The sequence below is a fragment of the Hibiscus syriacus genome, unplaced genomic scaffold (genome assembly GCF_006381635.1).
Source record: "Hibiscus syriacus cultivar Baekdansim isolate YM2019G1 unplaced genomic scaffold, ASM638163v2 tig00110812_pilon, whole genome shotgun sequence".
NCBI lineage: Eukaryota > Viridiplantae > Streptophyta > Magnoliopsida > Malvales > Malvaceae > Hibiscus > Hibiscus syriacus.
The window spans coordinates 1-144,179 of record NW_024062870.1 but is presented as its reverse complement, the minus strand read 5'-3'; the positions used below and the strand labels follow the sequence as shown (position 1 = coordinate 144,179).

At 35.7% G+C, this 144,179-nt stretch overlaps 6 protein-coding genes, 1 long non-coding RNA gene and 7 pseudogenes across 9 annotated transcripts; 7 read left to right on the top strand and 7 right to left on the bottom strand.

Moving 5' to 3' along the window:
- Positions 1-12,287: 12,287 nt before the first annotated feature.
- LOC120141551 lies at positions 12,288-15,937 on the top strand (annotated as a pseudogene).
- A 13,630-nt stretch (positions 15,938-29,567) lies between these two features.
- LOC120141640 lies at positions 29,568-30,020 on the top strand. Its single transcript, XM_039156450.1, has one exon. It carries the CDS (start codon positions 29,568-29,570, stop codon positions 30,018-30,020), a length of 453 nt encoding a protein of 150 aa, XP_039012381.1.
- A 6,406-nt stretch (positions 30,021-36,426) lies between these two features.
- On the bottom strand, positions 36,427-39,005 carry LOC120141639 (annotated as a pseudogene).
- Positions 39,006-57,786: 18,781 nt separating this feature from the next.
- LOC120141557 lies at positions 57,787-71,571 on the bottom strand. The gene is made up of 2 exons (XR_005517778.1): positions 71,422-71,571; positions 57,787-57,901 (listed from the first exon to the last, which is right to left on the bottom strand). It is a non-coding gene; the product is annotated as an uncharacterized LOC120141557 (long non-coding RNA).
- On the top strand, positions 58,379-60,394 carry LOC120141555 (GDP-L-galactose phosphorylase 2-like). The gene is made up of 7 exons (XM_039156388.1): positions 58,379-58,536; positions 58,627-58,748; positions 58,859-58,918; positions 59,045-59,287; positions 59,365-59,550; positions 59,655-59,903; positions 60,002-60,394. The coding sequence occupies exons 1-7, from the start codon at positions 58,410-58,412 to the stop codon at positions 60,362-60,364; spliced, it is 1,350 nt and encodes a 449-aa protein (XP_039012319.1). The 5' UTR covers positions 58,379-58,409; the 3' UTR covers positions 60,365-60,394.
- Positions 71,572-71,649: 78 nt separating the features above from the next.
- LOC120141637 lies at positions 71,650-74,053 on the top strand (annotated as a pseudogene).
- Positions 74,054-74,921: 868 nt separating this feature from the next.
- Positions 74,922-76,576, bottom strand: LOC120141554 (annotated as a pseudogene).
- A 3,524-nt stretch (positions 76,577-80,100) lies between these two features.
- Positions 80,101-83,725, top strand: LOC120141553 (histidinol-phosphate aminotransferase, chloroplastic-like). Its single transcript, XM_039156387.1, is given in 10 exon segments — positions 80,101-80,439; positions 80,803-80,886; positions 80,990-81,144; positions 81,241-81,256; positions 81,258-81,339; positions 81,545-81,653; positions 82,150-82,307; positions 82,802-82,944; positions 83,117-83,257; positions 83,459-83,725. Coding segments are annotated over 10 exon segments (1,302 nt in total). The 5' UTR covers positions 80,101-80,157; the 3' UTR covers positions 83,591-83,725.
- Positions 83,726-103,309: 19,584 nt separating this feature from the next.
- On the top strand, positions 103,310-107,681 carry LOC120141613 (65-kDa microtubule-associated protein 1-like). 3 transcript variants are annotated; one of them, XM_039156427.1, is made up of 11 exons: positions 103,310-103,415; positions 104,135-104,182; positions 104,293-104,382; positions 104,486-104,689; positions 104,779-105,033; positions 105,112-105,327; positions 105,506-105,661; positions 105,742-106,053; positions 106,550-106,637; positions 106,889-107,037; positions 107,200-107,681. In XM_039156427.1, exons 3-11 carry the CDS (start codon positions 104,311-104,313, stop codon positions 107,491-107,493), a joined length of 1,746 nt encoding a protein of 581 aa, XP_039012358.1. In that variant the 5' UTR covers positions 103,310-103,415; positions 104,135-104,182; positions 104,293-104,310; the 3' UTR covers positions 107,494-107,681. The 3 variants fall into 3 exon arrangements, with proteins under 3 accessions (XP_039012358.1, XP_039012356.1, XP_039012359.1); XM_039156425.1 differs by having other exon boundaries at positions 104,289-104,382; XM_039156428.1 differs by lacking the exon at positions 104,135-104,182 and having other exon boundaries at positions 104,289-104,382.
- Positions 107,682-109,700: 2,019 nt separating this feature from the next.
- Positions 109,701-112,741, bottom strand: LOC120141627 (serine/threonine-protein phosphatase PP-X isozyme 2). Its single transcript, XM_039156444.1, has 8 exons — positions 112,448-112,741; positions 111,523-111,675; positions 111,382-111,444; positions 111,219-111,304; positions 110,887-110,962; positions 110,538-110,806; positions 110,387-110,465; positions 109,701-110,183 (listed from the first exon to the last, which is right to left on the bottom strand). The coding sequence occupies exons 1-8, from the start codon at positions 112,586-112,588 to the stop codon at positions 110,133-110,135; spliced, it is 918 nt and encodes a 305-aa protein (XP_039012375.1). The 5' UTR covers positions 112,589-112,741; the 3' UTR covers positions 109,701-110,132.
- Positions 112,742-115,677: 2,936 nt separating this feature from the next.
- On the top strand, positions 115,678-129,719 carry LOC120141540 (cell division protein FtsZ homolog 1, chloroplastic-like). The gene is made up of 6 exons (XM_039156379.1): positions 115,678-115,920; positions 116,484-116,583; positions 116,701-116,934; positions 128,625-128,788; positions 128,996-129,229; positions 129,366-129,719. Exons 1-6 carry the CDS (start codon positions 115,678-115,680, stop codon positions 129,624-129,626), a joined length of 1,236 nt encoding a protein of 411 aa, XP_039012310.1. The 3' UTR covers positions 129,627-129,719.
- Positions 129,720-129,840: 121 nt separating this feature from the next.
- Positions 129,841-132,235, bottom strand: LOC120141541 (annotated as a pseudogene).
- Positions 132,236-136,872: 4,637 nt separating this feature from the next.
- Positions 136,873-140,561, bottom strand: LOC120141636 (annotated as a pseudogene).
- A 293-nt stretch (positions 140,562-140,854) lies between these two features.
- Positions 140,855-144,095, bottom strand: LOC120141595 (annotated as a pseudogene).
- Positions 144,096-144,179: the final 84 nt, after the last annotated feature.

The window sequence follows — 144,179 nt, the reverse complement described above, 5'->3', positions numbered from 1 at the left end:
AATGTATATCAGTATTGTAACTAATATACTCTAATGGTTCACTCTTTAGACTAAGAGAAAAGTCAATTTCATCTTTTAATGAAGGTATGCATCGATGCACTACTGATGCATCGGTGCATCAAAGGTATTCGATGTAGTATTATTGTTGGGATGCATCGATGCACTCCTTATGCATCGATGCACCGATTGCATTCGATGTTTTACTATTAATGGGATGCATCGATGCACTACTTATGCATCGATGCACGAATTGCATTCGATGTCTTTATTTCAAAAATAGTGCATCGATGCACTACCAATGCATCGATGCACATTCATATAATTTCTGGGTTTTAACCTTGATGCATCGATGCACCATGAATGTGCATCGGTGCACTCTGCCCAGAATCCTCTTTTTAAACCCGAAAGTTCATTCATTTGGATTAAATCCTTCATGTTTAATCCCATTTTTCATTCTTAACTCTAGTACACATCCTTAAACCAATTTATACTCATTTATTTCATCTTAAACCTTCAAATCCTATCATTCATATGTAATTCAAGAATTACATTAATAAATCAACGTGTTTGAATTCCGTTTTTAACACTTCGTATATCTTAACTAGATTGATGACAAGTCAAATATAACTTTCAATTCTAGTTATGAACTCTATTCCAAGATTTCATTTAAGAACTTCAAATCTTAAATATCTCCTAACTCAATCATCCTTTGATGTTAAGATAACTTAAGCTTTCCTTAAGCTTAGTTATCATCTAATAATCAAAACCCAATATTAAATTTAACAAGAAACTCAATAATCAGAAATCTTACCTTTGCTTTGGTTCACGCGTACAAGGAAGAAAGAAGAAGAAGATAAGTCTGGAAGCCTTTGGTTCTCTCCTTTTCAACCCACTTGTATTCATATATATCCTTATCCCTTGTTTAATTAATTGATCCTTGAAATGACTCTTTTGCCTTTCCATTCCTACTTCCTTTCAATTCAATCCTACACAATCATTTACATATATATCTTTATACTATTCATTCATTCTATTTTAATCACCAAAATTTGAAACTTTTCAATTTAGTCACTAACCCGGTATTGAGGATGTTACAATTCTCTCCCCCTTAAGAAAATTCGTCCTCGAATTTTCATTATGTAAAGAGGTAGGGATACTTAATCCTCATGTCCTCTTCACGTTCCCATGTTGCTTCCTCTATTTTGTGATTTCTCCACAAGACTTTAACCAATGGAATAGTCTTGTTCCTTAATTGCTTGACTTTATGAGCTAATATTTGAAAAGGTTCTTCCTCATAAGTTAAATCTGGTCGAATCTCAATTTCTTCAGTAGTCACAACGTGAGATGGATCAGATCTATATTTCCTAAGCATTGAGACATGAAAAACATTGTGTATCTTTTCCATTTCAGGTGGCAAAACTAGCTGATATGCTACTGATCCTACCCTCCTAGTAATCTCATAAAGTCCAATGAACCGAGGACTCAACTTTCCTTTACGTCCAAACCTCAATATTTTCTTCCACGGAGACAATTTCAAGAACACTTTATCTCCGACTTGAAATTCAATTTCTTTCCTTTTTAAATCGGCATACGATTTCTGTCTATCAGCTGCAGCTTTTAGATTATTCTGAATTACTTGAACTTTCTCTTCCGTATTCTGAATCAACTCAGGACCAATAACTTCTCGATCCTTAAGTTCATACCAGTTCAAGGGCGTACGACATTTTCTTCCGTAAAGAGCTTCATAGGGAGCCATTTTGATGCTTGACTGATAACTATTGTTGTATGCAAATTCAGCAAGTGGTAAATATTTTTCCCATGATCCTTTGAATTCAATGACACTCGCTCTAAGCATATCCTCCAGAATTTGGATAGTTCGCTCTGATTGACCATCAGTTTGAGGATGAAACTCTGTACTGAAGTTTAACCGAGTTCCCAATGCTCCATGTAATGACTTCCAAAACCGTGATGTGAATCTAGGATCCCGATCAGAAACTATGGAAATAGGTATACCATGCAAACGTATAATCTCTCTTATATATAATTCAGCATACCTATCCATGGAGAAATCAGTTCGTACTGGAATAAAATGGGATGACTTAGTCAATCTATCCACGATTACCCAGATTGAATCCTTTTTGTTCGGAGTTAAAGGCAAAGCCGTCACAAAATCCATCGTTATGTTTTCCCATTTCCATTGAGGAATTGAAATTGGTTGTAACAATCCTGACGGAACTTGATGCTCAGCTTTGACTTGTTGACAAGTCAAACACTTCGATACAAATTCCGTAATGTCTTTCTTCATTCTCAGCCACCAATATCGACTCTTGAGATCCATATACATTTTGTTCCCTCCTGGATGCATTGTCAATGGGCTACAATGAGCTTCCGTCAACAAATCATTCTTTAATTCATCATCATCTGGAATTACTAATCTTTCTCGATAATACAAGTTCTCGTCAGACTTAATCTCATAATCCGTACCCTCTCCATTCTTTATCTGTTGTATCCTCTTTAAACACTTTTCATCTTTAACTTGCAATTCTTTAATTCGATTTAGCCATACTAGCTTGACAGTCAGTTCTGCACAAATTGCACCATCTCCTCGTAACGATAATCTAGCATCAAGAGCTCGCAAAGCTGCAAACGTCTTTCGACTCAAGGCATCAGCTACCACATTTGCCTTTCCAGGATGGAAATCAATCACCACATCATAATCTTTGAGAAATTTCACCCACCTACTTTGTCTTAGATTCAACTCTTTCTGAGTCATCAAGTACTTTAAACTCTTGTGATCCGTATACAAGTAGCACTTTTCACCATACAAGTAGTGACGCCATATTTTTAGAGCGAACACTACTGCAGCCATCTCCAAATCGTGTGTCGGATAATTCTTCTCATGAGGTTTTAATTGCCTCGAAGCGTAGGCCACCACATTGCCTTCTTGCATTAACACGCATCCCAAGCCATTATGAGACGCATCACTATACACTACAAAATCCTTGCCAGACTCAGGTTGAACTAACACTGGAGCTTCTATAAGAATCTTCTTTAACTTTTCAAAACTCTCTTGACATTCTTGAGTCCAAACAAATTTTATTTCCTTTTTCAACAGTTTAGTCAGGGGTAATGCTATAATCGAAAAGTTTTTAACAAACCTTCGATAATAACCAGCTAACCCCAAAAAACTTCTAACTTCCGATATATTCTTTGGAACTTCCCACTCCAGAATAGCTTTAATCTTTTGGGGATCCACTCGAACTCCTTCTGCCGAAATTACATGTCCAAGGAATGCCACTTCATTCAACCAGAATTCACATTTAGAAAATTTAGCATAAAGCTTTTTATCTCGTAATATTTGTAAGACAATCCTCAAATGCGAACTATGCTCTTCCTTTGACTTTGAATATATTAAAATATCATCAATGAACACCACAGCAAACTGATCCAAATACGGTTGGAAAATTCTGTTCATTAAATCCATAAAAGCAGCTGGTGTATTCGTAACTCCAAACGACATCACGATAAATTCATAGTGACCATATCTTGTTCTAAACGCCGTTTTTGAAATGTCTTTTTCTTGAATCTTTAATTGATGATAACCCGAACGTAAATCAATTTTTCAGAACACTGAAGCCTCCTTTAATTGATCAAATAAATCGTCGATTCGGGGAAGTGGATACTTGTTCTTGATGGTTACTTTATTGAGTTGTCTGTAATCGATACAAAGACGCATGGATCCATCTTTCTTCTTAACAAATAATACTGGAGCTCCCCAAGGTGATACACTTGGTCTAATAAACCCTTTGTCCAATAGCTCCTTTAATTGAATCTTTAATTCTTGCAATTCTTTTGGAGCCATTCTGTATGGTGCCATTGCAATGGACGCTGTTCCCGGTATTATCTCAATCTGAAATTCTACTTCTCGGTCAGGAGGTAAACTTGGCAACTCTGCAGGAAATACATCGAGAAACTCTCTGACTATAGGAATCCCTTCAATCCCTTTCTCCTTGGTTCTAACATCCAATACATTAGCAATAAACCCTTGACATCCCTGTAGCAGTAACTTCTTTGCAGTCATCACTGAAATCACATTTGCTAACGGATTCCATCTTTCACTAAATACAATAATTTCTACTCCTTCGGAACTTCTCAACGTCACTCTTTTCAATCTACAATTGACATCAGCATAATAACGATATAACCAATCCATACCCAATATCACTTCGAATTCATCAAAAGGTAATTCCATCAGATTAGCAGGGAATTCAATTCCCTGAATTCGTATGGGACACCCTCGGCTCACCATATTTACTCGGGCACTGTGCCTTAATGGATTCGTCACTATCACCTCATTGCTAGTAATTTCTAACGGAATGTTCAATTCTTTCACTAACTTACTAGTAATGTATGAATATGTAGACCCGGGATCAATCAATACAATAACACCTTTGTCAAACAATAGAAAGGTACCTGTTATAATATCTGGGTCATCACAATCATCATTGGTCTTGAGGTTGTACACCCGAGCAGTGGAGTGTATCTCTTGTTGAGCAGAGGACTCTGACTGACTTATTCCTCTGCCTCTACCTCTTCCCCTCTGGGTTACAGAAACAGACCTCTCAGGCTGTACAGGTTCACTAGTTGACATTGGACAGTCTCGAACGAAGTGTCCGGCGTCTCCACATCTAAAGCAGACTCCAGAAATCATCCGGCATACCCCTAAATGATTCTTTCCACAATGCGGATATTGTCTGGCTTGACTCTGATTAGTTCTCCCAGCTCCCGATCCCGCTGATTGAGTTTGTTTGCCTCTCATCGGATTTGATCCTCTAGCTGAGGATACCACTGACTCCGATTTAGCTTGAGGTCGAGAACCATCATCTCTACCTCTTTTTGATGGTGCGGAACTCGAAGAAGCACATGTTCTCTTGACTGTTTGAGTCCTTGAATTTTCAAATCTCTCATTCTGAGCTCTTTCCAAAGCTTTGGCACGATTGACTACCTCTTGAAATGAGGATAGATTCAATACAATCAACATCTCCTTCAACCGAGGACGTAATCCCTCTACGAACCACTCACAAGCATCATTCTCAGTAGGAACAAGCTCGGCAGCAAAACGACTCAACTTATTGAATTCACACTCGTACTCATATACAGTGTGATTCCATTGTTTCAGATTCATGAACTCTTGCTTCATTTGACGAACAAATTGATCTCCGATGTACTTATGTTTGAATTCTTCTAAAAATAATGACCAAGTTACTTGGGCGTTAGTCATCCTCAATGTAACATTAGTCCACCAGATCCTTGCTTGTCCTCTCAACAAGGAAATTACTCCATTTAGCTTATCAGCATCAGAACAATGAAGTCCCGTAAGCATGACCTTCACGTCATTAAGCCAAAGGTCCGCAGTAACAGGACCTTCATTAGCTTCCCCTTTAAACTCTGGAGCTCCCAATCCCTTCAACTCTTTCGCAACATTTATTTTTGGAGTTGAAATAACAGGAGGTTGGAAACGCGTCAATACCGCGTCTAACGTTCTAAAGAATATATCTTGATCATTGACAGGCATTCCAGAGGATGTCTGTTCTTCACTCTGCCTGGCCGGGGCAGGTGAATTACTGCTTTCAACGGGTCTATCGTCTCCCGCTTCATTTCTAGATCTACCCTGTCCGGACATCTATAAAAATACAACCATATAGTTCTATTAGCAAAACAGCATACTTACTATTCCATCAGATCAGAAGTTTCCACTATTTGTTGGCATGTATACCTTATAAGACACTCTAGACTTCAGTTTATGCTGAGAATCGACTAAACCGTAGCTCTGATACCATTAAATGTAACACCCTTAACTCATATCCGACCCGAATACAAGTCCGAGGTGTCACATTGACTTTTCAAATCTTTGACTCATACAGAAAATCCCGGGAATTTTTAAAACTTTCATTAAAACGAAATACATTAATTTACATAAGACCATAAAATACAAAATCGATCAGAGTATTCGTAATTAACACTTATTATATACCAACACTCTATACATAATCAAGTACATACTTTGTCAATTTACTTCTGATCCGATCTCTTAGTAGTATTGCTGCCTGTGCTACTTCTATTTCCACTCTTCCTGATTCTTGGTACCTACGTGTAAATCACTTACACGCTAAGTTATAGACTTAGTGAGGCAATAAATGAATATGCAACGATAAACTTATGAATGTTCATACTTACCATTGGATCATGACATTTCAATGTGCATTTATTTATCACATGATAACATATATAATCATATAATGCACATACGAAACTTACCTTCTTGTATCACTTTCACTGTAAATCGGTATTTCAATTGCATTGCCCATGTATATTATTGAGATTAGAGGTATGTGAGTGCATTGAGGTTGTGCACTAATGCTGTCACCACAGCTCGTATCTATTCCCTCATGGGGCACCGAACCTTAGTTCAGTATTCATCCCGTAGGACTCCTACATCCCGAAGGACTACGTCCCGAAGGACTACGTCCCGAAGGACTACGTCCCGAAGGACTACATCCCAAAGGACTACGTTCCGAAGGACTACATCCCAAAGGACTATTATACCTTCGACTCTTGGCATGCCAATTACACTTATAATTCTCATATCGTATACTATGGGCATTATTCTTATATTTCATATGTTCATGTACTCATGTCATTTCTCTTGTGATCATGTAGCTCATGTCATTTCATATCATGTTCTCATATCACAGGTCATATCACATATCATATCACATAGCATATCACATGAACATATATATATCTTATGCATGTATCACAATAATTATCATGTATGCATGTTCACAACTACTGTATTATAAAAATCAACATAGGGATTAGACTTATCACAAGTCTTATTCCATTATAATATACATCTAGTATGCACTCACCTTAGCTTTGCTTTGTTTCGATTCTAATCCTTTGATCGTTCTGGAATAAGCTTACTTTTAGTATCTACATAATCACACATGGATGTATATCAGTATTGTAACTAATATACTCTAATGGTTCACTCTTTAGACTAAGAGAAAAGTCAATTTCATCTTTTAATGAAGGTATGCATCGATGCACTACTGATGCATCGGTGCATCAAAGGTATTCGATGTAGTATTATTGTTGGGATGCATCGATGCACTCCTTATGCATCGATGCACCGATTGCATTCGATGTTTTACTATTAATGGGATGCATCGATGCACTACTTATGCATCGATGCACGAATTGCATTCGATGTCTTTATTTCAAAAATAGTGCATCGATGCACTACCAATGCATCGATGCACATTCATATAATTTCTGGGTTTTAACCTTGATGCATCGATGCACCATGAATGTGCATCGGTGCACTCTGCCCAGAATCCTCTTTTTGAACCCGAAAGTTCATTCATTTGGATTAAATCCTTCATGTTTAATCCCCTTTTTCATTCTTAACTCTAGTACACATCCTTAAACCAATTTATACTCATTTATTTCATCTTAAACCTTCAAATCCTATCATTCATATGTAATTCAAGAATTACATTAATAAATCAACATGTTTGAATTCCGTTTTTAACACTTCGTATATCTTAACTAGATTGATGACAAGTCAAATATAACTTTCAATTCTAGTTATGAACTCTATTCCAAGATTTCATTTAAGAACTTCAAATCTTAAATCTCTCCTAACTCAATCATCCTTTGATGTTAAGATAACTTAAGCTTTCCTTAAGCTTAGTTATCATCTAATAATCAAAACACAATATTAAATTTAACAAGAAACTCAGTAATCAGAAATCTTACCTTTGTTTTGGTTCACGCGTACAAGGAAGAAAGAAGAAGAAGATAAGTCTGGAAGCCTTTGGTTCTCTCCTTTTTAACCCACTTGTATTCATATATATCCTTATCCCTTGTTTAATTAATTGATCCTTACAATGACTCTTTTTCCTTTCCATTCCTATTTCCTTTCAATTCAATCCTACACAATCATTTACATATATATCTTTATACTATTCATTCATTCTATTTTAATCACCAAAATTTGAAACTTTTCAATTTAGTCACTAACCCGGTATTGAGGATGTTACACTGACACCCACGGAAGCTGAGCTTGCCACTGATTGGTGGCAAGCTAGTAAGCATTTTTTTGATGGCACGGATGATGAGCAGCCTCCACTTCGGGAGCCAGCACCTCACCCAGAGCTATCACCTCACCCAGAGCCATCACCTGATCGACCCGACTATATACCTCCACAACGATATCCATCACCTATTCTGTCACATCATCAAGCCTCTTCTCCACCATCACCGCAAGATAGGCGACCGACAAAGATGCCACGATATTTATCTCCCTGTTCTCCACCTCCACGGGATGAGTTAGGGGAGTTACGTGATGAGGCCAATGCCTTGCGTGAGGAGGTCGGTACTTTACGCAAAGACGATGGTGCATGGCGTGTTGAGGTGTCTACTTTACGCGGTGAGGTAGCCGCTCTACGTGAGATGGTAGCATCGTTGCAGAATGAGGTTCATACTCTACGCAACGAGGTAAGTTTAAGATTTTTCATATTTAACTTGATGATAAATTTACTCATAATTTCACTTAGATTAACCATTTCACTTAGATTGCTTAATAAATTCATTCGGTTGCTGCCAATACTGCTAAACTGTTTTTGTTAGTATTTTTTTTGTTTTTGTTTTTGTTTTTGTCTTTTGGTTGAAGTAATGCAATCCATTCAAGTTTCAATTTACAGAAGAAGAATAGTTTACTTTCGCAACACGAAAATGACTATCGCAACGCGGAAATGGCTATCGCAATGCGAAATGAAAATCGCAACGACAAAATCGCAATGCGAAATGAAAATCGCAACGACAAAATCGCAATGCGATTTGTGTTTTGCGTTGCGATTTTGTCGTTGCGATTTCATTTCGCATTGCGATTTTGTCGTTGCGATTTTCATTTCGCATTGCGATTTTGTCGTTGCGATTTTCATTTCGCATTGCGATAGCCATTTCCGCGTTGCGATAGCCATTTCCGCGTTGCGATAGTCATTTTCGCGTTGCGAAAGTAAGTTTCGTGTTGCGAAAGTAAACTATTCTTCTTCTGGAATGTTTATATATGTTGTCCTTTTAAATGTTTATATAAGTGCTTACTTCTAGAATGTTATCTGATGCATTTTGTGAACTATGATAGAATAATGACTTGGGTGAATACAATGCAAGTTTGAAACATATTTGTCTTTGTTTAATATCATGTCTGTTTATTTACTGATTTATGTATTAATTTTTTTTAGCGGCCCGATAAGGTGGATGCTTTACGTCGGGTTTTCCTTGCACGACGGAGTTCACGTATCAGACAGCGTGCACGTCCTATTACGTCTCAGTTCACCCCAATGGTGCGAAGACTCCGCAAGAAGAAGCTCGACTCACCTGTCATCCCTCAAGAGTCCCCTCCAATCGTTCAAGAGGCCCTTATCATCCCTCAAGAGTCCCCCCACCGTTCAAGAGGCCACTGTCATCATTGAAGAGGTCCCTCCCACCATTCCAGAGCCCGATTCACATTGGGTAATATATCGAATTATTGAGAAACCCCCACCGTTACCGGACATGATGGATGAGAGTTGGCTCTCGTATGAGTTACCGGCTAGTACCCTTCCGGTATCTGAAGTGGAGAGGAGACAACTACCGGAAACAATTCTGGATAATACCCTTTGGGCTAAGACCGCAGTTGATTTTTATCTATATGAGCGGAGCCAAGGGTGTTACACTGACATAAGCAAACTCAACGATGAGATGTATTTGTTGCTTAATCGGTCTTGGTGGGGTGTGTTATTAGGGGTTGAAGACAGTGGCTATTTTGATGGGAGGTAAGTCTTATATTTGTCATATATATGATTTTGATTAATTTTTTTAAAAATTAATGTAATTCACTAATATATGTCTTTTTTTGTAAAACAACATATCGATGCGTGGGTGTCACGTCTTCTAATAATAAGGAAGCTTAGGAAAAATAAAAAAAATTCGCGATATACAATAATGCCGGCAGCTTTTCACGCAGTTCACTTGAAGAATCAACGAGATAAATCATTTTCGTTGGGCAATGGACAAGCTAAACTTTATCCTGCATGGTGGGAGGTCGATAAGGTTAGTGTTTATTTTTTAAATTTTTTTAAAGGTGTTCATAAATAAGTGCGCAAATAAATGAATTATTACTTATGATTGCATGTGTTTATCCCTGTTTTGGAACGTCGTCATTGGCTTCTCGTCCAACTTCAGCTCCCATCCCTGAAGATAATAGTATATGACAGCATGATAAATTACATATCACTGTCTGATTTGAGAGATATTATCAAGGGATGGAGCTCTCATTTGGCTAAATTCTTGGATGGGATTAATTATTGGACTGATTCTGGACACAAGAAGCCAAAGAAGTTCAATGTCACAGTTGTCAGAGACGAGACCGCGCCACAACAATCGCCGGGAGCCAGAGGGGATTGTGGTCCTCTCGTATGCATGTGCTTGGCGCGTTTGATGACGGGAAGCACAGAGTTTCTACCTCCCACCGATAGAGATAGAGCTGCAGTAGGCTTGTGGTTTCGGCATTATATGGCTAGAGCGATATATTCGAGACGGTGCCTACCTGCATCCGCGTTATGAAAGTATCAATTGTTAATTGGTAAGTCAAATGCAAGTTTTGTTAACATATATACTCCTTTTGGTTTGAAAATGTTTGGTTAAGTACCTAGAATTCAATAATTTGCTGTTTGTAGGTTTTAGATGTGTAGGAAGTCTTGTTTGAGCAAATGTTTGGTTTCTGCAGGTTAATCCTTAAGTGAGCTGCGTGAAATGGATGTACGGGTGCAAAAGTTGATTCATTGATTCAATAATTGATGAGGAAATAAGAATTATTATTATTTTTTGATTGTTTAATTGATTTGTAAAAAATGATTTGTAAATGTTGATTTGTTTAATTGATGTGTACATAATTCTTATTTGTGCTTGTTTAATTGATTGAAATGTAATAGTTGATTTGTTGATTTTCAATCTGCATTATGTTGAAGGCAAAACATACTATCGCAACACGAAACTGACTATCGCAATGAGAGAATCGCAATGCGAAATGAAAATCGCAATGCGAAATGAAAATCGCAACGAGAAAATCGCAATGCGATTTTCATTTCGCATTGCCATTTTCTCGTTGCGATAGCCATTTTCGCGTTGCGATAGCCATTTTCGCGTTGCGATAGTCATTTTCGCGTTGCGATTTCCCCGTTGCAATAGTCAAATGAATGTCTAATAAGTGATAAAAACTAAACAGATCATAGCAATGTTCAAACTCAAGTTACTAATACATGCCTAACTGAAAATGTTAAAAGTGCACACATAAAATACACATAATAGAACGTTTGCATTTAAAAATCACCTAAGTTAACAGTCCCAAAAGGTGAAGCCGGTTGTGATTAGGATTTTGAAGATGATTGCGATTTTGATTGCCTTTTGCTTGACACCATATGAGCTTTGGATTTTGATGAGGATCCATATTTTGGTAGAGGAAAAGATGATTGTGATGGCATGGTGAACCACAATGTCACTTTCCTTGCACCCTTCGTATAGACGGTATACGATCGTGACTTTTTGGCCGGCCTAGTAGCCTTCTGTCCATGGCTGGTGGCAAAACTGTTTGTAAGTCATCTGGTATGTCCCACTCAGAAGGATATTGCGAAACTAAAACCTGTTGCGAACTTTGAAAATCGTATTGCGATTCTGTATTATCTCGTTACGATAGTCAGAATCGCGTTGCGAAAGTCAGTATCGCTTTGCGATTTTGTATTATCGCGTTGCGATAGTCAGTATCGCATTGCGATTTACTTATTCGCATTGCAAATTGGAAAAATCGCAACGCGAAATTTGAAAATCGTATTGCGATAGTAATAATCGCGTTGCGAATCTGGAAACTGATTTGCGATAATAGAGATCGCGTTGCGAATTAGCGATCGCATTGCGATTTTGTTGGTCATTTTGACAAATCCAAAAAAATTTGATTAAAATCGTATATTATATAAGATTTTTGGTCAATGAGGTTATTTTCTCTATAAGAATTTTTGGTGATTGAAGTTATTTTCTCTATTTTTTTAATCACACGCTTTGGCATACTCTTAGTCCATCTTGTTCATTATTGGCTTTTATTCTTCATCACCGTAAAAAGCAATCGCCTTTTCATTTATTTAGTAATGACCCAACACAATGCTCATAGTCATAGATCAGTTGAAACAACAGCAGCAGCTGTTCATCAGCTTCAACAGAGACACCATGAACCCATTAGGCCAGCACCCCTTCAACCGCAAAAGCCGGGGATTCAAACGCCATGGAAGCCGCCTGCTCCGGCGCCAAGCCCCAAGCCTGCCCCGAGAGCCGACACGATTCTAGCAAACCATATGAAGACATAAGGATGCACTACACGATTGGTAAAGAATTGGGGAAAGGTCAGTTTTGTGTAACTTATCTTTGTACCGAGATTTCAACTGGGAAACAATACGCTTGCAAGACTATATCCAAGAGGAAATTAGTGACCAAAAACGATAAGGAAGACATGAAAAGGGAGATACAGATTATGCAGCATTTGAGTGGACAGCCGATTATTGTGGAGTTCAAAGGTGCTTATGAGGATAAGCTATCTGTTCACCTTGTGATGGAATTGTGTGCAGGTGATGAGTTGTTTGATAGAATTATTGTCAATGGACACTATAGTGAAAGGGCAGCGGTTTCTATTTGTAGGGCAATTGTTAATGTTGTCCATGCTTGTCGTTTTATGGGTGTGATGCATAGGGATCTTAAGCCTGAGAACTTCTTGTTGTCTAGCAAGGCTGAGAATGCTCTTTTGAAGGCCACCGATTTCGGGTTGTCGGTGTTCATTGAAGAGAGTAAATTCTTGTCTATCTTTTTTTTTTGGGTTCTGAATTGCAGGAGATCAATGCATATTCTTCTTGGTTTAGTATGGTCTGCTTGTGGAACTTTTGTCTGTCATAACTTCTGTTTCTTTTTATAGCAATTCTCCAAGGTCAGAGCTGGGCAGAGAACGTATTTTGTCATGTTAGAATTATAGTGTAAACGTATTTTGTCATGTTAGAATTATAGTGTCATATTTGATCTTGTCTTGGTGTTCTGTGTTTTTGCTTAGTTTCGTGCCCTTAAACATTCTAGTAATTGCAATATCTTTTTAGGCTAGCAGTCCATAATCACATGTTTCATGTGAAATATATATAAGATTCTAAGTTTTTCCCTTAACCCCTTAATAGTATTATGACTATTGAAAGAAGAGTAAGTCAATTAAGCTAAAGTTTATTCGAAAATGTTATTGCTAAGATGCCACTTGCTGCTAATTAAGATGGCTGGTGAGGTTCCCCGTACCATCTCTGCTTTAATTAATTGTCATCATGTTTATTCATTAATTATTTTAGTTATATATATGAGATTTCGACTCGAGCATTTTGAAACTCCAACTTCTGCTCCTCGGAGCTTCATTTGTTACTACATAAAAACCGCAAATGGACCCTAACTGAAACTGTGCTTCCTGCACTTTCGTCTTATGTTTATTCCGTGATCTTCATGCCAAAGAATAAGTTCCCTTTACATGGAAGTGGAATTTTTGCACAGCATGCATCTTATATCGAGTATAAACTTGCATGTAAAAACGGAATTACAATAGGGATGTGTGAATTTTACATCCTCGTCCGCAATAACATGTATTATGCTTGGCAGTAATTGGTTTCGAAAGTGAAGAAAAAAACAATGAATTTCAGGTATGTTCATGTGGTAATATAACAGTTATCTTATTTCTTGTTCTTGATGCCTTTGGCGGGAAAGGTTTATCGGGATATAGTCGGGAGCGCTTACTATGTTGCTCCTGAAGTATTAAAGCGTAGATATGGAAAGGAGATAGATATTTGGAGTGCAGGAGTTATATTGTATATCTTACTCAGTGGTGTTCCTCCATTTTGGGCAGGTAAAACAAAGGTTACACTCAGAAAATAATATCGTTAATTTCTGAAAGCTAAGCTGTCATTTTTATAAACTGCCTTCAAAACTTCGAGCTGAGTGCAATTAAAGAATTTTGATGAATGTTTTTCCCTTTTAGAAACGGAGAAGGGAATATTTGATGCTATTTTGGAAGGAGAAATTGACTTTGAAAGTCAACCATGGCCATCTATTTTGGACAGTGCCAAGGACCTAGTCTGCAGGATCCAAAAAAGCGGATTACTTCTACTCAAGTACTAGGTACTTAACCACATAAGTATATTTAGTTAATCTTTGTTGTAACTTGTAACTATGCAAAATTACGCTCTATATATGCATGCCAAACTTATAATTTAGCATAGTTCATGTCAAATGCTGAGCCATGGATTGAATTCTGTGGTTTATGCTGAGCATCTGTGGATAAGAGAAGGTGGAAATGCATTGGACAAGCCACTAGATAATGCGTTTCTTTTGAGAATGAAGCAATTCAGAAGAATGAGCAAACTACAGCAACTTGCCTTAAAGGTAAGTTTATATTGATTCATACAGTATTGTTCTTTGGAAGTAAGAGAGAGGTTGGCATGTGATTTGTTAGACTAGAGCAAATTAGCAAGTCGTTATTGGAATCTCGAGTTATTCGATTGAAAATGAATGACTTGACTCGAACATCTTAATTTAGTTGCCATCTGATAACAAGCCTGCTGGATTATAGGTCATTGAAAATCTCTCCACAGAAGAAATCCAAGGTCTGAAGCAAATGTTTGCAAACATTGACACCAACAACAGTGGCACAATCACGTATGATGAACTGAAGACTGGATTAGCTCGGATTGCATCAAAGCTCACGGAGGCTGAAGTTCGGCAACTGATGGAAGCTGTAAGATACCGTTTAAATCTATAATATTTTATTTCCTTCCATAATATATCGTACTTACTCTATGACACTCATGCTCTAGTATAAGAATCAGTAATCGGATGTTAAATATTTTATAGGTTCTCATATCGAAGCAACATAATACTTAACCTTGGTTTTGTTGCAGGCTGATACGGATGGAAATGGTTCTATAGACTACATCGAATTTATCACTGCCACGATGCACAGACATAGGCTTGAAAGAGATGAACATTCGTATAAAGCTTTTCAACATTTTTTGACAAGGACAACAGTGGGTAAGATATCTGTACTTATATAAAATGCATTGTTCTTTCTATTTTTGTATAGAATTATCCGCGCCTGATGCATATCGAGACATAAGTATGGGGACTTTGAATATTTTGCACATTCCCGTGTTAGACGCATATTTATATCCAACACTCAGATCCGTGTCCTAATAGTAGCATATGATTCAGTTGCTCCGAATTTTTCATATCGGGGCACGTTGCATCGACGACACAGGAGATATGGTAGAAATCAATAACTATTTGAAACGTTTTATAGGTATATCACAAGAGATGAGCTAGAAGCTGCCATGAAAGAATATGGGATGGATGACGATGACACAATCAAAGAAATCATATCTGAAGTTGACACCGGTAATGTAAGTTCCATTTCTACCTTTCTAAGCTCATTTTGTTGCATCATGGTACGTTCGTTCTCACTCGCCCCCTTTACAGGACGGTAAAATCAACTATGACGAGTTTTGTGTCATGATGAGAAGTGGAACTCAACATGGGCAACTCTTTTAGATCTACCGGAGTCGCAACAAAACAGCAACGATCCGGTTTAAGAGATACCTTTGGATGTTTCCATCACATAAAATTGTCTGGTTTCGGCTATTTTCTTCTTGAGTGTAATATATTGCGTATAGATGTTCGTTTACATTTTTCCGGTGAATCTTGTGCTCAATATGTAGATAGATTTTACAACTGATATTGTTTCAGGGTAGATGTTTGCTTATGTTATTTTTCTTGTTACAATTCATAACACATCAACATTGGATTCCGCGAAAATCATGAATCTTTGTTGTTGATGTTATTTATATTCATAAGTTCATTTGCAGAGACAAATCTATGCTGTAAGCGCTTGTCATTCATCCTATCATCATTTCCAATTACAATCATAATGAGATAACTATTCTTCCAATATGATTGTCAATTCCATGTCGATTTCAATCGGTAGTAATGCAGCAAAGATGAGCCAGCAATTTAAGCTTTCATGGCGGCCGTAATCGTCTGTGTTCACGAACAATGAATTTATAATCTTATCCAGGCATATACCGATAAGGTATAGTCATACCCCTAAAATTTTAAAATTCCCTTATATTTTAGATTTTTTCTTTATATATTTTATTAATTATCTAATTTTGTACCTCTTAAATTTTATAACTTTATACTCCTTAAAATTTTTAATATAATTTCTTAGATTCACAATTCCTTCTGTACTAATCTTATAAAAGAAAATTTGGACACGAAGGTGGCGAAATCCGATCAACATTCTCTTTCTTACTGTTGGAGAAAGCAATTCCTCATCGGTTATTTCAGATTTCTTTCGTAAATTCAATTTGTCTTGTTTCATTTGCCCATTGGGATTTGCTTTCAAATGATGCAATCCGACAAAATTTGTGAATTGTCTCTTTTCAAATCATTTCTCAAGTTCTGGAATCATTCTAATTTCTTTTTATATACTAACTTTATAATAATTTATTTCATCAAGAATTTTATTATAAAACAAATATTATTTAGTTTGTATATCTTTGAGTATGTATAATAAAACGGATACGTAAGATATACAAGTATTTTTATATTTGCATACATGAATTTCTTATGGAAGATATATTGATAAGACTAAATAAATAAAATATACAACATTATTGTGTCACCCATCTTTAAATTATGACTCAATTGAAATTAATTTTTATTTTTCTAACATCTGAATTTTATCCTCAAACTGTTAGTATATGCTAATTAAGTTCCTTGTTAATAAAACTATTGAAAATTATTAACTACCATATAAACACTAATGTGCATTATATAATAATATGGTGTGTGATAAATGATAATTAATATTGAGTTTAAATAAACTAATAATTAACTCTAAAACATAAAATAATTTGTTGAGTAATCTCAGTGATAAAATAGAACGAGGGTAGAAAAAATATGGTACAAAACATAAAAGAATTCATTCTCCTTAAAAAACCAGAGTTCTAATGCCTATATCTTTAGATAAAAAAATAGAATGAGGATAGAGAAATATGATGCAAATAACTGAAATATATATGATACACCTAAGAAGAATCTGGTCATGTAAGAGTACAAGGATCCAAGACAGCCAAATGCACCAAAACAAATCTGTTCCTTTTTTTGTTATTTTATTTCCTCAGTCAAAGTTAGTAGTAAGAAGTAATCATAGAGAAGGAAATACATTTGTGACAATCATCATTTTACTGTCAAAAGAAATTCCTTTAATTTCAAAATAAATAAATAAGGAATGAGCGTAGTAAAAATAAGAAAGAGTCGGTCTGCAGGAATTTAGAAATTTCCAACTTAGAATTGAGTCGATTCTAATCCAGATAACTACTGCAATAAAAAGAAGGGATTGGTGAAACAAAGATAAAAATTGACTAAGTAAAAATAAATAAGAACAAGCGTAAAAGAGTTGAAAATAATAATTATGGAAAATATCCTCAAGTTTCGTTTTGCTTCAATTCGTTTCTATCATCGAAATATATTTAACTTCGGGAGTCATGTTGGTTACAACCTATAAGTTCAAACCCTTGTAACTTACTTTTTTCTCTGGTAAACTGATATTCTCAAGACAATCTTTGAAATTCATCCTTGATTGGACTAATTGCCGCTATCGCCGTTAGCACAAAAACATTTTAAAGTTTTTGGAAAAGCTCGACTCGGATTATGTTGTATCGATGAGAATCGAATCCGATCTCAATTTCCCTTAACAGGTCACCACTGAGTGTGTTCTCATGAAGTCGAACTTTCTACCAGTCGATTCTTCCTCCCAACTTTAAATAAGAACAACATCCATACCAACATAGACTTTTTGAAATGAAAGTGTTTTGATTTTTAAAAGTAAGACCGATTGCCAAACTAATTTTGCAGAAAATTGAGAATGTAATCTTAAGATCCTAAACGCTTTTCAATCCTCACAATACGAATTGAGTCTTTGCTAAGCCATTGGTTAAATGAAAAAAACAGCTAAGCATGATAGAAATCATACTTAAAATATTTTCAAAAGAAAGGAAAATAAAGTAAAAAGCTAAAGTAAAAAGAAGAAAAACTTTTATAAAAATAAAAATAAAAAACAAATTGAATTAAGTACATTCAAGCTTTACCCAAAAGATGTATTTATAGCTTTCTAAAACCCTAAAGATAGAACATAATAAATTCAAAATATAATCCAAAAATAAATCCCCAAAGTATTTTAAATCCACACTTAATTTCTAAGATAAATCCATATTCTAGAATGTGCTGACTGAATCTTTTAGAAGATGTTGCTGATTAGATCTTCCAGAAAAATTACAGAATCATCCCTTTTAACGTTGTTTCTGAAAATTAAGCTCCTACACAAAAATGAACGAAATAGAACCAAATCAGTAGTATTAAATTGACAACACAGAAGAATTAATAAGTAAATAACTTCAATTTATAACACTCATCAAATTCCTCCTCACTTATCTTACACTTGTCCTCAAGCATGCTTCGGTCAAACAAGTTAAGAATTCTATTTACATGCTTCGTTCATCTCATAACTTAGAAAATCATGCAAGTCGAACTCACAACAATAATCCAACTCAAGGTACCAATCAGTTGGAAAGTATAATTAGGATCAAGTCAAGCAAAATCATGATATCTATTCATCCATTAATCTCAATGCAACCTAACTCAATTCCTCACCAAGGTTCACTCTTCACTCAAAGTGTTTTGGGTGCAAAAACACTAGTAGGAATCGAAAATGATATTGACATAAGCCTGTAAGTAAATCAAATCTCCACTACTAATTAAAACAAGATGCAATAATCAAAGGGTCTTAAATGAGCTGTAACGGGGTTAGGGTAAAGGTAGGGAGAAAAGGTAAAAACATGGTTAAAGATCAAGACAATAGACTCAAATAATTAGATCAAATTTCACAAAAAAATAAAGAAAATAAAAGGGTTTCAAAAATATGAAATAAACATCAAACAATCGTTTTTTTATTTTTTTTTTGAATTTTTTGCTCTTTTTAATTTTTTCTTTCTTTTTAATTTTTTTCTTTTTTCGATTTTTTGTTGTTGTTTGAATCATTTTTTTCGTGGAACATACATAGGGTAACATGTTCTCTTGTCCTGAAAAGGGTAGAAAAGAAGGATAAATAAAAAGGCTCAAATTAAAATTGTGGTAAAAACAAAGAAGGGGAATAAACTCAAACTTGGTTAACTAATGGGGAAAATTGGTAGGTAATTTTGTGGGTAAAAGTAGGTGAATCCTAAGTGTCCTAATCACTTTAAAGCATCAAGTTCAAATGTAATCTCGACATGCATTTAAGTACTTCTTCTAGAATATCAACGTCTAGTCCGACACACTCAAACAAACAAAAAATAAGAGCAAGAATGTAAAGAATATGCTTGCAAAGGCTCAAATCTTACCGAATTGTGTACATGCATTGAGTTAAGTTGTCACACCCCAATTCTCTGTTATTTTTAATTTAAATTTAATTGTCTTAATTTTGGGGCCTATTTTGTAAGATTTTGAAGAGCTTTTAGCATATTCTAAAATTTCTTTGGAAGTTTAAGGACTTGAGCCTGAATTTATCCTTTCACTAGCAGTAAAAAAAATGAATGAATGAAATATGGTTGTGGTGGATTGAACCCGTGAGCAACATTAACCCAACCTATGCTTTTAATGTTTAGCCTAGGTCCCTTTATAAGAAATAGTAAAAATATCTCGTAAACAGTTCTTATTGGATTTTAAATTTCCAAACTAATTTGTCTCCAATCAGCTCTACGTTTGAAGAAAGGGGGAAGCAAAACTTCCAGATGAATCCATCCACCCGCCTCTGAATGTTGCCTCGCCGTTCACCCGTCTTCGGTCAGCGATAATTTGCATTGCCGTCGCTAGGAGCTCCATCATCGCCTCTAGAGCAAAACCCAAGCATTAACTACCCAATATCGGTCGTCGTTTGTCAATCAAGCTTGTAAACCCAAAAGGCTTAATTTTAATATTTTGATTATTTAAATGAGATTTGGTCAAGGTATTTAAATAGAATACTCGTCACTGAGTAGGATAATTAGGTCGGCCGTGAATCAGTGTTTAAAGCTCCAACAAAAAACCTGTAAGTCACACTTTGTTTTATCGTTTTCGACTGATTTAGGTGTCAATTGATCTCACCACCCCGACCGTTGTGATCCCTGTCATCGTCTGCACAAAACCTAACTGATGGATTGCGTCATTACCGTCGATTCCTCCACCGTCGTTGTTGGGTAAGTTTAAATATATTACCATTTGATTTTTGTTGAATTATAGTTGATTTTCGGCGTTGATCTGGTTTCCTAATGATGTTTGTTTCCCTTCTGAGCGTTCGGTCGCCTTCCTTGCCTTTTTTGTCGGCTGCATACACTGCCACGCGCCTCCGTTACACATGGGGTAGCTCCAACAGTCCAGAACCTTCTTGAAACGGGTTTGGTCAGACCAAACGACCAAATCGATTTGGATTAATTCGAGCTAAATCGGCCCGAGCTAAGTGAGCCGAGCCGTTGACCGAATTGAGCCATGTTGACCAAGTCGTTGATCAATTGACTTTGACTCGTTGACATTTAACTTTGACCAAAAAAATTAACTTTTTCGAAAAAGTTTTATTTTATATTTTTTAATGTCTTGAGTCCGAATTTAAAGTCTGATTCGTCAAATTCAAATTTAGTAAGCTGTTTTTTCAATGTTTTATATTTAGATTCAATATGATTTTTCGATTAAGTTTCATTTCTAATTTAATTTCTTTCGTTATGACTCTATATTTTGGGATGTTGAATTCAAGGTCAAAGGCAATTAAATAGAGATTAAATGATCAATCGGTGTAGTTCAAAAATTGAGGTAATACATTGCTACATATTGTATGCTTTTCGGAACTAATTAATAATTAGTAAATGCATGAATGGAAAAGATTTGTCAATTAGGTGTATTTAATTATTGTTGGATTCGAACTAAATTCGGTACAAAAGTAGAACATTGTATAAGACCCAGATGACTCGTATAAGAAATAAGAAGACCGATCAGAAACCATTTTATGTTCAGTAATTAATTAGTAAATAAATTGACCTCAAGATCCGTAAAATTTTGATTAAATTCTTTAAAGGTTAAATGTATGGAATACTTGGATAAGAAATTACAAAAATAGTCTTATGGAGTAAAATTACAAAAATGCCCTTGTACTGTGAAAATATCAAGATTACCCTTGAAAATAAAAAATAACCCTAAAAGGATATACCTGACCAAATTACTAGAAAAGGTATATGTGTTTGGATTATATAGAATTATCGAAATGTCACCGAGCTACGAAATAACTAAAATAACCTTCAATATGCAAACGACCTAAATACCCCTAAACCTTAAAAGGATCAAAATACATTGAATTCTAAGATAATCGAAGTAACCTTGAGTGTTGAAGTGGCCTAATATCCTAACGACTTAAAATAAGTGGATATATTTAGTATATTTTAGAAACACCGATAAACCTAAGTGTTGTATAGCCATTTAAGGTGAAGCACGACCTAAGTACATCAGTCATTCTGAATATTGTTGTAATACATAAATAAATTAAACACCACCAAAATATTTGTTCGTCTTCTAAAGATTTGTTTGATGTTGTTTATAAAGGAAGTCCTGTTCAACTAGTGCAATCAGTACTAAGGAGTGAATATATATGAAATATCTCGACCCAAATGATTGTAAGTATCGTAGTGTTGGAATCTAACTAGTTCGACTTGACTCAAGTCTGATAATTTGAGATAATCTTAAATACTATAAATCATTGCCTAGCCCTTATTAGGTTCACTTAATAAGATTTCTCTAAGAATCAAAATGTCCAAAATACCCCTGATTGCCTGAATAATTGAATCACTCTGATTTTATCTGAATATTAAATTATTTTGATGTAAGGTTCATGAATATCTTTCTGATTATATTGGGTTTGGGTCCCATGCCTATCCCTAGTTTTCAATGAGTCTTTCAGGATATATATGTAACATCCCAAACTATGGGATAGTGACTAAATTGTAAAAATTCAGAATTTGGTGATTAAAGTAGAAAAGTTGAAGAGTTCAATGATTTATTTGGAAATATTTTCTGAAGGTTTTAGTAATTATTAAAGGAATCAAATGGCAAAATGGTCATTTAACATGAAAGATATTTTTAGTTCCTTTATTAGGAGTGAAACACGTGGGTTTAGGGAGATTTCTGGAAGCCTTCTTCCTCTTGCTTTCTCCTTCCTCTCGTAAGCTCCATGGTAAAGGTAAGTTTATTTTTAGTTGTTTAATTCTTGAATTTTAGAGTTGGGTTTTATTCTTTGGATGTAAAATAAGTTTAAGGAAAACTTATATAAGCTTTAAACATCAAGAAGAAAGATTTAGAAAGGAACTTGAAAAATGAGGGAAGAAATGAATTTTTGATATAAAGAGCTTTTTGAAGTTTTGTTGATGAATTTGACTTGTCATCAACCTAATTAAGAGATATGAAGTGTTAAAATTGTATTTAGAACATATTGAAAATTGGGTATGATTCTTGAATTCTAGGTAGAGAAGTGGATTTTGAAGTTAATGATGTATTGAATGAGTATTAATGAGTTCAAGTATGAGTAAATGAGTTAAGTATATGTAATGGGATGATATAGGAAGTGTTTGAGCATAAATGAGGTGATTTTCGTGCTCAAAATGTAATTTCTGGGTAAAGGGTATCGGTACCCTATGAAGGAGTATCGATACCCCTTTAATGAAAAAAATTACAGAATGTAAGTATGGTATCGATACCCCCTGAAGATGAAAATTTCCAGAGTGTTATCAGGGTATCTATACCATAGACAGGGTATCTATACCTCAGTTAGGGATGTACCGATACGTACTTTATATAAGAAATGAAATTAGTCTTTTCTTTAGTATAATAATTGGAAGATTAGAGTATACAATTGTACTACTGATATGTATAAATGTATAATTATGTAGATATAAATCGTAATTCTATTCTGGAATAATCAAAGGATTGGGATTTAACCAAATCAGGCAAGACTAAGGTGAGTGCAATTTAAATTGTACTTATGTTATCAAATAAACATTGGCTTGCGATGAGTCAGTGATGGAGTTACTATGGTAAGAAATGACTCCTGAAATGTTATTTGAATTGTGATTCTTATGTGTGCATGACTACATGAAAATGGATACATGTGTTATACGTTATTGTATATGTTACATGAATTGTATGAATACATGTTAGTGGAATAAGCTATGTGAACTGGTATAAGTAGTGTATGTGATTACATAAGTTATATGTTATAAACATGTGATATAAGATATAAGTTAAAGAACTATATGATATGAGATAAGATAGACACATGTTATTATAACTGACTATAGGATCACAAACTATGTAAAATAGCAAGGACTTATGTGATAATAAGAGAAAGTGATATAAATTACATGAGTTAGAAATATATAGAAACTGGTATAACCAACTTATGAGATTAGATGAAAAGTGAGATAAGTTAAATAACATTGACCTATAGGACAATATGAGAATAGTATATAAATTAAAAGATGTTGACAGAAGTGATTATATGAACATGTAAGATAAGCTATATGGGGAAAATTTATAGGCTTAAATGAATATATAATATATGAGTCATATGGTAAAAATATATGAAGTTATAGGAAAAATGTTACGGGAGCTATGTGAAATTGAATTAAGTAAATATATGAAACTATAATATAAATAATGTGAGATAAGTGATTATGTAAAATTGTGAGATAAGTTATAGGGCATTGATATTCGAATTATATGAAAGTATGTACATGAATACATGTATAAGTTTATATATTATTCTATGTGTTATATGATGTAGATATGAACATATGTGAACAAGATATGACATGCGTGTTTATATGAATACATGAGAAATAATATAAGTTGTATATGATACGATCTATGTGATTACATGCACATGTGATATATGTTACATGATATGAACCTATGTGATACATGTTATATGATATGAGATATATGTTTACACATATATGTGGTATGTGACAGAAGAGAAAGAACATGTGATTATAAGATCAATGATTACACGTACTTGTGATACGTGATAGAGAAGAAGAGATATATGTTTATAAAAGAAATAATATGAATAAGTGATGTGAATAAGTGAAATGTTATAAATGATAATGCCCATGTTATGTGATATGAGAGCTAGTGGTATAGTTGGCATGCCAAGAGTCGAGGGTTACCTATGTTCTTCGGGATATATGGATAGTTTACCTATGTTCAACGGGACATGTGGAAAATTTACCTAGGTTCTTCGGGGCCTATGGATAGTTGCTGAGGTTCTTTATGACCTTGGATAGGTCCTTCGGGACATTTATACGAGCTGTGGTGACAACATAGTGGTGCACAACCTCAATGTACTCACATACCTTAAGTTCTCACAAGTGTACCATGGGCTAATTAAAGAGAAAACATAAATACAATATATATGATGCATATGCTTTTGGGGATATGAAATGTTTTATAAGAATTATATGATGTTATGTGTGTTTCTTTGTGAAATGATATGTGTTATATGATATACAAGAATGATAGTGATAGAGATCATGATAATGATATTGATGATAATAGTGATAGAGATCATGATAATGATATTAATGCTGATAGAGATATAGATCATGATAATGATATTGATGTGGATAATGATAGAGATTATGATAATATTATTGACGGTGTTAATGATGGTATACGTGTATGTATGCATTCTGATATATGAAATGTACTATGATTTCTATTACATGTTTTATACGCCTCACTAAGTTAACAACTTAGCGTGTGATTGTTTCACACGTAGGTACCAAGAAGAGGAATAATGATAAAAGTTAAGCAAGACATGTGTCAGTTCCTCCTTTCCAAAGATCAGAACAGAAAAGCATTGAGTAATATGTATTTTGTAATACTGATGGTAGTTGGCATGTAAGTAAAGATTTGAATTCGATATGCTCTAATTGGTTTTGTAAAATCATATGATTATAATTTATGTAAATTAGTCAGTTCTATTCAGTAAAAGTTTTAAAATTATTCACTATTTTGTACAAGTAAAGGTTTGAAAAGTCAATGTGACACCTCGGACTTGTATCCGGGTCGAGTACGGGTTGGGGCGTTACAATATAACTGACTGTTGATGAGCTGAATTGTAACTATCGTTTCCTTCAAAGGCTCAATGGTAATCAAATTATAGATGGAGAGAGGCATTATATTGATAGAGGCGCCTAAATCATACATAGCTCGTTTGATTCTAACTTTGTCAATTTTAAAAGAGATTGCAAACATACCTTAGTCCTTTAACTTTGAAGGGAGTTTTTGTTGAAAATGACTGAAACGTGTTTTTCCTAAGTTCACTTTCTTGCTTTTGTAAGTCACCTTTTATTAGTTCAGAGATGTTTAAGGAACCTAGAATATCTCGACACTTTCCGGATCACCTCAAAGAGCAAAATATTTGTTTCCACTTTCCGGAACACATTAAGGATTTCTTTCTCTTTAGCTTATTTATCATGTTTTACCAATATTGAAAGAAAAGGAGGTGAAACTTCATATGAGGATGACGCATGAGTTGTCGTGGAAGGATTTTGAGTGAAAGAATATAATGTTTCATCTTCATTCTTCTACGATTGTGTGGCACAATTCTCTAGATCTCAGGCGTGATAATAGTACCAATCCGGAGGGTGATAACACTAACACTATTTCTCGGGCTTCACTCAGTTTGTGATGGTAACTTCCCTTGTGACTCTAATTGCCCCACGTTTGAGCCAGTTGGCTCATTTGTTTTTCGAGATATTGAAAGCGAGCTTTAGTTATATTTTGGAACTTCTATTGGGATATCACCAACCATTCAACAATTAACTCTAACGATGATTTTGTTGGTTGATACAACTGAAGAGGTGGTGGCCTCGGTTGATAAGCTTGATTTGGTCTAGGATTTGGTTCATAGCTCAAGTTTGGATGATCCCTCTATCTTAGATTGAATTTGTTGGCATGAGGGTTGTAAGGCCTCTGAGGAGGTCTCGAAAAATTTCCTATTGTATTTACTTTAGCTTAATCATATTCTTGTAACATCGGACAATAATCTTCTAGATGATCTGGCATTGTACTTATACCACAAAGTCTAACTGTATCGATTTACCTGAAATAAGAGAATAAACCATATCAGTTAATTTATCGACTTTATTCTCTAAAGAAAATGTACTTATCTCGTGAACCCGTCGAGTAGGTTCATTAGGAGGGTAAAATTGTAGAAATTAAATTTATAGTTGTATTCAGGGTCATATTGACAAGTGCTCCTCCAATAATTGTATCGACCATCTTCATCTCCAAAGGCATCAAGCCTTTATAGAAGTACTGTGAAAGAGTGTGCTCTGAAAGTCCATGTTATGGGAAGCTAGAGCAGAGCTTTTTAAATCTTTCCCAATAGTCGTATAATGACTCTCCATCCTTCTATCAGATTCCCAATATGCTTCTCCTAAATTCACTCACTTTCGTCGCAGGGAAGAACCTACCAAGAAAAGGCGAGTCATGTCATTCTAGGTTGTTATAAAAGTGGGAGGTAAATAAAATAACCATTCCTTAGCCAAATAAACTAATAACCATTCCTTAGCCAAATAAACTAAGGGAAAGGAAAAGATTGAATTTTGATCTACTCTTTGGATACTCCCTGAGGTTTCATGCTGGTACATACTATGTGGAATTCTGTGAGAAGTTTATACAGTTTTCACTTGGTAATTCATGGAAGGTAGAAAAAAGATGAATGGGTCCAGTTTTCAACTGGAATAAAGTTTCTCTATCAGGAAAAGCGATGCACAATGGTTTTTGCACTGGAGGTGCCGCAACCAATTCCAAATAGTTTGATTTGCCATCGGAACGGTCTCTTCTAGCAAAAAAATTGGGTGTCTCGGCGTTAAAGGGTGTGTCTAGATCTGGTTCAGATTGTTGTTGTTTCATCCTTACTCGAAATGTTAATCTACGTATTTTACGGTCTAGTGCTTCGATCTCAGGTTCAAATCTACTAGCTCTATGGGATTTTTTCCTTGTCATAAATCAAAACAAACTAAATCAGTAATTTGCCCAAGTCTCCGACAACAACGTCAATTTCACAAGTGTCGTTTTACTGTCAAATGAAATTCTTTTAATCTCAAAATAAATAAATAAGGAATAGGTGTAGTAAAGAGAAATAAGGTCGATCCACATGAACTTAGAAATTTCTATCTTAGAATTGAGTTAATTCTATCCAGATAACTAATAACTACAATAAAAAGTGCATTTTTTGGTGAAATAAATATACAAATTGACTAAGTAAAAATAATTAAGAACAAGAGTAAAATAGTTGAAAATAATAATTATGGGAAATAGCCTCAAGCTTTGTTTTGCCTCAATTCGTTTCAATCATCGAAATAGATTTAACTTCGGGAGTTATGCCAGTTACAACCTATAAGGCCCAACTCTTGTAATTTGCTTTTCTCTCTGGTAACCAATATTCTCAAGATAATCTTTGAAATTCAGTCCTTGATTGGACTAACTGCAGCTATCGTCGTTAGCACAAAGACAATTTAAAGTGTTTTGATTTTTAAAAGTAAGCCCGATTGCCAAACTATTTTTGTAGAAAATTTAGAATGTAATCCGAAGATCTTAAGCATTTTTCAATTCTCACAATATGAATTGAGTCTTTGCTAAGTCATCGGATAAATGGAAAAATTAGCTAAATATAATATAAATCATACATAACATATTTTTTAAAAGAAAATAAAATAAAGTAAAAGAGCGGAAAAAAAAGAACTTTTATAAAAACAAAAACAAAAAATAAATTGAATTCAAGTACATTCTAGCTTTACACCACAATGGTGTGTTTGGTTCATGGAATGTAAGATTGCCTTTGGAAATAAGATTACCGGAATGTAACATTACTATGTGAATGTTGTATTACCCTGTTTGGTTTACTTGGCAGGAATGTAAGATTATAGTGTTTGGTTGGAGGAATATAAAATTACTTAAATGCATACTTTACCAAATTATCCTTGTGATATATATTTTAACAAGTAAAACTTTAATATTAAATTATAAATATTTGAACGAAAATTTATAAAAATATTTTAATGCTACACTATCTAAGTTTAAAAAAAATACATTTAACATATAATTAATATAATTAGTATATCAAACTTATAATTTTAAATAATTTTCATAAGTATCATATTTATTTATATATAATATAATGTAATCGAGTGGACAAACATATTATTTTTTAATATATAAGATCGATTTTTTAATAACTCAAAAATAAATATTATTTTAAATAATTACATTTTTTATAATAATAATATTTTCACCTCATAAAATTATAAAATAATTAATATACTAAATATTAAAAATATAAAATAAATTTTAACTACTCAAATTTATAAATATTTTTCTAAATTAAACTCTTTGTATATTATTATTATTTTGAGTAAAGCGTCAAGAATAAGAATTGAGAGTGATCCATATGAAAAAAAATTATTATTTCAATGGTATTTGTGTATAAAGTGGTGTGAATTATTAATTACCTAAGAATTTGGAGGTAATGACGTTCCTACTATTTTAACCCAAAAATACTACTATTGATAATAAGTTATTATTTAGTAATGATATTTTCCGTGAATCAAACATGATAATAAAATTCCGGAAAAAATATTTCCTTTGGTAATGATCATTTGCGCGAACCAAACGCTCCCAAAGGATATTTATAACTTTCTAAAACCCTAAAGACGGAACAAAATAAATTCAAAATATAATCTAAAAATAAATCTCCAAAGTATTTTAAATTCAAACTTAATTTCTTAGATTAATACATTTGAAATAACTCTACCCATCCACCTTTTAGAACATGCTGACTGAATCTTCTAGAAGTTCCTGTTGACTAGATATTCTAAAAAAATTATAGAATCATCCATTTTAACGTTATTTTTGAAAATTAAGCTCCAACACAAAAATAAACGAAATATAACCAAATCAGCGGTAATAACATGGCAATACAAAAAAAATTAACAATTATATAACTTCAATTTAATTTAGAACACTCGTCAATTTGTAAAAACCAAAATAAGTATAACTTCTGTCTTTTTCATTATCTCTTTGCCTTTTACTGCCTTTTAGCTTCCCTTTTTAACTTACTTCACTCCCTTTGCAAAAACCTGCCATCTCTCAAGCTCTTTATATTCACTTTCCTATAGGTAAGCTTCTTTATCCATTTGTGCTATATTTATGGAATTTGGGGAAATTTTGGGTGCTTAAGTGAACCATATCTCTCTCTCTTTGGTAGAAATCTGGCAATGGAAGATAGATATAGTTATTCCAAGAAAAGCAGTGGTGCACCATGGATATCCTTGAGAGAGGGGGATTTTGAGGAAGAAGCTCTCAAGGAAAGTAACGATTCAACTTCCAATATTTCTGTTACAAGACATATCCCAAGTGCTGTGAGAATGATCCCAGGATCATTGTCTGCAATCAGCCATGTCGGCAGCTGCTGTTCTACTTCCGCTACTCATGATGATGTTAAGCAGCAGTCGGCCCCTGTAAACATCCCTGACGGTGGTTCATGGCATGATGATGATGATGATGAACATAATACCAAGTTCCCACCGCATGAAATTATTGCAAGGAGGCTTGCAAGGAGTCAGATTCCTTCCTTCTCGGTGTTGGAAGGTGTTGGTCGAAAACTCAGAGGGAGGGATTTGAGGAATATGAGAAATGCTGTCTTAACAAAAACAGGTTTCCTTGAATAATGTTCATCACCGGTAAGTGTAACCATGTGTGTTCGGTAGTTGCATTCGCCGAAGCAGAACCGCCTTGTCGATCGATTCAAACAAGTGTCGTAATGTGTGCAATGTGAAACGAAGCTAGGACATGGCTTTGCTAAGTACCAAAAATTGGGACCATTGGAGCCATTCATGTTGTGCTCTTTTTGTCATTTGTAGGCTTTCCCTGTAAGCAAAACAAAACACTGCAACTCCATTCAATGAATTAAGGTTTCCTTTATTCATTTCTTTAATTTTCGTTCCAAACCTCTAAAACGACTCCATCGATGAACTCGACAGGTATATTCTCAAAGCATGAATCTCATGTTGATTGTATATGGAGTATAATTTATGCTAACCCTGATATTTGAGATTAAAGTCGTCTTCATAGACCGGTCGATTTTTGTTTGAACCAAGATGTCATAGTTGTGGTTGAAGTTGAATGAAAGGTTAGTCTTGTTGAAATCACGTTTTTATGAAGTCTAAACTTAAATGAAAAAGATATCATATAATTTAACTTTCAAATAAATTACCACAATTGAACAATTTTTACATATCATTATCAACAGAAATTATTTCATAATATTTTTTTCATCCATATCACTAATCGACTCATAAATAATTTCAAAGTAACCACTCCCTTCTATATTTATATGAAAAAATTGACATAAAAAATTAAAAGATAAATATTTTTTATTGGTTAGAACATGAATAACCTAATAAAAATTATCTATATAAAATTTTTCATGAAATGAATCTTCAACTACATATGACAATATTGTTTATGATCAAAATAATTTCATATTTTGATTTATTTTTTTATTTAGATTGATTTGGAAATTCGAATCATCACTAGTAATTTTATTGAAGTAAATTAAAAATTTTATTCTTTTCATTTTTTAAAATATAGATTTTGTTTTTTATTTGAATTTTTTAAATATTATATATATATATATAGAAATAATATTATACAATATAAAAAATAAAAAATTCATATAAATATAAAATAAATATTAATTAATTAAAATATCCAAATGAGTATTTAAAGTCATACGTATAAAAAAATTATATATTATGAGCAAATATAAAAATAAAATGTTATCAACACATTATTACATCCGGTGCCTTTGATCATCATTTTTCTCATTCAATTACTACGATTGTGCTTGTATTCAAACAACAAACCCAATAATTGAGATTTATCTCATGATTATAGTAATTAATTTCACCATCTCTATTTTAATCTCAGAGAAATTAACTTTCACCATCGTCCAAACGGATATTGATTCAACTACAATAAGATATAAATTGACATAAATTGATAAATAAGTTTTTTTCCCTTTTTTTATTTGTTTTTTAGACCTACAAAAAACTATCAACAAGCAAAACCCAAGAATATTGAGTCTGTTGGGGAAATCGGGTTATTTCCCACACGAACGTAGTTTCAAAATTGACCTAAAATATCAAGATCAAAACCACCAAAGGTTGCACAGCGGATAAACCTGTCAAACTATTGAATATTGAAATACAACGGAAAAGAACCGAATAAAAACAATAAAGGAGAGAACACACCAAATTTACGAGGTTCGACGAGAATATCGTCTACTCCTAGGGCACCACACCGGATGATAACTTCACTATATCGCCAATATTACAACAAATCGAATTCTTTAGAATTCTCAAAGTGGAGAATGAAGAATACCCAAAGAATTTTCCAATGTGTACAAGTTAACCACCAAATATGAAATTTACATGTTCAAAGTTTGGCCACCAACCAATATGAAATTTCCAACTTGCCAACTTAATTTCTAGACAAATCTAACAAATCTCCACCTTGGCTTGAAATTACCAAGCCTACTCAACTTCTTCAACTCCCCAAATTTGTAGTGCCTCTAATTGCGCTCACAAGCGCCACACACCCGAAGGTGTTCATACTTTCAGGATGTTAATCAAGTTCAAACAATGATTGAACTTGATTACTGTTACCACCTTGGTCATCATATCTGCAGGATTTTCTGATGTCGTAATTTTCTGAAGTAGAATCTTTCCTTCTTCAAAGATCTACCACACAAAGTGATACCTCACGTCGATATGCTTAGTCCTTGAATGGTAGACTTGATTTTTCGCCAAGTGAATAGCGCTCTGACTGTCACAATAGAGACTAATGTGACTTTGAACAACTCCCAAGTCTTCCATCAACCCGTTAAGCCAAATTGCTTCCTTTACAGCCTCTGAAATTGCCATGTATTCTGCCTCTGTAGTAGACAAGGCCACCGTAGATTGCAATGTAGACTTCCAACTTACTGAGGCTTTAGCAAGAGTAAACAAATACCCATTAGTTGATCGACGCTTATCCAAATCACCAGCATAATCAGAATCAGTATATCCAACAACACACTGACCAAGTGCTTCATCATGTTCAAAAACTAAACCAACATCCACGGTTTGTTGGAGATACCGTAGAATCCATTTCACAGCTTGCCAATGTCCTTCTCCAGGATCATGCATGTACCTACTCACAACTCCAACTGCTTGTGAAATGTCAGGAAGCATACACACCATTGCATACATCAAGCTCCCAACTACATTAGCATATGGAACTTTTGACATGTACTCTCATTCTTCGTTAGTTTTAGGAGATAATTGAGAACTAAATTTCAAATGAGAAGCTAGTGAGATACTTACATGTTTGGTATTTTCATTCATGCCAAAACATTGTAATACCTTTCTCAGATACTGCTTCTGTGTTAAACAAAGCTTCTCTCTCTGTCTATCTCTGCTTATCTCTAGACCAAGAATCTTCTTGGCCTCACCTAGATCTTTCATCTCAAACTCTTGATTCAACTAAGCCTTTAATTTGTCTATCTCCTTTTGACTCTTTGAAGCGATCAACATATCATCAACGTACAAGAGAAGATAAATGAAAGATCCATCTTTGAGCTTTTGCAAATACACACAATGATCATATTTTCTTCTAGTGTACTTTTGCCTCCTAATAAAGCTATCAAATCGCTTGTACCACTACCTCGGAGATTGATTCAATCCATATAGCGATTTGTTCAGCTTACAAACCCATTTCTCACAACCACCATCTTTGTATCCTTCTGGCCGAGTCATATAGATCTCATCTTCTAAATCACTGTGCAAGAAAGTCGTCTTTACATCAAGTTGAGCTAGCTCCAAATTCAACTGTGCTACCAAGGCCAACAATATTCTAATGGAGGAATGCTTCAAAACAGGGGAAAATACTTCAGTGTAGTCGATTCCCTCCTTTTGAGCGTAGCCTTTAGCTACCAACCGTGCCTTGTAGCGAACATCTTTCTTTGCAAATACCCACTTGCATCCAATTGCTCTTTTACCTTTCAGTAATTGTGTCAGTTTCCAAGTGTTGTTCTTTTGGAGAGATTGCATTTCTTCATCCATGGCACTTTTCCACTTATCACTTTCCAATCTTTGTATTACTTCTTGGTAAGTTATAGGAATATCATCATCAACAACTGGAAGAGCATAGGCCACCATATCAACAAATCGAGCAGGTCTACGAATTTTTCTCCTTGGCCTTGTAACTGCAAATGGTTCTGGTGTCTCCAATGGTTCTTGGGTTTGAACCTCTTCATCTTCTGATTATTCTATTGGAGTTGAAGAATCAGCTGCATCAACTTCTGGGATCATCTTCTGCTGAAACTCCACCTGTTTTGGAGTATGTTCCACTTGCTGCGGAGTACTACTTTTCTGGATAGCTTCACTTGTTACCTTCTTTACTAGGGCAGATTCATCAAAGGTAACATTTTCTGTTACAAATTATCTTCTTGGTGTCTAAACACCAAAGGCTGAATCCCTTCACTCCATGGGTGATTCCCATAAAGAGAGCCTTCTTTGCTCTCGGATCAAGCTTGGATTCCTTCACATGATAATAAGCAGTGGATCCAAATACATGTAAAGAATCATAATCAGTAGCAGGTTTTCCAGACCATACCTCCAATGGTGTTTTTCCTCCTATCATTGATGACGGCAGACGATTGATGAGATGGCCAGCATATGTCACAGCCTCAGCCCAAAATGTCTTGCCTAACCCAGCATTAGACAACATACATCGAACTTTCTCCAATAGTGTTCGATTCATACGCTCTGCCACCCCATTCTGTTGTGGTGTATGTTTAACAGTGAAGTGTCGAACAATACCATACTCATGGCAAACGTCAAAGAATGGGTCACTTTTATATTCCCCTCCAAAATAATGGTTTCCTCCCAAAGACGATGTCTTTGAAGGACCCCATACATCTGAGTGAATATAATCTACAATACCTTTTGTATTATGTATAGTGGTGCCAAACTTCACTCTCTTCTGCTTTCCCAGAACACAATGCTCGCAAAAGTTCATTTTGCAAGCCTTTGCACCTTTTAACAATCCTTTCTTTGCCAGAATTTGCAAGGATTTCTCTCCAGCATGTCCCAACCGCATATGCCACAACTGGGTTGCGTCTAAATTATCACCTCCGAAGCTGCTGCAACTGCTCCAATAATTGTACTACCTTGGTAGTAATACAAATTATTTTTCCTGATGCCCTTTATCATCACAAGTGCACCATATGTGACTTTTAAAACTCCATCTCTTATAGTGACTACTGAGCCTTTGGATTCCAAGGCTCCCAACGAGATGAGATTTTTCTTCAAACTGGGCACGTATCGGACATCTTTCAGAACTCTGGTTGATCCATCTTGATTCTTCAATCGAATTGAACATATCCCAACAGTTTTACAGGCATTGTCATTGCCCATATAAACAACTCCTGCATTTAGTTCTACTAAATCGGAGAACCACTCCGATTAGGGGACATATGATAGGTGCAACCCGAATCTAATATACATTCATCTGAATGGAATATTGTTGATGAAGCAACCAATGATATGTCAGAGTCATTTGCATCATGCTCTGCAAAACATGCATCTAGAGCAGCTTTTCCTTTCTTCTTCAACTTCAGACAATCTTTCTTCCAATGGCCTTTCTCATGACAAAAGGCACATTCATCTTTTCCCAGACTGGACTTCGACTTTGATCTCCCTCTCCACTTTGGCTTTTGACTTTTCGAGCGACCTCTTGCCACCATGGCCTCTGCTGCTTCGTACTTGCTCTCCTTCTTGGTTTTCTTACTGAGCTCATAACTATACAAAGCAGCAGTTACATCTTTAAGGGTAACATTATCCTTACCATGAAGCAACGTTGTCTCAAGGTGCTCAAATTCATCTGGAAGAGATGACAACAATATCAAGGCCAAATCCTCATCTTTGAAGGTTTCATCCATGCCCAATAAGTCTGCCACTAGCTCATTGAACGCAGTGATATGTTCATTCATACTGGTGCCTAGTTGATAATCAAATCTGAATAATCGTTTCTTCATGTGGAGACGATTCTGAGAGCTTTTCTTTAGGAATTTTTCCTCCAATGCTTTCCACATCTTACTTGCAGAAGTCTCGTTCTTGTAGCCATACTTCTTCTCCCTGGAAAGACAAGATCGAATCGTGCTGCACGCCAAACGATTGATTGTTCCCCATTCTTTCTCCTCCATATATTCGAGCTTTTCTTCCTCAATGGCGATGTCTAAACCTTGTTGGAATAAAATGTCTAACACATCGCCTTGCCACATGCCAAAATGACCGGATCCATCGAACAATTCCACCGAGAAATTTGCATTTGACATCCTCCTCCTCACCGGTTCGGATGAAGAGCTTGATGTCTCAACTGATCCGTATTTTGGCATTTTAATTCCAACGAACAATATTCAATAGCACGAACTGTATCTTTTCAGCAACGGAACCACCAGGATAACCTCAACCAAAGCTCTGATGCCAATTATTGGGGAAATCAGGTTATTTCCCACACGAACGTAGTTTCAAAATTGACCTAAAATGTTAAGATCAAAACCACCAAAGGTTGCACAGCGGATAAACCTATCAAACTATTGAATATTGAAACACAATGAAAAAGAACCGAATAAAAACAATAAAGGAGAGAACACACCAAATTTACGAGGTTCGACGAGAATATCGTCTACTCCTCGGGCACCACACCGGATGATAACTTCACTATATCGCCAATATTACAACAAATGGAATTCTTTAGAATTCCCAAAGTGGGAGAATGAAGAATACAAGAGGAAGTGATAACTTGTTTTGGGATGATTTCTAATGGAAATACTTAGGCTTATTTATAGTTGAGTTTTAAGAACAATATGTTCAAAGTTTGGCCACCTACCAAAGAATTTTCCAATGTGTACAAGTTAACCACCAAATATGAAATTCACATGTTCAAAGTTTGGCCACCAACCAAGATGAAATTTCCAACTTGCCAACTTAATTTCTAGACAAATCTAACAGAGTCCAACATGATAAGTATTTAACAAATCCCAGGAAAGATATGATCCCAAGAATGGGAGCTGGAAGATCGGCCGAGGCCGCCCGGTGCGGTGTTGACGTGCAACAACGGAGCTATCTGGTCGTGCAGTTCGAATTCAAACCCTAGATTTTCATCTGTTACAGCCGATGATTGGCCGTCGATGTTCCATTCGGGGACTGTCATCGCCACCGATGATTGATTTGCGTTCGAGTTGTCTTCATGTTTTGTTGCGTTCATAATCTCTTGTTTTGGTTCTTCTTTTGCATTCAGATCTAAATTGGTGTTTCAAAGAGCAAAAACAAGAGGAATAGTAAGCAAGAAATAAAGTCCATATTTACATTCAAATATTCATCGTATATAGATATCGATAAAAAAAATACTTTTTTTGAAAGGAGAGTTATTGATAATCGAGTTCAACGTTAACCCTAAAAATGAAGTTATGGACCCAAATTTCTAAGTTTCGTGTAAGTTTCAGTGAGCTTAAATGTGATGCATTGAATTGAAGGCTAAACTAATGATGATGATAATACTGTGATGGCAGTAGTAACTAAATGCTTAAGGAAAATGCTCCCACTACCCTATTCGTTTCCATTTCTAGATATGTTTTTGACTTGTGCTAATTGATATCTCTTATTTCTTTTATAGCCAGGTCAAGTACAAGAATGTCATTACCTTCGGATTTCATAATTGGGTAAATTACAAAATTAATACCCAGCTATTACTTTTGGTCACCTAACTATATTTGTTTCAAAATTATATCTAATACAATTTGGTTGTTCACAGATAAAAAAATCAATAAAAATAATGATATGTCACCATATGATAATTTCATGTCATCATTTAAAAAAATTAAAAATATCACGACAGAAATTATGTTACCTTTTTAACGGCGAGTGATTAAAATAAAATCAAAACGTAAGGTTACGTATAACTTTTTAAATAAGAGTTAGACGACCAAAATGGAATAAAAATGATAATTAGGATACTAAACATATAGTTTACCCAAGATTTTATCATATAAAATTCGTATTTAGGTAACCAAATATTGATAGATACGGAAGACGATACTTTAGATGGTATGGCTGACCACCAAAACTGGATACATGCAAAGAGTCTAAGCATTGAGAAAGAAAAGACTGACCTGAGGATAAACAATCGGAGCTGGAACTTGATCCAACTAAGCAACTCTGACCGCCCATAATTTCATGGCTGTCCGTCAACCCCTGAGCCTCATTCAACAAGTCCTCCAACAACCCATTCCCATTGATATTCAAACTCGAGCTATGGTGATCGCTATTGTGATCACTGCTGCCATAATTATTATCCCCCTTAGGATCTAGTGTAACTTCCGAGTTATTACCATCGTGGGCGAAAAATTGGTTTGAAGGGAGCTCGTTTTTGAACGGATAACCGAAATCGGGTGTCGACATGAACTGTGTCGAACCGAGACGGGGTTGAAGGATCCTCGATGATGAAGAAAGATCAAGTATCGTTTGATCCAAAGAAAAAGAATTCGAGTAATTGTTGATGGTTCAATGAATTATGATCGAAAGCATAAGTTTTCATCAATGATGAAAAGGGTAACATAAAGTTTTCATGGCCTCCGTCGTGTTTGAATCGCTTGTAACGAAGGGGATGTTGCAGGGAAGGCGAACTTCTTTGGAAGTAGAAATCGAGAGAGGATGGTGTAGTATTAGTAGTGTCGGATGTGAAAGAAGTTGAAAATGAAGGGGCGTGGGGAGATTGAAGTGGAGAGTTTAGAAGCAAAGGCGGTGGCGTTGAAGGGCTCGGATGAGGCGGCGGTGTCGAGGCTGGACTCGGACTATGGACAGGCGGAGGCGTTGTCGACGATTGTGGATCGTAAATGAGAAATTGCGTTGGGATGAGGCGGTGCTGATGAGATTAGGGAGCGACGCCGATGACGGTAACATCGAGCCTTGGGGAGGCTTCGTCATCGGATTTTGGAACGAGAAATAAGAGGTTGTCGACGTCGTTGAAGATGTTACCACCGGCTGCAACCGCTGTCCAGAAGAAGAATGTAATGCTTGGATTTCAGGCGGGTATAGAGGAAGACCTTGGCGTTGCCTTCTTTTCACTCTCGTGTTCCAGAAGTTCTTGATTTCATTGTCTGTTCTACCTGGAAGCTACATCATCAATGGCGGGAAAAAAATATTAATCAAATTCTAATAAAAAAAAATCAAAACCACAACGTAAAAAGAAAGAATAAAAATTACCCGAGTAGTCATACGAGCCCATTTATTCCCCATCGTGGCATGCAATTCAACGATAATTCTTTCTTCTTCAGGCCAAAAAGCTCCTTTCTTCAAGCTCGGCCTCAAATGGTTAGCCCATCGCAGCCTGCAACTCTTCCCACATCGAGCCAACCCCGTATTCTTTTGCACCGCATTCCAATTCCCTTCTCCATAAGTCCTCATGTATTCCGCCAAAATTGCATCCTCCGCCGCCGTCCACGGCCCCTTTTTCAACGTCACGCCACCATTGTTCGGCCCACCGCAACCGTTGTTTTGTGCACCGACATGATGGTCGTTGTTGTAGCCGTTGGTTCCTCCTAGCATCATCTTCTCCTCCGCTTGGGTCTCTTCTTACTCTTTCAAACCTTATTATGTAATATTCCAAATTATCCTGCACGTAAAAATAACGTTTTGCTTGACGATGTTGTAATTTTAAGCCTTTGATTTTATATATATAAAAAAACAAAATGGTTTTAATATATTTTTTTACCCTTTTACAGGGTTTGCTGGAGGGTTTATCTTTTTCCCCTTTCTTTCCCCTTCCCTTTTCTTCACAAGGAGGAAGAGGAGAAGGGGAAAATAAAGGAGAAAAAAATACTTCAAACCACGGTAACTTTATGAAGGTAAGTTTTTTTGGTTGAGAAATGATTAGAAGGAAAGGTTAAAAAAGAACAAAGAAATCAAGTCTTTGTTTTTAGAAAGGAAATTAAATTTAACTCAATTCATTGGTGCAATTATTTTTCCGTAAATTTAGAATTTGAATCTCAAAAATATTTTTATTTATATAAAAAATCATATAAAACTTATATCTTTTTTTGATTAAATGAAACTTATATCTTAAATAAAAATAACAAGGGGTTTATTTTGTATTTTTTCAGACAAATGTTATTTAGGAAGAATAAGGGAAGCCCTAAGCTCAATAGTCAATATGCCCTTAAAGTATATTAGACCCAGAATAATTCAATGGTAAACCCTAATTGGTGGTTTTCATTTCATTTTCGATTTTATATTTTTCTTGTCTAAAATTTGTTTTCTATATTTGATTGATCTGTTTACAGCTTTATTTTGTTATTAGTATGCTCTTAGGATTTTTTTTTATAATTATAAAGAAGATAGTTTGTCTATTTATTGGGCTGTACATGAAGAAATAGAAAAAAAGAAAAAACTTGCAAGCAATAACCTTCTATGGAATTTTCATTATACGATCTTATATATGGCTAGCACACGTATATGTACTTAAATATAATCCTTCCTTACCTTTCATTAATAAGAAGATAAAAGATCATCTGAGATTAAATCTAAAACCTGATTTAAATTAAATTTAAAATGATGTTTTTTCTAGATTTTTTTATCATTAATATTTGATTTATCGATGATTATTTTAGATTGAATTTTTTTCAAAAGTTAATTAAGAATACGACCCGTCCCAACTCAGTTTCGTTCATAACATTTTTTTATTAATATATTGCAAAGATTTTAGTGACAACTTTATCTTTTATAAAAGTATTATAATAATATAATACATAAATTTTTAAATATATTTAAGTAGCTAATTAAAAAGAATATAAAATTTAAGTTAGAATTAAGGTTTTTTTTCTCTAACATAAGTTTTATCTCAACATTTTTGTACTTCTCCTTTTTTTTAAAAATTTTGTTTAGTCGGTGACGACATCAATCTTAATATTGGTTGTTGATTGTCGATAATTATTGTTATTTTTGTTCCTTTTTATATTATGTCTTTTATTTTTTTTATTTTTTTCTTGAGTTTTTTTTAAAAATTTAAATAAAAATCTCTGTGTTTGTGACATTATTTTCTCTGCTTTTTTCAATTTTATATTATGTCTTTTGGTACGTTTTTCGCATACCTCGGTGGTCATGTTGGTACTCGCACAAAGATCCTTACGACATTTGTTTTCTGATTCATTTGTGGGTGATCACTTATTATCAAATCCATCTTTGGTAAAAATTTATTTGTCAATATAATTAGAATTGTGTAGCGAAGTAGTATGTCAAATTGTTTGGTTCGCTCATCACTCCTTTATCGCTTCTTAAAGCACATATACTAGGATTTTTATGAAGGTTACTGGGTTCTTTTGATGTTGGACGTCATTCTCAGTAGAATGTTTCATTTTTCTTCGTATCTTTAGGTTTAATATTTTTATTTAATGTATGAGGTTTCATGGTGACTATTATCCCCAATTTTCTTTTTGAGTGTATTTTGATTCATTAATTTCATTGTTTTTATTAATGAAATCGGTTACTTAAAAAATTTAAAAAATTATGTTAGAATTTTCACCAACAATACATACCAAATAAAGTTACTACTTGTATAAATAAAAAAACAAAAAGATGTTTTTAGAGTTTTTTCTATATAAAATTGTCCTCTTATCTTATCTTTGACAAATATATTAGACGGTTTAGCATATGCAATATCCTTTTTGTGGGTTCTTTTCCATCTATTAGTTCTCATAAGCAATTGATAGTTTATATTTTTTTAATCGAAAAATCTTGAATTAACCAAACTCTAATAAGATTAATAAATTTTAAAAGAATTTGAATGACTTTTTATTCTTAAACTATTTATAAAAAAATCATTGTAGCCTTTAAATTTTCTTTTTCACTTCTTTTAGTACTTGTATTGCAAGTTTTAAAAATTTAGTTACCAAAATGTAAGCATCCTAAAAGTTTGAGATTGTTTATGAAGATAACCGTAATTATGATATCAATAATAATAATAATAATAATAATAAACTAAGGTGAGCACGGTAAACAAGTGAAGATTTGTAATCGGATATACGATTTAGTCCTTATCTTTACCAATATTTAAAATATAAAAATAAAAGAAAAATGATAATAGAATAAATGCACAAACTAATAAATGAGTTTGTTCGTTGATATAAACGAACCAAACACTGTCATGTACATGTTTATTTATTAAATGAACATAAAAATTATGCTCACACTCTTTTATTAAACTTAATAAACAAACATTACACGACTGGTGTAACCCCCTCAGACCGATGCGGATAACCCGATTCAATCTGGAGTGTCACATTAGGGCCACAGGAGCGACCCATTGTAAAGATAGCAGAAAATTTAAAACTTTTTATCAGAACATGTATACTCATAAAATCAAAATCAGTATACAAAATTAAAACAAATTTTCAGACTTGTATAAAAATAAAATTACATGCCCCCTAATCACATGTACCATACTCTGCAAGCAACGCCGGAAGAACTTCTTTACTGATGTCGATAGATGCACTGGAACAATTCTTTTAACCTGAAAAGGTGAGTAACAGAGTGAGCTTCGGAAAGCTCAGTAATACAGAACTACCAGATGATGCTGAAGAACGTGCAGATACAGATAAACATATATTTCCTTATCGAATCAGACATCTACAAATCTTTATGTTGAGCAAATGTCCTATTGATATTTCAGGTAGTAACAGATAGTGAGCTTTCAGTTCAAATGGAAATATTTCGGATGTCTAGGTTCAAGAGATCAGAATAGGTTATCTAGTGTGTTCCGGTAAAACCAGTGAAAAGAGACTGATCTTTTTAAAATAGTAGTAGTTTAAAACATATTTTTATTCAAAACCCATATTAATCCCTTCAACCAAACACTCTATAATGTGTAGGTTCCCCATAACCATACACTCACCTACACACCAAGTAAGGACTTACCCCGAACACAAAGCAGGGGAGCCTGCAATTACGATAATGGTAACTTCTTCCAACAACACATTCCCATAAAACATTTATCAAAAACCATAGTATTCCCTCCAACCAAACACTCCATAATGTGTAGGTTCCCCAGAACCTTACACCCATCTACACTCCTATTAAATTCCATGATTCCATAAATCAGGAACAATTCATGTTTTCCAGTGAAAACATGAAACCAGATAACACATTTCAGGTAACCATAGTAAATTCCATGATTTCATAAAACATGTACAGTTCATATTTTTCGATGAAAAACTATAATCGGAGATCACATACCATGTTGTCATGGTTCATAAACCAATAAATCAATACTTTCGTTAAAACTCATTTCAAACATATAAACCCGTCATGTAGTACATATGGAACACACTAGAGGATCAAAGTATTTATCAGATATTTTTCAGAGATACTTGATAATCTTATTGGGTAGAGAAGCACGGATTTTCAGTATACCGGTACAATGACAGAATTTAGAATCATTATTGGAAGGTTCATTAACTAACGAAATCATCAGTTATTCAAAATGTGATTTAAACTGATAAGAAATAATGAAGGTTTATGACATTTACAGTCTGTGTCGATCTATCGGATTATCGAAATAACTCAAGCTGAACAATACCCATAACTAATGCATATTGACCGATTTATTCTTTGACCTTTTGCTATTCACTCTTTAATAACAACAATTAATGTACATAAATCATCTTTTGAGTCATCGCTGAATGGGTCTTCCAAGGGTCTTTATTTCATTTCCACGCTTCAACGATATCATGAAATGTTGACGTATTTGATTTTTGATTCATAACCCATAGTAATTGTACACTTTGTAAACTCATTAGAGTTTCCAGACTTATCCAAATCACTTACTTAATCCTCAGTCATTGAGGTTACTTAGTTCATTAAGCAGTCAAGTACATTCCATTTACTTTGGAGTTTTCCATAGTAATTCAGACATTTCTGAATTTCAGATACATATTGTACTTCCGTTTAGTTCAATTTGGTCTTCTTGGTTGATTTGTCTAACGAGTATCTACTTCTTAGTATCGAATGTGATTTAGCGCTGAGTTGAGTACTTCCAAAATTATCCTCGATCCAAAATTGAGGAGACGAACACACTTCAAGTGATATCTATGTCATTCAAGTACTGACATGTCATTAAGGTTGATCAACTCACTTAAGTTGTGTTCTATAACTTTTAAGGGTAGTACCACACCCATATTTACTTGGATTCCTTAATTAATCCAACACCTCTACTTAGTTTAGGTCATAAGGGTATTTTGGTCATTTTGATGCTCAATTTTATTCCATTCATTTCAGAGCTTGAGGATATCCCATCATTCCTGAGCTTGGTGATATTCTTGATCATTTCCATTACAAGGTATTATGGTCATCTTACAGATCCAATGTATTACAATCATTTTCTTCCGTCCGATCTTATTATTGAATTCAAACTTATCATTATTTCAGTCATTTCGAACAATTCTGTCAAAAGAGCATCATCGATAAATTATTCTTCATGTATTTATTCATAACCCGGAGATTTACGGATTATCAGAATTTTTTTGTATAAATGTATAACTTAACGATGAAACTAGTAATTCATCGATTTATGCATGACTTCTTGAGTACTTTTCTATACAGGGTCAATCCGGGTTATTTTTCCCTCTTAAGGGTAATTTCGTAATTTCTTAACCATATAATTTCGATATTAAAACTCCTAACAAAGATGATTATAATTCAGAGATTCTAGGGTTTATCTCTTTTCCGGATAATCTTTAAACTTTAAAATATTCCTTATCAAACTTCTAATATCTTGTACAAGCCATCTTGGGTTTAGAAATAAGTTATCCAAATTTCCTAAGCAAAACTAGTATTTTTCATACACATCAGTAGTTTCATCAGTTAAATATGTCTTTCCAGAGTTATTAACCAACTTCTAGGGCTATTCTTGTCATTTTACAGCATAAGGGTATTTTCGTAATTTTACTCTACCGGAATATTCTAATAAATTTCTCATCGAAGTACCTTTAACATTTAACCTTTGATGACATAAATTATATGTTGCATATCCATACTAATTCCTTTATCACTAATAACAGAACTCATAATGTAATTATAATAATCCATCAGTTCCTTATATTAATCATCCAAGCCGTATACAGTTACCGAATTTCTATCGCATTTATATCGAGTGTATGAATTAATTAAAAATCCAACTGTGACCAAACATGTTCATTCATGCATTTACCAATACCCATATGTTCAATAAAGCATAAAGAGGTAGTAAAGTATTATCTCGATTTCCATGTCATAATGATCGACCATTAAATTCCATTCGAACACCCTCGATCTTGAAATTATCTTCCAACAATTCCTCAGATGCATATCAACAGAAATTACATAAAAAACGGAGCTTAATTCCGAAAACGGATCGAATCGGGTGATAAATCAGTGAAAAACAGTCTACTTGGTTCGAATTTGGCGAAACAGACTTCGGATTCAGATTCAGGACGTCGAAAAACATAAAATATGACTTTTTGAAAATTTTGACTTTTCGATCAAAGTCAACGGGTTTGATTGGAAATTTCGAGGCGTTCGGGTCTGAATTTCGAAAAATGGACTGCAGAATTGAACTCAGGACGTCGAAAAACGTTAGGATAGGTACCCGGAAAAAATTAAAGGTCGTTCAACGCCCGGTCAACGCCGGTCAAAGTTCTGGTCAACAGTGGTCAACGCAAGTCAATGGTCAACAGTCGATCGTTTTACATAAATATCACCCTAACAGAAATTAATTACAAAGTTAGTCACCTTCTACAAATATTTATAAAACTAACACCCGAATTTTACACAAATATCACCCTAACAAAAATTAATTACAAAATTAACACCCCCTACGCACAATGGCGGCGCGTGCGGCGCATGAACAATGATACGGTGTCGGAAAATTCTCGAAAAAATTTCTAAAAATTATTTTAAGGTATTTTGAGACACTTACCAAGCTCAGTTCACAATTTTGAACGGCGGAGAGCTTGATTCCGAAACATCGAAAACTTTGACTTTCTCATCGCTCCACGCGCCGGCGACGACGGAGAAACTGAGGACACCGGCAGACTCGGAACGATGCAAGGAACACGATGTTGCGGGAGGTGTCGAAAACGGATGGTCGGATCATCGTGAATCGACGAAAAACCAACTGAAATCGAGTTAATACCGACGATACTTCCGACTGAAATTAACGACGAAAGACGATGATTCACGACGAAAGGTTTGAGGGGTTTTGTTCATCGGTCGACAACGAACACGATAGTGGTTTCGGTTCGTCAAACGGACGTCGGACGGTGAGTAAATCAGAGTTGAAAGGAGGGTCAACGGGAGAGGGAAAATGAGAAAACATTATGCAGAAACACACGAGAAAGATGTTATAATTCATCCCATAAAAAATGGGTAAACCATGAGTTTAGTCATTGACCTTCCTGAACTTCTTAAAATGGACTACTGACTTTGAAATTGTACAATTTAATACACAATTTCTTTCAAAATACCAATTAAATCCAATAGTTTTTCTAAAATTTAACCCCTAAATTGAGGTCTTACAACTGGTTCACGAATAGTTCATCAAACACTCTACTTATTTACACTCCTACAATTGGTTAACAAATAACTAACGACATTAATTATAATACTATCTGTATTTTTACATGATGTTTATAAAATATTACTATGTGATTTTAAGATAACAATTCCATTTTGAAGTCAATTGGTTGAATATTAACTTTGTAAAGCAAATTGTTAAAGACCATTTCAGTCCTGGAATCAATTTCTTCTGAAATGGGCGTCTCCAATATCACTTTTTCTTCACAAAACCAACTCTTCAAAGTCCTTCAAAATGCATGAAAACTACCAGTCCTATCCAAACCAACGTTCATTTCATACAAAATCTAATATGAAGGCATTTCCTTGACCCTAAAATTCCAATAAACTCAGTGAATTTCTATCTCAACAACTATTTTTTTTAATCTTTTCACAATTCTATGAAATAACACACCAAGAACTGAATTACTATCGCAACCCTAACAATAAGAGCCCATTTATTTTCCTAAATTTATAATTACTAAGAAATGACAAAAATATCGAAATTAGTTCTCTGTTCTGTAAATAAAAGATTAAAAAACATCGAAATTAGTTCTCTGTTCTGAATTACTATTTTTTTTATCCTGCGTGTTCCCCCAAGTTGTTTGCGGAATCTCAAAGTTCTCCATCTTCGTGATCTGACATTCTCATATAATGAATCTGTTACACCCCCAATTTAAGGACAAAAAATTATTAAATCAAAATATCAATTAAAATTTATAATTTGTGGGAAAATTAAGGGATTTCAAGTCTAATTATACCATTTTTTAAATGGGTATAAACTCCCCACTTTTCTGGAACCAACCAAATTTCTTTCCTTCTTTTCTTCTCTCTCTGTAACACCCCTATACCGATGCGGATGGTCCGATTCGAATAATGTTGTCACATTAGGGTCACCGGAGTAACTCACTCTGAAAATTCGGGAAAAATTAAAATTTTTTGTTAAACCATTTAAAACGTAAAACAATTATAATGAAAAATACAAATACAGAAAGTCATTCATATATTAAAAAAACAGAATTAAAAATCATACAATTTCTATAATCAATATAAAAACAAATGCAACCTATATGCCCCTAATTATACTAGTATTATACTCACAAGAATGCCGAAAGAACTCTCATACTGATGTCGATGCTGCACAGGATCAATTCTTTTAACTTGAAATTGTGAGTACAGAGTGAGCTTTGGAAAAGCTCGGTAATACAATACTACCGGATGAATGCTAAAAATCAAGTAGATATATGGCAAAGCATGAAATTTTCTTAGTTATCATAGCATATACTTGTCCTAGTGATAGGTTGAGATTTCACTATTAAATCTTCAAGTAACCGTAAGGAGACTTATAGTTTAGAGAAAACATTCAGAGAGACAGATTCAAGAGATCGAAATAGGGCGTCTAGTGTGTTCTCACAAAAACAAAAATAATGTACATATGGTTTAAAAACAAAAGTAGTTTATTTTAGTAAAATATATTTTTAAAATCAATGTAATAACCTCCAATCGAAAACTCCATATATAGTTCCCCAGAACTGCATCCATAAGGACTTAACCTAAGCCCAATGAGTGTAGGAGCCAACCTAAGAGAACACCTTGGGTCCATAAGGACTTTCAGCCGAAGCGTATGAGCCACCTAAAGGGAGTGCCCGCAGGTCCATAAGAACTTACCCTAAGAACAAAGCAAATGATCCACCCTAAGGGAGTACCTTAGGGTCCGTAAGGTCTTACTTTAAGCCCAATGTACCTAGAAGCCCACCCAAAAGTCGCCTTAGGTCCGTAAGGATTTACTATTCTGATCGAGGCTAAACCTACAAAACTCCATAACATATCCCATATAATTCCTCAATATAAAACATGTTAGCCAGTAAACAGAAATATCAGAATCAGAAGCCAGATGTACCCAGTATCAGAAACCAGAGATAATAAACCATGTTTTTATTTCAAATACAGAGTCATAATTTTTATAAATAGAGAAAATTCCAATGAGTATAGGGAACACACTAGAGGATTCATATATTTTTTGGAGACACTAGGTAATTATCAGGAATAGAAACATGAACTTACGAAAAATTGATTGGATTTCAAGAATGAGGTCGATATTAGAAGAGTTCGATTATTAACGTAGCTAATCAGAATTTTAAAGATTGATGTTTTTGGATCATATAGAATTCAAGCCCATCAGGAAAGTATTCATGAACCTTTACATCAGAATAATTTAAGATTTCAGATATAACCAGAGATATTCCATTATTTAAGCCATCAGGGGTATTTCAGATATTTTGATTTTTAGTGGATTTTTATTAATTTAATCCAATGAGGGTGAAATAATGGTTTATGGCATTCAAGGTTTATGTCGATTTATCAAGATATCAAGTCAACTTGAACTGAATAAATCTTAACACTATGATACCTGTCAATCACTGAGATACATTACAAATGTTTACTTTTAACATTAATTGTTGTAATGGAACTAATCACTTTTGGAGTCATCGTTAAATATATCTTGAAGAACTGAACTAGTATTTCAGTGGTATTTATTATTATTCGGTATTGCAATAATATCCCGAGTGGCTTACGTGTTTGGGGTTATCTCTATAACCTTTAAGGGCCGTTACAATATTTAATCCTCCACTCGTAGCTTCAGAACTTGTCCACAAACAATTCATTAATCCATATCATAAGGGTATTTGGGTCATTTTAATTACTCGATTTCTTTTGGTCATTTTAGAGTTCATGTTATTCCGACCATTTTTGGGTTCAAGGGTAATTTGGTTATTTTAATACTAGAGATTTATTTAGTCATTTCGCAGCTCGGGAACATTTCAGTCATTCAGTACGATCCAAACATATGCATTATTTTTGGTAATTTATTCTTCGGATATGTGTTCAAAAAATCAGTAATTCTAAGTTCTTTACCTTCTTGAATGTTAGAAATCGATTATCAGAACTTTCTAATCAAATCATGAATTTAATCTACAAACCCGTAGTTCTATCAAGACAATAGTAGATTCTTAAGTCATTTCCACTATTAGGGAAGATCCATATCCCATTTTTATCTCAAGGGTATTTCAATCATATAAATCAAATATGTCATTTGCAATATTTTCGAGAAAATAGTCTTAAGATGTTTATTCAAGATCTCTAAGTCTTTTGTCACCTCAGAGGTTAATATCAATTATCCAGATTTTTCTAAACAAAACAAGTACCTAACAGGTTCTTCAGTAGTTTAATTTGGATCAAATATGTCTTTTTAGGGTTATTTTTGCTTTTCAGGGACAAACCTGGTCTTTTTATAGTAGAAGAGTATTTTTATAATTGTACCTCCTAGGGATATTTTTCGTAAAAAACCTCAGATTACGCCAGGAATACTTGGATAATAAATTATGAAAAATACCCTATGAGGTGGCAACTGAACCGGTTGTGGTGGCGTTTGAAACGGTGTTGTCTCCATGTGAATTGGAGGGCTATAGATGTAAACCATCATCACTGGTTGCTAGTATGATGGTTCCGGTGGCATAGCTGAGGATGATGTGGAAGACTTGCTCTTCGGCCAGCAGTGGGGAGACAATGATGTTGTGACGTCGGACGTTTTTGTCGGCAACGATTAATTGCCCCCGTCATGCTTCCATCAAACCAGTTTATGTTATATAATGTCGATGGGGCAAGTGTTGATGTCGATTCTCTCACATCGCCAACTAGTCTCTATGCTTCACCAACCAATTTACCTCTTTCTTGCAACATCTATCGATGTTATACATATTGTTGAGGTTCCTTGGTGTTTCTAGAATAAATTGTGTAAACCCAAACTAACGAAGCACACGATCAATCATATGCCACTCAACAATAGCATAACAAATAAAGGGCACAACCGCCACCCATACATTCAATATTCCACTAAGGTTAGATGGGATGCAAACCCTAAATTCATCGTTCAAATATGACAACCATTTGAACTAAAATAAAAATATAGATTTCTTATCAAAATTAAAACGAGATTTAAATTATACAAATAAAATTAAAAAAAAATTAAAATTAAAAAATGTACCTCTACACCATCTTTCTGGTCAATGAGTAATTATATATCTTGTAATTCTTTTGGGATATCACGATGATTTTCCTATTACTTGACCTCCTATTTAATATAAAAATATATTTATGTCATTCTATAATAATCAAAAACATTATTTAAAAATAAATTTACTATTGATACCTTAAAGTAATAGAAAGACATATGACTCATTTACGATCGGGCACAAAAAATGTATGCGGTACCATGCCCACGATTGGAGAAGCATGAAACAACAGCCAATAGAAGTCTTCTTATAATTCGTAGACCGACACATTTATCTAAACAAAAATGCCAACACTGTAAACCCCCAACTCAATATATCAGCTTCTTCAAAATCGATCAAGTGCCTCAACCACATACAATGAACCTGGTTCCGAGATTTGTCGGGCATCAATATACCTCTAATGAGTTGTAGTATATATCCTCGGGAAAATTCTTTTGCCTCGTCCTCCGAACAATTTTCACACAACTCTTTAAATTTACTTTTCAGCCACCTTAATGTTATTCGACCATCGTTGAAACTAAGCAGACAACTTCCAAGATACTCCATGCATAAACCCCCTAATTATCATTTGTCACACCACAAATGGCAGTTCCATCGACCTAAAGCCCTAGTTGTATTGCAACATCCTATAACGTAATGGTACACTCCACACATGGTAGATGGAACGTGTGTCTCTGGCCTCCATATCTCAATTAGTACATAAATCAGGGCGGGTTCAAGTTTACAACCTCCTTCAATTTTTACTAAGTAACTGAATCTAGTTATAGACAAATATGACCAGATACGCCTCGGTGTTTTCATATTCTTGTTGCGATTAAAAACTTCTAATATACGATCATTTTTCTAACAAATAAATTCTAACCATTAAATTTTGAACTATTATTTCAAAATTATTTAAAAAATTATAATAAAAAAACTCTAATAATTTAAATAATATATAATTGATTTCATAATATTCATAATTTTTTTTAAAAAAAATTTAGTTTTGTATTCTTACCATATCGACAAAATGACTCGAAATATGATCAACATCCAATCTCTAAAACGCGGCTTCCATTTTTTAACTGAAATTAAAAAATATTAATTAAATAATTTTACAATTAAATAATAAAATAAAAATTTAATAAAATAAAATAATAATAAAATAATTAATTACTTAAATAATAAAAAAATTAATGAATAAAATACTAAATTATAAAAACAATTATACCTTACTAGATTGAAAATATATAGGAATGAGAGACATTTAGGTGTGATTTATGTGAGTTGGGGAAGGGGATTTATATAGGTAGCCTGCTGGGGAAATAGACGAGATAATTTGGAGGGAAATCAGGGCGGGAGGGCGAAGGAGCGCCCCATGGGATGTGCCTTCCAGGGTTGTCAGAAAACCCCGGTAAGGCGTGCCCCTGGGGATGCGCCTTCTAGGGATATCAGTGGTTTTATCGGGTGTCAGCTATTTTCGGCTAAGGTGCTTCCTAGCAACCGCGTCTTACTCCTAAAGCGTGTTTCACCGAACACATCTCCTTTTCTCAGGTGTTAGATCGAACAATATTTATGAAACGATGACTAACATATAATATTTTATTTATACGGTGATTTTTTTGGTCAAATTGCCCTAATTCAACGTGTTGTTTTCTATAAAGGATTGATGTACATTTATGTTATGTAGTCCGAGACGAAATTTCCTATTTTGTAGGCATGATGTGCGTGAGACATTTGATCCTATCAAGGGGTTACATGGATAATACAAAATGCTTGGAATGAATGATGGGTTTCTTTTATTATTCTATTTATTATCCTATCGAACATATGATATAATTTTTATAAAAATTAACAAATTATAAACTTTTAATTGTAGAATTAAAATTTTATGTTTCCCGTGTTCTGTATGTTTTGTCTTATATTAATTATACTTGTTGTTTTGAGAGACATATTTTATTAACAAAACCAATAAAATTATCTATAAAAGATTATTGATAAATTTGATTGATTTATTTTGATAAGTATAAAAGAATGAGATATATAAAAATATGACATTTTAAAAATAGAAAAAAATACATTTATATTAATAAGGATTGTTTGTTGTAAGGATGTCATTTTTTTTGGAAAGCTAATGGATGATGATGTATTTAAATTAATAATTTAAAAATAAGAAGATTATATAGATGACCATGTATTTTAAATAAATATTTAACATCTAACTTGATAGTTGAAGTAATAGAATTTTTTTATCGTAATGATATTGATAGTTAAACTATTCGATAACAATAGTTAAAATTTGGGACTAATTTAGAATTGAAGCATAGTTTGGAGTCGGTTTTTGGAGTTAAAAGAAAATGATTCCCTACTCTCTAGTTTGTTGCCACCATACATAAATTGGAGTTGGAGGAGTTTACGAGATCAGTGTTGGAAATAAAACACTAACACAAACAACTTTTATTGAAAGTCAAACAAATATTACAAGAGCACTCTCACTCAAAACCAAGAACTACAACTCACTCTTATAAGACTTTGCTTCTTCACTCACTTAGAAGCTCTTAATTTTTCTTAATGCTTAAAACTAAAATGGGGAGGGGTATTTATACTACTCAAGAACAATCCTACACCACACAATTAAACTAATTTAAACCATTACAAATTCAACAAATACCTAACTCTCACCTAACTAGATTGATGTAAGCAATGACATCATTACTTAAATGATGTAAGCAATGACATCAGTTTAGTTTGGGTTTGAGTTTAGGCTCCCATAATGGATCAAGTTTATGATCCAACACCCCCCCTTAAACTTGATCTTGTGACCTCTAGTAAGTTCCTTAATCTTATGAAGTCTTCACTTTTCAGTGACTTGGTAAAAATATCGGCAACTTGATCTTGTGACTTCACGTATTCAACTTCCACATCGTTTCTTTGAACACACTCCCTTCTATAGTGGTAGCGAATGTCGATGTGCTTGCTTCGATCATGGAATACTGGATTCTTTGATAAGGCAATGGCTGATTTGTTGTCGATACAAACCTTGGTAGGCTCTTCTTGTATCAAACCTATCTTCTTCAATAGATTTCTAAGCCAAATTGCATGACAAACACATGAGGTAGCAACAACATATTCCGCTTCACAAGTGGACAATGTGACAATCGGTTGTTTCTTTGACATTCATGTGAACGCAATATCTCCCATGAAAAAAACGAATCCAGTAGTGCTCCTTCGATTATCTATGTCTCCACCCCAATCACTGTTGTTATATCCAACAAGCTTGTAATCATTAGAAACTGAATAGAACAAGCCAAATTCAATTGTACCTTTCAGACAACAAAGAATTCTCTTTGCGGCTTTAAAATGGGTTGTTGTTGGAGATTCCATGTAGCGACTAACCAATCCAACTTCGTGAAGAATATCGGGTCTCGTGCAAGTTAGGTAGCGTAGACTTCTTATCAAACTTTTGAAGAATGTTGGATCAACACTTTCGCCTTCTTCATGTTTGGTCATCTTGATCCCGAATTCTTCCGGTGTGCTTATTGGCTTATAGTTCTCCATCTTGAACTTCTTCAGTATCTCCTTTGCATAGCTTTCCTGTGAAATGAAAATTCCATCCTTTTGTTGCTTAACTTCAATGCCCATGTAGCACACCATGAGCCCCATGTCTGTCATCTCGAATTCTTTCATCATCATATCCTTGAATTCATTAAACATGCTTGGGTTGCTTCCGGTGAAGATCAAATCGTCCACATAGAGGCACACGATCAAAATATATTCATCTTTGATCTTGATATATAGAGCATGCTCGTAGGGACATTTGTTGAAGCCATTCTCTTGGAAGTACTTGTCGATTCGGCTATTCCATGCCCTTGGTGCTTGTTTTAGCCCGTAAAGAGCCTTCTTCAACTTCAACACCTTGTCTTCGTGCCCTTTGACTTCATAGCCTGATGGTTACTCAATGTAAACTTCCTCTTCAAGAAATCCATTTAGGAAGGTATACTTAACATCCATCTGTTGTATCTTCCACTTGTTTTGAGCTGCCAAAGAAATGATTAGTCTGATAGTCTCCAATCGAGCAACAGGAGCAAATACCTCATCATAGTCAATTCCAGCCTTTTGACTATAGCCTTTAGCAACTAGCCTCGCTTTGTGCCTTTCAATCTCTCATTTGGCGTTTTGCTTTGTTTTGTACACCCATTTGACACATATCGCCTTATGTCCCTTGGAAGTGAGGTAAGTTCCCATGTGTTATTCTTCTCGATGGCCTTGATTTCTTCATCCATCGCATCTCTCCATTTCTTTTCTTGTACCGCTTCTTGAAAGCTCACTGGTTCACAATCGGCAAACAAAAAAAATAATGTAAGATTATCTTATCGTTCAGTTACCTCATAGAGATCTCTAAGGCTTCTTGTACGTTGCACAACTCTTTCACTTTGACTCCTACTTGACGATGACGAAGGTGATGAGTCTCCTTGAGTAGCTGATATTGGTGAAGTGGGTGGAGTTTCAAGCTCTTGTTGAGGTTTACCCAGTTGTTCCCTCATTGTCTGCTCATCTTCTTCAAATTGAGGAAAGAAATTAAAGTCATCTACATGAGAGTTAAAATCCCATTCTCCTTCTTCGTTGAAGACCACATCTCGACTAATCATAATCTTCTTATTGTCTGGATTGTATAGCTTGTAGCCCTTCGAATTAGCATCATAGCCGATGAAGATAAAACTCTCACTTTTATCATTAAACTTTGTTCTTCTCTCATCTGGTACGTGAACATGGGCTATACTTCCAAAGGTTCTCAAGTGAGAAATGCCAGGTTTTCTTCCACTCCATGCCTCTTGCGGTGTCTTTCCCCATACACTTCTTGTTGGAGATCGGTTTGACAAGTAGACTGCACACGATACTGATTCCGCCCAAAATTCCTTGGGTAGTTTCTTACTTTTGAGCATGCTTCGTGCCATGTCGAGGATTATTCTGTTCTTTCTTTCTACCACACCATTTTGTTGGGGGTATCTAAGAACTGTTATTGGTTGACGAATTCCATTTGCTTCACAAAACTCTTGAAACTCTCTGGAAGTAAATTCTCCACCTCGATCGGATCTCATGGCTTTGATCTTTCTACCGCTTTCTCTCTCCACTGCTGCTTTGAACTTCTTGAAGACTTCAAAAACTTATGACTTCTGTTTCAAGAAATATACCCAGGTTTTTCTTGAAAAATCATCGATGAAGAGAAGAAAATAGTTATTGTTACCGAGAGAGCTTGGCTTGATCGGTCCACACACATCGGTATGGATGAGCTCAAGTGGCTTCTTGGCTCTTGGCTCTGACTCCTTTGGAAAGCTTTTCCTAAATTTTTTCCCGACTAGACACCCTTCACAAAGCTGGTCAGGATGGTTGATGCGAGATAATCCCTTCATCATCTCCTTCTTAGATAAAAGCTCTAGACCTCCAAAATTGAGATGCCCAAATCGAATATGCCAAAGTCATGATGCATCTTTGTAGCAAGCTTTCAGGCACTTTGCAACATCACTTTGTATGTTGATCAAGAACATTTTATTCTTTGACATCGGCACTTTAGCAATGAAGTTATTCTTATCATCTTTTATAGAAAGATTATAATTATTCATATGAATATCATAATCTTTCTCTACCAGTTTCCCTAAACTTAAGATGTTACTTTTCATATTGGGCACATAGTAGACATTTGAAATAAATTGATGTCTCCCATCTTTCAAACGGATAAGAATGTTACATCTCCCTTTCACTGTTATTGTGGAATCATCTCCAAATGAAACATTTCCGCTTACTGACTCGTCTAGCTCCACGAACATGTCTTTTCTTCCACACATGTGATTGTTTGCACCACTATCAAGATACCAGGAATTTGCTTGGCCACCATTAGTTTCCTTTCGTGCTAGAAGAAGAGTTTCTTTGCCATCTGTCTTTTCCTCCACGTAATTGGCATTCTCCTCAATTTTTTTATTGAGAGCTCTACATTCTGAAGCATAATGCCCAAACTTCTGACAATTATAACATCGTACTTGAGATTTGTCATGCCTTGAGTTCGGATTGATTCTTCCACGGCCTCGTGTTGAGCTTTCTCCTTTCTCATAGTTGTTATTGGAATTGTTTTTGTTGTAATTCCAGTCTCGTCCACGACCTCGACTTCCACCTCGTCCATGACCTTTACCTCTGCCTTGGCCACGTTGGTTTCTATCATTGCGTTGGCTCTCATGCATATCCTTGAGTTGTAGCTTGAGGAGTTGCTCAGTAAACTCATGCTTCTTCTTATGCTTCTCTTCGTATGCTTGTAATGATCATTGGAGTTGCTAGATCGTCATTTCTTTCAAGTCTTTAGTTTCTTCAATCGTCACGATGATGTGCTCAAATTTGGGATCCAACGAACAGAGTATCTTCTCTATTATCCTCACATCTTCTAACTTTTCACCATTTCTTTTTAATTGATTAGAAACAACTACTACTCTTGAGAAATAATATGAAATAGACTCAGATGCTTTCATGTGTAAGGATTCGAATTCACCTCTTAATGTTTGGAGACGAACCTTATTCACTTGCTCGGATCCTTTGTGAGAGGTTTGCAGCTTCTCCCATGCTTCCTTGCTAGAGCTTGCACTTGAAATCTTTTCAAAACCATCATCATCTAATGCCTAATAGATGAGGTAGAAAACATTCTTGTCTCTCTTTCTTGAATCCTTCAAAGTTATCTTTTGATCTGGTGTAAGAGTAGCAAAATCATCATCATCCGCAGGCTCGTTATAGTCTTTCTCTATGATATCCCACACATCTTGTGATTCAAGAAATACCTTTATTTTGATATTTCAATTGTCGTAATTGTTGTTGTTGAGTGTCGAAACTTGGAATGGTGTCATACCATTTGTCATATCTCTCAATATAATGAGAATTTGCAAAATCCGATTGCACGGATGAATACGAAATGCCAAAAAAAACTTTGGGAGGGACTTGGACAACTCGATCAATGGGCTCCAACTCTGTGAGTCAAACTCGATTTTTGGCAGCAGTTTTCCAGCAGTGCGTGGCGGTGCGTCAGAACTCAGATTGATAAAATTCTGGCAGCGTCGTATTCCTCTCGTTGAGACCTTCGATCTTTCTAACTCGCTCTGATACCACTTTGTTGGAAATAAAACACTCACACAAACAACTTTTATTGAAACTCAAACAAATATTACAAGAGCACTCTCACTCAAAACCAAGAACTACAACTCACTCTTATAAGACTTTACTTCTTCACTCACTTAGAAGCTCTTAATTTTTCTTAATGCTTAAAACTAAAATGGGGAGGGATATTTATATTACTCAAGATCAATCTTACACCACACAATTAAATTAATTTAAACCATTACAAATTCAACAAATACCTAACTCTCACCTAATTAAATTAATGTAAACAATATCATTATTACTTAAATGATGTAAACAATGACATCAATTTAATTTAAATTTGAATTTAAACTCCTATAATTGATAAGTTTATAATCCAACAATCAGACCTATACGAAGCGCGCTCAACCATACGGCCTGACGGGGTTCCCAAACGCACGGTCACCGTCACCGGCCTTGGCCCTTTCGAGGCTCGTATGGTCGAAGAACAAAAAAGCCCAATTGAACTCTGGGAAATACCCTCTCTATTTCTTTCGTTTTCATATCTCTTTCGATTTATTTGTCCTTAACCTTCTCAGAAATTAACTCCGAAGAAACCAGCAGGTCCACTAGCTTCGTTCAGTACCCATTTCTCCAAACTACAGCCACAATACCTTGAGAAAACAGTCACCACACTATCTGCCTTCTCCTTCATACCTCCCTTATCTATTTAGTGTATATATATACCTTCCATATCGTTGCACTAGCATTTCAGCAGAAAGTAGAAACCGGAGAGAAGTTTCGATCTTTGTGTGAGCCCCAGGTGTTCGATTATAAGTTTAATAGAAGTTTGAATTTTGGGGTAATACCCAAGGTTAGACATTGTAGACATCACGGCTATACGCGAAGTTATTCGGCCTAGCTTTCATGTCCGAGCTGTACGCCGTAAGGGTTGTGTGATCGAGAGAAACCCTTCGCCGCACGGTGGACGTGGAGCTTTGCCTTCTGAAGGCGGTAGTCCTTCCGATCTTCTCTTCCTTGCTGGTGGTGGTATTGTCTGTTAGACTTCAGTGCCTTATTTAACTAGGTTATAAGCCTGTAAAATAATAATATCCAAGAAGCTTGTTTTTCGTTTTGTCGTTGTATTTGGGTGTTCTTTGTTTGATTTTTTATTGGATAAAAAAGAAGAAGTGAAGTATTAGCAAAGATGATGCAGCTCAGTATCAAGAGGGTTCCCACTGTTGTTTCGAATTACCAAAAGGATGAGGCCGAAGAAACTGATCGCCGGAGCGGTGGATGTGGAAAGAATTGCCTTAGAAGCTGTTGCATTCCAGGTATTTGTTAGATTTACTTTGTAAACATTCCTCGGATGGATAACTTTTTATAGAAATGATTTGTAATTGGAAGCGGGTTTTGGTTTATAGGAGCAAAACTTCCTTTATATGCTTTCAAGAAGGTGGGCAATATTGAGAATGAAAAAGATGTGCCTGAAATTGAAAACAAAGAGCCTCCAATTGCTTTTCTTGATTCTCTCGTTCTTGGGGAGGTAAAATCTGCTATTAGTTTGGCGAATAAACTTTAAGTTCTTCGTTATGTTTAATGGTGGTTGTGTTAACAAATGTCAAGGTTGAAAAATGTTTTATGGTTTTATGGTAGTGGGAGGATCGCATGCAAAGAGGGCTCTTTCGATATGATGTCACTTCCTGTGAAACGAAGGTGTTATCTGCCGCTGCTTTTCTATTCCATTGATTCACTTGCTTATCTGAGATTGTGAAAACTGTAAACTTAATAGTTAATTGAGTTGTTGTACCATCTAAAATGTTTGTGGATATCATTCTTTAGGTGATCTCTGGTGAATATGGCTTTATTGCCCAGCTGAACGAGGGTCGGCACCTTAAGAAGAGGCCAACTGAGTTCCGTGTTGATAAGGTTCTACAGCCCTTTGATGGGAACAAGTTCAACTTCACCAAAGTTGGACAAGAAGAGGTGCTTTTCCAGTTTGAATCAAGTGAAGATGATGAAGTTCAGTTCTTCCCGAAAGCTCCCATTGATGTTGAGAATTCTCCAAGTGTTGTTGCCATAAATGTATCTTAGTCTACTTATTCAAACTATGGTATTGCTAGGCTCATACTATTAAACATTGTTTGTATACAATTTGACAGGTTAGTCCTATTGAATACGGGCATGTGCTTTTGATCCCTCGAATTTTCGAATGCTTCCCCCAGAGGATTGACCACAAGAGCTTCTTGCTCGCACTCTATATGGCAACTGAATCTGGGAATCCGTTCTTCAGATTGGGTTACAACAGCTTGGGTGCATTTGCTACAATCAATCACCTACACTTCCAGGTATCTAACCTCCCAATGGTACTCTTCATGTAATTTAACTTTCAGATGTAGTTTGTGTACAAATCAGAAAGGAGATAGTGGTTTATCTATTGCAATCACTGCAGGCCTACTACTTGGCAGTTCCATTTCCCATCGAGAAAGCTCCTACTAAGAAAATAACCACTTTGAAGGATGGTGTGATTATCTCGGAACTTTTAAAGTATCCAGTCAAAGGTCTTGTCTTTGAGCGTGGTGACACTCTCCGAGACTTGTCTGACACTGTGTCTGATGCTTGCATTTGCCTTCAAGATAACAACATACCATACAATGTCCTCATCTCTGATTGTGGAAAGCGGATCTTTCTCCTTCCTCAGGTAACTAACTAGAAGTATGGTTGATACCTTTTTGTTCATCTCCATGATTACCTATAGTTTCTTGCAATTGAATTGCAATATGTAAATTGAACCAACAGTGTTATGCTGAGAAACAAGCACTTGGGGAGGTGAGTTCAGAGCTCTTGGACACCCAGGTGAACCCCGCGGTGTGGGAAATTAGTGGTCATATGGTGTTGAAAAGGAGGAAGGACTATGATGAGGCATCTGAGGAAAACGCTTGGAGGCTCCTTGCAGAGGTTTCCCTCTCTGATGAGAGGTTCCAAGAAGTGAATGCACTTATCTTCGAAGCCATTGCTGGTGGCGAAGATGGCATTGAAAATGTTGCAGTGATTGAGGAGCGTGATACCGAAGCTCAATCTCTTGAAAAAGAGAATGTAATCGCCGAAAGCTCCCACCATGCTATGGTTGCTGGGACACAAGAATGCCTTGTCCTGCAGTAAGGATCAGCATTCAGTCAACAGAACCCTGTTTAGAAATTCTATGAATTATGGCACTTGTAGCCTAAATAAGCAAAAACTAAGTCTGCATTGTTGTTATCGTCTTTGTTTAAACTGCTATATGCATATTAGCTTCATGGACTTTATTGAATTATGTAAAAATACAATGTACTGCTAGCTGTTATAAGATAATAAATGCACATTACTGTGTCCTAGCTTTTAATTCATTTTCTTCTAAATTAATATAAATATAAAATTGATAGAATTTTTAAATGTTAAAGATTTATTGAATTATTTTGTACTAGGATCAATTCTATAGAATGTACAAGGGATTAAAATTAGAGAAAATAACTTCAGTGACCAAAAATCTCATATAAATATACGATTTTAACCAATTTTTTCCGGATTTGTCAAAATGACCAACAAAATCACAATGCGATCGCTAATTCGCAACGCGATCTTCATTATCGCAAATTCGCGTTGCATTTTCGCAATGCGATAGTTGAAAATCGCGTTGCGATGGTCTACAGTGTCGTTGCGATTTTCCCAAATCGCAATGCGAATAAGTAAATCGCAACGCGAATTGGGAAAATCGCAACGCGATACTGACTATCGCAATGCGATAATACAAAATCGCAACGAGATACTTACTTTCGCAACGCAATACTGACTTTCGCAACACGATTCTGACTTTCGTAACGCGATAATACATAATCGCAATGCGATTTTCAAAGCGCCATTAGTATCCTGGCCAAGTATTTTATTTTTAAATTCCAAACACGAAATTAATATTGGAACACTGAACCGTCCACAGTATCCCGTAATCGCAACTCATAACCTAAAACCTAAAATCACAACTCAGTCCCATCTCCATCTCTCACTCTCTCACCCATCTCCGACGAAATTCGTCCCCATCTCCGGCGAAATCCGTCTATCTCCATCTCTCAGAGCCACCCTCACAATCAGAAATGGAAAATCAACCAAATCAACCAACGAGGGTTAGTTTTTTTAATTATTTTCTTTTTGAAATTTTTGCATTATTATTAGGTTTTTCATATTGAAATTGATGATAAGTTTACTGGTAATTTCAATAATAGATTAACCATTTCACTTAGATTGCTTATTAATCAACCGAGAATCGCAACGCGAAATGCAAATCGCAACGCGATTTTAGTTTCGCGTTGCGATTCTCTCGTTGCGATAGTCAAATTCGCGTTGCGATAGTCATTTTCGTGTTGCGATTTTCATTTCGGAAACTATTCTTCTTCTTGCAAATTGAAACTTGAATGAATTGCATTACTTCAACCAAAAAACAAAGACAAATACGAATCACAGTGTTGCAAATTTAGTTTGAAGAATAAACTACTACTCTTTATGTTATTATTGTTTTTGGTATATCTTCACAGTGTAGCTTTTGGTATATCTAATTAGTATGTTTATTGTTTTTGTAGAACTTTTATTCGGCTCAATTGACTTGAGAAATAAAGTCAGCCTGGCCAAAACAATTGCGTCGAAGCTTTCACCTGCACAAAGAAAAAATGTTTGAGGATACATGCTTCGGGCCATGGCTGAAAGTACAACATCCCGGTGGAGATGCGATGTTGACACACCTGTTTCTTCAAACCATGACTAGCGATCTACCAGAGACTATACAACGTCGTGATGAAGAGATATGGTTTGATTTTCCACCGGCGTATACGTGTTTTGGGGCGGGAGGAGTTTTTCTTAATCACGGTCTACGCTTCGGACACGATGATGTAGGTTGGTACACTAGACACATTACCCGTCCATCATGGCTATCCCGGGTTTTTCCTAAGCTGGAGAGGCCGAGTCTACACGTAGAAGACCTGACAAGATTGTTGAATAATAAAGACGGTTTTACTCGGATGGATGACGTCGACGTTGTCCGAGTATGCCTTCTAATTCTTTTGCATGCCGGTTTTTTAGGCAGAGAGGCCAGACAACCTATTCCAAATGATCTAATCAAATTGGTAGAAGACCTAAATGCGTGGAACCTGTTTCCGTGGGGCTCGTATTTATGGAAAGCTACATGGAATAAGTTATCGTCTGCCTTGGATGATCGAAAAAGTTTGCATGGCGATGGTTCCAAATACACTTTGACAGGCTTTATTTGGGCCTTTAAGGTAAGAATTTTTATATGATGTTTCCAAAATTATAAGTAATTATTAACAATTACTAATGTTTGTTATTATATTGTTTGTAGATTTGGATATTTGAGGCCTTTCCCGCCATGAAGACATATGCAATAAAAACTTCAAATGATATTCTCAGGGCTATTTCCTGGAAGAGGAAACGGACCTTGCAATGGGAAGATTTACTACGGTATACGACAATAAATAATGTAAGTTAACATAAATACTACCATATGTTTATAAACAAGTTATTACTAGTACACGTTTAACTTTGTTTGAGCTTTTATATTGTTAGGAGGCCAACACTCCTCTATAGAGGCTGACACCCACGGAAGCTGAGCTTGCCACTGATTTGTGGCAAGCTAGTAAGCGTTTTTTTGATGGAACGGTTGATGAGCAGCCTCCACTTCAGGAGCCATCACCTCGCCCAGAGCTATCACCTCGCCCAGAGCTATCACCTCACCCAGAGCCATCATCTGATCGACCCGACTATACACCTTCACAACGACAGCCATCACCTATTCTGTCACATCATCGAGCCTCTTCTCCACCATCACCGCAAGATAGGCGACCGACAAAGATGCCACGATGTTTATCTCCCTGTTCTCCACCTCCACCTCAACGGGATGAGTTAGGAGAGTTATGTGATGAGGTCAATACCTTGCGTGAGGAGGTCGGTACTTTACGCAAAGACGATGGTGCATGGCGTGTTGAGGTGTCTACATTACGCGGTGAGGTAGCCGCTCTACGTGAGATGGTAGCATCGTTGCAGAATGAGGTTCATACTCTACGCAACGAGGTAAGTTTAAGATTTTTCATACTCGTAATTCATTCGGTTGCTACCAATACTGCAAAACTATTTTTGTTAGTATTTGTTTTTGGTTTTGTTTTTGTCTTTTGGTTGAAGTAATGCAATCCATTCAAGTTTCAATTTGCAGAAGAAGAATAGTTTACTTTCGCGTTGCGATTTTGTCGTTGCGCTTTTCATTTCGCATTGCGATAGCCATTTCCGCGTTGCGATTTTAAGTTTTGTGTTGCGAAAGTAAATTATTCTTCTTCTGGAATGTTTATATATGTTGTCCTTTTAAATGTTTATATAAGTGCTTACTTCTGGAATGTTATCTGAGCATTTTGTGAACTATGATAGAATAATGACTTGGGTGAATACAATGCTAGTTTGAAACATATTTGTCTTTGTTTATTATCATGTATGTTTATTTACTGATTTATGTATTAATTTTTTTAGCGGCCCGATAAGGTGGATGCTTTACGTCGGGTTTTCCTTGCACGATGGAGTTCACGCATCAGACGGCGTGGATGTGCTATTACGTCTCCGTTTACCCCAATGGTGCGAAGACTCCGCAAGAAGAAGCCCGACTCACCGGTCATCCCTCAAGAGTCCCCTCCAATCGTTCAAGAGGCCCCTATTCTCCCTCAAGATTCCCCCCCACCGTTCAAGAGGCCACTGTCATCGTTGAAGAGGTCCCTCCCACCATTCCAGAGCCCGATTCACATGGGTAATATATCGAAGTATTGAGAAACCCCCACCGGTTCCGGACATGATGGATGAGAGTTGGCTCTCGTATGAGTTACCGGCTAGTACCCTTCCGGTATCTGAAGTGGAGAGGAGACAACTACCGGAAACAATTGTGGATAATACCCTTTGGGCTAAGACCACAGTTGATTTTTATCTACATGAGAGGAGCCAAGGGTGTTACACTGACATCAGCAAACTCAACGATGAAATGTTTTTGTTGCTTGATCGGTCTTGGTGGGGTGTGCTATTAGGGGTTGAAGACAGTGGCTATTTGGATGGGGAGGTAAGTCTTATATTTGTCTTATATATGATTTTGATTAATTTGTTTAAAAATTAATGTAATTCACTAATATATGTATTTTTTTTGTAAAACAGCATATCGATGCGTGGGTGTCACGTCTACTAATAATAAGGAAGCTTAGGAAAAATAAAAAAAATTCGCTATATACAATAATGCCGACGGCTTTTCACGCAGTTCACTTGAAGAATCAACGAGATGAATCATTTTTGTTGGGCAATGGACAAGCTAAACTTTATCCTGCATGGTGGGATGTCGATAAGGTTAGTGCTTATTTTTTAAATTTTTTAAAGGTGTTCATAAATAAGTGCGCAAATAAATGAATTATTACTTATGATCGCAGGTGTTTATCCCTGTTTTGGAACGTCGTCACTGGCTTCTCGTCCAACTTCAGCTCCAATCCCTGAAGATAATAGTGTATGACAGCATGATCAATTACATATCACTGTCTGATTTGAGAGATATTTTCAAGGGATGGAGCTCTCATTTGGCTAAATTCTATGATGGGATTAAGTATTGGAGTCATTCTGGACACAAGAAGCCAAAGAAGTTCAATGTCACAGTTGTCAGAGACGAGACCGCGCCACAGCAATCGCCAGGAGCCAGAGGGGATTGTGGTCCTCTCGTATGCCTTTGCTTGGCGCGTTTGACGACGGGAAGCACAGAGTTTTTACCTCCCACCGATAGAGATAGAGCTGCAGTAGGCTTGTGGTTTCGGTATTATATGGCTAGAGCAATATATTCGAGACGCTGCCTATCTGCATCCGCGTTATAAAAGTGTCCATTGTTAATTGGTAAGTCAAATGCAAGTTTTGTTAACATATATACTCCTTTTGGTTTGAAAATGTTTGGTTAAGTACCTAGAATTCAATAATTTGCTGTTTGTAGGTTTTAGATGTGTAGGAAGTCTTGTTTGAGCAATGTTGGTTTCTGCAGGTTAATCCTTAAGTGAGCTGCGTGAAATGGATGTACGGGGTCACAAAGTTGTTGATTCATTGATTCAATAATTGATGAAGAAATAAGAATTATTATTATTTTTTGATTGTTTAATTGATTTGTAAAAGATGATTTGTAAATGTTGATTTGTTTAATTGATGTGTACATAATTTGTGTTGAAATGTAATAGTTGATTTGTTGATTTAAATCTGCTTTATGTTGAAGGCAAAACAGACTATCGCAATGCGAAATGGCTATCGCAACGAGAAAATCGCAATGCGAAATGAAAATCGCAACGAGAAAATCGCAATGCGATTTTCATTTCGCATTGCGATTTTCTCGTTGCGATAGCCATTTTCGCGTTGCGATAGCCATTTTCGCGTTGCGATAGCCATTTTCGCGCTGCGATAGTCAAATGAATGTCTAATAAGTGATAACAACTGAACAGAACATAGCAATGTTCAAACTCAAGTACTAATACATGCCTAACTGAAAATGTTAAAAGTGCACACATAAATACACATAATGCAAGTTTTGTTAACATATATACTCCTTTTGGTTGAAAATGTTTGGTTAAGTACCTAGAATTCAATAATTGTTAAAAGTTTATGCATGTTAATCCTCGTTGCCTTTTTCATTTCGCATTGCGATTCTATCGTTGCGATTTGCATTTCGCATTGCGATGGTCAAATGATTGCCTTTCGCAACGCGATTCTGACTTTCGCAACGAGATAATACAGAACACAATGCGAGTTTCAAAGTTCGCAACAGGTTTTAGTTCGCAAGCCAAATTTGTGTATATATATACGCAGCAGCAACAATCATAACCTAAATCCCTAAATCGCAACTCATTCCATCTCCATCTATCACTCTCTCCGACATCCGTTCCTATATCCAACGACATCCTTCCCCATCCGGCAACAGGTCTTAGTTCGCATCTCGTTTGTTTAGTTACAACCATGAATCATCTAATGTTGATCATGTTTGGATAGATTGTGTTTTGGAGGGTCATGGGAGAATGTTCATGGTGTTTTACAATATGCCTTTACCCATGAATCTTCAACTAAAAAGCCCCTAAGTGGATTTAGGCTATCTTATCAGAGAAATGGTAAAGTTTATTTGTTAACCGACAATGAAGATGTTGAACGATTCATTGCTTACATTAATGTTTCAAGTGATGATGTTACATTGTATGTTGTTGAACCTAGAAGTAGTATTGTTGGGTCAGTACGGGTAGTAATAAACTAAGTGGGTCTCAAAACCCACAACCTTTCTCTAATCCAATCCAAATCAACTTTCAGCACCAAATTCCGGTTTTCGTATTGACCAATTAGACGATGATGAGCCAAGAGAAAAAATTGTGAGTACTAGTCAGTATTCGAAATTTGATCTTGGTCAATACCCGGACTTTGATATTGGTCAATACACGGATTTTGATGATGTTTCAGAAGAGAAACAGACCCTGCGTGTAATGATTTTGATATTGGTCAATACCCGAATTTTGATGAAGAAACACCCGTTGCCGAGGAAGATGTTGTTGATGATAATAAGGAGGAAGTTACGACTGTGAATGAACATGTTGAACATCCATTCTGTAATTCATATAATCCTGAAGAAGAAAAAGAAGAAGAAAAAGTCCCCGAAGAAAGAAAATGCCACGGGAGTATAACTGGAATATGCCAGAATTACTTCAGCTACCGGAAGAAGAGTTGGCAAAGAAAGCTGTTGATTTACACAAAGTTATTCGTCAAGAAAGATGATTATTTGATACAAAGGAAGACTTGAAGATAGCTTTGTATACGAAATGTGTGGAAGATGGCTATCAACTAAAAGTTAACAAATCAAGCAAAGATCGTTTCGAAACAAGGTGTACGATTGACAAAAACTGTACGTGGCGTATGATTGCAAAGAGGAAAAGATTGCGCAATGTTTCAAGTTAGGACTTTTTTGATAAACATACATGTTCAAGAACCCAAGTTTTTCCTCACCATAGACAGGCAAACAAAAAGGTGTTGGTGGTTTTCTGGCTGAGTTAATGTTTTTGAATGGCAGGGTATATCGGGGACATGAAATTATGACTGACATGAATGCTCGGTTCAAGATTAGTATCATATTCTCAAGCTTGGGAGCCAAATGTTATGCCTTGGAATTGTTGAGGGGGTCGCCAGAAGCATCGTTTGCCCAACTGCCGGCTATTGTCACAATTTAAAGCTGAAAAATCCTGGGTCGGTAACTCATATCAAAACAGATAGAGATGGACGCTTTGAGTTGCTGTTTATCGCCATTGGTGCTGCGGTTAGTAAATCAATATAATTCTGTTGACTCATTCTGTTAGTTACATGCATTTCACATTTAAATGATTATATTTCTTGTGTATATTATTGTAGATTCGTTCGTTATTACTTGCATGCGCCCAGTATTATAGTTGACGGAGCACATTTGAAAGGTTGATACCTTGGAGTAAACTTATTAGCAGTAGCCATGGATGCTAACAATGGGATATTGCCAATAGCTTACGGGTTGGCAAATCTGAAACCTCTGATTCATGGACATGGTTTATGGGGCATCTTAGGGATTCCATAGGTCCTATTAGCAATCTGACAATCATATCCGATAGGGCAAACTCAATTGACAACGCTGTTAGAAGGTGTTTCCCAGATGCTTTCATGGACTTTGTGGGTGTTCATTTGTATAGAAATCTAAAATCAAGGTCTGCTGGTATAAAAAAGCACAAATGGACATACTGGAAGGCTGAAAGGCTTATCGGGAAGTGGATTTCAATAAGCATATAAACTGTTTAAGACGTGTTTTGCCTCAGTGTGCTCAAACACTAGAAGATGTCGGGTTTGAAAGATGGTCAAGAGTACATCAACTTGGAGCAAGATATGGTTTCATGACGTCTAATAGTGCAGAATCAATTAACGCTCTAAGTCGTCATTCCCGGAAATTACCCATTACTATGTTAATGGAGTTTTTTCGAGCCTTATTCAACAGTGGTACTACAAGAAAAGAAACCATGCAGGTATTATTTCTTGAATTCGTAACTTATCATATATTTTACTAAGTATATTTATTTAAATTTACAGGAACATTGGAACATCGTGTTACACCATGGACTGAAAAAAAGATAACGAAACGTGTTGTGAAGTCAACGTCATGGAGAGTTGAACCATGTTCAAAACTTTGTTTGAAGTACTGGATAATAACTTAAATGGGCTTGTCGATCTAAATGCAAGGACGTGTAGTTGTATGAAATGGCAAACATCTGGTTATCCGTGTGGCCATGTTATAAAAGTTGCTCTTTATCTAAACCAAGATGATTCAAGCACATACGCTATGGATTGCTACACTACAGAAGTATATCGACAGACTTATGCCGAGATTGTCTACCCTATTTCACATCCTTCTGAGTGGGACATACCAGATGACTTACAAACAGTTTTGCCACCAGCCATGGAAGAAGGCTACCTGGCCGACCAAAAAGTCACGATCGTATACCGTCTAAGGGTGAAGAGAAGAAGAGATCGACATGTAGTCGGTGCAAGGAAAGTGGTCATACAAGGTTGACATGTGGATCACCAGTGCCATCACAATCATCTTTTCCTCTACCAAAATATGGATCATCATCAAAATCCAAAGCTCATATGGTGTCAAGAAAAAGGCAATCAAAATCGCAATCATCTTTAAAATCCCAATCACAACTGGCTTCACCTTTTGGGACTGTTAACTTAGGTGATTTTTAAATGCAAACGTTGTATTATGTAGATTTTATGTGTGAACTTTTAACATTTTCAGTTAGACATGTATTAGTAACTTGAGTTTGAAAATTGCTATGATTTGTTCAGTTGTTATCATTTAATAGGCAATCATCTTAATGTCTATCGCAACGCAGAAGAAATTACTATCGCAATGCGAAATGAAAATCGCAACGAGAATCGCAATGCGAATGAAAATCGCAACGCTAATTTCGCAATACGAAATGAAAATCGCAACGAGGGAATCGCAATGCGAAATGAAAATCGCAACGCGAATTTAATTTCGCGTTGCGTTTCTCTCGTTGCGATTTTCATTTCGCGTTGCGATTTTCATTTCGCATTGCGATATATTTTGCCTTCAACATAATGCAGATTTAAATCAACAAAATCAACCATTACATTTCAATCAATTAAAACAAGCACAAATAAGAATTATGTTAACATCAATTAAACAAATCAACTTTTACAAATCACCTTTTACAAATCAATTAAACAATCAAAAATAAGCAATAATTATTAGAGAAAATAACACTTCTACTATTGAATCAACTTTTGCAGCCATACATCATTTTCACGCAGCTCACTTCTGAGATTAACCTGCATAAACCAAACATTTGCTCAAACAACTTTATACATCTAAAACCTACAAACAGCAATTATTGAATTCTAGGTACTTACCAAACATTTTCAAACCACAAGCCTATAAACATACCAATTGTTTATGGACATTTTATAACGATGCAGGTAGGCAGCGTCTCGTATATCGATCTAGCCATATAATGTTGAAACCAACGCCTACTGCAGCTCTATCTATATCGGTGGGAGGTAGATACTTATACTTCCTGTGATCAAACGGTCCAACGCCAAGCATACGAGAGGACCACAATCCCCTCTGGGTCCTTTCGTTTGTTGTGGTGCGGTCGTCTCTGCTAACTGTAATATGAGCTTCTTTGGCTTCTTGTTTCCAGAACGAGTCCATACTTTATCGCATCCAAGAATTTAGCCAAATAAGAGCTCCATCCCTTAATAATATCTCTTAAATCAGCCAATGATATGTAATTTATCATGCTGTCATATACTATTGCCTTAAGGGATGGGATCTGAAGCTCGACGAGAAGCCAATGGTTACGTTCCAAAACAGGGATAACACCTGCAATCATAAGTAATAATTCATTCATTTGGGCACTTATTTATGAATACCTTTAAACTCAATCTAAAATAAAACACTAACCTTATCGACCTCCCACCATGCAGGATAAAGTTTAGCTTGTCCATTGCCCAACGCAAATGATTCATCTCGTTGATTCTTCAAGTGAACGGCGTTAAAAGACGTCAGCATAATTGTATATCGTGTATTTCTTTATTTTCCTTAAGTTTCCTAATTATTAGAAGACGTGACCACCCACGCATCGATATGCTGTTTTACAAAAAAGACATATATTAGTAACTTACATAAATTTACAAAAAAAATAATCAAATAAAATATAAGAAAAATATAAGACTTACCCCTCCATCGAAATAGCCATTGTCTTCGACCCCTAATAATACGCCCCACCAAGACCGATCAAGCAAACAAATAGATATCATCATTGAGCTTGCATATGTCAGTGAAACACCCCTGGCTTCGCTCATGTAGATAAAATCAACTGCGGTCTTAGCCCAAAGGGTGTTATCCAGAATTGTGTCCGGTAGTTATTTCCTCTCCTCTTCAGATACCGGTATGGTACTGGCCGGTAACTCATACGAGAGCCAACTTGAATCCATCATGTCCGGCACGTCAGAGGGTTTCAGAATCCTACATATGACGCCATGTGAATCGGGCTCTTGAATGGTGGGAGGGACCTCTTCAACGATGACAGTGGCCTCTTGAACGGTGGGAGGGGACTCTCGAGGAATGATAGGGGCCTCTTCAACGATAGGAGTGGCTCTTGAGGGATGACAGGCGAGTCGGGCTTCTTCTTGCGGTGTCTTCGCACTATTGGGGTATACAGAGACTTAATAGCACGTGCACGCGGGTTCCCAAACGCACGGTCACCGTCACCGGCCTTGGCCCTTTCGAGGCTCGTATGGTCGAAGAACAAAAAAGCCCAATTGAACTCTGGGAAATACCCTCTCTATTTCTTTCGTTTTCATATCTCTTTCGATTTTTGTCCTTAACCTTCTCAGAACCTTTCGAGGCTCGTATGGTCGAAGAACAAAAAAGCCCAATTGACTCTGGGAAATACCCTCTCTATTTCTTTCGTTTTCATATCTCTTTCGATTTATTTCCTTAAACCTTCTCAGAAATTAACTCCGAAGAAACCAGCAGGTCCCACAGCTTCGTTCAGTACCCATTTCTCCAAACTACAGCCACAATACCTTGAGAAAAACAGTCACCACACTATCTGCCTTCTCCTTCATACCTCCCTTATCTTTTAGTGTAATATATACCTTCCATATCGTTGCACTAGCATTTCAGCAGAAAGTAGAAACCGGAGAGAAGTTTCGATCTTTGTGTGAGCCCCAGGTGTTCGATTATAAGTTTAATAGAACTTTGAATTTTGGGGTAATACCCAAGGTAGACATTGTAGACATCACGGCTATACGCGAAGTTATTCGGCCTAGCTTTCATGTCCGAGCTGTACGCCGTAAGGGTTGTGTGATCGAGAGAAACCCTTCGCCGCACGGTGGACGTGGAGCTTTGCCTTCTGAAGGCGGTATCCTTCCGACTCTCTTCCTTGCTGGTGGTGGTATTGTCTGTTAGACTTCAGTGCCTTATTTAACTAGGTTATAAGCCTGTAAAATAATAATATCCAAAGAAGCTTGTTTTTCGTTTTGGTCGTTGTATTTGGGTGTTCTTTGTTTGATTTTTATTGGATAAAAAAAGTGAAGTATTAGCAAAGATGATGCGCTCAGTACAGAGAGGGTTCCACTGTTGTTTCGAATTACCAAAAGGATGAGGCCGAAGAAACTGATCGCCGGAGCGGTGATGTGAAAGAATTGCTTAGAAGCTGTTGCATTCCAGGTATTTGTTAGATTTACTTTGTAAACATTCCTCGGATGGATAACTTTTTTATAGAAATGATTTGTAATTGGAAGCGGGTTTTGGTTTATAGGAGCAAAACTTCCTTTATATGCTTTCAAGAAGGTGGGCAATATTGAGAATGAAAAAGATGTGCCTGAAATTGAAAACAAAGAGCCTCCAATTGCTTTTCTTGATTCTCTCGTTCTTGGGGAGGTAAAATCTGCTATTAGTTTGGCGAATAAACTTTAAGTTCTTCGTTATGTTTAATGGTGGTTGTGTTAACAAATGTCAAGGTTGAAAAATGTTTTATGGTTTTATGGTAGTGGGAGGATCGCATGCAAAGAGGGCTCTTTCGATATGATGTCACTTCCTGTGAAACGAGGTGTTATCTGCCGCTGCTTTTCTATTCCATTGATTCACTTGCTTATCTGAGATTGTGAAACTGTAAACTTAATAGTTAATTGAGTTGTTGTACCATCTAAATGTTTGTGGATATCATTCTTTAGGTGATCTCTGGTGAATATGGCTTTATTGCCCAGCTGAACGAGGTCGGCACCTTAAGAGAGGCCAACTGAGTTCCGTGTTGATAAGGTTCTACAGCCCTTTGATGGGACAAGTTCAACTTCACCAAAGTTGGACAAGAAGAGTGCTTTTCCAGTTTGAATCAAGTGAAGATGATGAAGTTCAGTTCTTCCCAAAGCTCCCATTGATGTTGAGAATTCTCCAAGTTGTTTGCCATAAATGTATCTTAGTCTACTTATTCAAACTATGGTATTGCTAGGCTCATACTATTAAACATTGTTTGTATACAATTTGACAGGTTAGTCCTATTGAATACGGGCATGTGCTTTTGATCCCTCGAATTTTCGAATGCTTCCCCCAGAGGATTGACCACAAGAGCTTCTTGCTCGCACTCTATATGGCAACTGAATCTGGGAATCCGTTCTTCAGATTGGGTTACAACAGCTTGGTGCATTTGCTACAATCAATCACCTACACTTCCAGGTATCTAACCTCCCAATGGTACTCTTCATGTAATTTAACTTCAGATGTAGTTTGTGTACAAATCAGAAAGGAGATAGGTTTATCTATTGCAATCACTGCAGGCCTACTACTTGGCAGTTCCATTTCCCATCGAGAAAGCTCCTACTAAGAAATAACCACTTTGAAGGATGGTGTGATTATCTCGGAACTTTTAAAGTATCCAGTCAAAGGTCTTGTCTTTGAGCGTGGTGACACTCTCCGAGACTTGTCTGACACTGTGTCTGAGCTTGCATTTGCCTTCAAGATAACAACATACCATACAATGTCCTCATCTCTGATTGTGGGAAAGCGGATCTTTCTCCTTCCTCAGGTAACTAACTAGAAGTATGGTTGATACCTTTTTGTTCATCTCCATGATTACCTATAGTTTCTTGCAATTGAATTGCAATATGTAAATTGAACCAACAGTGTTATGCTGAGAAACAAGCACTTGGGGAGGTGAGTTCAGAGCTCTTGGACACCCAGGTGAACCCCGCGGTGTGGGAAATTAGTGGTCATATGGTGTTGAAAAGGAGGAAGGACTATGATGAGGCATCTGAGGAAAACGCTTGGAGGCTCCTTGCAGAGGTTTCCCTCTCTGATGAGAGGTTCCAAGAAGTGAATGCACTTATCTTCGAAGCCATTGCTGGTGGCGAAGATGGCATTGAAAATGTTGCAGTGATTGAGGAGCGTGATACCGAAGCTCAATCTCTTGAAAAAGAGAATGTAATCGCCGAAAGCTCCCACCATGCTATGGTTGCTGGGACACAAGAATGCCTTGTCCTGCAGTAAGGATCAGCATTCAGTCAACAGAACCCTGTTTAGAAATTCTATGAATTATGGCACTTGTAGCCTAAATAAGCAAAAACTAAGTCTGCATTGTTGTTATCGTCTTTGTTTAAACTGCTATATGCATATTAGCTTCATGGACTTTATTGAATTATGTAAAAATACAATGTACTGCTAGCTGTTATAAGATAATAAATGCACATTACTGTGTCCTAGCTTTTAATTCATTTTCTTCTAAATTAATATAAATATAAAATTGATAGAATTTTTAAATGTTAAAGATTTATTGAATTATTTTGTATTAGGATCAATTCGATAGAATGTACAAGGGATTAAAATTATTATTATACTATGATCATTATTTATGTTAAGTTAATAATCATATCTGACAGTGAGTATTAAAACAGAAATAAAATATAATATGAAGTACATTTTAATAAAAATACGTCCATGAAGACAACGATCTCTTATCTCTGCAAGTCTGCAATACGTCCCAGGAAATGTTAATCGTGTCTTCGATGGTTCATTTTATAATAAGAAAGTTTAATTCCATAAGAGGGATGTCGTGGGCAGTGCTCTTGTTGCCTCCACTTCATCTAGAGGTTCTTTAATAATTTTGTTTGATATTAAGGCTTTCTTATGTATGTTTAATTATTTATTGCGGCTGGCAAATTTGGACCGAGTTCCTAAAGTTTGTGGTTTTTTATTCATACTGTTGATTTTGTAAGTGCTAGTCTTCATGCTCTAGTATATATACAGATTTACCTGAAGATCTCTCAGCTCGTCACTTTTTCTTGATTAGGATTCAAGCAACAAGAATCTTGTCAATTGTGATGGAAAACTGAGTATTTTATTGGGCAAGTCTCGAGTTGAGCTGGTTGAGCTACCTGCATTTTCCGTAAGTGCCAAAATAAGTCAAATGATCAAGTATGCTGGGAATCTCTTGGAAAACATTCCTTAATCAAGCTGTTTTCTCTTCTTACAGCAGTACCATATATTAGATGTTGAAACATTGAATGATGCTTTCATGCAAATAGTCTTTCTTGATTTGAAGTTTAAACGTGTTCTTATGTTTCTTCATGTAACATGCATTTTTCCAGTTGGCACGTTGTCTGCTATATTTTCCCACATGGAATAAGGAACGATAAGTTAAAATCCATTGAAATAATACCATTCCTAGTTAATACTCCTCCTGCAACAATGAAGTAGTGCTTCTTTCGTTTTGTTTTAGTAATTATCGGAACTCGGCTAGGGTAGTCTTGACCATACAATCTGCTAAAATGGCGTGTCTTCTCTGTTGGGTGAAAGGCATCCCAGAATACATACTTGTTGGCATCTGAACATGTGAATGGGTTCATATGACCACACAGGTAACTTATCTCGAAGAATCCAGTCCCGCAGCATGCTGCTTCTGCTTCTTCGAATCCTGTGTTTGTTATCAGATTGTTAATTTACAGTAACAGTAGTTAACTATGTAAATTATCGCTAACATCTTACCAAAATGACTTGGATTATGAATCATCTCCATGAGTTTATCATAGGGGTTTGACATGACCAGATGGATCCCGTGAAGCTCCTGTTTCAGCTCTGTGACTGCACCCTCCAACTTCTTGTTGAAATCTTTAGCCACGTTGTTGTACTCATCGATGCACTCTCTTCCGGATAACATATTCCTCGTTCTTTCCAACGGTAAACATCCCATTGGAGGAAGGCCGCCGATGGATACCTTCCGAGCTCCGAGCCTCTAAAGCTCTCTGATGAAATCACTGGCAATTCCTATCAGAAAGGTCTGGTACTTGTCAACTGAATACTCAAAAATCTGATCGGAGAAATGTAATAGTTGTCTAGAAAGTCATTGGTTCCTATGCTTATCAGGTGCAATGATTCAGCCAAACGATGACGAGCTTCGTCTTTGCCTAGATATCCTCTTAGCTTGTCCTGATATTCTTTGTAGTGCTCCAGTTCCATCCAAAATGGTAAGACGAACTGCAAATTCGAGAAAAGTCGAAAAACTAGGTAAGTAGTAGTGACTTATTGTTGAAATTTTGTTTCACATAACACCCTCGACTTACCATCACATCAGAAGTAACATTGTCGTAACCTCTCCCGGCTGAAGCAAAGGAAACTCCGGTAGTGAAATCTTTTATGCCGAATTTCGGTTCCCGATATGCACGTATGGCTGGCTTTATCCCGAAGGCTTCGGAAATGAAGTTTGTTGCAATCCTTCCATTAGAAAAGCACCCCGTCGGCTGACCACCATGGTAGTCCCTGCCGTATGGCTCGAAATTGCTCTTTAGAACTGTAGTTTCCTCCTCGTTGTTCCCTGGATCCACCGTAGAATCACCGAAAACTATAATTACCGGAACCGTAGCCCTTGTTTCCAATACTTGCAGTAGGAGATTAGCATAGAAAAACAGTACAACGACCTTAGATGCCATATTTAACTTACATTCCAACATTGTGTTCTGTAAAGCTGGTGTGAATGATTCTTGAGAGAGTCCATAATAGCAGGAACTTAATAGACACGGAGACCGAACTAGAGGCTTAACTCGATCCAGTTCAGTCACTTTTAAACTGTGGTACTCGATAGATCGATATCTTTCGCTTTTTAAGCCGAGACCAATAAACTTACACTTTCATAACTCAAAGTGAGTTGTATTGTGGAGGCATAGTTTTCATTTGTAGTAGGTAAATTGATAACTAGTGAAAGTCCATGTCCCCTAACTATAGGTATAACTCAGTTAAACTTAGTGGTAGGATATCTGAATTCGGATCAATTGATAATACGAATTGATTTGAGCTTGCAAATAATTGATTTTGTGAATACATATATCACTTTATTTCGTTTATTTTTTACGTTTCATAATTATTTGAGTGTTCAACTTTAAAATAAAGATAATGATAAATCATATAAAATGATCAAATTATGTAAATCATTGCAAAACAATGTAATAATCTTTACATAATCCGTCCTTTTAAGTAGAACTAGCCGGACTTTTAATGGGCAAGCAAAAATATGTTGTTAAGAGACGCAGTTTATTTTTTAATAATATAAAAGTACAAAAGTTAATGCAATTAAACTATTGGTTTCACGAATCAAGCGACATTGTGATAAAGAAATTGTTGTTATTTTTTAAAGTTTAAGATTTGAGCACTATAAATGTTGAAGGTGTAATGTTAAATAGTTAAATTATTAATAAACATATATTATTTTATACTTAACTCAGATCGATAAAAAAAAATCACATATTCTCGATCAAATCTTTGATTCTTTTTACTGCCTCTTTATAAAAAAAAATATTTTTTACATGGAAAATTAATTTAAATTAAACCAATTATTATTAAATTAATAATATTATTTTAATTTGTAAAGATTAAAAATGGTAAATTGAGCTAACAATTAAGATTAAGCTTGTAGTGTAAAATAAAATAACTCTCGATGATCATTGTTGTCTTCTCTGGATCTTCCTCCTCGTTAGAAATGGACCCGAACTTGAATGACGATCGAGTCCCATAAATTTTTTTATTTTTTATATATTTTATATTTTTATTGATAATTTATTTTTATAAATTTACCCTATCTTAAATTATATAAATTTATTCTTCTAATATAAAATTTTATATTCGTCTCTAATTCTTAATACATGAATGTTATTGTGGCCTTTCAAACAAAAACCCAAGTCCAAATTATTCATACTTGACTCTGCAAAACGAGAAGATCTCTGCTTTAGCTCAGTCTTAACAGGGATTCAAATGTTTCATATCTAAGTTGAGGAATACTTTTATTTAAACTTTTAATTTTTTTTTAAAAATTATGCCTAACGTTTATTTTTTATTTTATTTTAGTACTCTGTCGTTAAAAATTTAATGCGTTTAACACTTAAATTATCAGTTTTGGTCCGTTTTAATTCTTAACATTTTAATTTGTTAAAAACTTAACCTTGAATTTTGAACAGTATACTAAAATAAAACAAAATATAAATTAAGTTATAGTTTTAAAAAAATCAAAAGTTTATATGTTAAAACAGATCAAAACTAACAGTTAGATATTAAATGAGTAATTACTCTAATTCTATTTATATAAAAAAACAATGAAGAGATTAACCAAATAGATGTCAAATTCCCCGATCCTCGTACTCTTAATACATTGGTGGGACACAATACCGGAATAGGCTCGGATTAATGGCGCTTAAAGTATGTGAGTCAACTCAAATACAACCTCATACACAAACACAAGTAAACCACAATCCAATAACCAACACAACCTTCAACCATACCACCAACAGCTTGAGATGGAAGGACCAAATTGGTGACAAGGGTCATTATTTGATTAGAGATTAAATTAATTTAAAATTGGATTAAATTGATAAAATATGTAAATAATAAAGACTAAATATATAATTATACTAATTTTTTACTATCACCTCAACCAATAAATGTTAATGACATGTAACTTGATCGTACCATGATTGAATGTTTAAATAGTTAAATAATCTAATTGATAACATTAAAAGAATAATGGTGAAAATAAAAATGATCAATAATTAAATGATTAGAGATATAATTTACCCACATATTAATACAATATCTAGGATTACATAATAGTTTTTGGGTAAAGTACACATGTCTCCCAACTATTTGGTGATGTTTTGTTGTGTATCCAACTATTAAAAGTTATAAAACGGTACATCGACTATAGATCATTGTTTTATTAAGTCATCAACTATTCAAAGTAACAAATAGTCACACAACTATTCATATGTTACAGACTTATCGTTTTTCGTTAAAAATTGACGACATTGTAACACCCCAAAAACTGATCTAGTAATTTTTTGATTTTGATGATCGAGAAATCTTTATTATTTTTTATTTGAATCAAGTTTTAGAAGAAATAAGTTTAATTTTGGAATGTGAGTAAAGTTTGGAAGCTCTTTCTTTTGCATGTTAAAGTTCATAGACTAAGGTATTAATTGTCCCAAAGGTTTTTTTTTATATATATAACTCATCAAATAAGTGTCTAAATTATGGAATTTTTGTATTTCTTTTAATTAAGAAAATACTTACTAAATTGTACCAATTTTTATGGCTTTCACATGAAAACCATCTAGAAGGGAGAAAATATTTCTCTCTTAACCTTAATGTTTTCCTCTTTTCTCCTTTAAAGATCATTCTTCAAGCATTTTTATGTTTTAAAAATCAAATTCCTTTAAATCAGCGTGACAACATGCATCAAACATCGATCATACAACGTATCAATCACAAACGGAGATCAAGCAATTCACACCTAATAATTTGCATGTGATATTGGTGAGTTAGGAGTGTGTTACCTTAGTGTTGGTTGATGGAAACGTCCACAAAGGTCACCTAAGCACCAACTTCTTATTGTTCTTGCCTTTGAAACTTTCTCCAACTTCTCTCACTAACCAAAAAACAATAAAGATAAAGTTTTTAAATGAGTAGAAGTATGATTCTAAATGGGACGGATTTGGAGCCTCATAGAGTTTTAAAACTCAAAACCTCTCTAAAATCCCCATTTTGGCCACCAAGACCAAACTTTGAGATGTTGGGATAGAATTGAAGCTCTAGGGAGGATATTATCATTCTTATCTTTGCAATATCGAACTAGGAATGTGTGGTAATAAAGCTATCACCTTTGAAAACAATAAAGAAAAGTTTTTAAATGAGTAGAAGTATGATTCTAAATGGGACGGATTTGGAGCTCATAGAGTTTAAAACTCAAAACCTCTCTCCCCATTTTGGCCACCAAGACCAAACTTTGAGATGTTGGGATAGAATTGAAGCTCTAGGGAGGATATTATCATTCTTATCTTTGCAATATCGAACTAGGAATGTGTGGTAATAAAGCTATCACCTTTGATAGTCTATAGACAAAGAAGATAATAGAAATATAAAAAGGAAGAAGACAAGGGAAAATGCTTATCTTCCCGACGTGTGACCTCACCAACTGAATGAGAATTCAGTCTTTGTTAAAAAAAGAGTAAATTTAAGTAACTGTTCTGATTAGATTTTGTCATATTTCAATTAACATGTTAATGTTCAACTCAAACGACTATAATTTTTAATAAAATTATAAATTTAAAATATATAAATAATTAAGTGATATTTTATATTTTTAATACTCAAATTAATTAATAAAACATCAACTTATAATTGAGATACTACTTTGTATACTGTACCCTAGGATTTTATAAAATTTGCTGGCTTCGCTGTAGGAGTTTGGTGTTTTAAGGGTTTTATATTCTCATCAAAGAAAGTATTTGGCAGATATCAGGGAGACAACATGTTGAACTCTGGTTCACTTTGTTTGGTCAAATCCAACTTTCATCAAGCTGTGAATCCTCAAAAACCCATTTATTCTTTTGAAAGAAATCACAAGGGGTTCATCATGGCTAATATCCCTTCATCGCCTTCCAATATCAGTAAGGGGTTCATCGCGGCTAGTATCTCTTCATCCCCTTCTACGGTTCCAGCTGAGCCCGTCAATCAGAAGTTGAGTGGCGACTCTTTCATTCGACCCCATTTGAGAAAGTTGTCTCCTTATCAACCCATTTTACCTTTTGAGGTAATTGGAATGGAACCCATTTCAGTATTCTTCTTATCTTGTTGGTTCCTTGATGATTGGAATAGAAAACCATGAAACCCCCTTTTCCACATTTTGGAATTTTTTAGTTGCTTCTAGTATAACGAAATTTTCGTAATGCCAAAGTTGTTTAACGGTGTCACGTTGATTCCAAACAGATTAACAGTTTCTTTGCAGCGTAAGATTATTGAAGTGATTTTGACCTTGACGTGTTTAATACATTATGGTTATTTATTGCCGATTCATGTGATTTGGCAACTTGCTCCAAGTTTACCAGACCCTCTCTATCATTAGCTACCATTTGATGGGTTTTTTTCTTAATGAGGTTGCGTCTTTGTTTTCTAGGTTTTGTCAGCGAAATTGGGGAGAAAGCCCGAAGACATCATCAAATTAGATGCAAATGAAAATCCTTATGGTCCACCACCGGAGGTCATTTAACTAACTGTTCCTTCTTTTTGTACCAGTTGCAGGCATCGATCTTGTAATCGAGTTATCTATTGTGACCTGATTACAAATTTCGGACTGTTTGTAGGTTCTTGAAGCTTTGGGGTCGCTTAAATTCCCGTATATCTATCCTGACCCTGAATCACGTCAATTGCGTGCTGCTCTTGCTGAAGATTCTAGGATTGAATCTGATTATATTCTTGTTGGTTGTGGCTGTGATGAACTTATTGATCTGATTATGCGGTTAGTACTAGGAAATTTAATTGGCCTAGCTAGCCCGTAGTTTCTACTCTCTATGTGGCTTCAAGTTTTGCATTTTCGATTTATATTTTGTTGCAGATGTGTGCTTGACCCTGGGGGACAAGATCTTGGATTGCCCTCCAACTTTCACAATGTATGAATTTGATGCTGGTGTGAACGCAGCACAAGTTATCAAAGGTAGAAACTATACTTTCTACTAGTTTCACTTTCATATGCATATTCACTTTGTAATTATCTTTGTTTGCTTCTTTGACGTGGATTGTTCTCTTGGTAATCCCTAGTTAATCCACGAGTATTTAACATATATGCATGCACTAATGTTATCAGCTGGTTTTATTTTTAATCTGTCGTAATATCTGTAAACATAATAATACATGTGCAGTTCCTAGGAAGCCGGACTTTGGCTTGAATGTAGAAGCCATTGCTGAGGCTGTTGAGCGGGAAAAACCAAAATGCATATTTTTAACTTCTCCAAATAATCCAGATGGAAGGTAAATGTTTCCAATGGCTTTCCTTTTTTAGATCCGAGGGACTTGACCTTAGTGTTATGTTGTATAAGAATGCTGTCTGATTAGCATTTTTTTCTAGATGAAATATGTTCCTTTTTTTTTGTGAAAGATGAAATATATTCCAATAGGCACAAAGGGGATATCAATCCAAAACCCCAATTTTTTCTTATCAAGTGTGACGGAAAATTGTTTGATGGAACATGCTTTCTCATTCCTTTGGATTTGTTAGACATGACTGCCATTTCTTTTCCTGGTGTCTTGCTGCTATAATTTAGTCGCTTCTTTCTGAATCTGCTTCTTTCTGAATCTCCTTTAGGTGGTGCTTCCGATCATTATCGCCTATGGGGATTTAATGAGCTTTGTGGACTATATTTTGAATGTGAAATGTTGAAACTGTAACTATATGTTGCTCTGATCAGTTCTTTTATTGTCATATTGTTTTGATACCTCCATTTCTTTGTTAATTGGAATTTGGCAGTATAATTAGTGATGAAGTTCTCTTGAAGATCCTTGACATGCCAATATTGGTGGTGTTGGATGAAGCTTACATTGAGTTTTCAGGAATCGAATCTAGAATGCAATGGGTGAAAATCCATGATAACTTAATTGTTCTTCGAACATTTAGCAAAAGAGCTGGTATGCTTCTGGATCTTTTTTCCAATTCAAGAAGTCAAATTTGCATGAACTTAGATGTTCTCCTTCAATTCGTTTTGGTGGTGTTTCAATTCTTGGAAGCTGAGGGCTTCAATTCCTGCCTACTCCTTTTGTTGTTACTGTCAATCCTTACCTTTTCCCTTGCAGGTGCTATGCTACCTTGTAATTAGAACTTCCAACATCGTATGCTCTGTTGCATTGATCAGAGAATTAGTATTATGTTTTGAGCTCAAATATAGGGAAAAAATTAGAAACAAATCATCTGTTAGTTTTCTGGAAGTCACGGTTTGATTGGATCATTTCCCAGTTTATCAGGGAATATTTTGGCAATTACATATTTGTTAACGGATCATTCTCTCCACAAATTAGTTTTAATCATTCCTTTTATGATTTACTTATCGCCCTGTGTGTCAATGTGTGCAACCCACCCATCCAAAAAATGAAAACTCAATACTGAAAATGAATAATTATTGCAGGTTTAGCTGGGATACGTGTCGGATATGGGTCATTCCCTTTGAGCATAATTGAGTATTTATGGAGAGCAAAGCAACCATACAATGTTTCTGTCGCAGCTGAAGTTGCTGCTTGTGCTGCATTGCAGAACCCAAAGTATCTAGAGGTTCCTACCGTTTCTTTTTCCCTTTTTAATTCTTATATGACTTGGTATTTATTTTAGGATTCTTTAGAAATTATTCCATAGACATCTGAAAATGGGATTATTTTGGCATCTCGAATGGATATCCTTTTGCTTGAAAAGCATTCCTAATACCGCTCTCCGAATCTTTTACAAGATGGTGAAAGAAGCTTTGGTACAAGAACGAGATCGGCTTTTCAAACTCCTTCAAGAAGTACCGTTCCTGAATCCGTATCCTAGCTATTCTAATTTCATTCTATGTGAGGTGACATCCGGAATGGATGCTAAGAAATTGAAGGTACAAAGCTCCGTTGCTTCACTCTCTTGAGTTATTTTGTTCCTTGCGCGGTGTGTGTGCATGAGTTCATCTTCTTTTATCCAATAGTTTCCAAAATTGGTCTCAACTTCATAATTCATAATAGCTGGGAATAAGTTTCTTTTGTTCCACAATTTTATGAATGATCCATGAAAATGCATCTTGTTATCCTAATCTCTACAGGATGACCTGTCGAAAATGGGTGTGATGGTCCGTCACTACAACAACAAAGAGTTGAAGGGCTACATCCGGGTCACTGCTGGGAAGCCTGAGCAAACAAATGCTTTAATGGAGTGTTTGAGGCGTCTATCTTGATTTAATTCCCTTGTAAAATGTTGAAAGTGACACCACGAGATTCTTCGTCACAGTTCATATATTTGAAACAACTCTTTATTCAATAAAATTATAGACATGAACACCAAAACAAAATGCAGGTGAATTTTCTACTGATGAAAGTTAAAAAAATCAACTAATTTATTTTTAAAAAGACGTATACATGGGATGGAAATGTGTATAAAATCAGTGCTGCAAAGTGTTCCTGATGATCCAAATGAGTTCAGATTCGAATCTCATTATGTGAGTTTTGTTCAAGTTTATTTTAGTATAGTTCGGATTTATTCAACTCGTATAGCAGTCTAGGTTATAGTGGTATGAATTCTGCAAATTTTGAATGAATTATTATGTAGAGGACAAGAGTCATCATGCGATGGTTTTGGCCGGCTCAATGCATCCAAAAATTAATGATTCATATATAATATAAAGTCCCGGTCATGGACTACATAGGGTAAGGCCTACTGGCTGTCATTATCATTTATTCATAACTTAGATTTTGGGACAAGTTATTGATTCAAACCCATTCCAGTCCCCACATGCATCCGGCCATCATTTGGTCAAATTCCCATGTTTGTAGTCAAACTTCAATTTATTTATGGGTCTTTTCATATCCGACTGATTAATGCAGTATTTAAAGTCATTACTTTGAGAAAAAAGACTTTAATATTTTTATTGACGTTTTTAAACATATTAATTTATTTTTTAAAATATCGTTATACTTTTCGCTTGTGTTTTCTTTGGAAGGGTAAATATATTTCCAGAATAGAAGTTTCATTCAGGATAGATATGGATGATTTAAAATAGATATTATCCAGAAGGATAATATTAAATCTACTTTACAAGTCCCACTTCTCCATCTTGTGTAATATTTTTCATTTGGATTAGACAGATAATGATATAATTATCCTACCTAAAACATCTACAGTGAAACAATTATGCTACCTAAAATGGTTGTGATGGTATTTTATTTGTAAAATGTAGGCATTGAAAAATAATCGATGATTAAGCTGGGTTAAAAATGTTAAAATAACAACATCAATATTCTACACCTTGCCTGACAAAACTGCTAAGACCCAAGTGAAGTTGAAAATATAGTCTCGTGATTATTATAGCCTTATTTTAAGCCGAAAAAGATAGCATTATTATCTAATTAAGTAGTAGATTAAATAAGGGCTGAAGATACTAATTTTTTACCCACATTACTATTATTATTATTATTATTATTATTATTATTATTATTATTATTATTATTATTATTAATTATATATTAAATAAATCTATATAAATAAATAATTACAGACCAATTACAACTGGACCGGCCCAGTTACAAATAAACCAGAACCGGTCCAGATCAAACCAGAAATCCTAAACATTTGGGATTCCAGTTAGGGTTTCCTAACCCTAATCTAGTCGGCCGCCTCATCACAGCCGTTGGATCTGAGAGATCCAACGGTCCAGATTGCCCCAGATGGAAACCCTAGGGTCTGATACCCTAGGGACACGCGGCCGCCGCTGCTATCTCGCCGCCTCCGCCGCTGCCACGTCCCAACCGAAGGCTCCAGAAGTTCCAACGCCAGCCGTCCACGCCATGGCTACGGGGTGAGTCACCACTGGTAGTCCGGTGACTCACCGAGACCCCATCTTCGGACCGGTCCGATGGCCACACCGGTGGTGGCTATAAAAGCCACCACCCCAACCTGAAAAAAGAGGACGAAAACAGAGACAGAAAAAAAAACGGAGAGACAGAGAACACAGAGAGACGGAGAAAAAAAAAACAGAGAAAAAAAAAAAGATATACTAAAAATATACCAACGATCTCAGTCAACATCAACGCAGCAAGAAAAAAAAAAGAAGAGAAGAGAGGAAAGAAGCTTACTCTGTCATCGGAGAACCCCAACCCTCACCGGATACAACGAAAACCGAAGGTATTTTTGTAGATCTGCTCCGATTGAGAGCTTTTTAAGGAAAAAGAACACCGGAAACGGTTTTAGACCGTCCCGATCTATATTTTGGTGGATTTTTGTAATTTCCGGCCACCATTAACGGTGGCTGGCAGCGGTGGTCGGAGCCCGGTAGCGGTGGCTGACCGGGACGGCTTCTCTCAGTTTAGAGAGAAGCCAGAGAACTCTTCTCTCTCTGTTTGAGAGAGAAAGAAAAAAAAAGAAATGAGATAGCTGGCCCGAAGGGCCAGCCGGTTTGGGCATTAAATAGCCCTTCCCAAACGACGCCGTTTTGGGGAGGGCTATTTGTGTAATTTTATAAATGTTAAACCCTTTCCGTAATCCCTATGTTTTATATGTTTTACATTTTAGTCATTAAATTGAATTTATAATATTTTTAATTCAGTCTTCGAATTTTAATTTCTTTTATTTTAGTCCTTTATATTAAAATAATATATTTAGGATAAATAACAGATTTAATCCCTTAATTTTAATAGATAATATTTTAATCCCTAGTTTATATTTTTAATTTATTTTAATCTTATATTCGAATTTTAAATAAGTTTATTTTAATCACTAAATTATTAAATAAGAAAATAGCATGTTTAATCCTCATAATTCTGATTAATTATGAATTGGTTTTTTTATTTTTAATTTTACTATAATTTAGTCCTTTAAATTAAGTATTGTTTATTGCTTTTAAATATATGGCTATAATTGTATTTTTTATTTTACTTGTTTATATATATTTAAATATTTTTATTATAGTCATAAATATATATATATAATAAATATTTATTTTAAATAAATTATTTTAATATTTATTTTTCAATATCGAAGAAAAGACAGTCTTAATACAACTGGATGTCCTATTCTGTTATTTTAAAATCAAAAAATATATATATATAAAATATTATCAATATCAAAGAAAAGAGCTGTCTTAAGGCACCTAGAAGTTCTTTTCTGATATTTTAATTTTGAAATAATAAAATTATAAATTAAATATATTTTGAATTTTTAAATTTTAATAATAGAGACAATTTATAATTAAAAAGTACCAATTTTGGGCGTTGTAGGGGTGCTAATCCTTCCCTAAACGTAACCGACCACGAATCCCTTTTTATTATTAAAAAGAATGAATTTTTGGTTATAAACGCAGATCAGTTCATTTTTTTTATTAGTGTTTTCTTTAAAACTCTTTTAAAAAAAATAATTTTTAGGTATTCGACCTACCTGACCCAAAAGGCCGATGGCGACTCTCAAATTATTTTCAAAAACATTTATTCACATCAATTTCCCCGTCAATTATAATATTTCGTGCCCGGACGAAAACCGGTTACGACAGCTTGGCGACTCTGCTGGGGACTGGTCAAACTTTTAAAAATCAATTATAAATTGTCTCTATTAATTAAAAATTAAAAATTCATATATTTAATTTTTAATTCTTTCTTTTCGAATTTTTATTTATTTATTATTTTTATAAAATTTATATGTTTTATTTTATTTGCAAGTATTTTATTTCATTATTTATTTTTCTGTCAAAGGTTTGAACATTTCTCCTCACACACAACACTTGCATTGCATAACATAAAGCTCTATAATTGAGTTGTCCCTTTTAAGTGGGAGTGAAAGCGACGTCTTCGTGAGAATTTATTCTCCGTGTCAGACCTAGCAAGTAACTTTCAGGGTTCATATGTTTTATGTCTTCGTGAGAATTTATTCTCCGTGTCAGGCATAGAGAAATGTATCCCCTCGAATTGAACTCGATCCACTTTAGTCTGTAATGGACTAGGGTTGAGGGTTAGCAACCCAAGGGGGCACTAACAAGGACAATTCGGGTACCTTTATTCTTAGATCTGAAACCCTGCATATAAAAAACCCTAGAAACTCTTCCGATCTGAAGTCATGCCGAAATTTTGTCCAAAATAGGTGTACACACAGGAGAAATGAATTCTGACTTTCTTGTTAATTTATTAATTAAATTACATGTTTATTTAAATTTTTTTAAAAAGCATGTTTAAATAAAGAATATTTATGTAAATGTTATTATTAAATTTCTTTATTATGTAAACTAATTTATTTTCTTTTTGTGTGTTCTTTATTTTTTTGTTTGCATAGCATCATACAGGATAAAAGAAATTGATCCTTGTGTTAATTGTCTCATTGGAAAGCCTTCATCTATGGATGAAAAGTGCTCAAATCAAGTAATTCTAAACTCAGAAGTAAGACAGTGGGCTGAGGACTTACAAAGACAAGAAGGAGACAGTCTACAGGATGATTATGTATCTGACTTGGCCAGTTATGCTCCAGTTTCACTAAAAAGAAATGATATGCAAGATTTGCGAAGCATTTGGGAAAGTTGGGATTCAAACAAAAAATTACAGTTTTATCAGACTTACGGAGACATCCCATATTTGCTCTATGTAGAAGTTGATGATGAATTACTCCAAGCCCTAATTCAATTCTGGAATCCAGGGTACAATTGCTTCACTCTCAATAAAGAAGACTTGGTCCCTACTATTGAAGAATACACAACTTTGCTACATATAGATGGGGCTTTAGAGAATCGAATCTATTCAAAGTCAATTAAAACTCAACCCTTTCGAGTTAAATTAGCAAAGATTGCCGGGGTACGAGAAGAATGGGTGGCATCCCGTACAAAACAAAAAGGCGAAAGCGAAGGCATTGCTTGGACCAACATTAAAGAACTTATTCAGAGTCATCCAGATATTAAAGTACGGTTCGATTTATTTGCTCTGGGTATGTATGGTATGGTCATCTTCCCAAAAGTATTGGGATATGTTGAAGCTGCAGTGGTAGATTTGTTTGAACAGCTACCGAAAAAGATTAATCCTGCTTCTGCAATCCTAGCAGAGACCTTCAGATCGTTAAATGCTTGTAGAAAGTTAGGAGGTGGACGATTCTCAGGGTGTACCCAGTTGTTATATGTTTGGATCCGTAGTCATTTCTGGAAGACAGAAAAGGTTTCATACCGACGCTTTAATACGGATTACTCACCATTAAAAGAATTTCTAGAGCAGGAATGGCCGAAAGAAATTAAGAAAGATATGTGGATTAATGCCTTTCGAAATCAGCAAAGCAATGACGTTGTTTGGCGAGCCCCGTGGCAAATACAAAGGGAATTCATTTACAAATGTGGAAATTACAACTGGATAATGTTGCTCGGATTATGGGGAGGAATTGGATATGCACCACTTATGGTCATAAGACAGTATGAAGGTCGTCAATTTGTACCTGTCACTGCTGGATTACAGTCATCTGAATTCACATTCCACAGCAAAAATTATAAAAGAAGTATTATGGAAGCCGTTACAGCTTGGAAAATAACTTTTTGTATCCGAGCTAAAGCAGCAAAAGAAATGCTAACTCCTGATTATGAAGAATGGAGATCTGTCAGGAAAAACGAAAATATTCCTTTACCAGATCAAAATGAGGATATCTCTATAGAAGATCGCATTAAGGTGGTTCCGTCAGAGATTGAAATCTTGAGAGCTGAGTTTGAAGCAGAAAGAGAAAGCTGGTCGAAAGAATTAGAGCAAATGAGACAAGATAAAGCTATGTTGGGGGTTGACATTGAATTTCATTCATCACAATGTGCAATGTTGAGAAAAGATAAAGAAAAAGGTGAGGATGAGTACAGAGCCTTACAGAAAAATTACCAGGAGTTATATAAATCCCGGAAACCATCAGGATCAAGCCAAGCAACAATACAGATGAATAAAGAGTTGAACATCGAGAAAAGACGAGTTGAAGATCTGAAAGGAAAGAATAGCCGTCTACTCAAAAGCCTTGAGAAAGGAAAACAAAAAATGGAAGATTTTGAGGTCGACAGAAGAGAGCGAATTATAAAACACAAGGCTGAGCATCGCGAGATCATGAATGAAATGCAAAGAGAAAGAGATCGAGTCAAAGATGTAGAAGAAATGAAGAATGACATCTTTAATAAATTTGAAGGTGAGAAAAATATCATGTTCAAGGGATTTGAATCTGAAATGAACCAGTTGATTGCTGAACTTGAAGTCAGAGGCCAAAAGATGGAAGAATCCAATGTTGAAAAAGAAAAATGGGAGCTGGAAAGAAAAAATTTCAACACCAGATTTGAGGTAGAACAGGAAGTGGCTAGAAATTGGATGCGAAGATGCAGAAACAAAGATGTGCAGATCCAGAAGCTTAATCAAAGAACACAAGAAGCACGAACAAAACTTGAAGAAGATCTGGATCAGTCTAGAAATAAAAACTCAGAGTTTAATGCTTACATTTTGCAACTTGAGGAATCGTTGTTTCAAGAAAAGGTTCGTCTAGGGCCTAATGACCTCAAAGAAAGTAATGAGGAAAATGCTTCACTGCGAAGACGCATTAGAGATCTTGAAAAAATTCTGCACAATTGTCAAGTCAGAATCACTGAGTTAGAGCAAACTCTTGGAGAAATGAATGAACAGTGGCAAAAGTCAACTGAGTTCTATGTGGAAAGAAGTGAAGAAAGAAGCAATATGGTGTTCGAGGCCATGGTTCAAATGAGTGAAGTTGCTAGATATGTTGGGGAACTAGCTGTTGAAGCCAAAATAATTGAGCATCACGTTGATCCAGTTTCTAAGTGCGGAAAGAAGGTGTCATGGTTAATGAAAGAAATTATAGAGCTTAATAGGAAAGCTACGCCTTATCTGTAGTTCTGAACTATTATAAAGAAACTTTTGTATGCCGATGAAAGTTGTTCTATGACAGTTAACTTTTTGGGATCAATACCTTTTTGCATACATACATTTTGCATACATTCATCATTCATTTCATAATTTTCTTTATGAATAATTTTATTATTTTATTAAGATAAAATTCATTAATTAAAATTTGGAAAAAATAATATTAAAAGATTTTTCAATCGCAGTTATTCTGGCCAAAAGAGAAATACAACATCACTACGGTACTAGACAAGCTACTAAGAGAATTATGGAGGATAAAATACAGCGTATTGAGGAACAACATCATAAAGAACAAGAAGAAATGAGAATGAAGCTGGAAAAAATTGAAGCCAGTATTGCAAATTCACAAGACAGTATGATGAAGAAAATAGAGGACTTATTTAAAAGGCAGGCTATCAGTGGAAAAATGCATGAAAATCCTGTATCTTTCGATCAAGAACCTATGTATCCTCTAGGTGTTCCACCAGAACCAATTTATCATTCTGGTAATACACCTATACAAATCAATGCTCGTACATCTGCATTTCAAGAAGCTAAACCACATGAAAACCAACAAGTGGATCCTGCATCTTCAAGCAAAAATCCGCTTATATCCGATGTGAAAATAGGGGATATTAATACTGAGCATTTGATCCCAGATTTGAATGAGCTGAATGAGAAACAAAAAGTAAATGAAGAACTGACCAGACATATCAAGAGCTTAGAAGAACGAATGAAATCCGTGGAAATAACTGAATCATTCTATGGGTTTGATGCTAGTGAGTTGAGTTTGGTTCCAGACCTAATCCTCTCCATCAAGTTCAAAGCTCTCGAATTTGATAAATATGACGGTACTACATGCCCTTCATCCCACATTACTATGTTTTGTCGAAGAATGGCAGGATATGTGAAGGATGAGAAATTGTTAATTCACTGCTTCCAGGATAGTTTGACAGGACCGCTTTAAAATGGTATACTCAATTGACCAAAGCCAACATTAGATCCTGGAAAGATTTGGCTAAAGCATTTTTAGAGCAGTATCGCCATGTAACAGACATGGTCCCTGATAGATGGACTCTCCAAAATTTGGAGAAAAAGAACAACGAAACATTCAGACAGTATGCCCAGAGATGGCGTGACACTGCGGCCCAAGTTCAACCACCTTTGTCAGAAAAAGAGGCCACAGTAATATTTGTTCATACCTTGAAGGCTCCTTATTTAAATCATCTAATGGGGAATGCAACCAGAAATTTTGCAGATTTGGTCATTTCTGGAGAACTCATTGAAAATGTCTTGAAAAGTGGCAAGATTGAATCAAATGATGGGTCTAGTTCCAAAAGACCTACATACCGGAAAAAAGAGAATGAAGTCAACAATGCAAATTCTTACAGCAAAGATTCTCGAAAAGTGTTACAATAACCCAGCCAAGGGTTAAGAAAGAAGAAACAAACACTAATCGAGCAGATTCCAGAGGATCTCGAAAAGAAAATGAAAGGTTGTCTTTTACACCTTTACCAGTACCATATGCTGAAATCTATGATTCACTGTTAAAAGAAGATGTCATACGGCCCTATCCTTTGGTTCCCATGCAACCACCATTCCCTCCTTGGTATGATACAAAGGCACATTGTGTTTACCATGAAGGAATCACGGGTCATTCTATTGAAAACTGTTTGGCATTCAAAAGGGTGGTTCAAAATTTGATCAACACTGGGAAGTTGGAATTCAATACACCATCTGCATCAAATCATCCATTGCCAATTCATGGAGATAAAAATGTGAATGCAATTCAGGAAGAGAACAGAAAGAAAGCAAAAACTGACATTTCTGAAATTAAATCTCCGCTTGTTTGGGTATTCCAACAACTCTCTTTAGCCGGTATAATTCCACAACAATTCAGGCCAAGGCAGAATGAAGGCAAGAATTATTGTGAATATCATCAGGAGAAAGGGCATAAAATCCAACTATGTCCTGAATTTAGGATTTGGTGCAAAAATTGATGAACAACCGAGAAATAGAATTCTTTGAAGAAGAACCAGAGAAAAAAAAAGATGATGTTTGCTCATCAGAGGATTCTAAACCTAATCAAAGAATAAATGATCCTGTGATCATTAATGTGAAATCATTTACGGCGATTCCTGCACCAATAAAGCCAAAAATAGTTATCACCACTCCTCTACCATTTCCATACAAAGATACCCGCAGGGTACCTTGGAATTATACTACCAATGTTTCAATGGTAGGAGGATCTGTTTCTCTAAAAAAACAGAAGAGAAAATACAAAGTCTGAGTACCACATCGACGTCTGAAGCAGTGAGCGAGGTCGGTTTCTTTACAAGAAGTGGGAGATGTTACTCTCCCGAAACATCCAATGCTTCAGAACAAGTGAAAGCCAAAGGAAAAACCATGGCAATACCTCAGAAAGTATTTGAGGATGAATCCCTTCCAGCATTTAATGAGCCTGTGACAGAAAAACAAGCCCAAGAATTTTTGAAATTCTTGAAACATAGTGAGTATAGTGTGGTTGAACAACTACACAAACAACAAGCGAGAATTTCTATTCTTGATCTCTTGATGAATTCAGAAGCACATAGAAATGCTTTGATGAAAATTCTCAATCAAACATTCATCCCTGAAGATATATCCCTCAATAAACTTGATAGAATTGTGGGACATATAGCCGCCGACAATTACATAACGTTCACAGATGATGAAATACCGGAAGGCGGAATGGGGTCAGTAAAAGCTTTGAACATCACGACACATTGTCATGGTCATGTGTTGCCGGGAGTATTGATTGACAATGGATCTGCTCTCAACTTGATGCCTCTAGTCACACTTCAAAGAATGCCTCTAGATCAATCACACATGAAGAGTTATCAGAATGTAGTACGAGCATTTGATGGTACTCAAAAAGAAGTGCTTGGGAAAATGGAAATACCGTTGTTAATTGGACCAGTCGTGTACATATTGACTTTGTAGTGATGGACATCCACCCTACATATAATTGTCTATTAGGGAGGCCATGGATTCATTTAGCAGGAGCCGTTCCTTCTTCATTACATCAGAAATTGAAATTTGTTGTTGATGGACAACTAATATGCGTAGGAGCTGAAGAAGAAATCATTGCGTCGGTAACAAGTGATGTTCCATATATCGACACCAATGATGATGCTCTTGAATGCTCTTTCCGAGCTCTTGAATTTGTAAATGCAACCTTTATTGCAGAAGGAAGCAAAATTCCATATCCCAGATTGTCTGATTGCACCAAGATGACAGTACGACAAACTTAGGCATCGGAGCTAAAGCTGGGAAAGGTCTAGGAAAGAATCTTCAAGGGATTTCGGTTCCTATCAGTATAAAGATGAAAAAAGACCGTTTTGGGCTGGGGTTTAAGCCCAATCTTCAGCAAAAGAACAAAGAGATGAAAAGAAGATGTGAAGACAGAAAGGCAAAATTGAAAGGAGGAGAAATCCTTTGGAAACACATGTCATTCCCACAGTTGAAGACCATATTCAGATCAGGGGGGAACAATTAATGTAGAACAGTAGCTTGTTGAAGCCTTTAAAGAAGAAAAGTTGACGAAAGATCAAGACATAGTTGAAAAATCTATGAATGGATTATTTATCAACATGATCATGAATGACAACAAGACTGGCAAATACTTGGATAGGATTCGCCCATGTTTTCCTGGAGAAACACTCAACAACTGGACCACTGAAGATCTTCCTATAGTTTTTAATATTAACGCAGAGTAATATTCAGAACTAATCTTTATGTTTAGCTCAAAAATATGAAAACTTTTTGTTATCTTGTAAAAGAAATTATGTTAAATATAAGGAATTTTCTTTAAAATTTTCATATGGCAATCATTCTTTACATTTTCTTACATTTTTACATTTATTTCATAAATTTACTATATTCTTTCGGAAATATGTCCGACTTAAATTTGCAGGTGTCACCATGTTAATAGCATGTTTATTCCTAAATTTAATCCAGTGATAAATTTAGAGCAGCCCATATGTCTGGAAGAAATCAATGGGTGTGAGGATGAACTGGAATGTGATGTTCCTACTGAACTATTAAGATTGGTAGAAAAAGAAGACAAACAAATTCTACCCCACAAAGAAAAGGTTGAGACTGTGAATTTGGGAACAGATGAAGAAATAAAAGAGGTGAAAATTGGTACTACTCTGACCATCCAGATAAAGCAAGAATTGATAAATCTCCTTCAAGAGTTCAAAGATATCTTTGCCTGATCTTATCAAGATATGCCTGGTTTAAGCACAGATATAGTGATACACAAGCTTCCAATCAATCCAAAATATAAACTGGTCCAACAAAAGCTCAGACGAATGAGGCCAGAAATGTTGTTGCAAATCAAAGAAGAAGTGATGAAACAAATCAATGCAGGTTTCCTACAGGCATCTAAATATCCAGAATGGGTAGCCAACATTGTTCCCGTACCAAAGAAAAATGGAAAAGTTCGAATGTGTGTGGATTACAGAGATCTCAACAAAGCTAGTCCAAAAGATAGCTTTCCATTACCCCACATAGACACATTGGTGGACAATACTGCAGGACATGCATGGTTTTCATTTATGGATGGATTTTCAGGATATAATCAGATAAAAATGAATCCTGAAGACATGGAAAAAACAACATTTATAACCATGTGGGGCACATTCTGTTATAAAGTGATGCCATTTGGATTGAAAAATGCAGGGGCAACATATCAAAGAGCCATGGTAACTTTGTTTCATGACATGATGCACAAAGAGATTGAAGTATATGTAGATGACATGATTGCCAAATCCCGAACTGAAGAAGAACATATTCAAAATCTGAGAAAGCTTTTCCAGAGATTGAGGAAGTATCAATTAAAGCTCAACCCCGCTAAATGTACTTTTGGGGTAACTTCCGGGAAACTTTTGGGATTTGTGGTCAGCAAAAAAGGAATCGAGATTGATCCAGATAAAGTAAAAGAAATTCAAGATCTTCCACCACCCAATACAAAAAAAGAAGTTCGAGGCTTTTTGGGAAGATTAAATTATATATCGGTTCATTTCTCAATTAACTAACAAATGTGATCCAGTGTTCAAATTACTTCGAAAGAACAATCCTGAAGTCTGGAATGAAGAATGTCAAGAAACTTTGGATATTATTAAGAAATATTTATCCAATGCCCCAATTTTAGTATCACCAATGCCTGATAGATCATTAATTCTCTACTTGACGGTCTTCGAAAATTCAATGGGATGTGTACTAGGACAGCATGATGAATCTGGAAGAAAAGAAAAAGCTATTTATTATCTGAGCAAGAAATTTACTGATTGTGAAATTCGATATCCACCAATACAAAAATTATGTTGTGCTTTGGTATGGACTACTCGAAGACTCAGACAATATATGTTATACCATACTACTTGGTTGATATCAAAACTTGATCCTTTGAAATTCTTAATGGAATCACCAGCTTTGACAGGCAGAATGGCTAGATGGCAGATGTTATTATCTGAGTTTGATATTGTATATGTCAACCAAAAAGCGATAAAAGGAAGTGTAATAGCTGATTTTCTGGCCAGTCGTGTATCAAATGATTATCAGCCTTTGAACTTCAATTTTCCCGATGAAGATTTGTTATGCATATCCATGAATGAAGAAGTCAGAACAAATGATGAATTTGCAACCTGGAAGCTTTATTTTGACGGAGCATCTAATGCTTTGGGACGAGGAATCGGGGCAGTGTTAATTTCTCCAGAAAATATTTATTATCCCTTTACGAGTAGACTGGAGTTCTTTTGCACCAATAACATGGCAGAATATGAAGCTTGTGTCATGGGATTGAAAGCAGCTATAGAAAGAAAAATCAAATTTCTCAAGATATATGGAGATTCATTGTTAGTGGTGTATCAATTGCGAGGAGAATGGGAAACAAAAGACCCCAAATTGTTGGAATACCGAAATTTTACACTCGAATTAGTAAAAGAATTTGAGAGAATTACCTTCAATTATCTCCCTCGAGAAGAAAATCAAATGGCAGATGCTTTGGCTACATTAGCGGCTATGTTTCAAGCAACTAAGAAAGTTGATATGATGCCAATCAAAATGCAAGTTTATGAAATTCCTGCACATTGTTATAGTGTGGAAGAAGAGGTAGATGGTAAACCATGGTATCATGATATCCTGCAATATATCAAAAATCAAAGTTATCCACCAAATGCATCGGAAATTGATAAAAGAACGTTAAGAAGAATGGCTGCTGGATATTTTCTTGATGGAGAGATTATGTATAGAAGAAGCAATGATCAAATGCTATTGAGATGTTTAAATACCAGCGAAGCTCGAAATGTCATTGAAGAAGTACACAGTGGAATATGTGGAACACATGCAAATGGTCTTTCCATGGCCAGAAAGATAATGAGATATGGATACTATTGGGCTACTATGTACACAGATTGCACTGATTATGCAAGGAAATGTCATAAATGCCAGATATATGCAGACAAGATTCATGTACCCCCATCTCCTTTACATGTAATGACAGCACCCTGGCCATTTTCTATGTGGGGAATAGATGTCATTGGAGCAATTACACCAAAAGCATCGAATGGACATTGTTTCATCCTTGTGGCAATTGATTATTTTACCAAATGGGTTGAAGCTGCTTCATATACCAATATTAAGAGGTCCACAGTCTGCAAATTCATAAAGAAAGAGATAGTTTGTCGGTATGGCCTACCAGAAAGGATCATTACAGATAATGCTCTGAACCTGAACAACAAAATGATGACCGAACTTTGTGCACAATTTAAGATCAAACATGCAAATTCAGTGGCATATCGTCCAAAGATGAATGGGGCAGTTGAAGCAGCAAATAAGAACATCAAGAAAATCATTACAAAGACTACTGAAACTTACAAAGATTGGCACGAGAAGTTACCTTTTGCTCTATATGCATACCGAACTACTGTTCGAACATCTACTGGGGCAACGCCTTTTTCTTTAGTCTATGGGATGGAAGCAGTCTTACCAATTGAAGTTGAGATTCCATCGCTTCGAATATTGAGAGAAATAAAATTGGATGAATCTGAATGGATCCAAGCTAGAGTTGATCAATTGAACCTTATTGAGGAGAAAAGATTGAAAGCTATTTGCCATGGACAGATGTATCAGAAACGGACGATGAAGTCTCATGACAAAAAAGTACATCCAAGAGAATTCCAAGAGGGTGATCTAGTACTAAAAAAGATCTTACCTATACATAAAGATTTCCGTGGGAAATGGATGCCTAATTGGGAAGGGCCATACGTTGTAAAAAAGGCCTTTTCCGGAGGAGCATTGATCTTAGCAGAAATGGATGGAAAAATTCTGAGAAATCCAATAAACTCGGATTCTGTCAAGAAATATTATGCTTGAAGAAAAAAAAAATAAAGAAAAAAAAATAAAGAAAAAAAAAGAGAAAAAAGAGGGGTCAAGGTGAAAACTCGCAAAGAGCATCTTGTAACCAAAAGAAGGATTTGAGTTGAAAACCTGAAAAGGCGGCTCAAATGCAGGTTGATATTAGGCATCTGGCAATTGAACTCTCTTAAGATTTTGATAGTTTGGAAGAAACTTCACATCTACAAGCATTTCAACAACGTTTGAGATCTTCCAGACAAAAGCTTACATCATCTCTAAATTGTGTCAACTTGATTAATTTAGAAATACTTATGCTTATAATTTGTTGAGACATTTGAATTTTTATCATTCTTATGTTTGCCATAACTTTGAATACAATTCTATTTATTTCAAGTTCAATTTATTTGAGATTCAATTTATTTTTGGAAATTCAATTTATTCTTCTATGATTTAACATAATTTTGAAATAAATTAAAGATTTCTGAATATCACTTTATGTTAATACTTTTAAATACGTGGAATACAAAGTAAGCAAATCATCACCATCTTGAATAAGGTCGAATTTGACAATTCTACTCATCAATTGCTCCAATCGATCACCATTTAGGTCTTGCACATCTGTTTTCAAAAATATACTAAGACAGTAGAAGGCAACCTTTGTAGCTTTGATTCCAGTAAAAAGAAACAAGACATTGATATCACTGGGAAACATATCTCTATACAGATTCTTGTGTATGGTTTTTAAGGAAACCTAGAAGTATTTCCACCTCATCAGGTTCAAGTGGAGCAACTTTATTCCTTCCAACCCATACTAGATTCCATTTTCAGCACTCATTAAGAACATACTTATGGACACTTGAAGGTAGCTCATTGTCATAAGCTTCAAGAACCTTATAGATCCTTTCTGTCAATTTGGCACTTCATGTACATGTTTATAAACAGTTCAACTTTGTTCTTGGATCACATGAAAGCCATCATTTCTTTGTCAATGGAAAAGCATCAGCACATGGAGGAAGCAAAATAAGAGAAAATCTGTTCTTAATTGGCAGAATTATGAATATAGCCCTTTTCAGTGTAGTAGCATGGAAATACTTCGAATCTACAAATTCTGGCTCTACATCAAATAAGTATTGTGATATCCTAGTCCAAACATTAACTGAAAGATGAATTTGCCAATAGCATCTTCTGGAAGTGTTCTTTGAGTGATCTGATCTGGTTGGACAGAACAATCATTGAATTTAGAAGATGAATTTGCTCATAGCATCTTCTGGAAGTGTTCTTTGAGTTATCTGATCTGGTTTAGCAGAACCAATCATTGAATTTAGAAGATGAATTTGTTAATAGCATCTTCTGGAAGTGTTCTTTGAGTTATCTGATCTGGTTTAGCAGAACCAATCATTGAATTGGGAAGATGAATATGCTCATAGCATCTTCTGGAAGTGTTCTTTGAGTTATCTGATCTGGTTTGGCAGAACCAATCATTGAATTTGGAAGATGAATGTGCTCATAGCATCTTCTGGAAGTGTTCTTTGAGTTATCTGATCTGGTTTGGTAAGAACTACAGAACCAATCATTAGAATTAAAAGATGAACTGCATGATCGTCTTCATTAAGAAGTTTCTTTTCAAGCTTCTTTTGCTTATTCCTTTCCCAAAAATCATAGCACAAGTTTCGCCTTTGCTTGTAACTGGGATCATCACATAATGGCTTCCCATCTTTTACCGGAAGAAAGCTATTTGAAGTTTCAGCCTCTGAGAATCACATTTTTGTCAAGTATAACAGTTTATTCTCTTCATCAGAATCAGAAGTCAAGATTTCTCGGTATTAGAAGAACTATCGATATCTGTGAAATCATCTTGAAAGGTCACTTCATAATCAGATGAATTGTTATCAGAATCAACATGTTGCCTGAATACAAGCTTTTCAAGAGCCTATACTATTGAGTTTTATTCTCAAGAGGTTTTGTGACATTATATCTACATTTATATTTGTCAAAGATGATAGATTCTTTGTTTTGAAGAAGAAAGATCTATTGGGTTTTTACAATTGAAGAAATACTCAATTCACCAATCTGAAATCAAACAACTTAACATTCATGCATCATATTTAGGCATTTGCAAAATAGATGCATTTTCATTCATTTTTATTCTTGTTGAATTTTTAACAGGAATTTCAAAGATTTTAGCAAAGATTCAAATCTATCATTTGATGGATTGACATTTCAAGAGAAGGTTCATAATGAGAAGAACTCATCTGAAGAAGGAAGAAGAAATTCATAATGAGAAGAATTTGTTCAACCTTCTGCCTAATTCTATCACTTGATGGATCAGCTTTTCCAGAGAAGGTTCATAATGAGAAAAACTCATCTGAAGAAGGAAGAAGAAGTTCATAATGAGAAGAATTTGTTCAACCTTTTTCCTGAATTCATCAAATTGATGGATTATCTTTTCCAGAGAAGGTTCATAATGAGAAGAACTCATCTGAAGAAGGAAGAAGAAGTTCATAATGAGAAGAATTTGTTCAACCTTTTTTCTGAATTCATCAAATTGATGGATTATCTTTTCCAGAGAAGGTTCATAATGAGAAGAACTCATCTGAAGAAGGAAGAAGAAGTTCATAATGAGAAGAACTTGTTCAATCTTTTGCTTGAATTCATCATTTAATGGATCAACATTGCCAGGTAGAGTTCATAATGAGAAGAACTCGTCATCTGAAGAAGGAAGAAGAAGTTCATAATGAGAAGAACTTGTTCAATCTTTTGCTTGAATTCATCATTTGATGGATCAACATTGCCAGGTAGAGTTCATAATGAGAAGAACTCGTCATCTGAAGAAGGAAGAAGAAGTTCATAATGAGAAGAACTTGTTCAATCTTTTGCTTGAATTCATCATTTGATGGATCATCATCCCCAGCAGAAAGTTCATAATGAGAAGAACTCATTTGAAGAAAGAGAAGAATTTATTCAATATCTCCATTATAATCAAGTGAAGCCAAATGGATAAAAAATTTTATTATCTTTTCATCTTTGCCCTATTCTTGTTAACACAAGAATGAGCAAAGAGGGGCAGCTGAAGATACTAATTTTTTACCCACATTATTATTATTATTATTATTATTATTATTATCATTATTATTATTATTATTAAATATATATTAAATAAATCTATATAAATAAATAATTACAGACCAATTACAACTGGACCGGCCCAGTTACAAACAAACCAGAACCGGTCCAGATCAAACCAGAAACCCTAAACATTTGGGGTTCCAGTTAGGGTTTCCTAACCCTAATCTAGTCGGCCGCCTCATCACAGCCGTTGGATCTGAGAGATCCAACGGTCCAGATTGCCCCAGATGGAAACCCTAGGGTCTGATACCCTAGGGACACGCGGCCGCCGCTGCTATCTCGCCGCCTCCGCCGCTGCCACGTCCCAACCGAAGGCTCCAGAAGTTCCAACGCCAGCCGTCCACGCCATGGCTACGGGGTGAGTCACCACTGGTAGTCCGGTGACTCACCGAGACCCCATCTTCGGACCGGTCCGATGGCCACACCGGTGGTGGCTATAAAAGCCACCACCCCAACCTGAAAAAAGAGGACGAAAACAGAGACAGAAAAAAAAACGGAGAGACAGAGAACACAGAGAGACGGAGAAAAAAAACAGAGAAAAAAAAAGATATACTAAAAATATACCAACGATCTCAGTCAACATCAACGCAGCAAGAAAAAAAAAAGAAGAGAAGAGAGGAAAGAAGCTTACTCTGTCATCGGAGAACCCCAACCCTCGCCGGATACAACGAAAACCGAAGGTATTTTTGTAGATCTGCTCCGATTGGGAGCTTTTTAAGGAAAAAGAACACCGGAAACGGTTTTAGACCGTCCCGATCTATATTTTGGTGGATTTTTGTAATTTCCGGCCACATTAACGGTGGCCGCAGCGGTGGTCGGAGCCCGGTAGCGGTGGCTGACCGGGACGGCTTCTCTCAGTTTAGAGAGAAGCCAGAGAACTCTTCTCTCTCTGTTTGAGAGAGAAAGAAAAAAAAAGAAATGAGATAGCTGGCCCGAAGGGCCAGCCGGTTTGGGCATTAAATAGCCCTTCCCAAACGACGCCGTTTTGGGGAGGGCTATTTGTGTAATTTTATAAATGTTAAACCCTTTCCGTAATCCTATGTTTATATGTTTTACATTTTAGTCATTAAATTGAATTTATAATATTTTTAATTCAGTCTTCGAATTTTAATTTCTTTTATTTTAGTCCTTTATATTAAAATAATATATTTAGGATAAATAACAGATTTAATCCCTTAATTTTAATAGATAATATTTTAATCCCTAGTTTATATTTTTAATTTATTTTAATCTTATATTCGAATTTTAAATAAGTTTATTTTAATCACTAAATTATTAAATAAGAAAATAGCATGTTTAATCCTCATAATTCTGATTAATTATGAATTGGTTTTTTTATTTTTAATTTTACTATAATTTAGTCCTTTATTTTAAGTATTGTTTATTGCTTTTAAATATATGGCTATAATTGTATTTTTTATTTTACTTGTTTATATATATTTAAATATTTTTATTATAGTCATAAATATATATATATAATAAATAAATATTTATTTTAAATAAATTATTTTAATATTTATTTTTCAATATCGAAGAAAATGACAGTCTTAATACAACTGGATGTCCTATTCTGTTATTTTAAAATCAAAAAATATATATATATATAAAATATTATCAATATTAAAGAAAAGAGCTGTCTTAAGGCACCTAGAAGTTCTTTTCTGATATTTTAATTTTGAAATAATAAAATTATAAATTAAATATATTTTGAATTTTTAAATTTTAATAATAGAGATAATTTATAATTAAAAAGTACCAATTTTGGGCGTTGTAGGGGTGCTAATCCTTCCGTAAATGTAACCGACCACGAATCCCTTTTTATTATTAAAAAGAATGAATTTTTGGTTATAAACGCAGATCAGTTCATTTTTTTATTAGTGTTTTCTTTAAAACTCTTTTAAAAAAAATAATTTTTAGGTATTCGACCTACCTGACCCAAAAGGCCGATGGCGACTCTCAAATTATTTTCAAAAACATTTATTCACATCAATTTCCCCGTCAATTATAATATTTCGTGCCCGGACGAAAACCGGTTACGACAAGGGCCATGAGAGGATTAACCATGACAGCAAGTATTAGAAAACAGCAACGCCTTTTTGCATGCCAATGATGCTTCGTGTAAAGATTGAGGCATGTTTGATTCTTGATCCCCATCGACACTCACTCACCCTTTGCCTTTGGTTGCGCCCATTGCTTTATTGTTTTGTTTTCTTATTTCTTCAACTTAACTACCAAATATGCCCATTTCTTGTTTTTCATTTATTTTGTTTCTTTAATGAAATTGTTTCGGGGGAGACCACATTCCTACGTCTGTTTAATTCAAACCGAAAAGATTTATTTTCATTACAAAGATTAATACATTTTAAATCGAATCGTTAAACAACTTTTATGAGCAAATAATAAAGGATTAGAAACCGACACACTGACAGTGTTATCTTCGTAAATAACGCAAAAAGGAGGGGTACTTAACGATCTGAAATGAACTTATCAAGAATAGTAGATACGTTAATAAAACGTACAACAGTCCGCATTTATCGTTTCTGTTCCCTGTACCAAAGCTTCTCTCACTCCCTGCAAACATCAAAGCTATAGCTCTGAAAGTAAAATAAAATCCCGGAAACCTTTGCTTTAAATAGGATCTGGGTATGCTTCATTAACTCTTCTCCTCCCTTTCTTTATAGTTCTCACTGCATTTTCAGCTTCTTTTTTACTCTTGTTTTTATTTTAATGTGAACCAAGGATGTTTCCTTCCTTCTTTTTTTTTAGTTGGGTTTTAAGAAAGATATGATGTTATTCTTGACTTTTTGTAGTTGATTTCTTGAAACGTTGTGGTTTTTAGTGTGAGATTGAACGTTTACTGAATTTTGAGAAAGAAATGAAATTGTGAAGTTGGGTTGTTGTTGTTGTTCAACGCCGAATGTTTAGTGCAAGATTCGTGCTCTTTTTTTCCTTGTAAATTTCCATCAGATTCATTTTTATTGGTCTTGAAGTGAAATATTCAAGAACTTTTTGTTGTTTCTTGCAAGAATTGTTCAAGATTAATCACTTCTTGTCAATTTCAGTGTTAGAGCAACCCTTTTTTTGTTGTTGCAAGTTTATTTGCTTTGTTTAATTGCACTTTTTACTTCTTTTCTACTATGATCTGAACTCAACAATACTCCCTGCTTGCCTTCTTATTGCATTTTCCGAAAACAAAAAATTCTTCAGATTATATCACTTAAATATTCCAACCCCTCGGCGATTGATAGCTTTTTACGTTATAAAGTTTTCTTTTCTTTTTCCTTGGTATTCTTTGGCTACTATAATTCATGAAACTTCTCCTAACTTGATGATTTGAAATTGTTTTTGACTTATGCTGTTAGGTGTATGTCATCTAGTCTGGTAAGCTGCTGTTCTAGCTGGTCATTAAGGTATATATATGCGTAGTTCTCTAGTTCTGGTTTGTTCTTTTCTTGTGTATCGCTAGGTTTGAAAGAAAATTGCCTTGATGTCTTTTAAACGCTTCCCTTGGTACAGCTAGGTTGGAGTGGTAGAGTAAATGACAGTAATGGATGCACAGAACCCTCTTCTAGGAGAAACCACCCGTGGCACATTACTGCAGAAACTGCAAGTAATGTGGCTTCTAACCTTGTTCTCTCCCGTAAAATCTTTGTTTCTCGTACATATCTGTATGCAGAAATATAGGAGGTTAAATGTCCTGCAATTGATTGAAGGAAATATGGAATGAAGTTGGCGAATGTGATGAAGAGAGAGAGAAGATGCTTCTGCAGATAGAACAAGAGTGCTTGGATGTGTACAAGCGGAAGGTTGAGCAGGCTGCAAAATCCAGAGCAGAACTTCTTTTGACCTTGTCGGATGCTAAACTTGAACTTTCCACACTTGTAGCAGCACTTGGAGACAAAAGTTTTCTTGGCGTTGTGAGTAATCAATTAATTTCATGCTATAATCGTATAGGAAGGTAATACTCTTGGTATGAAAATTAATGTTGTTTATACGTTTACTGTAGGACACTGTTAAGGCATCAGGGACAATCAAGGAGCAACTTGCTGCTATAGCACCTGCGCTTGAACAGCTGTGGAAACAGAAAGAGGAGAGAGTTAAGGAGTTCTCCGATGTACAATCACAGATTCAGAAAATATGTGGGGAAATTGCAGGGAGCACCAGTGAGCAGACCGGTGCTCCCGCTGTTGATGAGTCTGACTTGTCTCTGAAGAAGTTGAATGAATATCAAGCAAAGCTCCGAGAACTTCAAAAAGAGAAGGTAAATTCATTGTCTTATATATTCTGTCATTAAGTCTTTTTGTGCATCAATACCCCCTAACTTCTCATTACATTGCAGAGTGACCGGCTACATAAAGTCCTTGATTTTGTTAGCACTGTGCATGATCTCTGTGCTGTCCTTGGAGTGAACTTCTTTAGTACTATAACTGAAGTTCATCCAAGCTTAGATGAAGCCACATATGTGCAGTCAAAAAACATCAGCAATGAAACACTATTAAGGTTGGCGAAGACAGTCTCAGATTTAAATGAAGATAAGAAGCAGAGGCTTCATAAGGTATTTCTGTTGAATATAGTTCTTTTCTAGTGATACTGTCAGTGTTAGGCATATAGTTATATGACCTAATGGATTTTTCTTTATTACCGACATAAATATGAGCTTTATACTACATTCAACTTTATACCTCTATTCCAAGGAGTTAATATATTATATCAACATGTTCCTCTTTTTACAGCTTCAGGAGTTGGCAACTAAGCTAATTGATCTTTGGAATTTGATGGACGCTCCTGAAGATGAAAGGAGATTATTCGACCATGTTACCTGCAACATCTCTGCTTCAGTTGATGAAGTGACTGTTCCTGGTGCTCTTGCTCTGGATCTGATTGAACAAGTAATCAAGTTTCTATGTTGGTTTTTTAAGTTTGAGTTAGAACAGTTGCTTACTTGTGTTCGTTTTCTTTTCTCTTGAAGGTAGAGGTACAAGTTGAAAGGCTTGATCAGCTAAAGTCAAGCAGAATGAAGGAACTTGCTTTCAAAAGGCAAGTGGAGCTTGAGGAGATATTTGCCCATGCTCATATAGAGATAGATCCAGAGGCTGCTAGGGAGAAAATTATGGCTCTGATTGATTCTGGGAATGTTGAGCCTACTGAGTTACTAGCTGATATGGATAATCAGATCACAAAAGCAAAAGAAGAAGCCCTTAGTAGAAAAGAAATATTGGATAGGGTTGAAAAATGGATGTCAGCTTGTGAAGAAGAAAGTTGGCTTGATGACTACAATCGGGTACTCACATCTTCCTCAGCCTTGCTTTCTCTGCGGCTTTTTGCTCCCACCTCTCTCCCTTTATCGGTGGGACCGATGAGTGCATTGATTTGCACTTTTGCAGTTGAAGATACCAGCAATTATTCTGATAATGTGGCCACAATATATGTGCAACTTTTTCATCCTAACATGATGTAATTGAGAATTTGGCCTGAAGTGGTGTGGTTTGATAAGTCCCTTTGATGCTGATCCTTGAATCTGAAACTTATTTATTTCGATCATCCCTGATAAATGTTTTGGATTTAGAATTTATGAATGCTTTTTTTTTCTTTTTGATGGAATGAATGACTACTAGCTGATCAGCTTTTGAAAATGTATACCCTTTATCTTTATATGGGGACAATTACGAAAATAATACTAAAAATGCAAATTTGATGGTGATCTTCCATGCTAATGCGCTTAGCTTATTATCATTTCCCGATTGTGTCATTCCACTGATATTTTCCTGCTGGAACAGGACGATAACAGGTATAATGCAAGCAGGGGTGCACACTTAAATCTCAAGCGTGCCGAGAAAGCTCGTATTCTGGTCAACAAAATTCCAGGTAATGTGTGCATATACCTTAAGGTGGTCACCATATGGGACATGAATAAAGCACCCATTTTAAGAGATAAACTGAAATAACCCCCTGAAAGCAACTATTCCTAGTTTCTACTCATTGACGGCATTTTTCTTTTGACATTTACATTGTAGAGGAGAATTTCTATAATGCTACTACTTTAGATCTGCTTAGCAGTTAGCATGCATGTATAGCTAGACTTTTTCTGTATTATCTGGTTTTATTGGCCTATTTAGGTATGGTCGACACTTTGGTTGCCAAAACACGAGCTTGGGAGGAAAATCGTGGCATAGCATTTAAATACGATGGTGTGCCTCTCCTTGCCATGCTAGATGAATATGCCATCCTCAGGCAAGAAAGGGAAGAAGAGAAAAGGAGGCTTCGGGTAAATTTTTGATTAATTTGTTAGTTCTACCTATGAAATAACTGTGCATGGACCTAGATAGGAAGGTGAACTAAAAAGTCTTCAGCTAACATGGTCTTTCAATCTGTATAAGGTATACTAAAATGCGTTTTCTATCAAATGTGGTAACTTATAAACCTACAGGATCAGAAGAAGTTTGGCGAGCAGCAAATCACAGAACAACAAGAAGCCAGCTTCAGTTCAAGGTCAACCCCTACTCGATCAGCTGGTACAAAGAAGGTGGCGGGGTCTCGAGCAAATGGAGCCCCTAGCAGACGGTTGTCTCTAAGTGCCAGTCAGAATGGAAGTAGATCTACCAGTAAAGATGGGAAGAGAGACAGTATGAGGCTGCCGGCCCCTGCCAACTTTGTTGCCATATCAAAGGAGGATGCAGCGTCCCATGTTTCTGGAACCGATCCTGTTCCGGCATCACCCTAATAATAAATTTAGATGTTTTACACCGTCTTCTTAACTAGTGTTATTACCCGATATTGTTTAGTATATCGGTCCAAAGTTGAAGAGCTTTTGTAGTAATATAGTGAGTGACTATAGAGTATACCGTTATTAGTTGTGTAGTATTGTGATGCTTGACATTTTCAAGCTGGTTTCCTATAAATGTTGTCTCATTAGCTGTGTGGTATTGTGATGTTTGGCCAAACTGGTTTTCGGTTACTGAATTTTGACTTAAAAGTGGACCGGTTCGGTTCATTTAAACCATCTTAAACTGAAGTACACTGATGCGGCAGACTCAAATACGCTTTATTGTAAAGAGATTTCAACCATCTTCGCTAAACCATTACAGGAAAGGAAGTTCTGTGATCTTTTACGGCAATAGTTTGAAACTGAAATTTCATCTGCATATTACAAGCAAGTTATCAAATAGAGTAGTGACTATGTTACTCGGACTTCGGTGTGAGGGTCCTTGGAGAGTAAATCCTAATACCCATGTTCGAAAATATGTCAGACACGAATACTTTATAAAAATAAAGAATAGAAACAACATAGATTGCAAATAGGCAATGATAGCAAACCCTTGATAAAGCCGAGAAGCTCCTCCATCAACATTTATGGAGATATATTTCCCATGACATCAATGGTCCAATAATAATAGCTTGGGAGTTCCTTCTTCGTTTATGATTGCAGATCATTAAGCCCCACCACCATGCCTAGAACCTATGAACCAGCAAGAATAAGTTTACAGAGCATCTTAACAATCAAAATCATAAATGGACATTAATTTGTTACTGGTTCTTTTAGCATATGTTACATAGCTATGACAAGGTAAAGATTAGGATAATGGATACGCATAGGGGTAGGGTGTAACTGAGCCAAGCCGATTCAAGCTTAAATCGTTGAAGATGGAGTTTGACTCATAAATTGAGGTTTCCAACTCGACTCAATTAGAGATAAACTGTTTTGAACTAGCTCGGTTAAGCTCAATTAAACTCGTTTACCTTGTAAAAAATGAACTCAATTGTCATGCTCGACTTCAACTTGATTATTTACGCGTAAACTTGAGTTGGAGTTTGAATTGAGATTTTTCAATACAAATTTAGAAATTGAAAAGCTCATTGGACTTGTGAGTTATTCAAGTCGAGCAATATAACAAAGATACAACTAGATCAACCCTACAAATTTTCTTGATCTTTCAAAGTATCACAAAAGTTGAAAGCCAAGGTGGAAAAGCAGTTGCAGTTCCATGATCAGAAATAGTGTATACCCAAATTTTGTATGAATACTTCCACTTCATTCTCAAATTAGCAGTAGTACCAGAAACAATCACAACTACACCAGTCTTCAGTTTCAACCGATGGAGGAGACAACTTAAAACTGTAAATCACGATATCAGAAAGAGTCAGATGAACTTTACCAATCAGTTGGATTTTTACAGACCTTTAAATATCAGACAGGTGAAGTGGAACCTTGAAAAGAGTTTTCACAATCAGCAAACCTTTAGCAAAATCAAGACCTTGTTGGGATATAACACCAGATATGGTTTGACGTTTGAGGGAATATAGCTCTAAGCATGAAAACTCGAAGCTTGGTAAACGTTGGATTGTTCATATTGAGTTTTTCTTAGAACCGTGGAGGGTTACTTCCAAAAGATTGAAACTTTGAAAGCAACAGGTCGAATTATAAGCATTGAAGTAAATGACGTACGTAGATTAATTGGCTTAAAGGCTTTCTGAAAATTTGTTCATTATTTTTTGATCGATAATTTAAGACACTTGTAAGAAGATTTCACCACATCAAAGATCACGTGTACTCAATTTAACAGTTTATATCATGCTAGGATGCCATAAGAATTAAAGCAAAAGATTCGCACATATTAGAGACAGAAGTATACATATTTTCACATTTAAGAACCCAGCTACCAAAAAAATTCATTTAAGAAAGAAGGGACGGGTCTTTGTTCTTATGTTGAGGAAAGGGAAGGGAGAACCATTAACCAACTGAAGATGATGACAGAATGGCAGATATTGGAAATAAAGAAAGAAAGGTTCAATCGGCTAAGCCGGTTGAGCAGCATACATACGAATCGCCCGATCATTGGCAGACTGCGAAGAAAAAAACTAGCGAGAAAATAGATGCATATTCATCCGGGGTCATGTACACACGAAACAAAGAAAACATGGTATTGGAAGGGCATATAAATGAACTTTTATGGTCAAAGATGAGGATAAACAAAACCAATTTGAGAAATTCTCATATAAGAATCATAGTTGCAACAACTCGCTCTCCCACTGTTCCTATTCAAAATTCTCGTTAAGAATCATCGTCCCCACTCTTCCTCTTTCCCTCTTTTTCTTCAGGAGATAAAATCACAGGGCAATACATGGATTTGGTAGCACGTAACAGCTACTTAACACGCACACATACAATTACAACAAGCACACATTGATCAAAGGCAAGCTGAACAATCACAAACTGAAAGTGCATCTCTCGCTAATCATCGAGCGGCCTATCAATTGAATACTGTTCTGCTTTTAGGCGAACATATGCGTCAAGTGACTGAAATTCTCTCATCGACAAATTTAAGTGTAATTAAGTAGGAAAGGTAAAGCTTCACATCCATTTCATAGAAAGTAATCTGGTGCAGGCTTTTTGGCAGGAGTGCCTCTTGATTCCTGAATTGATAATGAATTTCAGTAAGCCATACTATGTAATCAACCTAGCACGCGTAATGAGAAGAAAAACTTTGAATAGACCGCACTTGATAAGGTGGTAATATGGTATGGAGTATTTGTAAATATTTCCATGAAAAAAAATGAATTACAAATAGTTTTCAGGCATTTTCTGTATTTGGAACCAATTGCAAATTAGTACAAACCTGAGGTGCCGCGTCAAACACACGAAATTGCTTGTTAAGATTTTCATCAAGCTCAAGAATTGCAGCAACATTACCACATCTGTGCAATATGCAAGAACAAACCTTTAAGCTACAGCACAATGGAATTGGAAATCTCAAGTTGATAATTTACCTATAACAATAATTGGGAGCTGACCAGACAGTAACTATCTGGTTATTAAACATCCATTTGTAACCTTCCATAACTAACTGATGTGCACGGCATATATAGTCGATGTTGTTTGTGTGGTTGAATGAAGTAACAACACTGCCACCAAACAGGAAACCAGCACCACGGGGACTCAAACCCCAACCATCAACAATATCCTCAGGGTCAGACCACAACAAGTCACACATGGCACCATCATGTGGTACTTCTTGCTTCCGATCAATCGTTCGAATCTGGAAGAGATTATGTCAGTACCGCAAACACAAAGCTACAGGGGGAAAATTGTCAAATAATCTAATATAGCTTCTTTGACCTGATCCAGAGTTGATATTGCAGGAGATAGACCACCATGGACACTAAAAATCTTGTTCTCAATAAGTGCTGAAAGACTAGCATACAATAATTGACAAAATATAAGTTGTCCAGAAAGTAACTTAAAAGGACCCGAAAGAAAGTACATTTGAGGGAGCAAGAACTGTCAGTGGAGCATCAACGGGACTTAATCCAGACAGCAAATGTGGAAAGCAGCATTTTTCAAATTTGGTTTAATTGTGAATATTTATAAGCAACTAAATAGCTCCCTTCACAATTCTTCAGCGGCAAACCATTATAATTTATATTTTCTAATAATAGAAACTGGCAAACCTTAAGTAATCAAAGATTTCAGTGCAATATCTCCAAACATTAACAGAGCCATATTTACGCAGGCATTCGTCATAGAATCCGTATACCTGTTAAGAAATGGCAGAAATTGAATACTCCGAAAACAAAAGAATATAATACAGCAGCCAAAACAAAACTGTTTGACCTGTGTGATCTGACGACTTTCATGGTTTCCTCTAATGAGCGTTATGCGATCCGGATATCTCACCTGATGAAGCTCAATATATCAGAGAAGAAGAACATTTCAACAAACCTTTCCAAAAGAAAATGATAATCTATAGTTTACCTTCAAGGCCAATAGAAGGAGAAAGGTTTCCACGGAGTAAAACCCTCTGTCAACAAAATCTCCAAGAAACAAATAATTTGTCTTAGGGCAATCACCTCCTACTTTAAAAAGCTCTTTCATGTCATAAAACTGCCCATGAATATCACCACATATCTATGCAAAGAAATCAAAAGAACTATGAGTATTCCAAATTGCATAAGGCTAGTATCCAAATTAAAAACAGCAACATAATTTCTATAAACAATTTCCGGTTAACTTTATTTTCAGCCCAAGCTTTCCAGGAAGTAACAGTAACCTAATCCTCCACCGTATATACGTACAAAAATCGTGTACCTTAGACTTACATCAATCCAGCAAAACACCCTGTAAACCCTAAGTTCATGAAAAAGGAAAGGATGGTATTAAGTTTAAGAGAGCTATAGGTTTCGGAACCAGAAAAGCAACCTAAATGCTGTCAAAAGTACTGTTCCATTGACAAAAATCTAGTCATTAATTTGGCCAAACTTCAAAGGCCCTAGATCTTAATTCCATCATTTGACTTCCACCCGTGTTCAATGCTCCAATACATAAACTTTTTATTTTAACCAAATCCAACCATTAAAGCAAAATCCCAGCTTCTAATCCTAGTCAATTCCGTTTCTTTAATCAACTCTCCTCCAAAACCCTAGTCAATCCCATTTTCCCCCCAAATACACATTAGACATAATAATTCATATCCCTAAACACCGAGCTTTAAAATGTCAATAAAAACCAAAGAGCCAAAAACCCATTAAACAAAACAACCGAGAAAGCATCTATTACCAACCAACACAAAGCTAAAACTTTTTACTTTCACCAAACGAAAACCCAAACGAAAAACAACCCAACAGAACTAAAATTAACCACACAAAAAAAAACCCATCTTTAAGAAGACGTGAACACTTACAGTTACAGGAGCATCAACCCTTTGAACATTACTTTCTTCGACAAGGATTTCCATGGCTTTGAGACAAAGAGCTTTCACTTCGGATTCTTTCAAGGGCTCACACTTCTTCAGCTGCTCTATTTGCCTGTCTAGGTCTGACATGTTTTTGTTCAACGAAGACCGAGAAAACAAAAAGAGAAGAGAGACTAGATTCAAGGGCTGATAAAAGCCTCCTAATCTATGAATCTCGGGGAGCCTCTCGTTGAGCCAAGGAGTAGGTGGAAATTATTTTTAGAAGGGCGGTTCGATTCTTTTTTGGACTCTCTCTTTGTTTGCTTGATGTTTTGCTACTGTGACACTCTTGTTTTGTTATTTTGCTAGTTTAGTACTTGTATTTTAGGTGATTTCCGAATTTTGCCCAAATTTGTTTCTTTTTCATTCATAGGCTATCTTAAAAATGGAAGTACGATTTATAATTTATTTATGTTTAAACATGCCACTTGATGAAAATATGGGAGATAAATGGTCCAGATTGTCGGAATAATTTATTTGTGGACCAATAAATCGGTTTGAATATATTTTAATTTCTTTATATTGTTTTAAAATTTAAATTAAATATTATGATAATATAATTTATGTATTGTTTTTCATTTAAAAACTTTAATTTTATTTAATCTGACTACCAACAATAAAAAATAATCCTTTTTATTTTTTTACATTTATTTTTTTAATAAATTTTTAACCATACAAATTAGTGGATATACAGAATTTAATCAGTAAAAGTCGAATACATTTTAGTTTTATTCAGTAACTTATATATGAACTCCGAAATAAATGAAACAAAGTAAATACTACAAATAAAATACCACAAATGTAATCTCTAAAAAAAGATAAAATTTTCATATTAAATTGTAGATTAAATTATTTTATTACTCATTAAATTATTATTATTATTTTTTTATTATTTTATTTTATTTTAGTTCTTATTTTTTTAATAAAATTATCATTAATAGTGTATTGTTGTTTTAAATATTTATTGTTAAAATTAACAATTACATTGATATAATGTTTTTATTTGTCTACGTTATTTTTACACTTAATTAGGGGTGTTCAATCGGTTAATTCAGTTACCGACTGAATTGAACTATTCAAAATCTATTAATTAATTTTTTTTCTCTTTAACGGTTAATCGAATTGAATTTCTTTTGAAAATTTTCAATCAAATCAGATTAAGTTCGGTTAATTGGTCAATTAACCGAGTTAACCAAGTTAACTAAATTTTATAAATAATATATATTAGATATTAAAATTTATTCGATTAATTAGGTTAAAATCAAAATTTAAAAAAACCAATTAGCTAAATAATTTATAAAGAATATATTAAATAATTAATAAATTCATTAATTCGATGAACTCAAAATTAACCGATCGATTAATCAAAAAGATTTCCATTCAATCGGTTAATTCGATTTTAACCGAATTGTGAAACCCCTACTTTTGGTCTAGCATTTCAATTAGATTTTTTAGCAATGAATTCATTGAATAATATACATTTTAAAGGCTGAGCACTTTATGTACCATGCTTTGTTATTTTTTGCTATGCTACCGATGCATGAGACTTTGACGGTTGCTATGTTTGTGGAATAAGGTAGGTTAAGGGCTTCCATTGTAGATGATAAAGCTCTGAATTTTATTATTTAAAAGAACAGTGAATATGTTTACTCTTCTTTCTTCAGCACTCTTGAATGCTTGTGTACTATTCATACAAATGATGGATTCGTATATTCAGCTCGTAAATATGCATCCTTTCATAGATTAATCAAACCTCCAAGAGACAAAATCTACATGCATGCATTTCTTTCCTCACCTCCCTAATCACTAATACGCAGTTCTGTCTATGGGGGGCATAATTCCTTAGAATTAAGTTGGTCTAGTCTCTGGTTCACCTCCCAAAAGTGCTTTTTCTTTTGGCGGAAGGATTTGAGTGAGGAACTTGACTTGGAGACGGGATTTCGGCTGGACTGTATTGCGCCAGCACTTTCAAGGGCTCAGGTTGTACGTTGTTTACCTTAGTTACTGGTGTTCATGGGGAAGACCTATGTAGGAGTACCTTTGGGGTGTGGGATGCTCGTTCATCAAGTGATTCTAGCTAAATTGCTACTTTTATCATATGCAGCACTTATTAGTAAGTAAACATGGTCTTATTAGATTGTCTTTCTAGTTTTTAATGCTCTTTTTTTTTTCTTTGATAGGTGGGCAATTGCATATCTTGCTCAAATGAAACCACTCATTGTCCCCATTTTATGTGAAGCGGAGTGAAGTTCTTTAAAGTACATCCTCCAGAAGATTATCGGTAAGCTGACAGCCAGACCGCGAATCGACATCTGAATATAGTTATCAAGAATTATTTGTGTCTTTTGATGTTGGTTCTGTGTCTAGGCCGAATTCGAGCTTGAGCTTGACACTATCAGTTTCTCATTTGTTACACTTATTATCTATTATTCAATTTTCATAAAACATTAGAGTTGTTCTATCAGAGATTATGGAATTTATCGATGAAATAAAAGATTATAGTTCAATTTTCCTGTCTGATCTCATGTTGCAACTTAGAAGCAACTTTAACAACATCCAGAAATATATTAAGAACTCATAAAATTTCTGTTTAAATAATTCATGGTTATAAGTTGGCAAGGAGTTTAATAAATTCAATTAACTTATGTAAATATTTAATAAGTTGGGGATTCACATCTTAACATACATAATTATTTCTGAAATTCATTCATTCATCCATCCATCATCACTAATTACATTAGAATTATGCTTTAGTTATTATGATAAAAAAATTTAAACAAATTCTAATTTAAAATGTATTTTTGGATAAATATATTGAATTTAACTTTTTGTTTAGACTTTACCTTATTTTCAAATTTTGCTTAAGCTAATCTTAAAATCGTATTTTGCCTCATCAGTTTGATTCGTTTTGAAGAAAACAAAAAGGAAAATCGATGGGGGTACACGAGACAAAAAGTATGAAGGAAGAAGAGCAAAGGACACCGTTTGCAATGTTCTGTTGCTAAAAACCATTGGGACCTGATCTGTTCAAGTGAGTGATCTCCCAAGAGCATTTCCCCTTCCCTCTCATAAAATTATGAAAATTTACTGAAAATCTCACTAAAACCCTCTCTCTTTCCCTCCCCATTCATTTAAAAGAAACCCCCTTTATTCAACCCTTTTCATTTTTTCCCCAAAAAATGGCGACACTTCGAGTAATAAACCCAAAGGAATTAATATCAATAAAATTTTCTTCTTCTTCCTCTTCGAGACTACGTTTTTCGTCAAAAAATCCATTGAAGAAAAGTCCTTTGAGGAAGCGTCACCGTTTTGGAGGGATAAGCTGTTCCTTTGCTCCAATGGAAACTGCTAAGATAAAGGTGGTTGGTGTTGGCGGAGGTGGTAACAATGCTGTTAACCGAATGATCGGTAGCGGCCTACAGGTTAGTTTTCAGCTGTTATCCTATTGGGTTTTGCTTAAGGCTCGCAAATTATGTGAAATTTCACGGGTTTTTTTACTCTCAAATCCATAGAATGTTGTTTCTTGAAGTGATTTTAGCTTAAAGTTTGGAAAATGGAGAATTTTGTGGGCGGTTTCCCATCTTTTTGGACTCTGGAACTTTAAAGTGTTATTTTTAAGAGGTTTCCTTGGTGGGTTTTAGCCGACATTGTGGTTTGATGGGTCCTGGTTGTCGGTTTGAGAATTTGGGAAATTAAGTTGTAAGCTAATTTCAAATTTTCCTCTGTATAAACTCGGTGCCATTTTGAAATTAATGTTTGATGATTTGTCAATGGTTTTTATGTGAATTTGCCTTATGAGCTGAAAACTTAGCTCTCTTTGTTTGTTTTTGCGGAAATTTCGTTAGGTTGAATTTAAACTGCGTATATGAAGGTAATGGAGATGATAATTGAAGACACTTTGGTCTTGAATGCATTAATATAGTCACGATGTTTAACTTCCATGGAGGAAATTACTGATGCCATTGCTGCTTTGTTTTGGAATTAGGGTATTGATTTCTATGCGATAAACACGGATTCCCAAGCCCTACTACAGTCTGCTGCTGAGAACCCACTTCAAATTGGGGAGCTTTTGACTCGGGGACTAGGTCAAGAACTCTTGTTTGATCAATACGAATACCGTTTCGTCTCTTGTGATTTGTATTAGGGCTATTTACTTGCTTTATATTTGATTTAATGATGTGAATCAACTGACTGAAATGTAGGCACCGGTGGAAATCCACTTTTGGGTGAACAAGCTGCAGAGGAATCTAGAGATGCCATTGCAAATGCTCTCAAGGGCTCGGATCTTGTCTTTATAACTGCAGGCATTGGCGGAGGCACTGGATCCGGTGCTGTTCCAGTTGTTGCCCAGATAGCCAAAGAGGCTGGTTATTTAACTGTTGGTGTGGTAACCTATCCCTTCAGCTTTGAGGGACGTAAACGAACAGTGCAGGCATGTTTATTTGACTCCCCCCATTCGATGCTCGAGAGTGAAAGATATATAACCTTAAATCCTAGTCCAGTAGAGAACCAATTGGGTTATTATTATTAGAGAAAATCGTCTCAGTGACCAAAAATGCCTTATAATATACGATTTTAACCAACTTTTTTTGGATTTGCCAAAATGACCAACAAAATCGCAACGCGAAATAAAAATCGCAACGCGATCCCCAGAATCGCAAATCAGTTTCCAAAATCGCAACGCGATTGAAAATCGCAGTTTCGCAAAATCGCAACGCGAATATGAAAATCGCAACGCGAACACATAAATCGCAACGCGTATCCGTAAACCGCAACATGTATCCGTAAATAGCAACGCGTATCCGTAAATCGCAATGCGTATCCGTATATCGCAACGCGTATCCGTAAATCGCAACGAGAATCCGTAAATCGCAACGAGAATCTGTAAATCGCAACGATAATCCGTAAATCGCAACGAGAATCTGTAAATCACAACACTGAAATTTTGGGTATATAACTACGCAACAGCAGCAAATCATAAACTAAATCCCTAAATCGCAACTCATTCCATCTCCATCTATCACTCTCTCCGGCGACATCCGTTCCTATATCCAACGACATCCTTCCCAATCCGGCAACAGGTTTTAGTTTCGCAGCTCGTCTGTTTAGTAAATTAATTTACAACCATGAAATCATCTAATGTTGATCATGTTTGGATAGATTTGTGTTTTGGAGGGTCATGGGATAATGTTCATGGTGTTTTACAATATATGCCTTTACCCATGAATCTTCAACTAAAATTGTTTTTACAAAAGTTAACTTATGAAACTCTAATGCTACGTGTTTCAAATAAATTGAATTTAGAGCCCCTAAGTGATTTAGGCTATCTTATCAGAGAAATGGTAAAGTTTATTTGTTAACCGACAATGAAGATGTTGAACGATTCATTGCTTACATTAGTGTTTCACAAGATGATGTTACATTGTATGTTGTTGAACCTAGAAGTAGTATTGTTGGGTCAGTAGCGGGTAGTAATCAACTAAGTTTTTCTCAAAACCCACAACCTTTCTCTAATCCAAATCCCAATCAACTTTCAGCACCAAATTCCGGTTTTCGTATTGACCAGTTAGACGATGATGAGCCAACAGAAAAAATTGTGAGTACTAGTCAGTATTCGAAATTTGGTCTTGGTCAATATCCGGACTTTGATATTGGTCAATACACGGATTTTGATGATGTTTCAGAAGAAGAAACAAACCATGCGTGTAATGATTTTGATATTGGTCAATACCCGAATTTTGATGATGAAACAGCCGTTGTCGAAGAATGTATTGTTGATGATAATGAGGAGGAAGTTACGACTGTGAATGAACATGTTGAACATCCATTCTGTAATTCATATAATCCTGAAGAAGAAAAAGAAGAAGAAAAAGTCACCGAAGAAAAGAAAATGCCACGGGCGTATAACTGGAATATGCCAGAATTACTTCAGATACCGGAAGAAGAGTTGGTAAAAAAAGCAGTTGATTGTTACACAAAAGTTATTCGTATCAAGAAAGATGATTGTTTTGATACAAAGGAAGACTTGAAGATAGCTTTGTATACAAAATGTGTGGAAGATGGCTATCAACTAAAAGTTAACAAATCAAGCAAAGATCGTTTCGAAACAATGTGTATGATTGACAAAAACTGTACGTGGCGTATGATTGCAAAGAGAATAAAAGATTGCGAAATGTTTCAAGTTAGGACTTTTATTGATAAACATACATGTTCAAGAACCCAAGTTTTTCCTCACCATAGACAGGCAAACAAAAAGGTGTTGGGTGGTTTTCTGGCTGAGTTAATGTTTTTGAATGGCAGGGTATATCGGGGACATGAAATTATGACTGACATGAATGCTCGGTTCAATATTAGTATATCATATTCTCAAGCTTGGAGAGCCAAATGTTATGCCTTGGAATTGTTGAGGGGGTCGCCAGAAGCATCGTTTGCCCAACTGCCGCTTATTGTCACAATTTAAAGCTGAAAAATCCTGGGTCGGTAACTCATATCAAAACAGATAGAGATGGACACTTTGAGTTGCTGTTTATCGCCATTGGTGTTACGGTTAGTAAATCAATATAATTTTGTTGACTCATTTTTGTTAGTTACATGCATTTCACATTTAAATGATTATATTTCTTGTGTATATTATTTTGTAAATTCGTTCGTTTATTACTTGCATGCGCCCAGTTATTATAGTTGACGGAGCACATTTGAAAGGTCGATACCTTGGAGTAAACTTATTAGCAGTAGCCATGGATGCTAACAATGGGATATTGCCAATAGCTTACGGGGTTGGCAAATCTGAAACCTCTGATTCATGGACATGGTTTATGGGGCATCTTAGGGATTGCATAGGTCCTATTAGCAATCTGACAATCATATCCGATAGGGCAAACTCAATTGACAACGCTGTTAGAAGGTGTTTCCCAGATGCTTTTCATGGACTTTGTGGTGTTCATTTGTATAGAAATCTAAAATCAAGGTCTGCTGGTATAAAAAGCACAAATGGACATATTGGAAGGCTGTAAAAGCTTATCGGGAAGTGGATTTCAATAAGCATATAAATTGTTTAAGACGTGTTTTGCCTCAGTGTGCTCAAACACTAGAAGATGTCGGGTTTGAAAGATGGTCAAGAGTACATCAACTTGGAGCAAGATATGGTTTCATGACGTCTAATAGTGCAGAATCAATCAACGCTCTAAGTCGTCATTCCCGGAAATTACCCATTACTATGTTAATGGAGTTTTTTCGAGCCTCTATTCAACAGTGGTACTACAAGAAAAGAAACCATGCAGGTATTATTTCTTTGAATTCGTAACTTATCATATTTATATATTTTACTAAGTATTGTTTATTTAAATTTACAGGAACATTGGAACATCGTGTTACACCATGGACTGAAAAAAAGATAACGAAACGTGTTGTGAAGTCAACGTCATGGAGAGTTGAACCATGTTCAAACACTTTGTTTCAAGTACTGGATAATAACTTAAATGGGCTAGTCGATCTAAATGCAAAGACATGTAGTTGTATGAAATGACAAACATCTGGTTATCCGTGTGGCCATGTTATAAAAGTTGCTCTTCATTTAAACAAGAATGATTCAAGCGCATACGCTATGGATTGCTACACTACAGAAGTTTATCGACAGACTTATGCCGAGATTGTCTACCCTATTCCACATCATTCTGAGTGGGACATACCAGATGACTTACAAACAGTTTTGCCACCAGCCATGGACAGAAGGCTACCTGGCCGACCAAAAAGTCACGATCGTATACCGTCTAAGGGTGAAGAGAAGAAGAGATCGACATGTAGTCGTGCAAGGAAAGTGGTCATACAAGGTTGACATGTGGATCACCAGTGCCATCAAAATCATCTTTTCCTCTACCAAAATATGGATCCTCATCAAAATCCAAAGCTCATATGGTGTCAAGCAAAAGGCAATCATCTTTAAAATCCCAATCACAATTGGCTTCACCTTTTGGGACTGTTAACTTAGGTGATTTTTAAATGCAAACGTTGTATTATGTGGATTTTATGTGTGAACTTTTAACATTTTCAGTTGAATTAATGACTCAGGCCAACCATTTTGACTTAACCAACTCTTGTTATTCAGTTGTTATCACTTATTAGGCATGCATTTGACTATCGCAACACGGAAATTACAATCGCAACGAGAGAATTGCAATGCGAAATGAAAATCCCAACAAGAAAATCGCAATGCGGAAATGAAAATCGCAATGCGAAATGAAAATCGCAACGAGAAATGAAAATCGCAACGAGAGAATCGCAATGCGGAAATGAAAATCGCAATGCGAAATGAAAATCGCAACGAGAGAATCGCAATGCGAAATGAAAATCGCAATGCGAAATGAAAATCGCAACAGAGAATCGCAATGCGGAAATGAAAATCGCAATGCGAAATGAAAATCGCATTGCGATTCTCTCGTTGCGATTTTCATTTCCGCATTGCTATTTTCATTTCGCATTGCGATTCTCTCGTTGCGATTTTCATTTCGCATTGCGATTTTCATTTCAATATAATGCAGATTGAAATCAACAAAATCAACCATTACATTTCAATCAATTAAACAAGCACAAATAAGAATTATGTTCGCATCAATTACACAAATCAACTTTTACAAATCATCTTTTACAAATCAATTAAACAATCAAAAAATAAGCAATAATTCTTATTTCCAATCATCTACTATTGAATCAACTTTTACAAATCAATTAAACAATCAAAAAACATTCAATTAAACTATTGAATCAACTTTTGCAGCCATACATCATTTTCACGCAGTTCACTTCTGAGATTAACCTGCAGAAACCAAACATTTGCTCAAACAACACTTTCTACACATCTAAAACCTACAAACAGCAAATTATTCTATTCTAGGTACTTAACCAAACATTTTCAAACCAAAAGTCTATAAACTTACCAATTGTTTATGGACATTTTTATAACGCGGATGCAGGTAGGCAGCGTCTCGTATATATCGATTTAGCCATATAATGCCGAAACCACAAGCCTACTGCAGCTCTATCTCTATCGGTGGGAGGTAGATACTTGGTGCTTCCCGTCGTCAAACGCTCCAACGCCAAGCATACGAGAGGACCACAATCTCCTCTGGCTCCTCCCGTTTGTTGTGGCGCGGTCTCGTCTAATAACTGTAATATTGAGCTTCTTTGGCTTCTTGTTTCCAGAACGAGTCCAATAATTGATCGCATCCAAGAATTTAGCCAAATGAGAGCTCCATCCCTTAATAATATCTCTTAAATCAGCCAATGATATGTAATTTATCATGCTGTCATACACTATTGTCTTAAGGGATGGGAGCTGAAGCTCGACGAGAATCCAATGTTTACGTTCCAAAACAGGGATAAACACCTGCAATCATAAGTAATAATTCATTCATTTGCGCACTTATTTCATAAAACCTTTAAACTCAATCTAAAATAAATACTAACCTTATCGACCTCCCACCATGCAGGATAAAGTTTAGCTTGTCCATTGCCCAAATCAAATGATTCATCTCGTGCATTCTTCAAGTGAACGGCGTTAAAAGACGTCGGCATAATTGTATATCGTATATTTTTATTTTTCTTAAGTTTTCTTATTATTAGAAGACGTGTCACCCACGCATCGATATGCTGTTTTACAAAAAAGACATATATTAGTGACTTACATAAATTTTAAAAAAAAAATTAATCAAATTGAAATATAAGAAAAATATAAGACTTACCCCCCCATCGAAATAGCCATTGTCTTCGACCCCTAATAATACGCCCCACCAAGACCGATCAAGCAACAAATAGATATCATCGGTGAGCTTGCATATGTCAGTGAAACACCCCTGGCTCCGCTCATGTAGATAAAAATCAACTGCGGTCTTAGCCCAAAGGGTGTTATCCAGAATTGTGTCCGGTAGTTGTTTCCTCTCCTCTTCAGATACCGGTATGGTACTGGCCGGTAACTCATACGAGAGCCAACTTGAATCCATCATGTCCGCACGTCAGAGGGTTTCTCAAGAAGCCTACATATGACGCCATGTGAATCGGGCTCTTGAATGGTGGGAGGGACCTCTTCAATGATGACAGTGGCCTCTTGAACGGTGGGAGGGGACTCTCGAGGAATGATAGGGGGGCCTCTTCAACGATAGGAGTGGACTCTTGAGGGATGACAGGCGAGTCGGGCTTCTTCTTGCGGTGTCTTCGTACTATTGGGGTGTACGGAGACTTAATAGCACGTGCACGCTGTCTGATGCGTGAACTCCGTCGTGCAAGCATAACCCGACGTAAAGCATCCACTCTATCGGGCCGCTAAATAATTAAATACAAAAATCAGTAAATAAACAGACATGATATTTAAATAGTGAAAACAAAGACAAATATGTTTCAAACTTGCATTGTATTCACCCAAGTCATTATTCTATCATAGTTCACAAAATGCATCAGATAACAAAGAAAAATATGTTTCAAACTAATACCCTGAAGTTAGTATTTGTCTTTGTTTTGTCTATTGGTTGAAGTAATGCAATCCATTCAAGTTTCAATTTGCAGAAGAAGAAATAGTTTACTTTTGCAACACGAAACTTAAAATCGCAACGTGAAATGAGAATCGCAACGAGAAACCAAAATCGCAATGTGAAACCAAAATCGCAACGTGAAATGAAAATCGCAACGACAGAATCGCAATGCGAAATGAAAATCGCAACGAGAGAATCGCAACGCGAAATGAAAATCACAATGCGATTTTGGTTTCGCGTTGCGCGTTGCGATTTTGGTTTCGCGTTGCGATTCTGTCGTTGCGATTTTCATTTGCGTTGCGCGTTGCGATTTTAAGTTTCGTGTTGCGAAAGTAAACTATTTCTTCTTCTGCAAATTGAAACTTGAATGGATTGCATTACTTCAACCAATAGACAAAACAAAGACAAATACTGACTTCAGGGTATTAGTTTAGCAGAATTGGCAGCAACCGAACAAATTTACTTTCAACCAAAAGACAAAACAAAGACAAATACTATTTCACAGTGTTAAAGAATACACAGTTTAGCAGAATTGGCAGCAACCGAACAAATTTACTTTCAACCAAAAGACAAAACAAAGACAAATACTATTTCACAGTGTTAAAGAATACACAGTTTAGCAGAATTGGCAGCAACCGAACAAATTTACTTTCAACCAAAAGACAAAACAAAGACAAATACTATTTCACAGTGTTAAAGAATACACAGTTTAGCAGAATTGGCAGCAACCGAATAAATTTACTAAGCAATCTAAGTGAAATGGCTAATCTAAGTGAAATTACGAGTAAATTTATCATTAAGTTAAATATGGAAAATCTTAAACTTACCTCGTTGCGTAGAGTATGAACCTCATTCTGCAACGATACTATCATCTCACGTAGAGCGGCAACCTCACCACTTAAAGTTGACACCTCCACACGCCATGCACCATCGTTATCGCGTAGAGTACCGATCTCCTCACGCAAGGCATTGACCTCATCACGTAACTCATCCCGTGGAGGTGGAGAACAAGGAGATAAATGTCGTGGTCTCTTTACCGGTCGCCTATCATGAGGTGATGGTGGAGAAGAGGCTCGATGATGTGACGGGATAGGTGATGGCTCTCGTTCTAGAGGTGTATAGTCGGGTCGATCGGGTGATGGCTCTGGGTGAGGTGATGGCTCTCGAATTGGAGGAAGTGGATGCTGCTCATCATCCGTGCCATCAAAAAAACTCTGACTAGCTTGCCACCAATCAGTGGCAAGCTCTTCCTCCGTGGGTGTCAGTCTTTGTAATGGAATGTTGGCCTCCTAACAATATAAAAACTCAAACAAAGTTAAACGTCTACTATTAATAACTTGTTATATATTATATGAAAGTATTTGTGTTAACTTACATTATTTATTGTCGCATATGGTATTAAGTCTTCCCAATCCAACAGATTTTTCCTCTTCCAGGAAATAGCCCTTGGAATATCATTTGACGTTTTTATTGCATATGTACGCATGCTGGGGAAAGCCTCGAATATCCAAATCTACAAACAATATAATAACAAAATTAGTAATTGTTAAATAATTAATTATAATTTTAGAAACATTATATAGAAATTCTTACCTTAAAGGCCCAAACAAAGCCTGACAAAGTGTATTTCGACCCATCGCCACGCAAACTTTTGCGGTCATCAAAGGCAGTAGACAACTTAGTCCGGTAGCTTTCCATATATACGAACCCCACGGAAACAGATTCCATGCATTCAGGTCCTCTACCAATATTATTAGCTCCCAGGAATAGGTTGTCTGGCCTCTCTGCCTAAAAAGCCGGCATACACAAGTAGTAGAAGGCATACTCGGACAACAACGACGTCATCCATCCGAGTGAAACCAGCTTTCTTATTAAACAATTTCTTCAGGTCGTCGATGTGTAGGTTCGGCTTCTCCATTGACTCATCCGAAAAACCCGGGATAACCATGATGGGCGGGCGATATGACGAGTGTACCGGCCTACATCATCGTGTCCGAATCGTAGACCAGTGATTAAGCAGAACTCCTTCCGCCCAAAACAAGTATACACTGGTGGAAAATGAAACCATATCTCTTCCTCACCACGTTGTATACTGTCGGGTAGATTTGATGTCATGGTCTGAAGCCACAAATGGGTCAAATTAGCATCTCCACCCGGATGCTGTACTCTCAGCCATGGCCCGAAGCAGGTTTCCTCAAACAATTGTCTTTGTGCAGGTGAAAGCTTCGAAGCAATTGTAGTGGCTAGCTAATTTATTCCTTAATGTCAATGAAGCCGAAAAAAATTTCTACAAAAACAATAAACATACCAAGTTAGATATACCAAAAACTACACTGTGAAGATATACCAAAAACAATAAACATAAAAAGTAGTAGTTTATTCTTGAAACTAAAATTTGCAACACTGTTTTGTCTTTTGGTTGAAATGAAAATCGCAACGAGAGAATGACTGTCGCAACTAGAGAAATGAAAATCGCAACGAGAGAATCGCAACGCGAAATGAAAATCGCAACGAGAGAATCGCAACGCGAAATGAAAATCGCAATGCGATTTTGGTTTCGCGTTGCGATTCTCTCGTTGCAATTCTCTCGTTGCGATTTTCATTTTTCTCGTTGCAGATAGTCATTTTCACGTTGCGATTTTCATTTATCTCGTTGCGACTCTTCTGCAAATTGAAACTTGAATGGATTGCATTACTTCAACCAAAAGACAGAACAAAGACAAAGACAAATACTAACTTGAAAATCGCAACGAGAGAATAGCAACGCGAAATGAAAATCGCAACGAGAGAATCGTAACGCGAAATGAAATCTAAGTGAAATGGTTAATCTATTATTGAAATGACCAGTAAACTTATCATCAGTTTCAATATGAAAAACCTACAATAATGCAAAAATTTCAAAATAAAAATAATTAAAAAAACTAACCCTCGGAGGTTGATTTTCCATTTCTGAATATTGTGAGGGATTTCTGACCGTGAATGGTTGTGAGGTATTTCGCCGGAGATGGGGACGGAAATCTTCGGAGATGGGGACGGATTTCGCCGTAGAGAGTGAGAGATGGAGATGGGACTGAGTTGTGATTTTAGGTTTTAGGTTATGAGTTGCGATTACGGGATTTTGTCTTAATATTCGTTTTTGTAATTTGAAAATAAAATACGCGTAGCGATTATAATGGCGCTTTAAAAATCGCGTTGCGATTTACGGATACGCGTTGCGATTTTACGTATTGTCGTTGCGATTTACGGATACGCGTTGCGATATACGGATACGCATTGCGATTTACGGATACGCGTTGCGATTTACGGATACACGTTGCGATTTACGGATACGCGTTGCGATTTATGTGTTCGCGTTGCGATTTTCATATTCGCGTTGCGATTCTGGAAAATCGCAATGCGAATTTGTACTATCGCATTGCGATTGTCAAGAATCGCGTTGCGATTTTGGAAACTGATTTGCGATTCTGGGGATCGCGTTGCGATTTTTATTTCGCGTTGCGATTTTGTTGGTCATTTTGGCAAATCCAAAAAAAGTTGGTTAAAATCGTATATTATAAGGCATTTTTGGTCACTGAGGCGATTTTCTCTTATTATTATTATAAGAAATTATTATTATTATTATTATTATTATATATATTTATTATTACAAATAATACAACATGAATGCTCATTTTACAAAATCAACCCGATTCAGGCCCAGACCCGGTTCAAGCCCAAGAAGCCCAAAACCCGATTAGGGTTTTCACATCTTATATTAGCCTCCAGATCCAACGGTCTAGATCCAATCTAGCAAGAATCTTAGGATTCACCAACCCTAGGGACTATTCCGGCGCTGCCTCCAGGTTCCCCAATCGGTGACTGCCACAACGCCGCCGCCTCCAACAGAAGATCTAGAAGAAGCAATGAGAACCGCACACCTCACCCTATGGTGAGTCATCATCGTAGATCCGGTGACTCACCAAAATGAACGGTGTCCAAGATCTTTCGAGGGCTATAAAAAGCCTTGATTTCCCTACAAAAAAAGGAGAACACAACAACGACAAGAACGGGAAGAAAGCAAACAACACCAACGAGCAACAAACAAACCAAAAGGAGAAGAAAAGAAATGAGATTTTACCTTCGTCGAAGCCTAAACGTCGTTGGAATAGTTGTTTTACCGAAGGTAAAATCTTAGATCAAGGCCGTTTTGAAATTTTATAGGAAAAAATAAGGGTGGTTTCAGGTTTAGGGTAAGTTGATCTACGATTTGAGCTATTTCAATTTTTTTCGACCGTGAATAGTGATTGGAATAGTGACCGGCGGTAACCGAATAATGATCGGTCGGTGAACGGCTGGTGGTCGGAGTTCCCTCTGATGAGGGAATTTAGAGAGAAGGGAGAGCTTATCTCTCTAAGGAGAGAAAACCAAAATGAACAAATGAGAAGAATTAAAGATTTTAGGCCTATATTGGCCTATTTATACCCAAATCGAAACTACGTCTTTTTAGGGAATGAGTGTTTGTGTAATCTCCCACTTGGGAATATGATGTTCGCAGTTCCTCTAAATTTGTAATAGTTTCAATTGGGTCACTAAAATCATGTTTTTGTGTTAGTCTCTGCTAGTATTTATATATATTTAGGATAAATATTAGATTTAATCCCTTAAATTTTAATAATTTATAATTTAATTCAAATATTATTTAGGGATAAATCGCACTGTTAATACCTATATTTTATTATATTTCGAATTAGAGCTATTAATTTATATATTTTTGTAAATTAATCTTATATTTTTAATTTCTTTAATTTTGGTTATTGTTTAATTATAATTTTATTTTAATTTTTATTATTGTCCTTTATTTTTTAATATTGTTATTTTAGTACTTTAACTATTATTTTTTTTTATCTTTATTTTATTTCAGTCATATTAATATATATATATATATATATATATATATGAAAGATTTGTAAATATTATTTGATTAATTTCACAAATTAATAAAATAAAAATATTTATTTATTTATAAATATTAAAAAAAGGTTGTCTTAAAGTAACTAGATGTACTTTTATGATATTTTAAACAAATAAATACCCTATTTATAAAACACTATATATATAGTTACTTTAATTTTATAAAAAATATTTTAATATAATTTTTCTTAGAATTATTCAATTGAATCTGAAATAACAAGGTCGTAAATTAAATTCATATTCGAATTCTTAAACTTCACTACTAGAGACAATTTATAATTGAAAGGTATCAATTTTGGGCGTTATGGGGGTGCTAATATTTTCCCAAACATAACCGACCACGAATCCCTTTTTATTACTAAAAAGAATGAATTTTTTGTTATACGCATACTGATTTATCTTTTAAATAATATTTTATTCAAAACTCTTTTAAAAGATGATTTTTAGGTATTCGACTTACCTAACCCAAAAGGTCGATGACGACTCTAAAATATTTTCTTAAAAAACCATTTATTTCATTCATTATACTTTTCTGCCAAATAAATTCGTGTCCAGACGAAAATCGGTTACGACAATGTCAATAAGTGTATATTCCATCGAGTTTTCGATCATTTAATGTCAAAATAGTTGTCTTATATCTCTATATTTGCAGGCAGTAGAGGCTATCGAAAAGTTGCAAAAGACTGTTGATACTCTCATAGTGATTCCCAATGACCGTCTGCTTGATATTGCTGATGAGCAGACACCTCTGCAAGATGCTTTTCTTCTCGCTGATGATGTTCTGCGCCAAGGGGTTCAAGGAATTTCAGATATAATAACGGTCTCTGATTCTTTCACATGCCACACTACAGTTTCAGACATTATGACCTTTGGCATGAAAAACTATTGAAAATACACAGTGATGCATGAATCGTTGTCATCTAGGTCATAAATTATTAAATGCTCAAACCATTTGAACTTGGTTTTATAATTGTTTTTCCTGTTTTTAGCGTATCACTTAATGGAATTTGTTCCTTTCTTTTTGTAGATACCTGGATTGGTGAATGTGGATTTTGCAGATGTTAAGGCCGTCATGAAAGATTCTGGGACTGCAATGCTTGGGGTAGGAGTTTCCTCCAGCAAAAACCGCGCAGAAGAAGAGGCAGAGCAAGCAACTTTGGCTCCGTTAATTGGATCATCAATTCAATCAGCTACTGCTGCGGTATATAATATTACCGGAGGAAAAGATATAACCTTGCAGGAAGTAAATAGAGTATCACAGGTACATACGGTGCTCGAAGCCATTGATTTCTTCTTTGTGATTCAATCGTACCATCTTTATGGAAAATGAAATTCATTTTAGTTGCATGCTTCAGACATTCTCTTTGTAATATGTTTTACTTTTTGTTGGTTTTCAGGTTGTGACAAGTTTGGCTGATCCTTCGGCTATCATATTTGGTGCTGTTGTCGATGACCGTTATAATGGGGAGATCCATGTGACTATTATTGCTACAGGCTTCTCACAATCGTTTCAGAAGACATTATTAACCGACCCCAAGGCTTCAAAACAGCCTGAAAAGCTTGGAGGGCAAAAAAGAAAGGGGATATCGTTACCCAACAAACCATCGTCACCTTCAACTGTTCCATCTCAAACAACTCCACGAAGGCTATTCTTCTAATTTCTTTGATCTCTTCTCTCTTTTACCTTCTTTTTGCCGTTAGTTGTGTAAAGATCTTGAAGCTTATGAGTATTATTAGATGCCATTTGTTTTATATGATTGTGTAGTCCACAATAGATGTGTTCATGCTTAAATCTCAATCTAGTACGAGGACATGCACTGATGCGCCTGAAATGCTTCTAGGTTTGATGCTGGTTACAATGCTTTAGATTCAACATCGAAAGATATAATATATCATAAATAGTTGAAATGTCTACAAGACTTAAATTACTTGAAATTTACATAGTTCGAGCAGGCTCAGCATCTTCACACAAAGCACAAAAAGATAAAAGGAAAAGTGGGGGCACAATGCCAAATAATAAGTTTCCAAAAGGGAGGTAATAACTGAAAACTGATTCCATTCACGATACCCACATAAACATAAATTAATGGCAAGCTTGTTGCGTTTGCAATGGTTGGTAATTACAAATACTTGATCAAAAGGTATATGACGACAACCAGAATCACAATTCCTATAACAGCTAATAGCATGCACATACAGGAGCATCCACCTTTGGTTCGTTTGTTCAAAATAGCTACGTTTTTCTGCACTCTCTGTTAGCAAAGAAAACACAATTCTCAGAATCCACCATTACTGTATAGTTTCAATAACTAAAAGCCATCTAATTCTTAGTTTACTTGAGATCTTTGTCAATTCTAAACACAAATCGAATGACCATGAATTCTATCCTTCCTCCGTGGCAAGATTCATCACCAAAGATTTCCCACCACATGATGTATCATTTATGGGAATGCATATTGCTAGAAGAGGATCATGATAAATAAAGTAAACAGAAGTCATTGGTTTTCGTTCAATTCAAAAAATGAAAGGAAGATATTGTGCTATGCATTTAAAATGTTGATAAATTGCAAAATGTTTTACCCGTAGGCGAGAATCAGTAACATCCACATGTTGGTCCAGGTCATCCTGCTTTGAGGGAACACGACAAAGTTTACCGATGATGAATCAATCCTCACCAAGCATTTATTTAAAAAATATTATAAGCAAAAGATTATAAAGAAAACAAAGAGAAACATACAATAAGTCTGGTATGCAGATCAAGTTCTTCATTGACCGCCAAAGCAATATGCTTCGTACTTAAATACGGTCTCCTCCAACTTCTCAAGACCCTCATCTTGCTCTGCTCAAAAAAGAAACCTTCGTTAGTTGGGGGCACTAAAGCCATTTTACAATCAACCAGGGATAACAATTTGATACTAAAATAACTTGCCTTTCATAATTTGTCTTTGAAGACCAACAAGGCCAGAGTTATCCAAACCAACTGTTATACTCATGGCATCAGTCTTTGTTTCTGGCCCCAACAAGCTATCTCGGTTCGCAAAATTCGACATATTGAAGGCAGAAGCCATCTGACTCGCTTTTGATCTCAAATTTGCAACCATATCCTTTCGACGGTTCATCTCCTTCTCTGTTCTGTGACCAAAATATGAAGCAATGGACAAAAGGACAGATTATTCTACATATTCTAACATATTCCAATTTGCAAAAGAACAACAGAGTGCCATATGTTATGAAAACCCCAGAAGATATACGATCAAAATTACTAAACACAACATCGATTCATTCCTATTTGCACCTCAATTAAGATAACTTACAAGGGCTTCCCAGTATGTCTTGACATAAGGGACTGCAATCCATCAAGTCTAGTCCCTAAAATTGTAATCTTCCTTCTTGTAGCCGATGCATGACGCTGAGTTTCTGGTCCGGATGCCGGTAAGGAAATCCTCTCAGATATCATTCCATTGATATCATCTGCAATTTTTACCGCTTCATTGTATTCTTTTATCCATGGGTCTGATGAAGCTGCCATTGACCTTGAATGGTAATCAAGTTAAAAGGTTATTTGAAGGACCGAAAAAACATAAGATACACACGAAGCCAGAATAAAAGAAGAACAAATAGGAGCAAATGGAAGCTAAATTGAGCTTTCAAAATTAACCCAGAATGGTTCTAAGAAAACTCTTTCCTTTTTAATTTTCTCCCTTCGATGGCTTCTGTTGAAGAATCGGAGAATTACACACAAGAAAAAAGAATATTTTCTTTTAAAACTGGATGAGGAATTTCAATTCAAAGCAGGATACATATCGAGAAAATCCAAAAAAGAATCAAGCAATCAACTTATACTCAATCGTCCGCCTTGTAAAATTAACTTTATTTAGGGCAATAAACCCCCCCCCTTTCCCTTTGTATGATGCTAATTTACGCTGAATTCAAAGAAAACCCTATATTTAATGGGTTCTTATAGAGGGGGGAAAACCTTTTGAACAGGATTTGATCTCAATTATTGGAAATTGGATGAGTATTTACAAAGAAGAGATAATTTGGACAATCAAATTAACCTTAATATAATAAATAAAGACAAAGAAGGAAATTTGATTCAAACGCAACAACAAATTCCCAAATTCTAGATAAAGTCAGCGAATACCCAAGTCAATTAATAAAAAATAAACGAAATTCATAAACAACTTACAAAGAGGAAAACTGAAATCGAATGAGCAGTTAGTCAGACCCCAATGGAAAATGGGGTGAAGAGAGAGATCGGATTGAATAAAAAGTATGAAAACAAGAATTGCCGATTCAAACGACGGCGTAGCGCCCAAGCAACGTTTCCGTCGTTCAGCACATTATTAGGGGCAATTTGTATTTGTGAAATAAAAAAATTCAAAATAAAAAAGGAGGAACTATTAATTGAATTGATAAAAAAATAATAATATTTTAATCACAAAAAAATAATTAAATTATTAATTTAATCTTAATTCGATTTCCAGTCAAATAATTTAAAGATCCCTCAAGTGAATATAAGTATAATTATAATAATAATTTACCCATCCTAAAATTACAAATATAAACACAATCTGAATTAACATTAGTTGGATAAAAACTGAACTTATACGTAATAAAAAACAATTACTATATCCCAATTGAATTGAAAATCAAATCCTATCTGAATTAAAATAAGTAGGATTCGTGCATGAAAATGCATACCAAACAGGATTCAATCTTTAAACATTTTTACCGAAAAAGATCTGTATATGTAAATACAACTAAAAAAGGTTTAATTTTAACAATCCACGTAAATCAAAGGACGGAATTGATATAATCAAATGAATTCAAAGATAAAATTAATAAAATTAAAAATAAAATACAACAACAACAACAAAACCCAATTCCATATGCAATGGGGTAAGGGGGAGGTAAGGTAGTAGGTTGAGAGTAGCTTCCGTGGAAGACCTCCGGCAGTCAGAAAATTAAAAATATAGATAAAATGCAATGCATGTATAAATAAATATAAAAATACATAGTTGAACAGTATTCATATGCAGTTATTAATATCATTAGTATCATATGCGTATGTAATGGGCAGTAATCCCTGCAAAAAAAATCCCTGCGAAAAAATCTCTGTATATAGACAGAAACGTAAGACCCGACTAAAATTAAAAGTGGAGAGAATGATACACAGAAGTCAAACGATAGCAAGCCCAGTTCTAAGCCTTCATAAATACCAATAACAAAAACGAATAAAAAGTAGAAGTCATGGAAATTACTACAAAGGCATTAAAAGAAGACAGAGATGATACAGCCTAGAGATATGACCCACACTACTCGACTATCCTAGTCTTAAGTCTCCATACTTTCCTATCAGAGGTCATGTCCTCGGTAAGGGCTAAATCCATCAAATCAGATCTCAAGCAGTCTTCCACTTCCGCCTTGGTCGTCCTCTCCTTCTGGCACCGTCGACTGTAATCGACTCTACCCTCATGACCGCATCTGACGGTAGTCGCCTAAGGACATGCCCAAACCACCGTAGTCTTCCTTCCCTCAATTTTTCGGAAACAGGCACCACCCCCAAGGACATCCTAATAGCAGAGTTTGTTGTCATATCCCACAGAGTCCTACCGCATGTCCATCGAAGCATTCTCATTTCTGCGGCCTCTATCCTCCTAACATGATCCTTCTTGGTTGCCCAACATTCTGATCCATACAACAGCGCTGGTCTTATTGCCATTCTATAAAATTTTCCCTTAAGTTTTAGAGGCACCTTCTTGTCACACAAAACTCCAGTAGCGGCCCTCCACTTTAGCCATCCCGCCTTTATACGGTGTGTAACGTCATCATCTACACCCCCATCTTTATGTATCATAGACCCTAGGTACTTGAAACAATTCTTTGAGGGAGAACGTGTCCTTCTATACATACTTCTACATCTTCTTCGTTTTGGTCCCTATGAAGTTTGAACATAAATACTCTGTCTTATCAATATTGATCCTTAAACCTTTTTTTTCCAAAGCAGTCTTCCAAGTAGCCAGTCTACTATTCAACTCAGATTTTGTTTCAGCAACTAGGACAATGTCGTCAGCGAAAAGCATATACCATGGTACACCGTCTGGTGTCGCACAATAGATGTCGTCCATAATCAAGGCGAAGATGTAAGGGCTAAGAGCCGACCCCTGGTGGAGTCCGATTTCCACCGGGAATGCCTCGGTGTCGCCAACTGTAGTCCTGACGTATGTAGTAGATCTACAATACATATCACGAATCGCCCGGATATAAATAGTTGGGATCCGTCTCGTTTCCAAAGTCTTCCAGATCGTCGCGGGGAACGCTATCATAAGCCTTCTCAAGTCAATGAACGCCATGTGAAGATCTCTAGACTTTTCCCTATATTTTCCATAAGTCGTCGAAGTAGATGAATCGCCTCCGTGGTAGACCTGCCTGGCATAAAGCCAAATTGGTTTTCTGAAACCCTAGTAACTTGTCTCAACCTAGCCTCTATCACCCTTTCCCATAGCTTCATGGTATGGCTGAGTAGTTTAATACCTCTGTAGTTACCATAACGTTGGGGATCTCCTTTATTCTTATAGATTGGTATCACCGTGGACTCTCTCCACTCCTCTGGCATATTGGCAGTCTCTTAAATAATATTAAAGATATTGGTCAACCACTTAACTCCCTCTTCTCCTAGGGCCACCCACACAGTGATAGGAATTTGATCAGGACCGGCAGCTTTGTCCCTTCCCATCTTTCTAAGAGCTATTTTGACTTCCTCAAACCCAATCCTACTTGTAGGGCAGTCATTGGCCGAATTATGATGGTCGGATGACCCATCAACGGTACTATCTCTACAAGGAGAGACACTGTCATTAAATAAGCCAAAGAAGTAACTACCACAAACCCTCTTAATATCATGATCTTTCGCTATAAGAACACCATTGTTGTCCTTAATAAATAATTCTACCTAGATCCTTTTCCTATTCTCCCTAGATTTTGCAAGCCTAAAGATGTCGTTTTGTCCTTCCTTGGTGTCTAATCTCTTGTACATTTCCTCGTATGCCTTCTCCTTTGCTTTAACCACCATTTTCTTGGCTTCCCGCTTTGCCTCATTGTATCTTTGTTTAGCTCTCGACCTTTCTTCGTCGTCATTGCATTGTAAAACTCCTTGAAGCAAGTTTGCTTTGTCTTCACCTTAGTTTGGACTTCGTCGTTCCACCACCACGATTCTTTATGTTCTTGGCCTTCCCTGTCGACAACCCCAGGGTGTTTTTGCCCACCTCTCTGATGGAATTTGTCATATTTTTCCATAACAAATCTGCATTATTTGAGTTTGTAGTTCCAAAACTTGTATTAGACAAAACCTTACTCCTAAAGTCATCAGCTGTCGCTCCATGTAACTTCTTCCAAAGGATCCTAGGTTTACCTAGTTTAGCCCTCCTATGAGTGTTTCGCCCGTACGGTACGCGGAACACCAAAACCAACAATTGTGTTGCGATGCACATGCCTCTTCAGGGGACACCTTACAGTCAATGCAAGCCCATCGATCCCGATTTTGAACCAAGATGTAGTCGATTTGGGTACAATGTCCCCAGCTATGAAACGTAATCAAGTTCGCATCTCTCTTATTAAATAAGGAGTTAGTGACCACCAAATCGTGAGCAGTAGCAAATTCAAGCAACGTACGCCCCTCATCGTTCCTACTACCATAACCGAAACCCCCATGAACACCGTCATACCCGTCGGTTGTACTACCTATATGGCCATTGAAGTCTCCCCCTATGAAAACTCTTTGGTCCTTCGGAATGCTCTTAAGTACATCATCTAACTGATCCCAGAAGCAACGTTTCTCCCCCTCCCCTAGGCCAACATGTAGGGCATACACTGAAAGGACATTCACCACTTCCTCTTCTATAATAACCTTAAGCATCATGATCCTATCCCGATATCTACAAACTTCAACTACAGTTTCCTTGAGCCTAGAGGATACCAAGATACCCACCCCATTTCTAGTATTATCTACGCCTGAATACCACAACTTGTACCCATTACACTCTCTGGCGCGAGCCCCTTTCCACCTAGTCTCCTGAATACATGCAAAATCTATTTTCCTATTATTAAGTGCGTCGGTCAGCTCCAGCAGCCTAGCATTTAATGTGCCTACATTCAACGAGCAAACTCTAAGTCTAGTCTCCTTGTCACCACTCTGTCGAGCCCTCCCCCTATACGCCCCATGGGCTCTAAAAGAAGGACATGACCTCAAGAAATCATCTATAGTCGAAGCTATAAGAAACTATGAAAAATGAATCCAAAGAAGACAGAAGATGCACCAATAAAATGCTAGAGAATTGAGGGGTACTAAAAAGCCTAGTTGGTTACTAAGTATGATTTTAATTTATTGCTAGTAAGTTTATTAGCAATTATAAGATAAAATGCGTAAAACACTATAATATCCCTAAAAAGATTTTTAATGCCTTGGAAGTAACGAACGAAAGAAAGGAGCGAAATCCAACTAGATCTATGACAAACAAAGAAAATTAAAGTTACCAGAAACAGAACTGAAAGAGATCGGAGAAAAGCTTCAACAATTTGAATGGAATTTGAACTGAAGCAGTGCGAGCGTGTTTTCTCTTCTTCGTCTTTTGTCAACAGAAGAATACACCTATGTAGTTGATAATGGCATTTAAAATTTGGAAACTTAAGAAGATTATAACAATAATGATTAATAAGAAGAAACAGAAAGCAATTTAAAAGAAGATGCAGTTGAATTTTTAAAGTAAATAAAGCAATAAATCTTGAATTTTCAGATCTGGAAAATGGTGTGATGGAGATGGTTTCAAAGAATTCCTCAGCGTATGGAATTGAAGACGCAAACTAGTATCTCTCTATGTCTCGTCAAAATTCTTTAGCGCCAGATCAAAGACCGGCGGCGGCAGCGACGGCGAAGACTAACAGTTCAACGACGGCTTTAGCACCTGGATTTCGATTCCACCCAACCGATGAAGAATTGGCTAGTTATATTAAAAATAAAATAATCTATTTAAATTCACTCTGAGCAAAATTATCTTTAAGGCTTTTTAAAATTATTTTATATAATTTTAAAATATATTGTAATAGAATTTATATGACATTTTGTAATAATACGACACATTGATATTTAAAATTTTGGATCAAATCAAAAATAACTTACAACTTAAAGAAGCAATTTCATATTTATGCTACCAAAAGCTTCAAATCTCAAACAAAACTTTGACTGTAGGAGACATTCCTTTATCTGGTTTTCACCAAGGACTTACAGAATGAAGAGAATGCTACTCTCAGTTCATCTGGAAGAGGGATTGAAAGCGGTAGTGCTAAAGTCCGAGGTCCCTTGTAGCGCGCGTTCTCGTTTCTTGCAAAAAATGGATGTGTCAGTGCTGGCTGTTGCTTGTTAAGCCCTTCGATGATAAACGAGAAGGCCCCGAAGGGTGAGTGATGTGATTTCGGCTATGCGCCTTACATCATTTTCTGCAATCTCCTTAAGATCGCTTGATCGAGGCAACTTATTTGCTTTCGAGAAGCTTCTAGAAGTTTATTCGAGCTTAATATGGGAATTCAAACCAAGTTTAGATTTTCGAAAGCCTTTTTCAATCCAAAAGAAGAACCTCCGCCATCATACTCAAGGCTGGATTGTGAAGAAGGAACAACCAAGTTTAAGGGAGGATTTTATCTTTTACTTTTCATGAATTTCCATGAGTGTTAATAAATTTGCATGACATTAAGTTGCATAAATAAATAAGCATGCTACTTCATTTAAGCATGAGTTCATCAAAGCATGTAGGTTTTTATGAAGTACTTCATTTAAGTATCCTCATTCATTCAATAAAGATAGTTCACTAATTAAACTAGTTCATTCATTTAAACTGGTTCATTAATTAAACTAGTTCTTTAAATGTTTTCATAATATGTTCTTATTTATTTTATTCAAGCATAAACATTTCTTACTTTTGTGTCTAGGTGCAGAGGGAAGTTGAACAGTCTCAACAGATCTAAGAATATCAATCAAAATGTATTCTAATTCTGGATGTGATGCAGACATTTTTGGATCCAGAAACCAATTGAAAATTATTCCTCTATCTCTTAGCTTTCAACACCTTTTGAATCACCTCAATCTGATATCGGAAGCTTGAGATATGATTGAATTGCTAAAGAAAGTGCAGGCTGGAATTTTCATTACGGAATTTCATGCATGGATTATTTGGATGAGTTTGAGCCAAAGAAGAGTCCTTTCATCTTCTATCAAGAGACAAGCAATTGAAGGCTATCTTAATGCTTCTATTCAAAGCAATTCAAGGATTTATTCTTTTCATCTTTTCAAGGCTATTCATATTCTTGGAGAGACAATGCATTCAATTCTTCATAATTCACCTATTCAAGTCTTACTTATCATTCTTTGAAGGCTATTCACATGCTACCAAGGAACAAACAATGAAGCTGATTTTATTTCATTTAATCATCAAATTAAGTGATAAAATCAGCAAGGAATTTGAAAGACAAGCTGATTTGGACATGTAGGATATCCACATTCATCCTATGACTTCATTTAACCTCTTTCTTCCATTTGCAAGCAAAACAAGGTAGCCCAAGAGTCACCCCTCCTTCTTGGACAAAATTAAGGCCATATTCAGCTTCAAATTATCTAGATTCATCCCCTAAATGATCTAGAATATTCATCCAATTTTGAACATAAAAGACAAAACATTCAAGTGCATTTTATTGCTAAATTGATGAGAATGTTATCATCTTTTGAGTCTTTTCATATGCTTATTAGAAATACTATAAATAGGCACCTTTGGGATCATTTGTAGACACAATTTGATTTATGAAAATACTTTGAAAATTGCTTTCATTTTAGTTCTTGGATTAGAACTCTATCGGTTTCTTGTCGGTCTTGAAGCCTTCATCCATTTCATCTTGTTATAACGTTGGTTCCTAGCTCTACTATAGTTAGTGGGTCACGTTCCACCCTATCACTTCGATTCCATCTTTATTATATTGTTGGTTCCTAACTCATTTATAGTTAGAGGGTCACAATCCATATTTTGAATTACTATCATTCTCCACGCCAACCACAAACATCCTTCACCATTTTCGTTACATCCATTCAACCACTATCACCACCACCTCTTTCATTTACAATCCACTTCAACTTCATTATATCATTTCCATTACTTTCATATACATATTCATATATACATATTTTCCTTCTTATAACGTTGTTTATGCATTTTCAGTCTTCAATCAAAGCACTGTGAAGTTCTTACTAGAATCACGATTGGACAACATCGTATATGACTCGGAACACATAACCGGGGTCATATCAGTGAGACAGCACTGTAGAAGTGCCTGGGGTGCACCTGCATAGCCATTTCAAGAAAGAAAAAAAAATGAGGTTTGAACTGAAACTTTATGTTTTTACAACAAAAGAATCAACCTATGTGATTCTAGTACCTGGGAAACTTAGAGCAACATCCGGCTACACAGGCATTAATAACTGCAGAGCAAGATAACATTACATCGAAAACGAAGCACAAAAGCAAGAGGCAATGGTACACTGATTTTTACAAGGCATACCATCATCTTTTCCACGTAGCCTCTTCAGAAAGCAAACAACCAAACTGTGTACGCCGGACAAAACTGCGAACGTCTATAAAGAGAATCATAATATATAACTACAAAGTTTGCAATTAGTTAAGGATGATCCTTAAAGGATCATACAGATTCGCATACCTTGGCATAAGATCCTGCCTCCACAAAGGATCATTTAAAGCCCTTCTTTTTAATCAATCCCGAACCTAAGATGAACACAGAGAGATAGAAATTATAGGAAGTATAGACCAGATTTCAAGAAGACAAATGAACCACAAAGAATGTTAATTACAAGTTCATGATGAGATGGTCTAGTAGAACATCCCACCCAAAAGATAACTCAGTTACTATAGGTAAAGTCCTAGCCTTGAAATACAACCAAAGAAACAAAGTTTCGTGACATCGAATATGCATTTTTGAACAGCCTAGAACGTAAGGAAAAGAAAGCACACAATCCTATTTCTGACACAAAATCAAATACGTACATGCTCAATCTTTTAAAGGCCTAAAGTTCTCAAGCGGGTAATGTTCAAGCTTAAGGTAGGACAGTTCAAATGCCGAAAAACAGAATAATCCGTTGTTCATACTATCTTCTCCTCTGAACCACTACCCATATTAACTTTGAATTCATAGAACCAAATCTTAAAAGTAAAAAAAAAAAAGTTTTGATCTGATTCAAAAGTGACGAAAATCCAGACTAAGCTTACCGAGAAATTCAATAAAAAATTCCAAAAAATAGTTATTTACCGAACTTTCCAACAGCGCCAAGAAAACCCAGAAAGAGAGAACAGATACTTCAATTGTTTTCAAACGATGGAGCCCATGAAGGCACCGGCGGCGGAGTCTCCCGCGAATTGGAAGAGGCATACGGCAGGAGAATTGGACGGAGTTGGGATTATAACTTTTGAAGGATAAGGATTAGGGTTTGTTTCAATATCAGATTCAGCGGGAGCGTTTGGAGAATCCGAAGTAACCATTTTTGTCCCAAAAACTATATCGGTTATTTTTCTCCCCATCTCAATGCCAGATATTTTGATTTGCTTATCTACAAACGGCGCCGTTTTATGAAGTAGTTCTCTTAAAATAATTTCTTAAATAGAAAAATCTGAAAGAGGTTGGTTTCAAGGGCAAATTTAAATAGCAAATCTGTTATTGATAAACCCAAGAATGTGTTGTAGAAGTAGAATACAAGAGCCATATAGGGCAATACAAAGAGCATAGAAAGACATTCGTGTAAGATACACACTCGTATCTGATACTCACAAAACATAGGTACTGCATATCTATTTTGACCAAAGTAGGGTCTGATTTCTTTGGATGAATTAGTAGTGTTCTTGATATATTGCTCCAAATTCTGCTCTCCACGCCTGATCATCATCATATGGAACTGCATTGCTGTTGTTCGTTGCTACATCCGAATCCTCTCGATATAATGGTTGCAGTGCAGATTCTGGCAATCTGCTCTCTGCAAGGTATTGCTTCATGGTGACCATTTCCATCTCGTGTTTTCTTTTCAGCCTCTCCACTTGCTTCTTTAACTTTCATTTTCTTGTTGAACATCTCCAAAGTTCTCCTGTAAAAGAACAAAAACGGGTCTCAAGTTAGGATCAATTCTGCAGTTTTTTTACCAGTAAAAAAAATGTACAAGTGAAAGTCACCTCTGCAATTGAGGCAGCTTGCTCGGCTTCTCTCAGCCTAACAGGAGTTCCCCAGCAGCATGAACAGCCTCTGCTGTGTCCCTTAGTTGGATTTTAAGGCTTTTGTTCTCTTTTTTCAGTTGTTCTTTCTCTCTTTCCCTTTCGACTCTTAGAGCGGAGAGCTCAGCATCCAGGGATTTGGCAAATCGTGCACCGTGACCTTTGCTCCCTGCCTTTGCTGCAGCCTTCTTTATCTCTGCTATGCCTTCCATTATTGCCCGGTGCTTCCCAACAAGATCATTGTATTTTTCTTGAAGGTCAGCATAATGTTCAACCATTCTAGCATGACAAAGGACAGATCTGCTAAGAGCATCATCTAATTCCTCGTGCACTTCTTCTCAGTTTCAGTTCCATCTCTGCTTTCTCAGCACGACAGCGAATGGATTCAAGGTCCATCCTGAGTTCATCAGTCAATGATATCCAATCACTTTCCATTTCCATCCATCTCTGTCTTTCCCTCTCAAGTTCTTCCTCACTGTTATTACGACAGTCTAAACTTTTTCGTAATTGGATGGAACGTGACAGCATAGAGGATCTCAGTTTTTCAGTAGACATGTTTAGAGATGGTGCAGTATATGATTGCAATTTGCTTTTCAACGTTTGAATTTCCTGAAGAAGTGCTTCCTTTTCACTTATATCAAAAAATTCTTTTCCATTTCCACCATTGTTGGACTGCTCATCAAATGGTATTATTTGATTCTTCAAATGCTCAGGTGCATGTTCAATTGCAGAATTTTCTCTCTCAAGTTTGTATTGTTCTACCTGTAGAAGTATAGACCATCAAAATATAATCCAAGTTAAGGTGCATGTTCAAATGCTCAGGTGCATGCTCAGGGGAGTAAGATTATTACCATATGGTTTAACTCTTCAATTTGGTTGCTTGCTCCTTACAAATACTTTCTAGTGTTTTCTCACTTTTGGCGGCTTCCAAATCCCTTGTAACTGCCTGAAATTGAAGCAACAAAATAATAAGTATACAACAAGAAGCAAACCATAAAAAGAGAACATGTCTCAGCAAGTCTTGAACATACAGAATTCTCGCCATCTCTCTGTTGGTTATTAACCGCTACAATCCATGTCTTCAAGCTATCCTGAACCCCCTCTGGGTTGTTATTGTCAAACTTTTTGGCAAGATGAACAAGCAAAGGAGTAAGAACCATCTGAAGATGGTTTGTCATTTGGTAATGTTTGAACAGAAGCATTGGCCTTGTCTGCTTCTGGCCAAGGTTTCAGCATCAAGTGTTCGAATGAGAATGCAACTGAAGATCTGTTGGAAGCTGAACCGTGCTGGTGATATCAATAATCTCAGGCCTTTTGAAGGCTAGCAGCCAATGATTCTGTAGGTCCTAAAAAGTCTTGCTTGCACTAATGAGACTTGATGTGCTCACTGGCTTTGAGCGACTGTGGTACTTCTGAATCTGAACTCTCTGATACATTGTTCTGACTGGCCAAAAGTGCAGATGCGACAGCTATGCTTTTCCTTAGATTATTTGCAATTTTAGGAGATTCTGACAAAGTAGGCTCTTCAATTGAAGACCAACTGTGTGGGCTAATGGATGCTATTTCTAATTGAAGGATCAACAGCCTTCAAGGTTTTTGATGTACTTGAAAGGTCATCAGCTGATTCAGGAATGGCCTCTACATCAGTTTCTTGATCTCCATTTCTTTTGGGCAAGGAATGTCATCTTCACTCAGCAAGTCTGTCTCACAACTTTCTCTTACAGAAGAAGACTGAATGGAGGCTCTCTTGTCAGATGGATCTCTAAGTTTGTATCAATAGAGCTATGCAAAATAATTGAGGTTCTGACGTAGTTCCTCTATATCTTCCTCTCTGATATTAAGCGCCTCCTCGACGTCGTTATCTATGCGTGGAAGGATCAAAGAGCGGTTAAGACTTACTCTTGACTGGTTCAAGCTTTCACGTGCATTCCACCCATTAACATATCCAGTTTTACCACCAATTGAGTTATATGTATCAGACTTTGCTCTTATAAGCTCTTCCTGTAATTGATAAGAGCAATTCAGGTTATGATTCAGTACAATAAGTTAAAAAAGGCAAGTAATGCAGAAACTTTTCGACCTTCAATTGACGAATCTGGTCACTCAAGCCATTGGCATGATCTTCAGATATTTCATTTATTAATGGCCGTTTTTATTGAATTTAATCCTTTGCCCAAATCTGAGAGTGCTCAATATTTCACTACTATTTCTGCAGTCAGAAACAATAAGCTTCACTCAAATAATGACTTTGAAAACAATCACAGCTAATCTTATGTATAAAAATAATGTGAAGTTAGTGTTCTTAAAGGTTCAATGTTATGCTACTTGCATTAAATAAAGGACAAAGTCAAGAAAAATGTATTCAACTGGAATACCTGTTGTCTGCAGAAATGTTGCAAATAACTGTGAGTTTGGCATTACCACGGGGGATTCTCTCAGTATACGTGTTAAACAGGAACCTCCATATGGAGCATCTTCAGGTTTTTAGGTTGAGTTTCTTTTGCAAGAGTGTTCACCAAATATCTAAACCATTGAACGAGTAAAGATTATCCACAAGCTCTAACACGATACCCAATAATCTCTATATATACTTGAAATTCTATAAACATATCGACATCTAAACACACTATATGAATGGCTTCAGATTATATAAAGGTAATGATGATATATACCCGAGCTGTGATAGGGATTATTGACTTTTTGTCTTCCTCTACATCTGCTCACATCTTCAAGTTGTTTCTATCCAGTCCTGCAAGGTCAATCAAGCTGATTCTACTTGTTTTGAACTGCCAAAACATTTTGAAGAAGCTCTTCCTGTGGAATTAAACAATGATGAACAGCTCATTACATCAAGAAGAAAATCCTAGATTCTAGATATGCACAGGTATATTTAATCAC

Bases quoted from the DNA above. Each gene is read 5' to 3' on its own strand.
- LOC120141613 (XM_039156428.1), top strand. From the start codon at position 104,311: ATGACAGTAATGGATGCACAGAACCCTCTTCTAGGAGAAACCACCCGT. The intron at 105,034-105,111 runs GTAAATTCATTG...ATTACATTGCAG, and splicing joins GAGAACTTCAAAAAGAGAAG to AGTGACCGGCTACATAAAGT. The intron at 106,054-106,549 runs GTACTCACATCT...CTGCTGGAACAG, and splicing joins GGCTTGATGACTACAATCGG to GACGATAACAGGTATAATGC.
- LOC120141540 (XM_039156379.1), top strand. From the start codon at position 115,678: ATGGCGACACTTCGAGTAATAAACCCAAAGGAATTAATATCAATAAAA. The intron at 116,584-116,700 runs GTCAAGAACTCT...ACTGAAATGTAG, and splicing joins GCTTTTGACTCGGGGACTAG to GCACCGGTGGAAATCCACTT. The intron at 128,789-128,995 runs GTCTCTGATTCT...TTCTTTTTGTAG, and splicing joins GAATTTCAGATATAATAACG to ATACCTGGATTGGTGAATGT.
- LOC120141640 (XM_039156450.1), top strand. From the start codon at position 29,568: ATGGAAGATAGATATAGTTATTCCAAGAAAAGCAGTGGTGCACCATGG.
- LOC120141627 (XM_039156444.1), bottom strand. From the start codon at position 112,588: ATGTCAGACCTAGACAGGCAAATAGAGCAGCTGAAGAAGTGTGAGCCC. The intron at 110,963-111,218 runs GTTTGCCAGTTT...ATTGTATGCTAG, and splicing joins GAAATCTTTGATTACTTAAG to TCTTTCAGCACTTATTGAGA. The intron at 110,184-110,386 runs GTTTGTACTAAT...TTATCAATTCAG, and splicing joins TGTTTGACGCGGCACCTCAG to GAATCAAGAGGCACTCCTGC.
- LOC120141555 (XM_039156388.1), top strand. From the start codon at position 58,410: ATGATGCAGCTCAGTATCAAGAGGGTTCCCACTGTTGTTTCGAATTAC. The intron at 58,919-59,044 runs GTGTTATCTGCC...ATCATTCTTTAG, and splicing joins TCACTTCCTGTGAAACGAAG to GTGATCTCTGGTGAATATGG. The intron at 59,904-60,001 runs GTAACTAACTAG...TTGAACCAACAG, and splicing joins GGATCTTTCTCCTTCCTCAG to TGTTATGCTGAGAAACAAGC.